The 121,896-nt window shown below is 36.4% G+C and overlaps 10 protein-coding genes and 1 pseudogene across 14 annotated transcripts; 7 read left to right on the top strand and 4 right to left on the bottom strand.

Annotated features, from left to right (window-relative positions):
• Nucleotides 1–1,274: 1,274 nt before the first annotated feature.
• On the bottom strand, nucleotides 1,275–6,586 carry LOC109012317. Its single transcript, XM_018993883.2, has 8 exons — nucleotides 6,198–6,586; nucleotides 5,472–5,756; nucleotides 4,907–4,966; nucleotides 4,596–4,805; nucleotides 3,231–3,349; nucleotides 3,042–3,139; nucleotides 1,850–1,974; nucleotides 1,275–1,771 (listed from the first exon to the last, which is right to left on the bottom strand). Exons 1-8 carry the CDS (start codon nucleotides 6,444–6,446, stop codon nucleotides 1,610–1,612), a joined length of 1,308 nt encoding a protein of 435 aa, XP_018849428.2. The 5' UTR covers nucleotides 6,447–6,586; the 3' UTR covers nucleotides 1,275–1,609.
• Nucleotides 6,587–8,001: 1,415 nt separating this feature from the next.
• On the bottom strand, nucleotides 8,002–21,962 carry LOC109012316 (beta-galactosidase). Its single transcript, XM_018993881.2, has 18 exons — nucleotides 21,812–21,962; nucleotides 21,535–21,685; nucleotides 20,756–20,995; nucleotides 19,794–19,940; nucleotides 19,550–19,628; nucleotides 18,605–18,788; nucleotides 18,144–18,209; nucleotides 15,494–15,730; nucleotides 14,448–14,654; nucleotides 14,039–14,342; nucleotides 12,859–13,018; nucleotides 12,637–12,745; nucleotides 11,281–11,416; nucleotides 11,110–11,165; nucleotides 10,731–11,030; nucleotides 10,516–10,638; nucleotides 9,330–10,022; nucleotides 8,002–8,460 (listed from the first exon to the last, which is right to left on the bottom strand). Exons 1-18 carry the CDS (start codon nucleotides 21,812–21,814, stop codon nucleotides 8,290–8,292), a joined length of 3,366 nt encoding a protein of 1,121 aa, XP_018849426.2. The 5' UTR covers nucleotides 21,815–21,962; the 3' UTR covers nucleotides 8,002–8,289.
• Nucleotides 21,963–22,983: 1,021 nt separating this feature from the next.
• On the bottom strand, nucleotides 22,984–52,785 carry LOC109012319 (DNA-directed RNA polymerase V subunit 1). Of its 2 annotated transcripts, XM_018993888.2 has the most exons (18): nucleotides 52,440–52,785; nucleotides 51,375–51,455; nucleotides 50,848–50,974; nucleotides 50,606–50,721; nucleotides 49,921–49,974; nucleotides 46,382–46,546; nucleotides 37,720–37,878; nucleotides 35,720–37,606; nucleotides 35,446–35,621; nucleotides 34,490–34,565; nucleotides 34,249–34,373; nucleotides 33,240–33,397; nucleotides 31,087–31,361; nucleotides 29,443–29,616; nucleotides 28,077–28,217; nucleotides 26,227–27,965; nucleotides 24,993–25,107; nucleotides 22,984–23,499 (listed from the first exon to the last, which is right to left on the bottom strand). In XM_018993888.2, the coding sequence occupies exons 2-18, from the start codon at nucleotides 51,453–51,455 to the stop codon at nucleotides 23,269–23,271; spliced, it is 5,799 nt and encodes a 1,932-aa protein (XP_018849433.1). In that variant the 5' UTR covers nucleotides 52,440–52,785; the 3' UTR covers nucleotides 22,984–23,268. The 2 variants fall into 2 exon arrangements, with proteins under 2 accessions (XP_018849433.1, XP_035540950.1); XM_035685057.1 differs by lacking the exon at nucleotides 52,440–52,785 and having other exon boundaries at nucleotides 50,848–50,967; nucleotides 51,375–51,435.
• On the top strand, nucleotides 42,474–42,892 carry LOC118344475 (annotated as a pseudogene).
• Nucleotides 52,786–62,338: 9,553 nt separating the features above from the next.
• LOC109012320 (protein NRT1/ PTR FAMILY 5.4-like) lies at nucleotides 62,339–66,340 on the top strand. The gene is made up of 5 exons (XM_035685062.1): nucleotides 62,339–62,631; nucleotides 62,752–62,969; nucleotides 64,122–64,373; nucleotides 64,531–64,814; nucleotides 65,375–66,340. The coding sequence occupies exons 1-5, from the start codon at nucleotides 62,535–62,537 to the stop codon at nucleotides 66,219–66,221; spliced, it is 1,698 nt and encodes a 565-aa protein (XP_035540955.1). The 5' UTR covers nucleotides 62,339–62,534; the 3' UTR covers nucleotides 66,222–66,340.
• Nucleotides 66,341–68,813: 2,473 nt separating this feature from the next.
• On the top strand, nucleotides 68,814–73,409 carry LOC109012321 (protein NRT1/ PTR FAMILY 5.4-like). Of its 3 annotated transcripts, XM_035685063.1 has the most exons (7): nucleotides 68,814–68,842; nucleotides 68,947–69,073; nucleotides 69,456–69,546; nucleotides 69,645–69,862; nucleotides 71,243–71,494; nucleotides 71,829–72,103; nucleotides 72,384–73,409. In XM_035685063.1, exons 2-7 carry the CDS (start codon nucleotides 69,020–69,022, stop codon nucleotides 73,270–73,272), a joined length of 1,779 nt encoding a protein of 592 aa, XP_035540956.1. In that variant the 5' UTR covers nucleotides 68,814–68,842; nucleotides 68,947–69,019; the 3' UTR covers nucleotides 73,273–73,409. The 3 variants fall into 3 exon arrangements, with proteins under 3 accessions (XP_035540956.1, XP_018849437.2, XP_018849438.2); XM_018993892.2 differs by lacking the exon at nucleotides 68,814–68,842 and having other exon boundaries at nucleotides 68,852–69,073; nucleotides 69,444–69,546; nucleotides 72,384–73,374; XM_018993893.2 differs by lacking the exon at nucleotides 68,814–68,842 and having other exon boundaries at nucleotides 68,853–69,073.
• Nucleotides 73,410–79,945: 6,536 nt separating this feature from the next.
• LOC109012322 (protein NRT1/ PTR FAMILY 5.4-like) lies at nucleotides 79,946–83,366 on the top strand. Its single transcript, XM_018993894.2, has 5 exons — nucleotides 79,946–80,122; nucleotides 80,239–80,456; nucleotides 80,544–80,795; nucleotides 81,231–81,505; nucleotides 82,222–83,366. Exons 1-5 carry the CDS (start codon nucleotides 79,999–80,001, stop codon nucleotides 83,114–83,116), a joined length of 1,764 nt encoding a protein of 587 aa, XP_018849439.1. The 5' UTR covers nucleotides 79,946–79,998; the 3' UTR covers nucleotides 83,117–83,366.
• Nucleotides 83,367–85,464: 2,098 nt separating this feature from the next.
• On the top strand, nucleotides 85,465–87,054 carry LOC109012323 (two-component response regulator ORR9-like). Its single transcript, XM_018993895.2, has 5 exons — nucleotides 85,465–85,827; nucleotides 85,976–86,082; nucleotides 86,179–86,256; nucleotides 86,395–86,465; nucleotides 86,589–87,054. Exons 1-5 carry the CDS (start codon nucleotides 85,725–85,727, stop codon nucleotides 86,779–86,781), a joined length of 552 nt encoding a protein of 183 aa, XP_018849440.1. The 5' UTR covers nucleotides 85,465–85,724; the 3' UTR covers nucleotides 86,782–87,054.
• A 3,505-nt stretch (nucleotides 87,055–90,559) lies between these two features.
• On the top strand, nucleotides 90,560–103,255 carry LOC109012339 (PH, RCC1 and FYVE domains-containing protein 1-like). 2 transcript variants are annotated; one of them, XM_035685549.1, is made up of 9 exons: nucleotides 90,560–91,157; nucleotides 93,334–93,420; nucleotides 94,828–94,917; nucleotides 95,795–95,875; nucleotides 96,042–96,236; nucleotides 96,386–98,524; nucleotides 99,883–100,029; nucleotides 101,414–101,796; nucleotides 102,771–103,255. In XM_035685549.1, exons 1-9 carry the CDS (start codon nucleotides 91,107–91,109, stop codon nucleotides 102,898–102,900), a joined length of 3,303 nt encoding a protein of 1,100 aa, XP_035541442.1. In that variant the 5' UTR covers nucleotides 90,560–91,106; the 3' UTR covers nucleotides 102,901–103,255. The 2 variants fall into 2 exon arrangements, with proteins under 2 accessions (XP_035541442.1, XP_035541443.1); XM_035685550.1 differs by lacking the exons at nucleotides 90,560–91,157; nucleotides 93,334–93,420 and adding an exon at nucleotides 95,485–95,614 and having other exon boundaries at nucleotides 94,832–94,917.
• Nucleotides 103,256–104,404: 1,149 nt separating this feature from the next.
• Nucleotides 104,405–110,504, bottom strand: LOC109012324 (F-box protein At3g54460). The gene is made up of 8 exons (XM_018993896.2): nucleotides 109,892–110,504; nucleotides 106,620–109,226; nucleotides 106,303–106,516; nucleotides 105,956–106,216; nucleotides 105,807–105,866; nucleotides 105,595–105,725; nucleotides 104,841–104,955; nucleotides 104,405–104,709 (listed from the first exon to the last, which is right to left on the bottom strand). The coding sequence occupies exons 1-8, from the start codon at nucleotides 110,374–110,376 to the stop codon at nucleotides 104,563–104,565; spliced, it is 4,020 nt and encodes a 1,339-aa protein (XP_018849441.2). The 5' UTR covers nucleotides 110,377–110,504; the 3' UTR covers nucleotides 104,405–104,562.
• A 5,501-nt stretch (nucleotides 110,505–116,005) lies between these two features.
• Nucleotides 116,006–121,643, top strand: LOC109012325 (putative disease resistance RPP13-like protein 1). Its single transcript, XM_035685543.1, has 2 exons — nucleotides 116,006–120,599; nucleotides 121,206–121,643. Exon 1 carries the CDS (start codon nucleotides 116,144–116,146, stop codon nucleotides 120,488–120,490), a length of 4,347 nt encoding a protein of 1,448 aa, XP_035541436.1. The 5' UTR covers nucleotides 116,006–116,143; the 3' UTR covers nucleotides 120,491–120,599; nucleotides 121,206–121,643.
• The last annotated feature ends 253 nt before the right edge of the window (nucleotides 121,644–121,896 follow it).

The raw sequence follows: 121,896 nt of genomic DNA, 5'->3' as shown, positions 1-121,896 counted from the left end.
TCTTTTAATTTAGCTAGGGGATTTGGTGCGTCCGTATGTGCGTATATATATATTTTATTTTATTTTTAAATAATATATGATCAGTCTTCTTCTGGGACAGATACAAGGGATTTTGGTTCTTTTGTACACCAACATGAAAGGGATTTTTCTTAGGTATTTTTTATTGGATATCTCTCAAAATTTCAAAAGTTCAAAAAAAAAAAGCATGGGGCCGACCTACAGATCAAGGTAAGCGTTTCATCAGCCTACATGCCTTTAGGCTATAGCCTAGCCCTAGGCATCTATATGGGTTTGGTTTTACTTTTTTTTCGTAGGGCAGGTTGTTGATGTTGATGGGATATCATGAAAGATTTAAGAGAGGATTATTTTATTTTATAATTTCATCCGTAACTTTTGAACGGGGCAACCCCGAAAGCACATTTTCTTCTGCGACAGTCTCACATTCTAGTGGACGTTGGATGCATCTTTTATGTAAAAGAGACTCAACTCGTATCTTAACTTTCATGAAATTTGATAAAGAAAAGTAAGGTTTCAAATCGTATTAATCGATAATATCAGTGTTATGTTAAAATATGTATATGTATATTATATAGATCGATCGATTAAATTTATTATGTCAAAATTTTAAATTTTAATATAATTTATCAACATAACATATTGACACAACATAATTTGTTAATGAATATTACGAAATAGGTTAATACAATATAACCTGACTTGTTTCAATCCGTTTATATAAATAGATTGAATAGACATAAAATTAACTCGTTTGACCTAATTAAGTTTAACATAATTTTATATAAATGTTGAAATCACAATAACTATACAAAACATAAAACTAACTATAAGTTCAAAATTCTAATCCAAATAATAAAAATATCAAAATTAAAATCCTAACAATTTTTCTTTTAGATATAAGGATATAATTGTAATTAACTTTCTTAACGGATCATAACAGGTATCAACCCGTTAAACAATCGTATTTTAATAGATCAATTCATTTTGACCCGAACCCATTAAAACTAAACCAAACTAACTATTATCGTATCGTGTTCGTGTTGGATTAACTGGCCGTATCATATATTGTCACTCCTAAAAAAAAGTTCATTTAAAAATATAAAAAAAGACAAGCAAATACCAATATCCTTTTCTTTTTCTTCTTTTTTTCACCTGGTTTGATAATTACTTTTATCATTTGGGTTTTCTTCACTCGTGTCTTTTTAGTTTTGAATTCAAGAAAAACATTCAATTTTAGAAGTTTTGAAAGTGAATGAATCTCTTAACAATCATCGTGAGGATTATTTTCATTAACAATATGGCGATTGACTGTCACGTGTGTGAATGGATAATTTTATCCAATCAACATGTAATAATGTCCTCCAATTACATGTCTTCTAAATGGGAATCTCCTCACTGATCTCATGGGCTTAAACTCTGCAACATGAGTTATATACATAGGGCTCCAATGTCCTAGGCTCTAGATATGTGCTATTTTGGCAAAATGCATTGCAAATCTTCCGGCTTATGCTTCGATTCGAGGATTTAAAGTTCAATAAACTTTAAATTTAAATCTGGTCTCTTAAGGCTGTGACACAATTTACAGGAGGCACTACCATGGTTCAGAGTTATTACCAAGATAGTTTCTAATATATGATGGCCTGGTCCAACCTTCCTCCATCAAAATGAGGTTGAGGCGTATCATCAATTTCTCCACAGCATCTTCCTCCAGGCTGCTAAGTGAATCAGGCGATTGTTTTATTGAGGAAGAATCCTGCAATCATTTAAGAAATCCTGTTAGCTAATTCAAAAGCAAAATCACATGTTATGCCATATAGATTGAGAATTGTACCTTCGCATCCTGGTACAACTTCAGATATTGCAGTGATTGCTCAAAGAATCCACAATGGTAGAGAAGAATGCTATAATCTCTTAATTCCTTTGTATCAGTATCTAGGAGGATAAGACGTTCACACGCTGTAACAATAGCAAGAATTCCCAGATAAATAGGGGCAGAAACAATTGAGAAGATCTCTTCATTCGAGGATAGAGTTTAATCATTCAATGATTTGCGTGCAGGGAATCCACGGTGAAAATGAAATAGAAGGGAAAGGCACTATAAGTTGATTAGGTTTAACTTGGCAACCTCGACCATTAATGCTTGAGGCAGATCCTAATTATAATCAAATGGTAAGCTGAGTTTCAATGCAATATCATGAGATGACACGATTTCAGTTATCATTTTTAAGATAACTGCAAACCGTTTTAGTGATAACTGCTTCCAAAAAAAAAAAAAAGAAAGAAGAAAGAACTTAAGAGCACATAAGTTTTTCATATGATTCCATGAAATTGAGAAAGCCTCCATGCCTGCTAATATGGGTTGTGCATTAAAATTTCAAAGGAAGCAAAATAGAAGCCTGTCATTAACAACTGAAGTTAAAGTGCTGTCTCAACCATATATAGTGTGAAACCACCCAAAAGTACTCAAAAGAAAAAAAACACTGAAAGGTAGTTTCATGGTAACAAAGCTAATGATGAATTCCTACGTGGATCAATAAACAGCATGTCATCCTCCTCTAATGCTTGTTAGGCTAAAAACCCCTTGGATGAGGTACCCTAAAAGAACTCAGCAACCAAGCAATCCCGATTTGACAAATCACAAAGAGTATAATCTATTCCCAGGCAAGGATTATTGCAGCATGATTGATTTCTTGACTCCAAATTAAACTTTATGTCAAATCAACACAAGTCCTGCATCAAATCGAAGGCATTGTAGAGCGCTGCAAGCACGTAGGATCTCTATTATTTTAGATGGAAACAGAAAAATGTTTTTGTAGTAGGCTAGTAGCCAAAACATCTCAAACCTCAAGTCCATTTTACTTTCTAGCGCCATCAACTCAGAAGTAACACCACCTCACTAGCAACATCAACTCATAAGTAGAAAGAAAAAGAATCTACTAGACCATCTTCTAGGAAAGTAAAAGCTGCATATAATACATACTAGACTATCTTCTAGGAAAGTAAAAGCTGCATATAATACATACTAGATAATGCACGCCTCATGTCCCCAAAACGTACACTAGTCCAAACACCACGTTCTAGCCGATGCTGAGCAGCCTTGGCAGATGCAATCTGAAAGCCACTGCAAATTATGATATGAACATCCAATGTAAACCTTTCTGTGGAAAATGAAGTATGCGTTGGATTGCAATGTAATTAAAAACTTGAGTTACCTTTCTTCACCAATATTTGATCTATCAATGCAATTAGCGGCATGTGCTGCCCATAAGAATAAACTCCTGGTGTGATCATGTTGAAATGGCCAGAAAGCATTCTTCAGATTTCTCAAAATCTGCGCATTTTGTAAACTGTAAGGACCAGAAGCAAAATTGATGTGCTGAACAAAAAATAAAAACTGAAATTGAAGCTCCTTCACTCAATACATGTGCGCCATAGACCTTTTTTTTTTTTTTTTTTTTGATCAGTAAAAGAAATATGTGCACCATAGTCTTACAAAAAGCTAACTATGCAGAGAGAGAGAGCATAGATAGTTTAACTTTTCGAGCATTGGCAATGGACTAGCCAAATGCCAATGCAAGTCCAAACTTTAGCTAGATGTGAGAAAAGGCCTCCACATTGGACTAGCCAATGGTCCAAAGCTTAAGACTTGATGAATAGTAAATCTTAAGTCCTCTCCAAATATGGCTAGCTACTATTCACAATGGAAAGCAATATTTAATTATTTCATCACTTCCCTCTCTCTTTGAATGGTAAAATATGCATGACATGCACATTATTTCTAGTAATTGATAGAGTAGACACATTATTTCTATAAAGCATGAAGATCTAAAAAATATATAAATTGTATTTGTAAATAAAAAAATAAAAAAAAAGTAAAAAATATAATATTATATTATTATTTTAACTTTATAATAGCTAGTCCAATGTGGACTCACCTAGGCAAAAATTGTTATTATAGCTAAAACTTAAGATTCTAGCCAAATTTTAGACTTGGCAATGGCTAGACCATTGCCAATGCTCTAATATACTTAAAACATCCTTCTCTAACTTTCCCAGTATTATCTCATGGAATTTCAAATTGGCCTTCCATTGGGGTAAACTGAGGCCTTAAGTAATCTCTATAGATCTCCTAATGTTTAGAGATTAGTGTGATAGGATAATAACACAAAATGGAAAAGTAAGCAAGGCCATTACTCCCACTTCAGTCAAAACTTTTTTTTTGATAAGTAAAGTTTTATTGACATAAGAGACATCGCCCAAGTAAACCGGTAGTATACTGAACATGCCTAATTACATCTAAACACTAGTGAGAGATACAAGCAAATCATGAAGGTTGTCTGTATTACAACTTCAGTCAAAACATTTAGGCTACCACTCATAAACCCTGCGAAATTTTGTGATACTGCCTTCATATGGAACTAGAGGAATAACCGAAAAACACAGGAAAACAGAAAGAAAAAGTAGAAAACACACTTTCAGACATTAACTTCTATTGTTTTTTGAACTTGCATAAAAACCTTAATGACACTTCATAGAAAAGAAGGCAATACTGCAAGCAATAAGAATGTAGAAGTCACCTCCACCAATAACATTTGTGATGTAATTATATGTGGTTGATCCGAGTCCTTGCTTTTCTGTTTATTATAGCCTCTAGGTAGACTATGCAAATCATGAGGAAAGAAAATTTCCACATCAAAATTCACAAGGCCCCACAAGCGAAGCATTTTCAGGACTTCTGAATATATAAGTGAAAGCATTGCAATGGATCCTGAACGATGGGTCAAGACCTGTTCAGATGTTAAGAATTAATTACCTAAAAAACCCACCATGTTTCATAGCATTCTCTCAGAAACAGCTCTGAATAACAACACAAAGGCAGAATCCATACCGAGTGAAGATAAAGAGCTCGTGGCTCTTCTTGATTTTTTGAATGTGTCCTTCGGAAACCCTGAAAAGAAGAAAAAAACATCATGCAAAAGCAAATACAATCAGAGCAAGGGGTGCAACATAGCTGATGAGATAGATCAATATGAAATCAGTGGATGTAACTATTAACTTTTTGCTGACTTCATTCATGTTTACAAGAACTGCTGTATTTATATTATAGTATTGCTCATCAAATCCGTGTAGGTCAACAAATATACATCTGTTTCAAAATTATAAGACTAGGTCCTCTACAAATTCAACAGCCCAAATTAAACATGAAATTGAATGATGATCTCACAATCACAATAAATGACATGAAATATATATATATTTTTTATTGGCACCGGGGTGTCCGAGAACAAAGTCCCGACTAATCCTGGACATGAAGAAAAAAAATCGAAACAGCACAAACTCCATTCCCCCAGACAATCTACAATGCAGGGCCTCCTCTTACAAGTTTTCATTTTATTTAAGTAAACCAAATTCAACTTTGATTTCAAAAGCCAAAAACTCTTCGGATAGCATACCTTCATGCCATACAGGTATCTCTCTAAACTCTCCAAGAACTTCTCAGGCGATGACCTGTAGGAAGAGTTATACTGTGAGCAGTATCCCACGGAAAGGTCGTCCAGTCTTTCAATGAAAGCATCCACAGGGAGAGGAACGGAAGAGTGCGAAACAAGCGAATCATCCTCTGCAGCAATATAAAGAGCTGTTTTCCCCAAATCAACGCATCTATTAATGGTGATGCTGGTTTCCCTCTCTATATCAGATAATTTTCGAATCTGTGCACAGAAACCCTCCCTTGCTTCCTGCTCAATGATTCATCATAAAAAAAGTTCACCAAATTGAACAACACCACATCCAATAAAGTATCAGAATGATTTTTTTAAATAATAACTTTAGATTCAGACACAAGAAATTGACGAGGCATAAAGTTATCTCTCGAAGAAAATGAAGCAAATCCTTCTAAAAATGGAAACTAATTTACATTAACCAAAAAAGAACAAAAAGAAAAAAAAAAAAACTTCACGGGCTAAGCTCGAAGAGTCCAAGAACAAATAAACCGAAATTAAATCACATATAGATAAATCATAATTAACCTAAATAATCGATTTACAAACAATAAGCTCATGAAATTTTATATCTGTTCATTAAAAAAACTCAATAAAATCAGGAGCTAAAACAACAAATTACGAAAAAAATGAGAAACGGATGGAAAAAAATGAAGAAGAAAAGGAAATGGTAGTTACTCTGGCATGCGAAGTGTCGATTCCAGAAGATTCCAGAGCCTCGTGGAGAACGAACTTCGGGTCGCTCCCCACGGACTGGGAATTCGATTCGGCACGACACACCAAGCGAGAACACGAGAAACAACAAGAAGGTGGTGGAGGAGGAGGAGAACAGGATTGGAAATTGGGAAATTTGGAAGGCGTTGTGAGTAAAGAGGCTCTCGAAATCCATTGAGAGGAGGAGGCAACAGAAGAAGCCAACGAACTCATCTTCTATCGTTTATGCGAGCGAGGGAAAGAGGAGGGGGAAAGGAGGGAGGGGCGTTAACAGCAGAGTATCAACTCAGAGACATGGAGAACATCTTGGACAGGTGGCGGCAAAGCAGCTATTTGCAGCAAATGTTAAGGATGCACTAATTTTAGACCAATAATTATTAAATATACACATAAATAGCTGCCCCACTTTCTGTGTTTTGTCTGCGATATTTTCTCGGTGGGCTGTTCTACGGAGACCGAAGGTATACCTATAGAACTGACCGATTACCACGCCTTTTTTTTTTTTAATATTTAAGAAAATAATAATAATAATTTAATACATTTGTTAATATTTAAAAAGAATAAAAAAGAGATTAAGGTTCTACGTAATAAATCGCAAAACAAGTCAAAATAAACAAAATTAAAATAAATCGCAAAAAATTAAGATTCTACATAAAGAATGATTGATTACTGAAGGTAGAAAGAAAAAAAGGTAAAAAGATATAATTGGGATCCTATCTGCTGTAATTTTCTAACTGAGTCGTCATCCAATTCCAAGTAACTTTCAAGTCTTGGCCACCAAATACCAAATAGAAATTATAAAACATAAAGGTCACTTTATGATGATTTACCAATTTTTCAAAATCTAAGAGTAATTTTGAACATTTCTATATTGGAAACGCTAGAATCGAACGTGTGAGAAAGTTTGATTTATACTTGACAATAAATGCATGACACATACGGATTATTGCAAGAAAAATACGGTATTGCATTTTCACAAAACAAGCAAAAAAAAAAACATGAAATAAATCGCAAGAAATTATTATACCGTTTTGAACTTTTTTCTTGGTTACGTGGAAAGGTGGGGTTGAAGATTGAAGATGATGTCTTGCTATAGTTTGCATTGAGCCTTCATTTTTTGCAATGGGTGGGTTTTGTTCAAACTACGTTAGAAAGAAAGAGAGCTATTTTAAGTTTATGGATTTTTTCTACTTGTGCTGGAGAGAGAAGCAGCGGGAATGGAATATTTTAGTCAAAAGTAATATTTGACCAGTCTCCTCTGGCTCAACAAATTTAGTCAGTCAATTCATCTAAAACTAAAATTACTTTACATTTAACCAGCCTATTACTATACTTTATTTTACACTTTAGTTATTTTTTGGCTAAATTTTGATTTTAGCTAGCCCACTACTAGTGCTCTAACATTTCTCTTTCTGTATATGTTTGGCATATGTTAAAAGAGTTTTTAAGTGAAAAATTACCTCTACAGTTCTATTATGCTTTACGAGTCATGTGAAATTCCTTTTGTAAAAAGAGATACATTTTATATTTATTTTTTTAAGACAAATTCTTTTATTTTTTTAATTTTAAATCGCACAAAATTTAGGCACCTTAAAATTATATTTAATATTATTTTTATTTAATAAAAATAAAAAATAAATTTTTAATTATTTGACCATGCATTAAAACTAAATGACCAGAAAAACGATAAAAACTTTTACGAATAATTCTATTAATGAAAATATATTGTTTAAAATGTAATCATTCAGTTTTAAGATGAATCCTTAAGTGTTTTAACTTCGTGGCCTGAGCTTTTTATTTAATAAATCCAACATTTTATTAAACAACAAGCTGGCATGTAGTTTGCACAAGAGTATCGATGCCCGAAGGCAAGCAAACACATGAAGGATCAAATCCTATGGTAGTGGAGAAACACAAGTTACATAGAGCATAAGCTATATATATCCACAGCCAGAACGAGGAAGTCCTGATTAGATTATTGTTCAGGATTGGAGTAGACATGGAATAACATACATCCTCAACCTTCGATCAGAGTCATGAAACCAAATATGTTGACTTAGCTTTGAAGCTGAGACTTGTAAATGTCGTGACCAGAGGTGGCTCTGGTTATTGGACACAACCTGATGGAGAATGAGTAAGGTAAAGCAGGAATCAGATACTTGTCATGGACACAAGGGGACCAGCTATCGTCTCCGCCCACTCCCATGTGCTTGTGGTCGAGGTGAACCTGAAACACCATGAAACATTATATAACATGGGGACACTCCATTGTCGATAACAAAAACAATGACAATGCAGGGAAGCAAGCAAGTTAAGAGCCGATCGGAGCATGAAATAGAACAACCTAGTAAAACCAGAGCCTGAAGAAACAAATCCTCTCTTGTTGTAAGGTTAGCTTACATTTATAAAATTTACAGTTTTCAACTCGTAAGACTACTAACTTTTTGAGGGGCCACATGCAGCTGTCTTCCTATAAGTATTGGTGTCAAAAGAACTTGCATTTGGCCATCCATAAATGAAATTATTAGAGAAGAGATGCTGGACAACTTCAGGAGAAAAAAAATGTGAAAATGGAACTTTAAACATGCAAGCATTCATGTGAAAGACATTTAAGAATTGTCATTTGCAACCCCACAAATTGGTTTAGGTGTTACAATCCACCACTGTTGGGGGAACAAGAAAAGCTCAAGGCAAGCAATTGTGGTTCCCCTTATTTGCCTTTTCATTTAAGTGGTCACCTCAAATCCATATAATGTACACAGATACAGCTTGAAAAATCTCTTAATGCTTTACAATTTATTTCGTCTTTGTTGTTGTTACTATTATTATCAATACTTATTGTTTACTATCATTGTTAGCTATTATTATTATTGAGAGTACATGAAAAGTAAAGATGACAAATTCAATGCATGAATTATGAGCTAACCATTTTATCCCGCAAGACATCACATAATGCAATTTGCAGAATGCTGGTGTTAATGTACGTGAGGCATAAGGCGCATGCACACAAAGGGCTACTCATAACTATAATAATAGTGTGATATCATTTTATAGTAGTGCAGGGAATTTTTTAGTAGAAAAAACAGAAGAAATTACCTCAATGTTGTCTCCTTCAATAAGCTCTTCATTGTGAGTTGCCCGCTCAAGCTCTGCTGTGGTGTAGTAACTTGCACTCATTTGCATGGGAGGAGAGCTTCCATAGATTGAAGCATAAATCCCACATCCATCTTTGCTTTGAAATGTCACCCATCTAACATCTGCCCTGCCAGAACATTCCCCAGGAACAATATAAGGAACATGCATGTCACCCACTTTCTGCTCATAGAACCCAACATGTGCAGCTGCTTTTCTATCTGGATAACATTCAAATGGCCCTTTTCCATACCACTTTATATTGTTCATTGACTCCTCCAAATGGAACTCAAGTCCCACACGTGGCAAAGGTGGAAGATTTGAAGAATTTGGTTTTACCTTGCATTCCACAATGACGTCCCCAGAACCATAAATTGTGTAAATCATATCAATTTTGAATAAAGCATTTGCCTTCCCCGACTCGGGTATAGAATGCTTTTCATCCGTTGGGACAGCAATAAATCCCACTACTATTTTCACAAGCTTGTCTGTCGTATTCTGTACAGAACAATTTTCTTTAATATAGAGGAGGCTATCCATATGGGCAGCTTTCCACTTGGATAAATAACTATCTGCACCTCCCCCTTTGTCATTATCAGTAGGTGCTCGCCAGAAGCATGGAAATATGCCTTTCTTCATCACAGTAACTCCTTCAACCTACCATCAATCACTGTATCTTCAGAATTGTGGTTGGCATTTATCACACGTGAATAAGCTTCTATGTGAACAAGGATTTGAGCATATATCAAATAACTTCGCTTGAGAAGTTTAAGACATGTGAGGTATTATATGAACAGGGTGCCAACTGATACAAATGTCACTTAAAAAAATAAATTCCCATAAATGAAGACAGGAAAGGAAACTTAAATCCCTCTTCAAGATAAAAATTTTGAAAAAGAAAAATCCAATATAGATATTCAGTCAAAACTGTTAAAATACTGCTCCTCTAAATTTGTTTTGTTGAAGACATGAAGATGTGAACCAATCATGCATTACAGGTTCCAGAACTCCAGGGCATATAGATTATCAGGAATCATCCTTAAAGTGTGTTTACTTCATTTAACTATCATGCTAGAAGAAAACCTCATGCTTTTAGATGAAGCAAAAATAGAATAGCATTCATTTTAACAAGCTCAATGGTACAAAATACCTTCCAGCTTTCAATTGTTCCTGTCTGAGTATTCAATTCTATCTCCCAAAAGTTCTGTTGCCTCACTCTTACTGTATCTCCAAGAACTTCAACAAGGAAGGTAGCATCTGTAGTTTTGATGACCTGGGACCATAGACATTTGAAAATGGTTAGCGATCACTGTAGGTATGAAGGCAGCGGGCCTACTCATAAAAAAATAAAGGAGAAGGAGCTACATGAGGAACAATCTCTCTTTTGCCAGGCAACTGTACTTGTGTAGATGAAATAACATGACCAGCCTCGACCCAGCGAGTGGGGTGCAAAAGCTTAGCATATATTGTCAGAAAAAATTCTTCTGCAAAAGATGAAGCCCACAAAGAATACCATGGACCTGATTGCCATTCAATATCAAAACTGCTCTGTGGTCCTATCAAGGGAAGAGATAGAATTCCAGTTCCAAGTTCACGACCATCCCCATTAGCAATCCAGCTAAATTCCAATCCTTTAGTTGTTTCATAAAATTGAGTGTTTGTTATCTGCGATAAAGAATTCCAAATGAACATAAAGAAATAATTCAACTAAAGATATACAGAAGGTGGGTGAATATGTAAATACCTGAAGTTTTCCTTCCTTTAAAGAAACCTTGATCGGTTGATAGACATACTTGACCTCTGAAAGTGATAATCAAAGCCATTTGCTCATCACAAAAACTGACATCCGACATATATGTTTTGCAATTTCCAAGCAAATTGTTATGTTTGAGGATAAAATGAAACAATGAGTTACCAAGCAGTGCAGGATGAGGAGTTCGATCTGGCCATGTAAGGCCATTCAAACAGAAGTTGAGATCATTAGGAACATCTCCAAAGTCACCTCCATATGCCCAATGCTTTCTACCATCTGCACCATCCTTCAATAGTGCCTGTAAGAAAAGTACAAATCTTTAGAGTTCTAATATACTTCATTCTTGTCAATATTCCCAGGAGAGGGGGAGGAGAGAAGAGAAAAGCGAAAAAAAAAACCTACAGATCACATTCAAGAAATAATTAGTAGTAAAGGCCTTGCATATATCCATTTCAAAAGACATAGGTAAGAACTATCATGGCAGCACTGCTGTGGGCTTCTTAACCCAATCAGTGACAGGTAGGCATGAAGAAACCTAAACTTCAGTAGTTCAGTTTTCCACAATAGTTTATCATGACCTACACGATACATTGGAGAGATGCCAACATTACCAGTTCTTAAGTCTGAAGTTTTGTTCATTTGGTTAAATATACTTAATGGATAAGAAGAATTCCTATGAGTGGCATACTACACACACAGTTAAAAGTGAACATCATAAACAACAGGGACTGAAAAATACATAAGAGGGAAAGAAAAAGGTAGTAGAATCACAGTAAATGAAGTAGCGATTTGTTACTATAAAATTGTCTCTCATATAATGACATAACTTGCAATTTTCTCTCACAGGAGGATTCTGGAGATGGTACCTTTCCATTGGCTATCTAGATTCAGCGCTTTTTATTTTTTGGGGGCGGGGGAGGTAAATCCCGAGTCAGTTTCCCTTTGGGCATAGGGGTTGAGATCAACCACATATATCATTACTGTTTTTTTTTCTGCATAGTTATTTTGACACTCTACTACTTCATTAGTTCCACCAGAAATCTCAGTTTTGGCAGCTGTGGTACAGCTTACTATAATTCAATGACTCCATTGATTATTAAGCATATATGTAGCATGAGCACAGGCATCTGAATTGATTGTATATTGTTGTGCTGGCCAGGTCCTAAGTTTTAGAATGAGGCTGTTAACCCTAAATTAGGATTCATCCTTTTTTTTTCCAATAACTAAAACAAAATTAAAGAAAAAAATGGTCCATCCTGAGTGGCATATTATCTGAATACATGCCTTCCGCATTTAACTCACAAGGTTCCCATCACATTTAACTCACAAGGTCCCATTGTATGTCACATAACTCTGATGCTATGTCAAACAATTAGAGACAGTTCTTCAGGAAATATGACAGAACTTGACAATCAACTTTTGGCATGATGCTGATTGGTATACTTCTGTGTAAAGTCAACAAGCAAAACAATTAACTAATCGTTCTATGTATTTATAAGGACTTAATGGTTTCTTTACCTGATCAACCCACTCCCAGATAAAGCCTCCTTGGAGACCAAATGTGCTATCAATTGCTTCCCAATATTCATGTATATTTCCATTGCTGTTTCCCATGGAGTGTGAATACCTGCCATTTGTGCAGCATAAGTATCCTCAAGCAAATAAAATCATGAAAAGCAAGAACAAATAAAGGTGTATTCTGAGATTAGTATAAAATATTAGTAAAAGGAAGTGACATACTCGCAAAGTATCAAAGGGCGTGTTTCACTTGGATCTTTTGCAATCTTCACTATGTCCCAAACACGCATATACATGGGGCATATAATATCAGTAGATGAGGTTCTAGATCCACCTCCTTCATAGTGCACTACCCGTGAGAGATCCCTCCCTCGCACCCAACCTAAATTAAACTTTCCACATAAAAGTAATGAAAAGGAAAAGGCCCTCTCTGAAAGCTAGTGAAGTAATGGCATCAAAAGCTTTGAAAAAAAAAACCCCAAACTCATGAATAACATCTTATGAAGTGCATACAGTACAGGGTCTTATTATAAATTAATTCTCATATTTTCCAAAATATGGTGATCAAACTTGTACGTAAATTTTCAAAGAGGAAAGAATAAGTGTGAAATTCTAAATAATGATTTGTTGTTCAAAAATTATACTACAGGCTTCTCTACTTTGAAGAATTGATTTCCCCTCATTAATTCTATTCTAGAACTCTTCCCAATGTTTTCACCAAATATATCCTGACTTTTTGGAAATCTCTGATCATCATTTCATGGGGAAAAAAATAATTCTGATAGCTGAAAACTGCTTTCTAATATCCATAATTGAATGTCCCTTCTATGCGAGATGCAGGACCTATATAGACCGTCTCCACCGACTAGCTTTTTTTCTTCATCCTCTTTTTAGTTAATTTCCATCAATATTAGATTTATTCATGCAATTTGTACCTGAAATGCTACAAGAAACAAGCTTTATGACTTGCTATGACAAACTAGGAACTTTTGTGTTTGAAAGGAAACTTCTCTTGAGAGATGATTTGTATCATAAAAAGCTTCTCTAAAACGCAAAACATGGTTCTGTTTTGATGAAAAACTCATAACAGAACCACGTTTTGTGTGTGTGTGTGTGTTTATTCATATATATATATATATATATTTAAAAAAAAAAAAAAACACAAAACATGTTTCTGTTATAAGTTTTTCATCAAAGCAAATAATATTATTTTAGGAATCAAATCATCGGAGAAGCTAAATACTGAAATTGATAAAAAAAGAAGCTATCATTATGTCTTGGAGATAATTAAAAACAACTTAATAATATGTTTAATTAAGAAATGCCAAGTCAGAGATTCTGCAGAAATTGCTTCCAAGCCAGAAAACACACTCCAACAAGAAATATAAAGCAGAATTCATACCAGCTAATGCCGAATGATTAGGGCCATATCCAGATTCATTTCCTAAGGACCAAGAAATAATGCATGCATGATTTTTGTCTCTCTCTACCATGCCTATTACACGATCCATCATGGCAGCAGCCCAACTTGGTTCAGAAGTAGGATGCTTCACACGTTGAGATAGATCAAAACCATGTGTCTCAATATTTGCTTCATCTATCATGTACATGCCAAACAAATTACACAACTCGTACCAACGGGGATGTTGAGGGTAATGGCTGTTTCTCACTGCATTGATGTTGTTTTGCTTCATTACAAGCAAATCCTGCAAGCAGAATGCAGACAAATGTCTTGAGAATATCTAAGCACTATTATTGAGATACGAGGCATCAACTTGGCAAGCAGAGATAAAAGCCAACAAGGGGATCACCTTAACCATGCAAGACTCTATGTTCGTCTTCCCCAGACGTGGGTGATGTTCATGCCTGTTCACACCTCTAATTATAACAGGATGCCCATTAACGAGTAGCTGTTTAGGAGCTTTAGATACTTGTCTTATGCCTACTAGGCATGATTCGCAGTCAAGTACATGTCCAGATGCATCTTTCAGGATGACAACCAGTGCATACAGATTAGGCTGTGAATAAATGCAAACCAAGGCATAAGATATCCAAGAGTGAAAATTAGAGTAAACATGGATTTATGCAAAAGTGTTGAGACAACGATGAAATGAAAAGCTTCATATAAACTTGCAGAAACAAAAAGCATCATTAGCAATTAACACAAATAAAAGCTCCCTCAAAGTACAACTCTTGGGCTTTCTAATACGTAATCAGAAGTTTCAACTATTGAACAACTTTACACTTTGGTCTTTCATCATAGGTAATGAGTCAAGACTATTTCACTTAAGTAAAAGAAATGCAACCAATTGGAAATGGGAAAGCCCATAGTCAACTAAATAATATTTGCAAACAGTGTAATGTCCTTTTTCAAGGCAATTACAAATTCTTAATTGGCAATGATCAAAAGTATGTACATACTGGCTCCATTTTTTTTATTTATTTATTTTTTAATTCTACGAGGATGCTTCTTATAACATTATACAGGTTCATATAAACATATCCTGTACAAATCACAGCAACCAACTGGCCTCCGGATGCACCATAGAATGTATAAAGCTAATGCATACTATAGATCCAATATAGAAAAAAAGAGTAACAATAAAAAAGGAAATTTAAAAAGATGCAGGAAAGAAAAAGTATTTTTAACTACATATCATGTAATCCTTGTCACAGTTAAATCTAAATGCCTGTGAATGCAGGTCAATTCAGCCATGTGGCAATGACTTTTCTATGAAACATAATCACAATAGTTGCAGTTCAGAGTTCTGATCAACAAGGCTGTAACTATCAACAAAAATGCATCCAGGTTGACTAGAAAATGAAAAACAAATCTAAAGGAGCTCAGCTTCCTCACTTGCTCCGCAGACCAAAGCCTTGGCATTTCAATTCTCCCAGCAAGCACATAACCATGGAATCCTAGACTTGCAGTGGAGGGAGTGGGCTTTATATTAGCCACATTAGATGAAAGGAGATCGGAATATCCATTAAAGTTGTACCAGCTCCCAGTTTCATATAATGCAGCTTCTATGGTGTAGTTCGTAAGGACACCGTCTTTTGATGTTTCTTGGGAGTTGTCTATTTTCACTTCAACCTGGATTACAAGTGCGAGAAAAATAAAAATTTCAAATGTCTGCGCTAATGGGATTAAGTACTCAGAACATCATAATCTCAAACATATTGATATTGCAACCATTGATCATACATAAATTGTGATAACAGCAGGTGAAGAATTCCTAGAAGTTGTTTGCTTGATCAATAAAATTTTATTCTACCTATAAAAAATAAAAAAAAAATCCTAGAAGTAGACAAAGATGGTTTATGCAACATTTATAATTGAGGTATAACTGAAACAGCTAAGAACAAAGAAATGTAGGTCAGGATACCCAGTATGAAGCCCCATGTACCATTTGTGCTGTTAGATAAGCATGCCTTGTGTGGCTGCCCAAACAAAGAAAGCTACTCCCATGAAAGCCTTACTCCAAAATAGTCTTCCTTAGAAGAGTAATACAATAGCTGGGGACTAATGCATTATAGAAAATTTTTACTTCAAACACTCCTATCTAGGATAAGGCCCAACACACCTTGTCTTCACCATCCGGCTACCAGATGAAAAAAACCAAAAAATGTTGAATAAACCTAGAAAAATCCATTTAACAATTTGATTTCCGCACCACACATCATACCAAAACTTAAACTTGGATGTGTGGTGCGAAAATCAGATTGGCATGATGTATGGTGTGGCGATAGGACACTCAAGGAAGCTTATCAAAGCAGATTTGGAATGTTGTGATTGAAAAGGTGGAGCGCAGATTGGCATCTTGGGAGAGTTTGTATTTGTCTAAAGGTGGTAGGCTTACTTTGATTAAAAATACTTTTTCTAACCTACCCACCTATTTTTTGTTCTTGCTCCCACTCCCAGCAAAGATTGCCAACTGTATTGAGAAAAGCTACAAGACGATTTCTTGTGGAGTGGTTTGGGGGACTAGTTCAAATTCCATTTGGTCAATTAGTCAATGGTTTGTACTCCTGGGGGTGGAGTGGGGATTCGCAACTTGATGAAGTTCAACCAAGCTCTATTTGGTAAATGGTTGTGTCGGTACCAACACAAAAGGGGGGCCCTATGGAAGTCTATTATAGATGCACAGATTAGGGAGGCACAAGGTGGTTGGTGTTCGAATGAGGTGCATGGCCCATATGAGGTGGGTCTGTGGAAATACATTAGGAGGGTTGGGAGATCTTCTGGAGACATACACATTGTAGTGGGTGACGGCTCTCGTGTTAGATTTTGGTATGACAATTGGTGTGGTGAACAAAGCCTCCAAGACATTTTTCTTGCCATATTTGAGCTTGCCTGAGTAAAGGATGCAGCAATAGTGGACCTCTTGGCTTTTTCTAGGGGCTCTCCTCAATGGAATGTTGATTTCATTAGGGTAGCCCAAGACTGGGAGTTGGAGGTTATCACAAAGTTCTATGTGGCACTGTATTCCATACATGTGATCGAGGGTACCATGGATAGGATGATTTGGAGCCCTTCCAAGAAAATTAAATTCACTGTCAAATCACTTCACAAAGTTATAATGAGCCCAGACATGCACACATTTCCATAGAAAAGCATTTGGCAAAAGAAAGCTCCTTCAAAAGCCATTTTTTTTGTTTGGACAGCATCATTGGGCAAACTTCTCACCACAGATAACTTAAGGAAACGTTGGATAATGGTTTTGGACTGGTGTTGCATGTGTAAGAAAGATGGTGAATCAGTAGATCATCTATTTCCACATTGCAAGGTTGCAAGGACCATGTGGGATTATTTTTTTACAGGACTGGGATTATCATGGGTCATGCCTCTTAGATTGGTGGATTTTCTAGCAAGTTGGAGAGGTCTCCGAGGTAATTCACAAGTTGCAGCAATCTGGAAAATGGTCCCTAACTGTATGTGCTAGTGTATTTGGCGGAAGCGAAATGATAGAAGCTTAAAAAACCGCAAGAAGACAAGGGAGGAGCTGAAAGTTTTTTTCTTTAAAACATTGTTCTCATGGATGGCGGCCATTGTTTGTAACGGACTAAATGTTCATGACTTTTTACTATCAGTTGTAAACTCTAGTTAGATATTTCTCATGTATACTCCCTATGTACTTGGGCTTTGCCTATTCTTATCAATAAAATTTCTTGATTACCGATAAAAAAAAATATTTCCAATCTGCTACCAACTTCCATAGGCAATATCACTAATTGGCGTAGTGCCAAAACTGCTTTCCCATAAAGCTATGTTATAAGTATAAAAATGTCAACATATATATATTTTCTGATAAGTAAAGATACCACATATTACTGAGTTACTGATAAGCACCCCTAGTGCAACCAGTAATTATATGAAACGAGACAACTAGCGGGTATCAACAAATGTAATAAAAGATCAGTAGCACCATGATCTTTATAATTACTCGGGAGCAACAGAAGAATTGGAAGCACAAAAATCTAAATTTCCACTCATCTTTAATGTTTACCTGTACATCTGCACAAGAAAAATTTTCTGCCAGCTCTGATTTGAAAAAATAGTCAGCAATGAATACCTGCATGCCATATAATTTTATAGTTAACTCTTGTGCAACTCTGGTAAGTTGACACAAAATTGGCCAAAATAGAAATAAAAAATGCATTTGTTTGATCAAAACATAACAAAAAAAGAGACCTTCAAAAATAATATTCAAACTTGCAATCTTCAAAGAACCATTAATCGTCTCTCTTTTAGATATAATCAAGGTGCATGTTAAGCTTGTGAGACGCAAAGAGATTGCAGTCAAAGAGGGTAGAATGCCCTTGGTATTTGTGAACTAACAACATACTTCGATATGCGAGTCCCCCACCCCCCACCCACATACAAAGGGCTGACAACTGCCTTTTAATTTACTTAAAAACTGTAACAGGACAACAACAAATGGAAAAAATATTTGAGGAGAATCCAAACCTGTGGCTTGGCTAGAAGAAGTACATCACGATGAATCCCAGATAACCACCAATGATCCTGATCTTCAAGGTAAGAGCCGTCGCTCCATCTAAATACTTGAACAGCTAGAACATTCTTAGAGTCCGACTCGAAGGGATGACAATATTCAGTGATTTCAAATTCTGCAGGTAGTCTACTATCCTGACTGACCTAACACAATATTAAAGAGTTTGTTACTGGACAGAGGATTCATATAAAACTCTAAATCCATACTGCTAGACATAAGAAACACACTGCAATAAAATGAAATATAGATCAGTACATGCTAACATGCCTGCCATTTTCAATAACCTTTAAGTGTCAAAGAATTATTATTTGTCTGTGTAGATTAAGTATAAAAGGCTTTTCTACTTATCAAAAAAAGTATAAAAGGCTTTTCTGGCAAACTATAAGAGATAAGATTAAGTATAACTCAAAAGTTGATACTCCTGTCCAAAAAGAGATGGGAGGTTTTCCTTTTTGGGCTCTCCCAAAATATATGGGAATTTCCAATCATAAAATATATATATATATATATATATTAATTTTAAATTTTCATAATACCCTTAAATTCGAACACTCCTTAAATTTGAATCCGCCTATTCTTAGATTTGAACTCACCTTTCTTGATCCACATAGAGGGCATTTTGAAAGCTTGTTATTTTCATTTAATTTCATTAAAAGGGGTGTCATTTGAAAACTAGTTTCTATTTTTGGATGGAGGGGTATTGTTATTTTTCCTGAAAAAAGAAAAAGTAAAAAGAGGGATTTCCTAGTTTGAGTGCATGGCCAGTTATCAAGCACACTAAAGCAGCATAAACTCACTGAGGAAACTATATAAAATGGTGGAGAAATATATTGAAAAGCAACCAAATAGGTAACAATTACAGCAGTTGATAATATTTCCTTAGAAGTACGTCCAATTACCTATATCCTATAGGAACCCCATTTACCCATGCGTAAAAGGCAGAATCAACAGCTTCAAAATGCAACAAAATCCTACGACCTGTCAAATATTAAGTAGAATATCATATGATAATAGGAATCGTCACTCCTATTAATTGTACATCAAGAAAAAAAACCAAAGAACAGAAGAAACTGATAAAAGGATCAAGAAGCATCAATAGATAGAGTGCTGAGTAAATTTCAATCATCTCCATATAGATCATACCCTTCCATTCTTTAGGAATATTAAAGTACGTTCTATAGCAACCCGTGGGATTGTCCACAAGAATAGAAGGAGGATCCAGAGGAAATGGATATATGACATTTGTATAAATAGGCCGATCAAATCCATGCATCTGCCAATTTGAAGGAACTGTTCCAATTCAAGAGAACAAAATTATGAGACATGTACAAAACAGTTGTAAATATTAACAAATTTACAATGAAGATGATTCAAGATCAAATGATTAAATAAAAAAACGTGATAATGTATTCATTGCCAATGTTTGGATAACTCAAAACCCTACAACAAACTTCATTATCAAGAAATAATCGACATCCTAAATGTTGTCAACCATCTATATCTGAGAACGAGAAAAGAAGTGGCAAAAAAAATTGATGTTGAAATATATTTAGTAACAACTAACTCTAAGCTCCAAAAGAGGACAATAAATCACATTCAGGTAATAAAACTTTCGGTGCCTGTCAGTTTTCCATCAGTCATAGCCTAAAAACTATCAAAGAGAGAAAAATAGAAGTTTCTCTTATTGGATTAAATTAGCATTTCACAATTTCCAGATATCATTGCAAAGAACCTAAAAACGACAATGCAAAAATTGGAACAGGTCATAACTATAAGTCTATAAGCATGCAGAAGAAAGGCATGCCAATGCAGAGTGCACTCTCTCCATATACATGGCTTCCCAAATTTACAGTCACCATAGATGGACACCAAGCACCACATTGAAGTTCAAAACAAAGTAAACTGGGAACACAACCAAAAGTTCATAAACAGTGTAGGAAAAAGGAATATTAAAATGATGGAAATTGAACTTCAAAATGAAAAAAGCAGAAAAAAAGAGTCAAAGAGAGAATGTTGAAAGAACGTGCGCACACTTAAGTCTGTGTTTTTAAGCATGTGTATGTCCATAACCGTGTATGTATGTACATCTATATGTATGCAAGTACCTGGCAAAGTTTGCCACTCAGAATCCTGAAACTCAGTGTCATAAAAATTCACAGGGACACTATTAGGATTGGCAGCCAAGAAAAAATTCCAGTATCCAGATAAAGACTTAACAAACGGCAAGCCCTTGACCCAAAAAGCAGCACTATCAAGAGATCCACGAACAGCATCATCATTCCAAACAGCAGAATTGGCTACCACAAAATCCACTTTGTTGCGCTCGTACCAGAATTTAAGAGATCCTATTCATACAACAAATTGTCAGATTCCACTTGATGTAAAAGGTGAAAAATAAGTTACTAAAACAAAAAGCAGACAAGACATGACTTGGATCAAGGTGATTATTATGTGGTATGTATCACGACCAATTGCTTTTTCTGACCTTTTTGTTTTTGGGTTTTAACACCGGGGTAGACATTATTTACAAACCACTAAAAGAATTCTATCAGGACCATATTGTAAACGGAAAAAAAATCGAGTTTTCAGTCTATATTTCGTTAGGAAAATCATACGTCATGATCCTAATAATGTCGTTTATATTCGCGAAAAAGTTTGTTGCAATTCGGATAGGAATTCCGGATAAATCTCAATTAGACATCAAAACCTTATTGGCTAAAACTTCAAATTACAGCTAGACATAGCACAAGAACAACACGGGAAATGGACAATAAGGGAAAAAAAAAAACAAAACAAAACAAAACAAAGAACATAAACAAACAAAGTCTGTTGCAAGTACAAACATGGGGAAATTAAACTAAAGGATCATCGGTCTCAGTCTGACCTTCAACGGAATCATGACAATGCAAAGTAACATGAGGGTCTCTCTTCCTCCACTTGATAAAAGACTGGTCCTCCCAGACCTTGTATCCATTATCCGATGGAAAATCACGCTGCCCAGCCAAAGAGGCCATCGGAGTACATGCACTCTGTGCCTACTCAATCACAGAAATAACTTAGCAATTCAAACACAAATATACTTGCATAAAAACATATATTGTGTTATATATATATGTGTGTGTGTGTGTGTGTGTAGAGAGAGAGAGAGAGAGAGAGCATGCCATTGAAAAGCGAATTGAAGTTAAACGTTACTCGGCGGAGGATGAGGGAAGAGAGCGTGTATATGTGTGTCAGTGTGTTCTTATGTAGATCAGAGTAAAACGGAGCTTCCTCTTTTGTGGGCAACTCTCTTGCGAGGAATCATTGTATCGTCGCTTCTTTCGTTTATATTTATCGCACACTAATTTTTTAAACAAATAAAAATAAAAAATAAATTTTGTACCATATACATCTCAACTTACCTAATCTTATCCGATCATGTGGTAAATGTCACTTAAGTATTCCTCGTCATTGTCGCAGACTTACCTATGACCGGTTTTTTAGAATATTCTGCCATGCTACATAGGGCAGTTTGTCATTATGACAAACATCTGTTCAATGATTTTCTTATTTTGATTTCCATTAAAAACAATGAAAGTTAGCGATTTTCATCATAAATTATAATATTTTGATTATTTTTATAACTTACGATGCAAATTGAAAGAAAAAAAAATTAACAGTTTAAGGGCACAAACTATAGCTTCCCATAAGATTATGCGAATACCGAATACATATTTTGTTTAGACAATAGCACTTTTGTTCTTTTTTTGTTCATTTTGTTTTTCATGTATGATCATGGCTACCTTTTTTATGGATACCTTCGGCAATCGATTTTGATAGTGGAAAAGACCCTCCTGATGATAGTAATGTAATTTAAAACTTCTTATTTATAAATATGCAAGCTTGATTAGAAAATAAAAAATTATATATATATATATATTGGGTCATTCATGCATGATGATTACATAGAAAAAAATACTTTAACCACAAAAAATTATATAAAAATAAACTCATAAATTAACATAACTTGATATAATATGTCAGATTGTAAAATTACTTTTATTATAAAGTAAATCTAACAGATCTTATGAAATTATATCAATTTATAAATTTACTTTTGTATATCTTTTTGTATCCATAACAGTTTTCATACACAAATTACCTCAAACATGGTACTTCAATCAGACATTCTTATCATGTATGCCTGTACCTTACCAATAATATCACAGAACTATAGGGCAGCAGATTAGCTTGTGCATCCCCATGATTAATCAGGACGTTGTTCTCAGAAACCCGGTACCGGCAGACTAATAGAAAAAAGGAACAAGGATGAGTGCATCAGAGAATTTTGATGAGAATTGAAAGTAGCCTCTATTTTGATATCAAAAGAACATGAATTTTCCCACCCACCGTTATAGGTTACATGCTACCTGATTGAGCTATGTAGTGGATAAACAACAACTGCTGCATGGGAAAACAATGCATTCTGTTGGGAGGAGCTGATGTACACGAAACATCTGCCCTTAATATACAAATCAAAATAGCAGATGATCGGAATGTTTCTATCTAATTACATCAGGGGAGCGAGCAAGCTAAAAGAATTACAATTAACAGAGCAAATGACCCCCCATAAGCAGCCTTACTGCCCTAGCTCTTTTTTACCCGTTTCCTCTGGAACGGAATTGCTTTCCCGGTTTCCTCCAGAACGGGGCTTTCTGAAATACTTTGCAAGGAATGCTTCAGCAACGTCTGGATACTTGCTCTTGATGAAGTTATCCAGGCATTTGCGATAGGAAAAATCTTCCTTACGACCATCAGTTGAGACAACGTAGAAGCACCGGCTATCCTGGTAATTGCTATGCCTGCTAACCTGTAATGTCATCTCATCATTGTAACATTATATGAAGACCACAAACTAAAGATATATAGACCATGCATAGAGATGATATCCGACCAGATCAAATGAGAATTTTTTTATAGGTATTTAATTTACAATAAAAAAGCAAAGATACTGGGATTATTGTGATGGTCTCAGACAAAAATTGGCATTTCACCAATTTTTTTTTTTTTTTTTTTTTGGGGGGGGAAGGGGGTTTTGTTCAACACTCATATTTTCCCATGTCCCACCCAAAAGCCTAAAAATTGTCCTTCATAATGTTCACGAGGACACTGCAAAGACATTAGATTCTTCTGTTATTAAGTTTAGGATTCCTCAGGTGGTATTGCCATACAGGAAAGGGAAGAGACCACAAACAGGAATAAAGTTCTCCAACCAGATGCCAAGTCAGTCAGCCCCCTTCTACGAGAAAATTATATACATTTCCCGCTATGGCTTATGAGTTTATTTACCTATTAGGAAAAAAACCACAGATAAGAGGCCATTTAATTTGTCAACTTTTTAACATTGAGCTCAGCATCATCTCCAGAACATGTAGCAAGTGAAATAAGATCGCCACATTGAATTCCATAAGACACATAATACATGTCGATAACAAAATCTAGAATCACATCAAGAAAATGAGTTTTGCTAGATATAGGATGGCAAAGTATCACCTGTTTTAGATCCATTTTGTTATGTGCTACAGGAGTTAACCGACCAATTAAAACAAAAGTATGGATCGCATGTAATCACTAGACGAAAAAAATTGCAACAAAGGAATCTTCATGATCTCCGATATTGTCATCAGTATCAACCGAACAGAAGATGGTTTACCAATGTGCAAGGTTGGTGACAAAAAAAGCACAAAAAATTTATCTTGCAAACAACTATGTGGAATACTTGATAAAAATATGAGATGTCAAGCTCTCTCTTACAGGGGACAAAAAAGGTAAATTGACATAGCAAGATAGCCCTCACAAGTTACTCATAACATGCAAAACTAATTTATTCAAGTAAACTCAATTATGTGGTCCTCACTATTAACTTTCAAGTTTGGAGAGAGTATGGTTTTACCCAATGTCTATGCATCAATTCATGCATTAACTATAGTACTTCTGCACTGATTTTAATTCTATGCACACATTTTGTTCACAAAAAAGTTTTGGCTGTGCACATAGAAGTTTGAACCCACTGGGCTAGATAGGCAAGGAAATTCTGTTTGGAAAACTTTGCCATTGAAGTTCTGTTTCAGTTAAAAATGACTGCGTGAAAAAACATGAAGAATAAACTATAATGCGTAGCATTCCTTACAAAGTCCATCTAAAAGCCCTGTATCCGAGGTGTTATCCCACAAGGACCTAGCATGATAAAAACTTACTTCCAAAGAAAAAGAAAACTGGCAATAAAATTTTAGTGAAGCATATACCTATAAAAAAAAAACATAGTAGTGACTTGTGAAAAAAAAACATTGTAGTGAAGCATACCATGAAATGATCAATTCCAGCACCCATTTTCACAGCTTTATCTGGATGATAGTTAAAAACACTATCCTGTATATAGGACTGATCTTCAGATGATAGTGGGTCCCCATCATTATACCTTGACACAGGAAATTAAAATCAGAAGATTTCACAAGATAGCATGCCACATCGCAGGGAATATTTAAAGTACTAAAAGAAAGAAGATAGAGAGCAAACAGTAAAAAATGGGACATCAAAAAAAAGGGAACCGAGGACAATTGCTCTATATGTTAGAATTTGTTTTATCAGATTATCAAACCAGAAGTGAAATCCAGAAACTATTGTGCATTAATGAACCACCAAGAAGGCTATTGTAGACAATAACTGCCAAGGCACATTTACCTGACATAGGCAGTTAATTGATACCCCAAAAAGCAGCCTCCAAGTGATACACGTAAAAGTTAACGTACATTACCAAGCCCAGAAAATATTGCACAGGTACCAGGCATAAGGGTTAAGTGATACCCCTAATGCAGCTTCCAAGTGGGTGTACCTTGCCAGGGGTCAAATCCCCAAAAAAGGTATGGTATAGTGAAAATGATAAGAAATAAACAAAAACCTAAAGCTAATGGGTAGTACTTCAGCCTTGGGAAAATGGGATAAGCATGAAAGATACAGCACAAAAGCATCCTGCATGGAATGTATTAAATTCAAAACTACATCACAGACTCATGGTCACCCAAAAATAGTTAATAAAATTACCATGTTCACATTCATTAAATTATCAAAGCTACCGATAGAGGAATCGAGGATGCATTGCATCAACCAACTTCAAAAGGTTATGCATTTAGATGATCAGAATGGCACTGTTTCTGTAGCCAACTGCTTCAAACAAACATGTAATCCAAAAGCAGTGGCATTACATTCAATTGTAATAAATCTATGCATCCTCTATCAAATTTTAAGCATTCCTCACCTTTTCCATGATCCCCGAAATGTTCAAAAAAAGCCTTTTTGACTCCAATGAAGGATTTCCCTAAATCAAACCGGCCCATTCTTGATGGATATCAAACACGCAACATGACAAAACGTACATACTCAACATAATATAACCATTGAAGAAAATATAATCATTCAAACTGATTGACATGTACACGATACCTATTATGCAATATAATATAATCATTGAGAATTAAAGAGAACATCAAGAAGAACACATTGCTTTGTGCTATATATGCATGTATAATAAAAAACATACCCAGACTGATGCATTATTCTTCTAATAGACTGCATAACCTTTTCAATGTCCAACAGAACATCTTGTTCCTCGGAAGTGAACATATCTAATCGCTGTCTGGTTGCAGTATATATTCCACTAGCACTAGAACCAGTATGTGACCTTCCAGGAGATTTTGCAGACCAGTTAGATTTCCTTTCTCCAGAATTTGAACCCCATCCCCTTGATCCTTCAAACGAATTTTTCTTGAATGGTTCTGCACTCTGCCTTCCCCACCGAGGTCTCTCACTTTCATTTCCACCGTCAGCATTTGGTGAGTCCCAACTGTTCAAACTTGCTAATTGATTAGACTCATTCCAAGAGCCCCAACCTTGTGAAGGTTCTGGTGACTTCAGCTGCCCCCATGAATGATTGATGGCAGGTGACTCACAATGTTCCACAGAAGGGGATGAATGTTCATCTCTAGTCCCTACTTCAATAGTTGAAGAAACCCAACCAGAAGTTGACTGAACTGTCTCCTGTGTTACCTTCTTATCCCAATCAGAAGGCTCTGTTTTTTTTTCAACCAGAGGCTTCCCATCAAATCTGGACGATTCTACAGCATCCCCAGCATTTTTTCCCGAAGGAGTTGCAGCATCCCAGCTACAGGATCTGGAAGAGTTCTCTTGTGCTTTTTTTGAGACAAAAGCATCTCGTGATTCATCTCCACCTGTTCCCCAACCAGAAGAAACATTTTTGTTCAATGAATTTTCCTCACCATCTCCATCCCTTCTTCCCAAAGGAGTTACAGCATCCCAGCCATGGGATCCGGAAGAGTTCTCTTGCTCTGTTTTGGAGACAGAACCATCTCGTGATTCATCACCACCCATTCCCCAACCAGAAGAAACGTTTTTGGTAGCTGTATTTTTCTGAACATCTTTGTCCCCTTTTCCCCAAGGAATCACAGCATCCCAGCTGTGGGATCCAGAAGAGTTCTCTGGCGCTTTTTTGGAGACAAAAGCAACTCGTGATTGATCTCCACCCGTTCCCCAACCAGAAGAATCATTTTTGGTTGCTGAATTTATATCCCGCCCAGCCATACCACCCCAACCACTGGACTTGGAAGATTTCTCTGCGGCTTTTGGGGAAACATCACCCGATTCAGTTTTATTGGTCCCCCAAACAGAAGAAACATTTTTGGTCACCGTACTTGTCTCCCATCCAGATTCCTCAACATCTTTGCTCACTTTTCCCAAAGGAGCCACAGCATCCCAGCCGTGGGATGTGGAAGAGTTCTCTTGTGCTTTTTTGGAGATGAAAGCAACTCGTGATTCATCTCCACCCATTCCCCAACCAGAAGAATCATTCTTGGTTGCTGTATTATTCTCCCATCCAGCACTGGCACCCCAACCACTGGACTTGGAAGAATCCATGGCAGGTTTTGTGGACACATCACCTGGTTCAGCTTTATTTGTCCCCCAACCAGATGAAGCATTTTCTCTAGTCATTTGTTTGTCCCAACTAGTAGAAGCATCCCATGTTGATTCCTCTGGCCGATTATCTAAACAATTTTCAAACTCAGCACTGTCTTCAAAGAATGGCTTATCAAAACTTGAGTTATGCTCTGGGGAGGGAGCCCACTCTGCACATTCATCTTCCAGCATAAGATCATCAGTATCTGCACCCAGACAACCGGTATTTGATTCTTCTCCATTTGCAGCACCTCTCACCATATGTAGAAAGTTATACACATCTATTCCACCCTCTTCGTTCAATCCTACCTGGAAAGGAAAATAATATTCAAATAAAGGTACAAAACAGTAGCCCCAGGGAGCCTATTGATAATATTTTGTACTGACTTGAAAAAAAAAAAACTCTTACATCATATTTACCTGCCTTGTGTCCCAAAGGACATCAAATCTAGATCCTGTACCCACTGCCACATGTTTTCCCCAGGAACAAGATGCAACTATGCTCGATAGAGAATCCACATGTCGCTTTTCAGCAGATCTCTCAAAACAATTTCTTGGTGTCTGAAACCACATAAAGTGGTAAGGTGAAATGAGAACTTGGGAAAGTTTATCTGACAGGAAAACATTACTACAATAAAATTTTCCAACTACTCTATTGGTTTCCAAATCCCAGTTTAGATTGTAAAGTAGTATGGTTTTTATGGTCCAACCTTAAAAAATCAATCCAGACTGCTTCAAAAATCAGTGGTAGGCATAGCTGATATCAGAATAGAAAACATTAAATTTTAAAATCAGGTTCTTAAATCAGTGGTAGGCATAGCTGATATCAGAATGAAAAACAACCAAGTACACAGGATGTGTACAAGAGTGACCCAAGAGTGGCCCCCAGCTAATAGGAGAAAAAGATGCACGAAAATTATGAAAGTTTAACCCATTTTTTAAGTATGAAAATTCAATCCAATAAAGTCTACCAAGGCTGTCCAAAGGAAAACAGCATTGATAAAGAAAGCTTTGAACTCTTTTTTTTAAAATAAGTTTTGAATGCCTCCAGCATACCGTTGCAGTTCTCAAAGATTAGGCAGTTTTCTTGAAATAGGAGCCCACCATTTAAATATTTTAAGGAAGTTGGGCTGTTTCTTGAAATGGGGTTGTCATTTGCATTTGGGGGTAATGTCCAAAGTAAAACCAATTTGAAAAGAAAAGGGGATGCAACCCATAACGTATATTTCAGGTAATTATCCCTTTACTGACTCCAGCTCCATCCAGCAAGGACACTTGGCCACATTTTTCAATGCTAAGTAGGGAAGGTAAAATCAGATCACCAGAGGCATTGTCTCTTTCTCAGTTGAAATTTGCAGATTTTTTTACCCACCTCATACACGAATTAGAAAATGGCTGAAATTAATGGATCTTCTCATATGATTACTGTTGTGAACATGATGTATTTATCCCCCATGTGGGCAAACATTTTTATCTTGGATACCAATTTTTGCGCCTTTTGCAAGGATTTTTTTTCTAATTATTTTTTGCAAAAAATCATACCTTGTGAAGGCTTTATCTTCTGCGAGATACTCAATAATACTAACCTCTAGCTTTTCGGTCGTGTTTCAAGTTTTTTTTTATCATATTTCTAGAATTCCTTTCTGTAGACCTATATATTTTTATTTTAGATCATTTCAATGATCTACTCCAGATATGAATTGATCATGAGTAAGATCCCACTTTTTGACAATCCTAAGCATTAGAATGACATAAGAAAATCATAAACAAGCCTCATATTACTTACAAAAAGTGTCGCTTCCGCAAATGGTGCTTGGACATTAAATGAGCGAGACAAAGCTTTATAACCACCAGAATTGAAGCCAACCAAATTTCCAGCACATGTCATGCTATTTGCCAAGAGAATGAGATGCTCTTTGAGAACACCTTTTGCCACCATTGTCACTGATGTTGCAAGGCGCTGCAAAAAGAGCCACAGCATTAAGTCCTCTCTCTTAAGCTATGCAAAAAAAAAAAAAAAAAAAGAGTACTAAGAATTGAAGATTTGAAATCAAGATGACAGATCTATTATGTCGTGTAATTCAAGCATTTGCAACAATACTTTCCCTTTTCCTTTAGAGAATTGATGTGCCAGACTATAATGGGGTGCGTCATGTAAACCGGGAAGAGAGGGTTGACAAGTCAGACAAAACAATCAACCAAATTTATGAAATATTTAGAAATGTAAAAGGTCCATGTCTAAAAAAACTGCACAGAATCTTCCATCAAGCATCAGAAAGGCATGAATAATGGGAGGGGTTCTGTTTGTAGGCACAGTACAAACCATGAGAAGCATGAATCAGACAGATTTTGAGTCATGCAAAAATGCATTACACAAGAAATGAAAAGTAGCCAACAAACTAATGAAATGGATGACCTGAAAAAACAGAAGATGATTGATACAAGTTTCTGATACAATAAAGCAAGGCCAGTTAATAAGTTTGAGTGCAAAGACAGCCAGTGCTAAGACTAACTACTAGAGAGCAAGAGCTCTCCAAAAGACTGAAGGATTTATTTCTAGATAATGTTGAAAAGCAACAATGGTGAGGGACATTATATTAATCCGCTAGAATTTGCACTTCATGCTCTTAAGAGGAAATATACAATGTAGATGCCTAGGAGACTCCTCTTCATCACTATTGAGGGAGATAGCTGCAATGAGACTCATTGTGAAAGTCAAATTAGACGACCAATCCTGTTGCATTTACATGTGAAGACAATATAAAGCTTCATGGTTTGGGTAAAGTACTGACATATCCCACTGACTCGAGACAACTGCATGTTACATCATAATAGCACGACCAAATGAAGGTGGAAACCCTTGGCATAGGTGGTTGGTAGAAGGCTAGAAATAGAAACACATTGATTCTTCAAGTTCCCGATGTTTTGTTGCAATAATAGAGGACACCAAAAAAAATCTATTCATGGCTTCAAATCAGTTTGTCTTTTTTTTTTTTTTTCTTTAGTCAGTAAAGAAGAATTTTATTGATGAGAGAAGTAGGCATAGCCCAAGTACATGGGAGCTTCAAATCAGTTTTGTAATACTTATATGCATTTTATGCCCCTTAGGGTTTGCATATCCATGCCACAAGTCTAGGGTTACTAAGGATTGTAGTAAACCGTATCCGTATTGAGTAGTACCTATACTATATCGTATTGGTTCTTCCTTAGTTGATACTGAAGATAAATAATGCTTCTTGATAATAGCATGTGTTCTATTCCAAGTGAGTAGTAATACACCCTTCTTTTTAAAGGCAAACAGAATATGCAGAGAGTGAGGAGGAGCTAGAAGAGCGTATAGTAAGAGACGATTATTCAGAATTTGCAGAAAACCAATATGTGAACACATGAAATTCATTGGTAAGGGAAAGAAGAGGGAGAGGGAAGGTACCTGAACAGCTTGATCAAAAGCACAAGAAATCCCTAGCAATTCTTGAAGCTGCTTTATTGCATATGGTATGGAACGCCTGGTGTCGATTAAATGAAGAACAGGAAGACAACAGTCTAATACAATCCTCCAAGCATCACCACTTTGCTTCACAGCTGATTTCTCCAGAACGATGTCCAGTGCTAATTCACCCTTTTCAGACTTGCAAGGGTTTCTTATCCAAGTTGTCGTACCTGGATTGATCCATATTATGTTTGCTGAGCAAACTCGAGGGTCACCTGCACAATTGAAGAGGAAGAGTGCATTTCATCTACCAGATTCTTTGACATTCATAACATATCAAAAGATATAGGTTACATGATCACTAAAATAGTGGAGTATTTTATAATCTTGAGTCACACTTTCTGAAGCCATCCTTCCCTAAGAATTGACCACACATCAATTATTCTTCCTTTCAATTGCCTAATCCATTAAATGTACACTGACTAAAAGGAAACATATCATAAGGATGCTAACAAAGGAAAAACAGAAGAATTTAAAATAAAATAAAATAACCTAACCAGAAAGTGTACAGAAACCAGCAATGTGACAAAAAAAAAGCATGAAAACTATTGAAAAGATTATGAGTGTAATAGAGCTTGGATAAACTCAAAACTTTAGTGTAACATCCGTTCTACTTACCCAAGATGCCACCTAGTTAGCGAAACTTAGGATGTAGGGTCAAACATATGAAGGCCATTTTCACATGAGGGAACATAAAAATATTCTAGAAACACAAATTTCTTATATCAGTAAATAAGAATTTTATCAATGATAGAAAATATGCATGGCCCATGTATATGGGAAACATTCTAGAAACATGAATAAAAGTGTAACATTTAAAAAACGAATAAAACTGTACATTTTGTGTTTCAGAAAATACTCCCAAACTAAAGAGCAAACTTACAGCATTCATTAAGGAAAGTGAAAAGCGGTTCAAAAGTTTATTCAACGATATGCCTACAAAAAATAAAAGGCTGCGTAATACAAGTTACTTCAAAATTCTATGCTTCTTGGTGAAATAAGCAGTGTCCCCATCGCTTAGGACCAAAATATCAGTGTGGAATATTACTTGTCACATTGTGGTGGAAAACAAATTAATACATAAACATCACCCTCAGAACATTAGCAACATTACATAAGATTATGTAAACTTACGCATCGTTTGTTTTCACAGATGAGATGAAGATGAATTGAGATAAAAATTGAAAATTGAATAAAATATTGTTAGAATATATTTTTTTAATATTATTTTTGTTTTGGGATTTGAAAAAGTTGAATTGTTTATTTTATTTTGTATGGAAATTTGAGAAAGTTGTAATAATTAGATGATATGAGATGAGTTGAGAAGTTTCCTGAAAACAAACAAGGCCGTCTGGCAAGTGAGAGTACCTCAAGTACTCTCACTACTATTCTTTACTTTATTATTACTTTTTACCTACTTTTTTTACTATTCATTACTTTTCACCTACTTTTTACTACTATTCAATATTTTATTATTACTTTTTCATTACTTTTTCACTACTATTCACAAACATTCTCAACACTTCTCACTACCCAAACGTACCCAGTCAACCACACAGCAGATCATTAAAAGCATTGAGTTTGATATAAGATGACATCAACTTTATGAAAAATGGACAATAAACAGTATCCTCTCATTTTTGTGATAAAATCACCCACAAGAAAATTCAATTATAAACGTTGCCATTCATCATACGGTTGCTGCAAATCGGCAGAATAGAAAAACCATATCATTGAATAATTTTTTTTTTATAGGTAATCAAGAAATTTTATTCATAGAAATAGACAAAGCCCAAGTACACAAGTAGCATATCAATGAATAATAGCAGCTGGCTTTAAAACGAAAACAAGAGAAGGTGCCATTAAAATAGATAGAACACACAAATAGCATGCACCTGACCCTAGCAATGACAATTTTTTTTTATTGGCACTGGGTTTCCAGAACAAAAGTCCTAACTAATCCATGGGGTCCACAGGCAATTGGAAAGGAGTTTCCCACAAGTGCGCCTCGGTTAAAGTAAAATTACTGAACGTATCTGGTTCACACACAGGTACATAGCAGAATAATAAAAAATTTAGAATAAATATCATACCTTTAATGATGGTTTCTAAAAGAACAGGGCAAATAATGTCCGCAAGGATATTTGCAGTCCTCTCCAAATAAATATCACTTGTGTCTGGCCAAGAAAACATCAAACATGGGATACCAGAGCTTCTATTTGCACCACATTGCTGGAAAGAGCAACATTCACTGGCAAGAAAAATGCATAAAGCCAAAGGTAACTTTCACTTTTACAGATTCAGTGTAGTGCTAAATAGCAATAAAAAGGTGGAGTGAGAAGGGAGGAAAATCACTACAAATAGTACAGATAAGACCAAGCTAATTCCAAAATTTGTGAAAACTTGATAAAGGAAAAGAAAAGTCCTCTAGTCCTCGTTTTCTAGAGAATTATTCAACTGAAGGGTCAACAAAAAGTATATCCCAACCAAAATAAATAAATAATTATACTGGTGCAATGGGCCCTAATGGGACAATAGTGCAAGACTCCTTAGAGTAGGAGGGATTTATGGGTTTGCCTCCCAGCTTGTCTTGAGTTTGAAAATGTGAGTTGAAATCACCAAGACAAAGCCATGTGCCACTAAAAAATGTCCAGTCACACCGATAGTATGCCAGAGTTATTGCAGACACCTCAAAAGTCTGAACATAGGGCTTTGATACAATTAGTTAAAACCATAGTGGTGAAGTTGGAAGTCCTCAAGAATTAAATAATATTAAAGGTTGCATTAAATGGATAAATTCCATTTATTGCATGGGATTCAGACTAGGATTAATGAATCCCATTGGAGAGTGGCATCAGGATTACTTGGTCCAGGTTTCCCAAAAGGTAGGGATACCATGTGTTGCGTCCTTCCTCTCACCAAATAAGTTGCCAATCGCTAGGTGGCAGAGCCACGTTACAATGAATGGGCGCAGATTTCCCCCACTGAAAATTGAAATACTTTTTTGGGGCATATGTTAATTATTTGAGGGGTTTGGAAATTATACTGATGATCGTATGATAACAACATATATCATTCAATTACAAGTCAAACTAAACTAACCTGATAGACAGAATCGTTTTTTTAAAAACATGACTAACTTTCTTCTTCTTTCGGAACGAACTAAGAGTCTCTTGGCACTTTTGAAGAACATCATGCATACTGGTGTTCATCTCTCCCAACAGCATCTGTTCAACAAAGATTCAGTTACTCAAGAATGATAATCCCTAAGCAGCAAGCAACAGCATTCCATCTGTAAAATATAACTCAAATATTGAAATTAAACATATACACATGTACCAACCTCATTTAGATGAACATGACCAACAAGGCCTGCATCAATTTCAGAACTTTCTGCTACATTTTGCTGGTCTTTATATCTGCGTGTAAGAAGCATGATATTAGAACTTTGAATATAACATCGGTGCACATTATTACCTGATATTTCCGACCAACGGAATGAAAATTACATTGAAAAGAAGATAGAAGTAAACATAAATAAACAGGAGTATGACACATTATCATGGAAAAAATTGTGATGTATCTTTGAAACATTGTTAGACATCATAGGAGAGAGCTTGTTGTACGCTGGTAATAAAAAGGGTATCATAGTAAAAAGAGCATGAAAGTATACAGAAGTGAAAAAGTACATAAAATAACATGGGATCTGTGGTAGTCTGGTAGACACAATCGTGAACTAGCAATTTCTCCCTCTGTTCTCACTGGCATTTAACCAAAAAGACAATTAGCAAGCACAGTCTTCCATCTCACATCTCTCAAAGGATGCGTGTCTCTTGCATTTTTCTTTGTATACAGAATTGAGTAACTAGTTTATACAAAGCTCCACAGTGGAATAAATGATTATATACCATACTTGTCTGGATCTCTTGTTTACAGTCAAAGCAATTATTATGTACCATGCACAGGTGAAGAATTTTATAGACCAAAACAAGCTACAAAAACTTCTTTCCACTAGAAAAGTAGTTAGAAAAGAATAGGTAAAGATGATCAATAGGGAAAAAAAATGACCATATCAAGGCTTCAATGATTTAGAGAAAATAACGTATACAATAATCGGGAAATGCCACCCAAGCCAAGGTATTAAAGCCCATTACTGTTACTCAGGATGCCCAGTACCGTTAACCACTAACATCTAAATGAATAAACCCTAGATACACAACCTTGGTGAGATTGTCAAAAAAAAAAAAATTTGGGAAGATGTACAAGTAACAGAAAGTACAGTTGAAGTGGCAAACATACTCAATCAGAAACTCAACCGCAGTATCTTTAAGGCTGACTTTCTTCAATTGATTCTTTACTAAATATGCTGCTTTCTCTCGGCAACACTTTCTCCCACAGCCACATTCATTCAAATATAATACTACACGGCGATCAATAAGTTCATTCTTAAAAATGACCTTGCAAAGCAGTATTTCCTGAAAAATACAAAATACAAAACATATATACAAATATTAGACACACCTACGCATTTAATGTGGAAGAATCTCATGTAAACTAGCCAAGAATTGAATACCTTCATCAGCTCCCATGAGGAATTACTGCTTGGAGAAGAATCAAGAACTGCCTTGTATGCAGGATTTGACATTGCTGTTGCAGCTAAGACGCCAACAGGTTCACCAGCAGGAAATAAATTGTTGGGCTTACCTCTCGCATTTACCCCATAATCAAATTGGATTATGGAATTGCTGCTAACATTTCTGACGGTGCCATCGTAACAAATAACAACATCTCGAAGGATGGCCATTAAGTTTTTAAATAAAGTACCAGGTTCAGACAATCCTCTTGACGAGCGGACCATTACTTCTCTCGTAGATATTGAATGAACAATCTCCTCATAGGGATCTAACCCATGAAAAAAACAATTTTGAACTAATCCATACTCTGCAGAAGGGTAATCAACTCCAGAAGAATATTTACAACGAAAAAGTGCAGCCACGTCTTCAACTAAGGTCTTAGAATAAAATTTTCCTTTATCAGAAAGTTGCAGGCCCAGGAAGCCAATTTGTTGAACTACCTTGTTAATGGCTGAATCATTTTTGGAGTCCATTAAATCACCCAATGCAGACTTCAAAATAAAATTTGTAACTGGCACTTTCACATCTTTGATGCGATTCTCCAATTGCAACTCCACCAGCTCATTATATGTTTCTCTTAGGTGATACAGCAAAGGAGAAATAGACTGAATATTCTTCTGAATATTTTGTATGTCCTCCCTGTTTATGGAAAAGTCATTTAAGCCAACACTAAAACCTTCCGCAAATATATTTTCCATCAACAAAGGCTGTAAGGAATTGAAGAATTTTAAAACCTCTTCAGGACCCTTCTCAAAGAAAATTGATGTCACAATTTCATTAACCACAGACGATATAACATCACCATTGAAGTCAATTTTCAAAACATCACTCTGACTAATCAGGTATGTTTCCCCACAACAGTCAAAGCATGCAGGCAAAGCAGTCTGTAATATCTGCAAAGCAGTCCAATAAGGGGCAGCGGAATGAACCTTCAACAAAGCAGGCCGTGGCAATGAAGATGAAGCAAACATAGCCAATTGCTGAGCTGCTGATCTGTCCAAGAAGTATGTCTTAAACATTGTCTTTAGGGACAGCAATGAGTCAGTGGCCAGTTGCAAGTTGATTTTACCACTGTGAGAGCTAAGCAACTGCTTATCCACAGAGAAAAGTTCCAAAACTTCTGCTTTTGCAGCAAGAGATTGAGGATAGAAGAGATGCACACAGTCACCATCAAAATCAGCACTCAATGGGCCACAAATAAGCGGGTTTATCTTCACTGTATGGTCATCATGAACATACACTGCAAGTGCTTGCAAGGAATGCTTGTGAGTGGTTGGTGGTCTATTAATGAAAACCATATCCCCATCCATAATGCGTCGGTGTACTACTTGACCAGGTCGCAGAAATGTATGCCCCTTTGAACCCTCCCTCAGCGAATATGCTGAAGAACCATCTCTATATGTTAGGCACAACTTATTATCTACTAGCTCTTGCAAATATTTCAAATTGTGAACGTTAACTTTCTCCTCAAAAGTGATCATCTGCGCAATCTCAAAGGGGATCCCAATCTCATCAACCCTTTTATATGCATCCCCAGTAATCACACTGCGGGACGAGAAGCCTGAACCTTTTCTGATGAACAATGTTCTAATTTTTTCGAGCCATGCTTTTGTTGTGGAATCATTTGGCTCTTTGCTCAGCCCAAATCTTGAGTCTATATCACGAGATGCTTTTACAGAACCCCTAATCTGCAGATACTGATTTATAGCTGATTGCAACTCGTTAGCTTCAACTTCATGAGATTCAAAATTTGGTGTACCAGATCTTGAACTCTTGATGATCTCCACTTGCCTGAGCACTTTTTTGAGCATCACCAAAGAAGGATCCTGGAATAAAACATGATACAAAGACTAATATCCTAAATCTAATCATAAAATAGGAATAAAACAAAAACAAAACAAAGAAGTTTGCTTTTAGTCTTTGCTTCTAATTGGCTTACCGAAGACATGACACTGACACCATCAGAGATTTCTGGCACAGACAAACAGTTTGGAGGGACAGGTAAGTATTTCAGGATATATCCTTCTTGAGGGAAATACCCTTTTCCAGAAAGCTTCTTCCTAGTCTCCTCAGGAATTCTTTTGAGCATTTTCTTCACCTGTTAGTTATTGTCAAATACAATACATGTACCAGAAATACTTTCAGCAAGTCAAATAGCAAGAAGATGCCACAGTCGACAAAAAGAAAAGCAAAAAAAAAAAAAAAATAGCACAATACTACGGCATTTTCTGAAATCTAATGAGTAACATGATATGATTTCTATTCGGCGATCTGAAATCTCTACAAAACAAAGCATTTGACTCAACTACTGATGATTGGAAATTCAGTCTATATTTGGTGGGATACTTTAAAATATATTCTTTTCTTTTTTTTCTGATTGGCTGTGGTGGCGGCATGCGACCCAGAGAAGGCCAACACATCTATCTATGCCTCTCTGCTGGTCAGTGGCTCTCCCGTCGTCAAGATCTCTTGTTGCGCAGCCTCCACAGTCGGCAACCCCACCGATGCACTGTATCCGCCACAAAGGTGATCATCTACGAGGTCTCTTGCCAGCGATGATATCCCTCGCCGGCTGGGACTTGCTGGCGACAAGATCAATGTTTTAAATACCGTACCGGATGGCGTACCGGTCAAGACACTGGAACGAAATATTTCGGTACCGGTACCGTTTCGTGTACCGTTTCGGGATAGTCGATATATGAATAAATTATATATATAAATATATATAACAATTATATTCTAAAATAATAGTTTATATATGAATAAATTATATATAAATACATACATACATATAAATTATAAATAGTCTAATCTAAATTGGGGGTCAAAAAATAAACTTGTAGTTTGAAAAAATGAAAAAAAAAAAAAAAACACAGGCCGAAATATCGGCCGGTACCGGCCGAAATATAGGCCGGTACAGGCCGAAATTTAGGCCGAAACGGCCGATACCAGCCGGTACGGCCGGTATTTTGGCCGGTACGGTATATATCTAGTACCTGTACCGGCCGGACGGCCGAAACGAAAAATTTCGGCCGTACCGGCCGGTACGGTACGAAATTAAAAACATTGGACAAGATCCCTTGCCAATGAAGGCCCGGCGTACCAACCAGCCCATCAGAGGACGTGGAGCCCTTCTCAAAGGAAGGCCCAATCCTTTTAAGACACCATTTTAGCTTGGGTTGGGCTTGACGAGTCCGGCCCGTATTTAACTTAGCTTTCCCTTTGTCAGGCCTTAAGTTCAGCCCATGTCCTTTTAGTTTTAGCAATTCTGAGCCAGATCTCTTACCAGCCCATTTCAAGCCCAGGTCCGAAACCAAATCCAATTTAGATGTAAGAGCTTCCACAGCCTTAGTTAAAGAGCCAAAAACTTCTCTCAAACCAAAAAGGACCCCCTGCACCTCCCTTTCTACTGAAGCAGCGTGGGACAAGCTGCCACCCCCCTTTCTAGTATAGTCCCTTGACCATTCTCTGTTGTTCTTCCTCTGTTGTCCTGTTCTTTTTACAGTTGCACCAAAGAGTGGTTTGTACCACCCAAGACAGCTGTTCGTTTCCTAGCACCGCCCATCACTGCTTCTGCATACGATACTTCCTGCCTCCCCAACCCCTTTCCCTTGTCTGTTGCTCTGTCCAATTTCTCTTGAGAGGTATTTCCAGCCCCCTCCCCCCTTTTTTCCATTCCTTCCAAGATCACAAGAGGACCACAACACCCACTGCTACCATATTCAGTTACTTCTAAGTAACACCCAAAATCATTCGAGCAACAATGTACAAATAAAGCCTTCGATTCATCCCGATATGACTTGTAGAAAGTTTTGCTTCCCGCGGGTGAGGTGCATTTTTCCACTGTGTTGGCCAGCCAGCGAGCACTGCTTTGACTGAAAACCATCTCCTTAGTGGTCTTTCGACTCCTCTCAATGATGCTTAGACAGCCCCCCCTCTAATGATAATGCAAACATCTTCGTCTCTATCAATAGGTGTTTTATAAGACCCATCTTAAGCAAATCACAGCTAAAACCAGTAGAAATCTTATGGAGAATAAATCCGGCAAAGTTCACCAGAAAATTTTTCTGTTGTAAAAGTGTACGGAGACAAGTTTTTTTAAGTTTTCGAAAAATGTACCCTTGAAACAAATCATAAATAAAAACATAAACCACATAGATATCTGATCAGAGACTTAAAAAAATATATTCATCCAGCTAACTTAAACAGCCATCGAGATAATTATGCCAAGCCACCCCTCAAACCTAAAAAGCTGACAGAAGCATTAGCCAACCCATAGCCTAATCATGCCATAAAAATAATCCGGACTACCCACCTAAGAATATAATATAGCGGTATAGCCAAATAACAGTGCCAAATAACAGTGATTTGAGCATTTAATTACAACGCAAGCAAAATACTCCTATGTGCCAAAACCACAAACAGAATTAGTGCAAGCATGCAATGAAAGTAAGCCAATCAATAAAGTAAAAGACATTAAGATGATTATGTCACTACATTAACGTGATTAAACAAATAATTAGCTGTACACGTATAGATAAGCATAAAATATAAATGTCAAGGGATGGACGCAACGTGATTAAACAAAATACTCCTATCTTCTTGCTCTTCATTCCGCATCCGATGGTGGTTGCATGTGTTTGATGGCGTGTTTCTGACTGTATTGGAAGGAAAATGCCTTCTACGAAATGCGTTGTAATCGAATCCAAGGTGTTTGGGGTGACAAGGGATGGACATAATGTGCTTTTAACTGAGAAAGGATGGAAAGTTGTGAAAGATATGAGCTTGGGGCCAGCTATAGTTCAATGGTTTACTAAAGCTTTTGAGGAGTGTTTGAAGGTTGGGAGTAAGGAGTTTTACACTGCTCATCGGGAAGAGGACAGGGCTTCATTGCATAGCGTTGTTCTAACTCCCAAGGCTTTTACATGGCACTGGTGGAGTATGGTGGGGGAGGTCGCCGGAGTTTCATCTTCATACCAGGGAATAAGGATGGAATGGGCTAGAGGAAGCTAGCGGAGGCATTGAAGGAAGTTGGAAGAGAAGGTGGTTATGCTCTTTTCTTACCGCCAGTGACAACAGTAGCCACTTCCAACACTCAGTCGTACATGGAGGTACTCCAACAACCGCGGGTCTTGGAGCTGCCTCGCGAACATGTCAAACTAGGAGCGGCAAGTTTGCAAAGGTCAGGAGGCCTTGCCAAAGGTTATGGAACCACAGATGAATGCTACGCCGCCGACAGTAGTATTCACAAAGCACAGAGGTGTGAGATCGAGCAACAATGTCGTTCCCCTAGCCCCCGACGTGTCAAAACCCGCACAGTCTAGCCCGACGATGGTCGTCGGCACACCTATGACAACAACCCCGTTGACTAGACTGTCGGGGGTTGAAGTTATAGAAGAAGGGACTACGAGATTACTCGATTGTCCCTTTTACTCGGTTGGGCAGTCATAGAGTGTAGTGTCGGAGCTCATTGATCCTTCTAACAACGTCCTAGCACTAAAATCTCACCAAAAATTGGAGGAGTGGACCCTCAAGGTAGTCACATGGAGTTGGGCAAGGACCTGAGGAAAGAGGCGTTCTTTGTGGGGGTACCAAATGGATCAGATCTACAGTTGGTTATCTGCAATGGGGAATGCTTCGATTGGGGGGGGATGCTAAACCAAACCCATTATGCACGCTCCCTCCCAATCCCAATTCAAAGAGGTTCATTTCAAAATGGGTGTTCAAGAAGGTTAAGGAAATACAAGCTTGCATTGGGGTTTCTTGTATAGGTTTAGAAGAGCAATTCAAGGCACTTCTTGTTGCCATTGAAGATGGTCAATCGAAGTCCGCCACAAATAGAGATAAGGAACTCAAAACGCTCACATGTACTGTTAATTATAAAGCGAAGGAGGGGAGTGGTGGAAGGGATAAATTGAAAGGGAGGGGGGTCACCATTGCTCATGAAACCTAAGATCCACTCTTGGAACATGTGGAGGCTTAATAATCGCAATAAGCGCCTTCACATAAAATCCTTATTGTGGACGTGAAATGTTGATGTGGTGTGTTTTCAAGAAACAAAATTGCAGGTCATCGATAGAAGAATCATTTGTAGCCTATGAGGGTATTCGTATGTAGCCTATGAGGGTATTCGTATGTGGGTTGGTCGTATTTGGCTTCATTGGGTGAGTCAGGTGGCATTCTCTTAATGTGGGATAAAAGAGTGGTGGAGGCAGTAGGAGTGTGTTGGGGTTTTCTCGGTAGCTAGTTTATTTTAAAATGTGGTAGATGGATGGGAGTGGGCTTACGTAGGCATCTATGGGCCTAACATGGATAGAGATAGGAGAAAGCTATGGGAGGAGTTGGCAGGCTTATATTGTTTATGGGATGTGTCGTGGTGTATGTGTGGAGACTTCAATATCACTCACTTTCCTGGTGAGCGATCGGGGAATTATCGCAACTCCTTAGCCATGGAGGAGTTCTCTGAGTTCATATTTAATTTTAATCTCATGGATCTTCCCCTTGTTGGGGGCGAGTTCACATGGTCCAATAGTCGGGGCTGGTCAAGACTGGATAGGTTTCTCGTCTCTCCTTCTCAGGAGGCCCACTTTCCAAAGCTGTGTCAGAAGCAGTTGCCCCGTATTTGCTCAGATCATTTTCCTATTTTATTAGATTGCTCGCCCTTTCCTATCTGCCAAACAACCACCTATTCCCATGGCCTCACCTCAGATCTTCTCCTCTTTCAAGTACTCTGACAACCTCACCGTCGTGGCCATTTCGTTCTGCAATGCCATATTCTGCAAGGCTATCTCTTGGCTCCTCATCTATCACATCAACTCCTACAAGTTGAGGTCCTCAATTGACAAGGTTGCCAAGAAGCTAAAGACAATGAAAACCGAATCCTCCACCAAGATTGCCAAGAAATCTAAGACCAAAAAGATGGACCGCGTCAAGACCAGAGTCTCAAGGAGTTGAGCTGCGACCTTTCCCTCTTAAAGTTCAAGTCCAGTGTCGTCGTCGCCCTTGTCCTCTTCGTCATCTTCGGTCTTCATAACTCACTCTTCTTAGGGTTTTCACCACCACACGGCGCCAGCTCCAACCTCTTCCCCATGCCAGATCCCAAAACCAATTGATCTAGTTCACTGCTACTCTTCCTCTCCCTTTTTTTGTTTTAAATTCAAATTATGATTGTTATGTTCTAGATCATACGGAGTAAGGTTTTGATCGGATTGTATAGGGATAGTGGGATTTGTAATTTTTGCCTGATTGTGCATTTATCCATGAATTCTCGAGAAAATTGGCTCTATTTGCATTAGTTGATGCTGGGTTTTGATCGGATTGTATAGGGATAGTGAGATTTGTAAGTTTTTTTTAATCTGTTTGTATACAATTTGGGTTCCCATTACCTGCTTCCAATCTCGGGTCAGGTCGAGTTGGCCCATATTGGATTTGATTTTTCTTGAGCCAGGCCAGGCCCATAGATGAACCAAGTTGGTCGGGTTGTAACCCTACAGAAGACTACCTTAATGGAGGAGTTAGAAGGGCAAGAATTGACAAGAGACACCTCGAAGTTGAGGAAGAGTTGGTTGTGACTGAACTTGAGAGGTTATTGTTGATGAAGGAGACCTCGTGGCGACAAAAATCCAGAGCCCTTTAACTAAAAGGTGATAAATACACGAAGTTCTTCCATAAAGTAGCTAATTCACATAGGCGTAACAATGCTATTGAGACACTCCATTCAGGTAATCAAGTGCTCTCTTCCCCCTCCAAGTTAGAGAACCATATTGTGCATTATTATGAGAACCTTCTCACGAAGCCAACCTACTCGAGGCCAAAGATTCGCAGAGTGCGAGCTGGATGGAAAGATCTTTTGAAGAAGATGAGATTTATAAGGTCATTAGTGGTATGGCTAAAGACAAAACGTCGGGTCCGAATGGCTTTTCGTTGGGATTCTTTTAAGCTTGTTGGGAGATTGTGAAATGTGATGTTATGCGGGTTTTTCTTGAATTCCACTCATTCAAAAAGTTTGAGAAACGCCTCAATGCGACGTTCAGTGCTCTCATACCGAAGAAACATGGGGCTATGAAAGTTGAGGATTTCTACCCTATAAGCTTAGTGAGTGGGGTATACAAGATTATTTCAAAAATTCTTGCTAATTGGCTAAGCTTGGTAATGGAACAAATTATTTCTAAGCCTCATAATGCATTTGTGTGGCAAAGACAAATACTTGATTCAGCTTGACATGGAAAAAGCATATGACCATGTGAATTGAAAATCTCTCTTTTATTTGCTCGGGAGGTGTGGCTTTGGTGATAGGTGGATTTCATGAATTCGACATTGTGCTACTACCGCCTGCTTCTCAGTGTTTAATTAATGGCACCCTTGCTGGATTTTTAACAGTTCTCGTGGATTGCAGCAAGAGGACCCGTTGTCTCCTTTTCTTTTCGTTATTGCTATGGAGGCACTGGGTAGGATGGCAAAGGCTACATTTGAATGAGGTTTTTTAGCCAGTTTTTCGATGGGTAATGTACTAATGGCTCTATCATAATCTCACATCTCTTATTTGCATATAACACTCTCCTCTTTTATGAAGCAAACCTTAGACAAATTCAAACTTTACGAGCACTCTTGTTATGCTTTGAAGCCATGTCGGGGCTTAAGTTGAACCTTGGTAAGTCTGAGATGGTGGCAGTGGGTGTGGTGCCTACAATCAACAGTCTAGCAAATCTATTAGGTTGTAGAGTGTCCTCTTTGCCTATAAAATATTTGGGTCTTCCTTTGGAGGCAACCTTTAAAGCTAGAACTATTTGGGATAGGGTTATTGAGAAAGTTGAGAAAATGTTGACTGGATGGAAAAGTTTGTATTTATCGAAAGGGGGTCGACTCACACTGATTAAGAGCACTTTGTCTAACCTTCGACCTATTTTTTATCTCTATTTCCGATGTCTGCAGGGGTGACGAATAGGATCGAGAAGTTATTTCGAGTTTTCTTGTGGGATGGAGTGGGAGAGGAAACAAAATTATATCTTATTAATTGGAATAAAGTCTGCTCCCCAATCTCGATCGGCGGATTGGGAGTACGCAACTTGAGGATCTTTAATAAAGCTCTATTGAGGAAATGGCTATGGATGTACCACTTGGAGGGGGATTCATTGTGGAAGGAAGTTATTGACTTTAGACACATAAGTGCTTGGGGGGGTTGGTACTCCAATGTAGTGGGGGGTATGGTGTGGGCTTGTAGAAATTTATTAGGAAGGGTTGGTAGTGTTTCAAAAATCATATCCGTTTGTGGTTGAAGAGGGTACCAGAATCAGGTTTTGGCATGATGTTTGGTGCAGAGAGCATGCTTTTGAAAGGGTCTTCCCAGCTCTCTATAGTATTGCAGTTAACAAGGATGCTTTGTGGCAAATCTGCTTGCATTTTCTCATGGTTCTCACCAGTGGAATGTCCTATTTAATAGGGATAATCATGATTGGGAATTGCAAACCGTTTCAGAATTTTTCATATTGATATACTCCATAGGAAGTATAACAGCAAAGGGGGATAGGATACAGCGGAGGTCTAGTGGCAACAAGAAGTTTACAGTCAAGGTGTATTACAAAATATTGGTATCGCAAGGTAATGTACCCTTCCCATGGAAAAGTATTTGGAGATCTCGCGTGCCTTCTAAAGTAACTTTTTTTGTATAAACCACTGCCCTTGGGAATATTCTGACCACAAACAACTTTAGAAAGTGGGGACTCATTGTGATGGTGGTGCTATTTGTGCAAAAAACATGTAGAATCAATGGATCACTTACTATTGCATTGTGAGGTGACAAGAGTGTTGTAGAATAAGATCTTTAGAAGAGTTAATGTCGCTTGGGTAATTCCATTGAGGGTGATTGATTTATTTGCTTGTTGGAAGGAAATTCAAGGCTGCCCCCAGGTGGCGGCAGTATGGAAGATGATTTCATTGTAGAGGATGATTTCGTTGTGCATTATATGGTATACTTGGTCGCAAAGGAATGCACGGTGCTTTGAAGATAAGGAGCGCACAATGACGGAGCTTCAGAATTTTTTTGTATACGTTATTGCTCTGGGTTTCAGCCATTGTGCTTAATGGAAACAATGTTCATAACTTCTTATCTTTAATTTAGGGACTCTAGAATGTATTTAGGCACTCTTTTGAATACCTCATGTGTACATAAGTTATGCTTATTCCATTCGTATCAATAAAATTTACCTCTTACTTATCAAAAAAAATATATAAATGTCAATCAAATCCAAAATGGTATCAGTACGAGACATATTATAAGAATTACACGAGTTGATCACTTAACCAAACCGTTGAGATTAGAATGGAGTTATCTATAGATGTGTGTGCACATTTGAGTGGGAAAAACCAAAAAATAACTACTCTAACACCAAAAGAAGAGGAAGGGCACTAAGCTATAAGTAGAACAGCAAAATATTCCCCATACATAAATGAGAGAGAGAGAGAGAGATAAAACAACAGCGGATAACAAGACAAATTAAACATAAATAATTTGAGCCTTCATGCCAACTAACCAAAAAACCTAATCTTCCAATAGCCTCCCTATATAGCAAAGAGCAAACACAGGTTAAGAGTAGAAAGCAAACCTCACAAGGAAGCAAAGTTCGACACAAATCGTCACCATAGCGAAAACCATATATTTCCAAAAAGTTCCAAGAACCATTCCGAAGTGACCGTTGAGGAAGCTTCAGTTCCAAGTAACAAGCACCATCTGTGGTTTTTACCTCTCTGATAGAAACTTGTGGAGAATCCTAAAATGAGAAACATAAAGGAAACAAAAAAAGAGAGAGAGAAATATTATAAATCCTTTAGAAGATGGAGAAAGAATGTTACAAGTTTAGGAGCCAGTTCTAATTTCAAGAAGACGAAGACAGAATCAAGAACAATATCCAATCCCTTGCAAGATACAGAGTTTGCTGATGAATATAAAAATAAATAATAACAAGGCAATACAATAAAGTTAAACCCCACTTGCCCACCTTGTTTATAATAACAGCTATAATGTGGTTTCTGAAAGTATATGCAACATAAGCCAATAAAGCCCTAAGGGCTAAGCCCAACTACATGGAATCCTACATGAAAAACATCCTAGCAACTCAAATTTATAACTGCAACAAGGATATAGTAGCAACAACATAAGGAAACATCTACAAGGAAAAAAGTTATGATCCTAATAATTTTTTTGGATATAGTAACAACTAAATTTTTTAAGATATTTTTTTATTGGCACCCAAGTGTCCAAAACAAATTCTCGGCTAATCCCGAGGGTGCACATGCCCTTGGAAAGAAGTTTTCTTTTTTTGATAAGTAATAATATTATGTATATATATCAATAGGAGTAACCAAGTACACTAGACGTATACAAGAAAAACACCTAGCCCATACAAGAAAGCCTATAATGACCCAAAAGCCCATGAAAACCTACCCAAAATACACCAAACCCGAATTGGAAAACTATCATTACACCTCCCCGATCCCATCCCCTAGATTCCTTAAAACTAATCCTCAACCCGAACATCACAAAGCCCTCCCTTTACCCTTTCCCTTGACTTGAGGTACCTCCCTTAGTATCGTAATTGATTACCCCTAAAAGATTCTTCAACTCCCTACTTTTTTTAAAATTAGATTTGGTTTCAAGCGCGTGGCTCGCCTCGATTGCAGTGAGTGGTGTTTTAAATTGGTCTTCATATTCTCCTTGTTCTCCATATGAAAGTCTCAGGGTTTGTAGAAACTCATTATCTTTATTCAGAATCCAATCGGATGTTGAACCTGCTATATTGTTGATTGGAGGAAGAGAAACCAGGGGAACAACATTATCCCCAGCCACAATACTAGATTGCGCTCCCGACTCTAAACCTTCCCCCACACGGGGCACCAATGCCAATTCTGAACCTTTCCCCACACGAGGCACCAATGACAAATCCTTCCCGCCCAATGGTTGCTCAACATCTATATGGTTGTTGTCCCCTCCATCTGTTACCATTGCAAATTCCTACCCTCCATCAACATTGTGTGTATTAGCTCCACCCCTCGACGATCCTTGCCGTGCTGCTTCCTCAAGAGGGGAAGCACTACCTTCTGTTGCCCCGTTTGCATCTTCTAAAAGAGGCTTGACTGTATCTTCCAAAATACTTGAGACTTTGGAGGGACCCCCGTCTTCAACTACAAATGAACCCTGGACAAAAGGACCAACTTCATCTGCAACTGGTGCTTGAGACACTACAGCTCCCTCAGAAGGCATAGTGACATTGGCATGAACAAAGATGCCAACGCCCAACGACCCAATCGTCGACACACCCTTTGCCTGCACACTTTCCAGCACACTTGGTAGTATACCCACAACTAGGTCCAACCCCTTATCCACTTTAATCATTAGATCTCTTACATAATCCATAACTCCCTTCAACTGTAATTTGACATCCCACAAGACTCCCTCCAACTCACCCAATGCCACCTGAGATCTTTTGTCTCCTACAAGTGCATTGCCCTTTCTTTCTACCACTGAGCTTATCTCGGCCTGACTACCCACCAGTGACCTCAACACCGCTGCGTATGAAGCACCTTTGATTGAGGAAGGTCTTCCCACTATTTTTCCATCAACAAACTCCTCATTTCTAGTAGTGGCTTTAGATTCAGTGACACTTAGGGTATGTTTGGCAAGTGAGAGTACTTGAGGTACTCTCACTACTATTCTTTACTTTATTATTACTTTTTACCTACTTTTTTACTATTCATTATTTTTCACCTACTTTTTACTACTATTCAATATTTTATTATTATTTTTTTACTACTATTCACAAACATTCTCAACACTTCTCAACATTTCTCACTACCCAAACGTACTATTAGAATGGATTGCAAAAAGCTTTTCCATCCAATGCCATTTGCGCCCTCCGGAATCACCAACAAACCTTTCCTCCAGAATTCAGAGAGCTGCAGAAAACTACCTCTTGCATTAACATGATGTTGAATGCTAAAAACTCCATTACCCATCCTTAACTCTATGAAAAAACCTTCATAGCAGTTAAGTTCTAAACAATCCTCAATCCCCTTAGCCACCCACGAAGCTGTCGTCCCCCCTAGATACATGAACTTAGCTATCTTTTTGCTATGTTCAGAAATACAAAAAATATTACCTCCCACTTTCGTAAAAACGAAGGTTTTTTATTCAACTTTCAATCACCTCTCTCCTTCCAATTGGGACGAAACCGCATCGTGCTGCGTTGTCATTGTCAAACCCATTGCAAATCTGTTCCCACTGCTTCCTATTGTTCCCGCTTCATCCTATTAAGGTAAAAAATAATAATAATAATAATTGTTTGCATCTACACGAGCACCTCAGGTAATTCAAGGGAAAATCTATCAATCCAATGGCCCCTATAAATTGTTTGCATCTAAGGTACGGACTTTAGACTTGGAGGGAGCATACCACCAAGACCAAGGCTCTTACCACTTGAGCCAACCCCTAAGGATTAACTCAATTTTTTTTTTTTTTATAAGTAAAGGGTTAACTCAAATTTAAGACGTTCTTACTATATCCTCAAAAGAAATCTTAAGGATATAGTTCTCAATGCTTTTTTTTTTTTTTTATACGTAATACACTTAAAAAAAAAAGTGTCAACTAAATTTTATTTGCTAAACTACATTGCCAAAAGTCAATTCATTCCAAAAACTTTAAACCACCTTCAATGCCTTAAATTTATGGGCCAAAATGAAGCTTGGGGTGCCTTGAGAATAATAAGAAAACCACCATTGTTTGACCTTCTTAACAAAACCTTCAGCCTTTAATCACATATTCTCAAGCTTGAAATATCTTCTACCACCATAAATACTTCCACAATCAGGAGTTGAAAAATGATGTGAATAGAGTTAGGGCAACCTCCTTTTACTTCAATATAAAAATGAGCTTCCAACTCGAGGGATGCAAGGAATTGATTGATTCATTCTCATCCGTCAAAACCAGAATCATTTCTATCATCTAGATCAGAAAAATGATAACTCCTCTTGTATTGAACTATGGACTTGTGAGAAACGATATAACTGCAATGACACCTAAAACAAATCTAAGAATGGCATCATGCACATCAATCACAAGGAAAATATAGTTTGATCATTTTATACTGACCTCACAACAGGAAGATAACAATCTTTCTGCCAAACCAGCACTCTTTAGTGGAACCTGAATGGTATTAAGATCCAGCATATAAAAAACAGATTATAAATCGTAAGATTAGAAAAAAAACAAAGTGGATCATAACTGGTTTACAATGTAACAAAGTTGAAAATCAAAGAAACACGGTATATATACACAGTGGTATACCAATTATTTTCATCAACAATCTCTTTAAGAGAGAATAACTAAGAAGAGAATCATGGATTCCAAGACAAGAGTGGTATCGATGATATTGAAAATAAGATCATGCAGCATCAAGGTTCAAGGTCGTCTTTGCAATGTTTTGACAAAACCAGGCACAAACCTTGTGTTGCTCAACCCAAATGCACAGAGAAGACACATAGGAGACACAGCGATGAAGATATTATACAAGACGATGAAAAAAAAAATAATGTAATTACTTAGCAAGCATATAATGTTAAATACAGAAGGAAATTCAAAAAATGGTTTTTATGAAGCAAGCTTCTTGATAGACATTTCTTAGCAGAAAAGTGCTCCTCTGTGTTTCCTCCATTAACAGAGTGGAAATACCCAGAGAACAAATTAAAATTTAGGTTAAGTCTCCAATCTGAATACAAACGCATGAGATCAAAGGGAGACTTAATAAAGTGGGAGAAAATACTCAATCAGGTCTTACCTTGTTCCTTTTCATCTTTAAGCACTTCAAGCAAAGTAAGCTCAACATCCTCTTCAGTTCACCAACATGGCTAGGATGGTAGATCGGAATTGGTAATTCAATGTATCCAAAATGCCCTGAAAGGAACAAAATGAAAAACAAGTGTTGCTCTTACTAACACATACAGAGGAACGATTATTTGCAAGTCATATATTTAATTATCATATCCTACAGTAGTAATAAAGATAACAACACTTACGCACCTTCACATTTCCCTGGTTCAGAAGTACCACAAGATTCACATTTGCCAAATTCAAGAGGCAGACCAAGAAAGGGATTCGCAAGTTGACTGGCATGGCTAATAGGGCAGTCACTGATCGATGCTGTACACTAATGTAAACATTGTAAAAACAAAAAAGTACATAAATTTATTTAGTTATTGGGTTAAAGAGTCAAAGCTACAATTCCTACCATCAAAATCATATAGTGACTTGTGAATTTGGCAGGCAATACATAGTACTCAATCAAAGATGCTTTTTGAGAATAGTTTAGCATAGTCAACTATAAATTACCAATCATCAAGCAATGCTTAGCTAGGTAGATAATTGGTCATCATTCCTAAATAACTACTCAAAATAGATTCTAGATCAAGCCCCTCAAAACAAAACAGAAAATCTTCCTGCAAATTTTATCAAGTGTTTCTTATCAATTGAATGTCATGAAGAGCCCTCGTATAAAGTAATGCCGAAAGTACAGAACAAGTAAATGAGAAAAGCCTACTTCTACTTACGATTTCATGATGAGTTGCCAAACCAAATCTGATCCCAATAATCTCGCCATCTAAAATAGTTGAAGAGGGATTTTCCTCCATCTGTTACAAAAAAAAAAAAAAAAGCCTTCAAAGGTACTGCAAAAGGAAGAAACTAATTAATTGCCAACAAGATATGATTAATCAATGGTGTGAAAGGCCTTAATAAAAGGGGAGCCCTCTTACATATAAAATTTTAGCTTTCAATAGGCAAAACAAATTACATATAAAATTTACTAAAAAAAATAGCACAGCCTCGTGGGCTTTGCATGAACTAGAAGCAAGGAAATTTTGATAACTAGCACAAAACGAAAACCTAACCTCATTCCTCAATTTGCCTGGCAACCACATATGAAAATAATAAAGGAGAATGTGTACCACTCTATGTATTTTGTGATTTTGCATGGAAAAATAAACCCAGCATGCATGGATGCAAAACCCAAGATTTATATAACCTCCCGGGAAATTTGTGGGGGGCACCATAAGCCCAAGCTCTGGTACAAAAGTAAGCAAAATGCCAACCAACATTCTAACAAACACAAATGAAGAAAAGATCAAACCCAGCAACCACAGAGAAAAAAGGAAATAAAGGTGTCAATTTTTTTTTCCTTCACTTTCTCGGAAGCCAAACACCAGAACACGTAACATGCATGGAAGGAAGAGCAAAATCACTTGGCTTTTGCCGTTCATTTCAACGTCAAGTGGTGATTTTGCACACAAACCCTAGGTCCAAACCAAAAGGAGGAACAAAATAGATGGCTTTAGCGTGATGGTCAAACAGACAGACAGGACCTGAATTCTCCTTTCTGCTGCCGATAAAACCAAAAATGGAACATAAATCTTCCAATCGCCAAAAGAAAACAAGCCAAAACAAACAAAGGAGAGGGAAAAAAACTACATTTTTATGCTTTTATTTCTTTGTTTACTAATTACAACCAACCCAAAACACAATGCCCCGGTTTTCCCTCGTTTTCATCTAAGTCTCCTCACTTTCTCAGCAACCAAACACTAAACAGATAAAATGTAAGGCAGAACACAAATACTCACCACTGATTTCCACTCCCACAGTCCTTCGAATTAGGGGGTTTAAACTAAAACCCTAGATTAAGCCTCAATGCCGGAATAAGTAGAATGAAACTGAGCAAGAGAGCACTAGAGAGAGAGTGAGTGTGACGAAACGCCTCTGGTGTGTGGGACACAAAATGGTAGTATGGTAAACTAAACGAAAGGCATGTAAAAGTGAAACAATGGGTCGCACAAAAATGGCGGAGTGTAGCTTTTGATTTTTGCTCTCTCTCTCTCTCCTCTCTCTTTCTTCCTCGCTGTGAGAGAGGGAGTGGAATCAGCTTTGCATGTAACGGAAAAATACAGGGTCTGAGTTTAAAAACAGATCAAGCTTCTGATTTTAATTGAGTTTTATTAGGGTATCACTTTTTGGCGCAGTGCTGAAATTTGGATTTGGGATTTGTTTGGGGGAGGGGGTTAATAACTAGATTATGTCTTTGTTTTTAACCAGATTAGTTTTTTTTTTTTTTTTTTTAAGTTCATTGACCTTTAGATTTAGATGAAATTTGGTTGGACAAATGAAGGGCATTATTGTATGGATTCAATTAATTTTCATACATATATCCATTAAATGAATATAAGAAAAAATCTAATTGTATGCAGATTTGCACGCGAATACGTGTATCAATGCTAAGGAGGAAAGATAAATTTTAATGAAATTGTGCGAATTTAAAATAATCCACATCAATATTGATGTATAAATTGGTTTGCAAATCTGCTTGCACGTAGAATACCTCATAATATAAACATTATAATTTAAGATTAACAACTTTCATCCTTGTATCATATTTAAATAGTGTTAATTTATATTATGTCATGCGTCAATTAATTCTAACTCGGTCTATTTAATTAAATAGGTCAAATATTTTAACCCAATCCCGCTAATTTTAATATGTATTTATGTTAAGCTCAAAAATTACATCAAAAATTATCGCTAACTCCATGTATCACGTGTTTCATTACCCATTTAATTAAACTTACACTCCTTAATATTTTGCTATATGCATGGTTTGCATCAAGAGTTTTCATTCTTAACAATAACATAAAACAAAATATTCTCAAAAGAAGATGATTCTTATCATATGTTGTTTCCAAAAATTATTTGCAAGAAAGATGGATAAAACAAATAAATTTCGTAATATTTAATAATGAGATCCATAATGAGTCACATAACAACTTTACACTAATCATGGATGAATTATTAGCTTTTGTAAAGAAAAAAAATGTGAGCATGTAAAAAATAACACTCATGCTTACCGTTTACAAACATTGCATATCCCATAGGCTTAAGTGAATTGAAAAATATAAATTAGCAATGATAATTAACCTTCTCTCACTCAAATTTGAGAATAAAGTATAAAACGTGTATTATATTTTTCATATGTGTTTTATAAATTAACTCTGTAAATTATCAAAAGTTTAAATACATTTGGAAAATGATGTTAGGGAAAATGTCACATTTTAGTATTTTACATTAATCTTTAATATTTAGTTTATTATTTTTAAAAAATATAAATTAATATAATAAATGCCCGGGATCACTAATTGATTTTGTGGATAACATTCGGGTCGAGTTAATTGATCATTATTTTGACCCGACCAAAACCCCACCTTCCCGGAAGCACTTGGCAAATTCATTTTTTGGGAAATGGGCCATAGTGGGCCGATGTTTGTACCTTCGCTCGGTTATATGGTTGCGAGAGTGGTGAGCTGGACCTATGGGCCGTTGACTGCTTGGGCTTATTTGGAGTGAAGAGTCAGACGAAAAGAAAATACTGAACAATTGTTTTTTTTTTAATAAAACTGAATTTCATACATTAATCAACCCACATAGGTACAATACTAGTCCATCCCAAAACATAGTAAACATCAAAAGCATTTACAACAAATCAGAATTTAGCAACACCCTAGAAAATATAAAATCTCAATAAGAGTGCCACCATTGATTAGTATCCATAATCCATTTTGAATGTTGAGTAAGAATGTGTGCCTCTTCATTTTCTTATATTCCTACATGAATTATTTGAAAGCATTACAACAAACGTTGAATCTCCATGATCAAAGACTCCTAAGAAGTAAAATTTTCATCATTTGATTTTATAACATCAGCAACAGTCATAGAATCTTCTTCTAATTGTAACCTCAAGTACCCCAAGTGAATGATCGTTTGTAAACTTCTTATTGCTGCTAATACTTCAATACCATCAACGGAAAAATCTCCAACCTCCTTCCTACTCAAGGCAAACAACACGACCCTTTTATCATCCAGAAGAATTACACCCACACCAGCCACTCTACTCTCTTTACAAAGAGCCCAATCAAAATTTAACTTAACATAACATACGGAAGGAGACATTCATACAAAGATTTTTTTTTTTTTTGTTGTGACATCCCTTCTTTAGAGTACTTAATACTATTATAGCTTTATACATAATCAATACAATTATCAACATACACTTCAAGTGAATTAGATTTTTGCTCAAACAAATTTTGATTTCTAAATTTCCACACACCCCAAGCAATACTAATGACTAATGAAACCAAACGATACTAGCTCCCATAAAAACCCAAACTAGCTCACTAAAGCAATTTGCATTATCAAAAAAGGGTAACATTTTCTGCCTCGAGTTTCTCATATCTGGTTTACCATTGAACATAGGCATGAGGCATGAAATTGGTATTCGACAATTACCACACCACCCATATGACAAAACACCCATCTACAACAAGTTCACCTTCATTGGGAGGCTAGTAATCCATGCAAAGTTTTGTACTTTTGGAGGTAACGCTAAATTTCACAGCTTTTTCAGTAGAGTGGATTCCTGTTTGAGCATGTATTTTCCTTCAATTCAACACTGTATTTTAATCCGAAACCAAATGGTACCTAGATTTTACAGTATATTGCCCACCCTTACAGATTTGATATTAGAGAGTTTTTAAAGATCTTTCAAAATTATTGTATCACTACAAGAAATCTGGCCTTTTCCAGCGATTTTAAAATCGTCGCAACAAAAATCGCCGCAAATATAGGCTATTTCTGGCGATTTTTAAGTCGCCACTTAATTTCGATACGATGATGGGAAATCATGGAGGGAAAATGTGCAAATTATTTTTTGCGGCGAAATTTGTACCTGTTGCGGCGATTTGTGTCGTCACAATAATGTTGTATTAACTGTAGCTCATTAAATTTCCGTCGATTAAATAAAATTGCCATAATAACTATTTTTTGCGGCGAACATTGTCGCTGTAAAAAAGATTGCGCCCGTTTAAACTTATTGCGGCGAGTCGAAAGCGCCAGAAAAGATCATTAAATTTAAAACCCCCGCCTTAGGTTTTCCGCTCATTTCGTTCCCTCCTGCAGCCGTCTCTCCCCCTTCACCCTCTCTCTACCCAGTCCCTCTTCTCCCTCAAGCCTCCGCCGCGCACAGCCCGTCGCCAACGGCCCCAGCACGCCTCCGCGACCTCACCTCGACGGCCACCCCCTCCTTCTCCCCCAGCCCCCACGCCAATTTCTTTCTGGCCTCACCTCTCTCTCTCTCTCTCTCTCTCTCGGATTTCTCTATATCGCCGTCGCTGGGGGCGCCGTTCGCAACCACCCACACCGCGACGCCGTTGCCAGTCTTCCGTCGGAGCCCCTTCTCCTCTACGCCTAGCCCAGCAGCCCGAGGCCCTCCCTTGCTCTGTTTGCAACCCACTGCGACCAAATGAGGAGGAGGCGCGGGGAGTAGGGCAGATGAGGCAACTGAGGCTTGCCAATTTTATTGGGTATTTTCTGTCTTTATATATTGCATTGGAAAATATTTATTAATTTTCTGTCTTTATATATTGCTTTGGACAATATTTTAGGGTTTTCATCCATGATATCAAAGTATATTGATTTTTTTACTTTTAACTTTTGGATCATTTGGTATGAAAGAGATGTATATAGCTGACCTCTAGCCAGCTAGGGGAATTGCATTTTACTTGAGCACCATGGGTTATGTATGTCATGGGAATTCATTCGGGCGGCTTGAACTCTAGAGTGTGGGAGTTAAGTATGTCATGTGTGTGTATCCATTAATGCGTATAATCACTAAGCCAGGACTCATGACTTTATTAATGTTGCCAAAATATATATATCTATATTTGGTTAATAATTCTCTTATAAATCCTAGTAGTAGTAGTGCAGTATACATGTGGTACTTAGATTAATGGCTGGTTTGAATATATATATATATATATATATATATGAAACTTCAAACATTAGTAGTTTAATACATGATTAGCTGAATGATTAGTGAGTACATATATAGGTTAATTCATCCGGCTTTCTCGAAAAGGGTGTTTAATTCATCCCATCTATGCATGGGTAAGCAACCTTGAGTGAAACCAAACATCTCTGAAGTATTTTTAACAAAAGGAATACAAGGTTGCTGATTATCTTCAGTACCATATATGACCTTATCTTGCAAACTGCCACCTAGTCTAAGTTTCAAGGGGGAAAAGGCTGCAGCAAGATTGGAAGGAAAGTTTTAGATTCCAATAGAACCATTAGAGAAAACAAATGAGTATGCCATGAAGAAAAATCATGTGATAAATAAAAATCTCCAGATGTTTAGGTGTTCTCACCTTTTATGGCATTCAACAGAATATTGTTGCCAAGATCCTGCACACGACAATGATGCAAACAACATCACCAATTTGACAGATTTTCCTTTTTCATATTGAATAGGAACAGGTTTTCAGCTCAAACGAAAACTGTAAATTTCTGCATTACATATTTATAGTGGTCAACTAAAAGTGCATCATTTTTCAAAAATTTCTGGATATAAATTCCTCCAGAAAAGAAATGGTTGTGTTGTATTAAAAAAACTTCCTGAACTACATCGAGCCCACCAACCGAAGATAATTTAAAATACAGAAAAACATGATGAGAATTTAATAGAAACCGATGAAAAAGCAAAAACAATATGACTGCACATTAAAACTGATGCAAGAAGAGAAAGGAAGATAAATAAATCCGAAAAAGTGAAAAACGAATCAACCGCATCAAATGGCCAAGAAATGTGGTTGGAACATGTATGCGGGTATGCCTCATATCAAACAATTACACAAAGAAACACTACCAATGCAGCAGCAGCAGCAGCAACAACAGCAACAGCAACAGCAACAACAAATTAGAGAAGAAACAGAGAGATATTACCATGAAGGTCTGATACTCATTGCAACTATCAATCATCATACTTTCCTCATAAATACTCGTTATGTTATTAACAAGTGTATACATTGCAGAAACATACCAAATTGAGGAGAGAAACACGACCCCAGCTGCATGTTCCATAGTCGCATTTCTCAGGAGGCCACCAATCCAAGGTTGCACAAACAAAATCATCATCAATCCTCCCAATGGCTGCTTTCCCATCAATGAAAGCAGTCCCCTCTCCACCCTTGGCACCCTGCGAGTATACGGAAATGAAGCCGTAGCTAAACAGATACATCCAGAGGCACATCCCCATAACCCAAATCTGATAACCCATTTTCCTTTCAGATTATATAAAAAAGTTTCAACCTCTGTGTCGCTGAAAAAGTATAAATGGCCGAGGCTGCCATGAATATATATATGCAGGTATTTCTTTCCTGATATAGTTTACAATTTCACAAAGTTGTCTTCTGCAGTAATGTTAGGCATCTTTTTGTTTTTATTTTTTATAAACAAGGATATCATATTAATGTTAGTACTTTAACCAGCTCAATCTATCTAGAGATATAGGAAGTAATATCTAAACCTCATAGGCTATCACCTTGAATACCATCAAGATAAAAGTCGTATGGTGACTGTGCGCAACAGAATAGTGAGGTAGAATCACTAATTCTGGAGAAACTACTTAGATTGTGATCCATAAAGAGAAAGCAATATTTATCTTTATGTTTGACACTATTTAATGAGTGGTTGGTTTTGCATAAATTTCCAAGTGAGATCTTTTAATAGCTTTTAATGGGGATTTTGGAATAATATTATGATTTCTTGGCTTCTATGTAGGGGCGAAATGGTTTTGCCTCTTTGTTTAACGTAAAGTGATGCTTCTACTTTCAGCTTTCACTTGGATCAAAGGGAAAAAAGATATTTAGTAGAACTTCCCCAAAGTTAAAAATCGTAGTTTAAGCTATCTCTTTCTTTCTTACACTTAAAAGTCTCTTTCTTGATTCTACTTTTATTATGCTTCCAAAAACTATTACTATCTAGAGCTACTCATTTAGTAGAACAAGGTATCATATTTAGTAGAACATCCTTACCATATTTTCTGGAAAAGGTATCCCGTTTACTTTGTGAATTAACATAAGTTTTTTTTGAGGTGAAAAACAAAAAAACTGTCATCTATCATTACTATGTTTGGTTATTAGATTTTCATGAAACAACTTAAACTAGTTCAAGTTTGGTTATTAGATTTTCATGAAATAAAGAGAGCTGCAATCCTGTAGACCACATCATGATCCTGTGGGAAAAAAATTATTATTTGTGGAGACGGACATAGAGATGAAATTCCTGCCATGATAACTGGAAATTACAACTAGTAGAGAAATTGGGGAAAACCTTTATTCTTCTCTTGTGGAAATGTAGAAGTTTTTTCAATAACTTATTACTGTGATTTTGGTTTTCAAATTGTTACAGGCTAGCTTCTTCATGACTTATGTTACAGGCTAGATGTTGGAATTGAAATCAGTGTGTATTTGGAATTATTTTGAAGGGATATGTATGAAAAGAATTCCCCTTCATTCTCTGTATAAAACCTGCCAAGGATAAGGTCAGTTTTTTTCCCCCTAGTTTTCAGTGACTTCTCAAAATTAAGAAACTGGATCATGGAGTATTAAGATCAAATTACATGATATCATGTACTCCATTAAGCCTTATTTCATGGTTTTGATATGTGCAGGAAGGATTCTTGTACCACCATGCAGAACCGAATTACTTAATGCTCATATTAAAGTCTAATAGCTGGTTTTTTGACTTCCCAAGAGGTAATCCAAGTTGTTCCATAACACGTTTATCAAAGTAGGAGAGGGTCATTGCAACTATATACTTCTATAGGTAGTGGTTAAACATAAATGGCAGTTTTATTATTTGAAGAGTTCAATGTTTTGATCATTAGGATCAATCCAAACCCCACATATGTTTTATTATTAAGATCATTAGGATCATATGTTGGATGTGTTGATCTTTTTGTTTTAAGTTTTTCCTCAATTATAAATAGTGCTTTGTTAGAATTCCTCTCTTTTGCAGTGATGCTTGTCAATTCCTATATTTCTATTAACTTGATATTGTCTTTCGCATATGATAGTTTGTCAAGCTTTCTAATATTTGAGAAGATGTCTTTCTAATTTAAGTCAACATCTTCATTCAAACTACCATTATATCTTCACTATTCCAAGGAGTAATCTTTTCCTATTCTATTGAGTTGAGAAGGTATTCAGTTTCAGAAGTAAAACATGCACATCTCAGTTTCAGTTTTTTTAATTTCTCAGTTTTAATTGTCCCTCATCTGCAGGATAGATTATTATTATTTTTATTATATCCTTTTGTTCTCCTTTTCCATTATAGATGCATAAAATTTAAGTAGATGGGTCGTTGACAAGCCATTTCACATTACAATAATGCCAAATATCTGTTTGGAATCAGTCTTAGGTAATTACATGTGTAGACTGCATATCTATACTGTTTTGTGCAATTTTTTTTTTTTATTTTGTGAAACATTTTTTCCGGCGATTAAATAATTTTTTCATAACAGGAATTTATTTCCGGCGACACTAAGTCGCCACAATAAATTTTTTCCGGCGAAACCTACCTGCTGGAAATACTTCCTAAGGGCGATAATTTCAAATCGTTGAGAAAAATAATAAGTTATTTGCAGCGATTTTATTAAGTTTTTGTGGCGATATATATCGCCGGAAATAGTTGTTTTCAGCGATTTTAAAGGTGAATCGGAAGGCCATTTCTGTCGAATTTTTTGAACATTTTCGATAGACTAAAATCGCCGAAAATAGCAGATTTTCTGACGATTTTTTCCAATCGCCGTAATTGATCAAAAATGGCTTTAGAATAGTGGCGAACCTGCAGCGATTTATAAATCGCCACAATTGATCAAATGTAGCGATTCTGAAGGGTATTTGCGACGATTTTGAGCGCTGGAAAAGGCCATTTTTCTTGTAGTATATTTCTCTTAATCCAAATATTATATATGCCAGAATATTAATCCCAATCGTCAAGACATATTGCCTCATTTTCATAACAAATACAAATTAAAATAACTTTCCCAAAATATATTTTTAAAAAATGAGGCAAGTCATTCTCACAAAATTTTATAAAATCTATTTTTAAAATAATTTTCAAAGGACAATGTTAAGGTGCACACTAAATGTGCACACCAATGCAAATTATTTTTTCTTTTAAGTATTTTTTAAACATCCGTAATTATTAAAAAAACAATATAATTTTACTAATAATCAATTTCTTAATCATTAAAAAAAATAAAAATAAAATATATGAATAGGCACATTTAAGAGACATATTTAAGAGTTATAATTTTATTTTTTCAAAAATTTCAGAATTTTTTTTTTTCTAAAATTCGGTTATTCCCCATTTCTCGACACTTGCGCTTTTACGAGTTCATGGTGCATATATCGAAGAGTTGAATAATGAATATCACAAGCACCAACAAATTAGAAAATTGTGGTCGGCCACTTAATTTCGATCTTCATCACAGAGATCTCAAATAAAAGGTTGAGGATTTTTATTTTTATTTTATTTTTTTTGTTTGTTTGTTTAAATCAACAATCATCACTTTCATTTCATTAAACTCAATTAATATCCAATACAGACTTCTCATACTCAATACATGTACATTTCAACAGCTCGCTAGGACCCCTTCTAACCAAATCACTTCCTCAACATAATTTAATGCTAATTTACTTAAAATATGAGCAGCTTGGTTCCCTTTTCTTGAGATGAATTGATTCCTTTCAATTCACTCACATTTTATTTTCATCTTCATATATTTTATTACGAAATATTTCGACCATTTCGGGTTAAATTAATTAATAAAATTATCAAAATATCACATATTAATTAATGTGGATACCATCAAAATGAAGTCAACAGAACAGGGAGATTTGCTGGAAAAAAGTATGTAAGCATGATGAATTATGACAAAAATACAGCTGTAGAACAATAAATTATATAAGGAGTAAGGAGTCCATGGTCCACCGAATTAGCTACCCAATAGCTCTCCTCACTACACATCACGCCGGCCATATCGGAACAGGAAATAACGTACTCTTATAGGAATCAATTTTGAATAGTTTCTGTCGTTGTGTATATAAACAGAAGTAGAGATTAATTCATTTCAACTACTATCCTTTATATGTGATGTCTTAATCAATTCACAAAGAAAAAAGATGCTTCCATCGGAGCATTAATTAGTTGATTGGGTGAGGAAGTACTTAACGAGTAATGTTAGATACAGTCTTATAATGTATAAATATTTTATATTTATTTTGAAAAATAAAAGGATCCACAATTAAAAAGGGAATTCTTTAATATAAATCACAAATTTATTCAAATATTTTTAAAGTGAGTGTACGGAACCTGTACTCACTAATACTTTATACAAATCATTTTCCTAATTTAATACTGCACGGTGTCATGATGCATTCAAGACAAATTGAACTAATTTATTAGTGATAATTAATCATATAAGTGAGTAGTTTATGTGAATATGTTCAGTTTAGTATACTAATTAAATAATTAATAATAAGCTAAAAATCCCCACAATATTAATTATATTATAATTCTATGAAACGAGCTACATAGAGCACGCATGCTCCGAACTACGTGTAAGATGTACAGAAGAAATCATGTATTCATTCGTAGGCCAGATGATAAAGTAGCCATATTAATTTTATAACATATTTGAGGGTGGCTATGTTAAAGTACCTAAATACCCATGGAGAGAAATTCGAAGTTCAAACTCACCTATATAAACTATAAAGGACTCCAAAAATGCGCAGGATTGCCCAACCTCATGCATGATCTCGGTCTGAGAAATGATTGAAAATGGCCGCCTTGAAGATACCAAGGAGTACTTCACCCCACGGAAACCAACCAAGGCTGGCGGATGGGACGCTGCCATTTTCATCATCTGTAAGCTGCTAACCAAGCTCTTCCTCCTCCTTTAATTTGCCACTCATAATATATATATACATACATAGATACCGATAATTTTTTTTTTTTTGGGGGGGGGGGGGCATTTTTTTTTTGCAGTTGTTGAAGTGGCAGAGAGATTTGCGTTCTATGGCTTGGCTAGTAACCTCATCACGTACCTTACTGAAGAACTCCAGGAGCCCAACTCCACTGCTGTTAAGGATGTAAACACCTGGCTAGGTGTGTCCTATCTTTTCCCCATACTTGGAGCTTACATAGCCGACTCTTTCCTCGGTCGCTTCAACATCATCCTTGTGGCCTCCATCATCTATTGCACGGTACTAAATACCTTTTTCTTCAATCCTTCAAGTTCTTTTCGAGGAGGATATAAGAGATCGCTCGGATGCACATGATCTCGATCGTGACTGGTATGTGTGTGTGTGTATATATATATATATATATGGATGCATGCACATCAAGCTCGTGGTTAGCTTTGGATGGAGTTTCGGTTGCTTGGGTAGTTTCTTCCCAGTTTGTTTCATGAAATTATACTCTTCAGCCGCCGGAGTTTCTTGCCCTTCTTCGTTAATTTCTTCCCCATCTTAATATTCTTGAGAAAAAGGCAGGACGTGAAATAGCTCAAAAGTTTCTTCATTCTTCGTACAATTTGTAAAATCAAACAAGTAAAGCCAGAAATATGATCTCAACACAGATCTAACCTTTACTCACAAAACCCTTCGCCGCCACTCTTACTCGATCGCACATACAGGCTCACAAGCTTGCAAACAAGCAAAAGCCTCTAGCACTAGTGATCAGCTTGCACCCGAGCTAGCTACGTACACGTACGGTGATAGTACTACTACTGAAACATGGCTACTACCATCGCATGCTCTACGAATATTACAGTATCTTTGACCTTTAAAACCAAGAACCCAAAAGTACTCCCCCTTTTATAGGCAAGTAGGTGACTGGAGGTTGGTTCTCAGAAGGTCTGGAATGTACAGAGAGACACGTATAGAGGAGAGCTACGAAGATGGTAGAGACCGGCCGCAATCTAGCTAGGCGGTACGTAAGTCGGTCGCTTTATGCGCATCTCTATATAGAAAGCCCGAGTATTTCTAAAGCGGCCGCATGTTTTAGGCCCCTCCCATACGCACACCCCGGCCCGCGTTTTACATGCAAAAACCCTACTCATATTTACGAAATTGCTATATATTGCATATATATCCACAAAAAATGAGAAGTGATTGCTCTGTCTTCAGTAATTTGTTTTTTTTTTACGCGTGTCTTCACTCGGCATGGGATGCTATATGATTCATCATTTATACTGAAACAACAACAAAATAATACTAAATCTTTACAATAAATTATACCGAACATACAAATCATGCGGCCTTCATTCGATTAACAATTACTATGGTACGGTACAGTATATAGTAAACTTGATGATCATCATGGTAATTAATTTCCATGGTTTTTATGTCACACAGGGAATGGCTTTGTTAGCCTCATCGGTCTCAATAATACCATTGAATCATCGAAAAGCATTATTTTTCACAGCGCTCTACATAATAGCAGTCGGGGAAGGGGGACACAAGCCATGCGTGCAAACCTTCGCGGCGGATCAGTTTGACGAGAACTTGCCGGAGGAGAAGAAGGCCAAGAGCTCATTCTTCAACTGGTGGTATTTGGGGATAAATATTGGAGCCACTTCATCCACACTTGTAGTGGTATACATAGAGGCACGTATAAAAAATAATCATTCCATGTTGTTGTTGTTTTTTTTTTTTTTTAACGTAAAAACTGTAATATGCATGTGCATTATTAATTAATTTCTTTCCTAAAGTTACCCCAAAAGTACTCCACCTTTCCAGAATTTGTAATTAATATTGTGTACAGGATAATGTAAGCTGGGCGGTAGGTTTTGGAGCCTTGGCAGCGGCAATGGCAGTGTCACTGCTAGTATTTCTGCTAGGACTGAAGAGGTATAGGAAGCAGGGTCCCCTGGGGAGCCCATTGATCACCACGGTGGCCCAGGTGCTCATGGCGGCGGCACGCAAGTGGCGCCTGGAACAGACGACCAGCGTTTTGGGCGTTTGTTGCAATCCCGAGAGACCTGGGGTCTACATGAAGGATGGTCAAACGTTGAAGGAAAGGACTTTGGTTCTTACAAATCAGTTGAGGTACGTACGTGTCAATTATAATCAGCATTCAGTGCGTACCATGCTCTATTATTAGCCTCTTAAATTAGTATGTAAATAGATCGAACGGTTGATGTGGGTCCTAGGCTGGGACCACCATATCAAATCGTAGAAATAATTCAAGATCAAATCAATTAGTTTGTCGTGTTATTTATTTTCTTGATCTTTCTTTCTTTCAATTTGGGATGGTCTGCAGCAATCGGTTAACCAAAAAGGGAAATAAATAAGACATTGCTTGCCAATGTTGTTGTCCAATTGTCACGCATTATTGTAAAAAATAATGCGTGCTATAGAGTTAGACGCTATTCCTTTCACTTCAACAGATTAATTATATATATATATCACACACCCCTCACCATGAGAGGAGTCGCGTCAATATTGCCAACTCAATATGAAGGAATTTTATTTGTTTTGGACGCAATATTTTTGGTATCAACAAATCATGTCCGAGGAATATGTGATTCTGTTGGAGAAATGTGTTCTTCATTTTTTTATTAAATATTTTTTATTTTTAAGTGATTAATACAAGAAAATTAATGCAGACTTCTAGATAAGGCAACGATCATTGACGACACTGATGCATCAAGTGAAAGTAGAAACCCTTGGAGGCTATGCTCACTGAATCAAGTGGAAGAAGTTAAGCTCGTCCTCCTCCTCATCCCCATATGGTTGTGCTCCTTAATGTTTGCCGTAGACGCAGCCAACTTCCAGACCTACTTCACCAAGCAAGGTAGCACGATGAACCGAGCAATCGGACCTCATTTCCAACTTCCCGCAGCATCACTTCAAGCCCTTCTCGGAATCACTGTCATGGTCGTTGTTCCGGTGTATGACCGAGTTTTGGTTCCGATAGCGAGAAGATTTACCGGACACCTTTCTGGTATAACTTTGCTGCAGAGGATAGGTATAGGTTTATTCTTGTCCTCGCTTAACATGGCTGTGTCAGCTGTAGTAGAGGCAAAAAGGGTTAGCGTGGCAAAAGAACATAACCTTTTGGACAGCCCTAAAGCAATGGTTCCAATGCTGGTTTGGTGGTTACTTCCACAATACATACTTTCTGGTTTGGCCGATGTTTTCACGTTCGTTGGGCTCCAAGAACTGTTCTACGCTCAGATGCCGGAGTCGATGAGAAGTTTGGGAGCCGCAGCATACGTTAGTGTTGCAGGCTTTGGAAGCTTTGCTAGTAGTGCTGTTATATCTATTGTGCAAGCAATCAGCTCGAGCTGTGGTGAAAAATGGCTTGGCAACAATCTTAATCGCGCACACCTTGATTACTTTTATTGGGTGCTGGCCGGAATGAGCGCTTTGAATTTGTGTGTTTATATAGCAATTGCTAGGCGTTTTATGTACAAAAAAGTCGAAGGGGATGATATAAATATACTTGACTGAAAGGGGCATGCTAGCATGATTTTAGTGCATTATACGATCTATATATATACAATATTATACTTAACATTGAGACTATTTTGTTGGAGGTTCATATATTGTTAAAGGAAACAACTCATTACAAATCGGCAACAATAGACATTAATCCATTTTAAAACAAATTGTACAAACAATATAAAATAATTAAATAACAAATGTATAAGTACTTCTATTAACTTGCATGCTGATAATTTAAATTTATGCATGTTTTTATAATAGTCCCCAACTTTCCAATTTATGCATCAAGTAGAAACCTTTGGAGGCTATGCCAACGTGATCCCGTGATAAAATGCTTGTTTTTTTTCCACGAACAATTTTTGTGTCATCAATTAATTATTTGCCACGAATCTTAGTAAAACAATTCATAGCAAAAGACCATATTTCTTGTAGTGACAGAGGTAAATACATATATATATATATATGCATGGGCTAGCTCATAACTAATTGCAAGGTAGAAAATATACTACTAGAATCCTAATTTCATAAATTTTTTAGTAAAGATGATTATAGAATACTTTTTTGAAGGCATGATATTAAAGTCGACATGATTTTCCACAATGAAATCCAACGAATACTGAGATATAAATTATGTCTAGCTGCTTTCAAAAAATGTTAAGTTTAAACAAAAGTTGAAATAAAGTAATTCACAACATCCGGCTAAACTCAGTTTTTTCATCCATCCATTGCTACTCTTATTCAACTTATAATTTATATGTTCAACCATTATATTGAAATAAAGAACGAACGACCTAAAATTCATGTTTATTTCATCAATCCATCATTATCATTTTTCAACTAATTACATTCTCCCAAGTAAATTTCTTACTTGAAATCATATATATATATAATCCCTATTTTATAAAACCTTCCAAAAAAAACCATTTCTATAACTCATATACTGACCCTTAAAACGAAATAATAATAATAGAGAGAGAGAGAGAGAGAACAGAAGTCGCTATATCTTCCTTGATCTAGATCTGTCTCCCAAGTAACAAAATGAGATTTTTTTAAATATGTATTTTCCACAACTAAGCAATGAATGCTAAAAAAATAAAAAAGAGAGAGACATGATAGCTAGAACAAACGAGGTAAAAACCTAGGAAGTTGAAAACAACCATTTTTTTAAAAGAAACAATTGCATATCATATTTTTATATATATTAATAGCTAGATACGTCATGTTAGGGTCGGATATATGCATGCTTATTGTTTCATGTTTCCTTTGTCTCTTTCTCTCTTCTAACTATAAGCTGCATGCGCGCAGTGTGTGTAAGTAAACATGTCCAACGGGTGGAACTATTAGACCCATTTAGATTAAAAAAATATTTTATCTCATCTCATTTTATTATTATAATTTTTTTAAATTCTCATATAAAATATAATAAATAATTTAATTTTTTCAAATCTCAAAACATTATTAGTATTAAAAATAATATTATGATAATATTTTTTTTTAATTTTTATCTTTTATATAAACCATCTATCTCATATTTAAATTCAAACTCGTCCTAACCGGTCAAATCCACTTGGCCATCGACTTTGAAATACTGTTTGGTGGGTTTCCCCCTTCTTTTTTTTCTCTCTCAGTACACATGCCAATTAACGAAGGAACACGTCCAAGGGTGGAATAATTACTTAGATTTTCCTCTTTTTTTTTTCCCTTAAAAACAGAGTTGATTTATTATTATTATTTTTTTTTTATAAAAAAAAGCGTAATATTATAACTTTAAAAAATTGATTTGTTTCCGCGCATGGCAAAAGTTGGTGCTCGATTAGGTAAGACATCTTTTTGTGCCTTAGGCACCCACATTCGTGTGCTTGACTGTTTTGATCCGAACCAGCTTTGCTGAGTACCCACATTCAACATTCAATACCACTCTGCAAAATTTATACGTTCACACAACTGCATTGACAAAATAAATAACACGAATATAATCTATCGACAAGGCAATATTGCCCCCAAACAGACCACCGTTCAATACACACGTGTGTGTATATATATATTTATAGGCGCATTAGAAGATGATGTGCCAAGGCAATGCCCGCATTTATAGAGTTTTCTATTCTCTCTCGTCTGCTCGTCTATTAATAGCAGTGCGACTAATCTTTAGAAAATGCAAGCAAGCATGCATGCATGCTGCAATATCTACTCAAAGTCAATGCGACTGTAAATACCTTTTGTCATCTTGCATATAAAAGCAAACCACAGTCTCTTTGATGATCAACCGCATCCATCAATTGCAGACTCTGTAAGTAGGACGTATGCTTTAAATGAGTGAGAGATCTTGCCATATTTTTACTGCACATATTTAACAGCCATGGCTATGGGGCTTCTGGAGTGAAAGGAAGTTTAACACAACAGATAATGTAATCAAAGTGCCGGCTCTAATATATATTCTCATAATCGTGCCGAGTATCCAAGGCTTCTAACGTACGGGACTCTTCATCTCTTTATAAAAAGGTATACACAACCACCAAAACTAGGGACTAGTTATAAGAGTACAGAAACTACTACTTTTAGTTTTAAATAAACCTTTATTTGCATGTCTCTCTCTCTTTCTGCATATTTTCTCCGGGACATGCCTGGTTTTTCCCTCTCATAATATTTTCACACAATTTTCGTGGATGCATGCATGCTTTCTATAAGTCTAACTGGTTTTTGCTCTATTTTGTTGGCCACCCGCCCCCAGTACACGCGCTCCTACACATATACATCCTATATATCCTGATCAAGAAGCGGCTAAGGACTAGACACAAATCAAGATGGCACCGTTAGTCGCCTCGAATCATGCTCTGCTTTGCCTTCAACCTTTCGAGGTGAATATACGTCTAATTATACCTGTAAATGTTCAGGGTTTCTTTTGCTTTCACCCCTTATTTATTTGTCATCGACTCATAATGAATCATTCATGATAAGCCAAGATGCATGCATTAATTAATCCCAACTTATATATCCGTTTCATTGAATTATGTGTCTATTTATGACTAATTAAGACGACTAAAAAAGTTACTGCACTAGCATTTTCCGTTTTGACGACCCTAATAAATGTCGAGAAGAAAGTGATGATATATATATTAGTAAAAATGCACCATCGAAACTATTTAATTTTTCCCTTGCAATCTAAAGTCCGCTCTTTACACCGATCGATCTCTCAAGCCTTTTTGTACCGTCTCTGCTAACATATAGTTAGTCATGCAGGTTGGAAATGGCTATGAAGATACCAGGAGAGAGGTCTCTAGACAACATAAACCCGCTAGGGGTGGTTGGAAAGCCGCCATATTCATAATCTGTAAGACAACAGCTTGTTCCTCGATCCTCCTGGCGTTGATGATCTTCAGGCGCTTCACCTTCTTAATGATTATTGATCTCTTGATGTTTTGGTTGCAGTTGTTGAGATGGCGGAGCGATTTACATTCTATGGCTTGTCCGGGAACCTCATCACCTACCTCACGAATGAACTCCACGAATCGATTCCAACGGCAGCAAAGAATGTCAACACCTGGGTTGCTGTATCATGTCTCCTGCCCATATTTGGAGCCTTCATTGCTGATTCCTTACTGGGTCGATTCAAGACCATCCTCTTGTCCTTCGTCATATACCTTATGGTAAAGCTAGCTAGTTAGCTATCACCTTGTCAATTATTTCTTCCTACACAAATTTAAGAAGAGTTGTGCCACACAGAAGGTTTATATTCTGTATATCCACTTGATTTTATTTTTTTATTCTTATAAAATAAAATTATATATTTTTAAGTAGGTGTGCAGGGTATGAGATTTATGCTTAAAATTTTTCATTCAAAAATGTTGATTAATTATCACTATTTTTTAGGCCCTGTTTATAATATAATTGTTCTCAGATATTTTCAAATTATTTTACTATTATTCATAATTTATTCTTGATTACTATTAATAAACTATTCACTACTTCTCACAAACTATTTTATTATCATTCACATATATTCTGAAATATACTTAACATTCAAACCCAACCTTAATCACAAAATTCAAGAAAAATGCTCATATATTTTAATTCATTTTCAGTTAAGAAATTGACTGCTAATATATTTATAATTATATATATATTTTTTAAAAAAATTAAAGGTATTTAAAAAATATTTAAAAGAAAAAAATTACAATTATATATATATATACTGAAGGCACGCCCAGCGATGCATGCTGGGCGGCCGAGTAGCACCATCTATTCCAACAATTTTTATTTCCAAACAATTTCTACTCTATAATCTATATATATTTCTACTACAATTTCTTTTTTTTTAAAGAAACTAAAAAAAATTGACTTATTTTCTTATGAATAAAACTCCTTGATTACATGAAAATATTTATGAGAAGATGTTGAGTGATACGATGACGATTTATATTTTATACACATGAATACATATACTAGGAATTGAATTTCGAAATGATAGTCTAAACGAAAATGACGTAGATGTTCTCATGCATAACATATATATATATATATATATATGTGTGTGTGTGTGTGTGTTGGGCATTTTTGTGTGGAGCCAGTTTCTATGTTGTGAGGCCTGATTTGATGATCCGATTCCACAAAAATTCATTAGGATTTTTTAGTGAATTTTCAATGGGCCTGACTCCAAAAAAATTTATTTGACTTACCGTTTTAGCTCTTGAGCTAGTCCGATCTTACCCCTAATTAGGATTAACTTGTTAATACCATAATTAGGATTTCGCCGCACATAAACACATATATATCGTATTTTGTATGGCCACTAAAAGTATTATTGCATTGTGTATTTGACTTTTAAGAGAATAAAATATCTTGCACGTAGACACGTCATCAAATCATGTAAATCTTATGTCAATATGTGATTGATTTTATTTTTTCGCTTTACGTATAACCTTTTCTCTTTCCGTTACTAACAATATCTACGTGTTGTATACATGTTATGTGTGCAAGCATATCTTTTAGTTCTAAATATTATACATGTTATGGGTTTTATGTCACAGGGACTGGTTTTGTTAACGTCAACAGTCTCAGCACTCCCCTTGCATCAACGTAAGCCCATGTTCTTTGTAGCGCTCTACATATTAACAGTGGGGGAAGGCGGGCACAAGCCGTGCGTGCAAACCTTCGCGGCTGACCAATTTGACGAGGATTCAGACGAGGATAAGAAGGCCAAGAGCTCCTTCTACAACTGGTGGTATTTAGGAATAGTGGTTGGCTCCACTTCTGCCATTCTCGCAGTAATCTACGTGCAGGTAAAAATCTGCCCATTTATTAATTAATAATATTTTTAATTGGAGGAGATAATATTCGGACAGATGATTATTATAGTCTAATGCAAAATCGACACGTATATTCCAACATAAAAAAAGGTTTATCTAAATATAAATATGAAAAATTTTACTTATCATCCCACACCACACACAATACATTACTTGATTTTTTTTTACTAAATATATATCGTATGGATGATGAGTAAAATAATTTAATTAATTTAAGAGAAATAAAATTAAAAAAAATAATTTTTTTAAAAGAATAAGAATAAGTGTGATGTATAATGATAGCAAAACCTTTATGTTATGCGCACAGGAAAATGTTGGTTGGGCCGTGGGCTTTGGAATGCTGGCAATAGCATTGGCAGTATCACTAGCCATATTTTTGTTAGGAATGAGGAGGTACAGGAAGCAGGGTCCACTAGGGAGTCCATTAACTACAGTAGCACGGGTACTTGTGGCCGCCGTGCGGAAGTGGCGCGTGAATGAGACACGCGACGGTTGCGGTGTGTATCATGGAGATGAGAGTGATAGATCCCATGTTGTGGGTCAAGTTAAGGCTCGGACTTTGGCACGTACCGATCAAGTGAGGTACTTCCCAATTTTAATGGGTGCACTTGCATATATGTACTACTTTTTTTACAATCTTTTATAAAATTATATTTTAAAATAAAAATATTTATGTAAAGTGATGTTAATTTTATAAATTATTTTATAAAAATACCCATAATTAAAAATATAATTGTATAAAAAAATTAAAAAAAGATTGTATATCTATCATTTTCTATATCTATCATTTTCTTTTCCTAGACTTTATGATGTTACTAATTTATAATTGTCTTACAAATAAATAAATAAATAAAAAGTGCAGATTTTTAGACAAGGCAATGATAATTGACAACATCGATGCCTCGAGAAGTATTCGAGATCCTTGGAGGCTATGCTCTTTAAACCAAGTTGAAGAAGTGAAGCTTGTCTTGCGTCTTATCCCAATATGGTTGTGTTGCTTAATGTATGCCGTAGTCGAATCCCAAATCGGAACCTACTTCACCAAGCAAGCTAGCACAATGACCCGATCCATTGGACCGCATTTTGCTCTCCCCGCAGCATCATTTCAAGCTCTTATTGGCCTAACAACCATAAGCATTATACCTATCTATGACCGGATTTTCATCCCCTTGGCTAGAAAATTCACAGGACTGCCGTCCGGCATAACTATGCTACAAAGGATAGGCACTGGTTTTTTTCTCTCCATACTAATTATGGTTGTTTCGGCTCTAGTCGAGGGCAAAAGAATCACCATTATAAAAGAGCATAAGCTCGTGGACAACCCCAAAGCAATAGTACCAATGAAGGTGTGGTGGTTGTTACCACAATATATGCTTTTTGGTTTGTCCCATTTGTTCACGATTGTTGGGCTCCAAGAACTTTTCTATGACCAAATGCCGGAGGCAATGAGAAGCTTGGGAGCAGCACTATACCTTGGTGTTGTAGGAGTTGGATTTTTCGTTACCAATGCTGTTATTTCTGTCGTTCAGGCTATTAGTTCAAGTGCTGGGGAAGAATGGCTCGGTGGCAATAACCTTAACTGCGCACACCTTGATTGCTTTTATTGGGTGCTGGCTGGATCAAGTGCTTTGAATTTCTGTGTTTATGTATGGATTGCCAAGGGTTTTGTGTACAAAAAGGTTGAGGGGGATGATGTTCCAGGAGATAAAGAACTCTGTTTTGTCAATGGATGCCCAGATGGGGAGGCATGAGACCCACAAGGCCATAATATATGTATATATGTACCAATCTCCAAACAATCTGGATCTTTCTTTAAATTAGTTTTTATTTAATTTACATTTTCAGACAACCACTTGATGAAAGAGAGAATTAGGTCTCGTTTGGATTCAGAAAGTTTTTTTTTTAAGAAGAAGACGGCATCCCAATTTTATTAATTGCCCTAATTTGTGACGGAGGAAAATCGTAGTTTCAACAATACACCTGGGTAATACAAATAATCGAGAAAACCAAAACCTAGACATCAAAAAATCAAAACCATCCAGAAACAACACACAATAACAAAACAGTACAGGGCAAAATCAAAAGTAGGCAAAAAGAGCCAACCCTAGACAAGAATAAAGAAACCTGTAAAAAAAAAACACATGCAAACGAAGATAAATAAGACAATTAAACCACAAACAACTTATTAGAAAAAACTACGAGATCCGCAAATAAGGTAAACTAATTTTGTCTATGCAGAGAATACCTCTGGGGTTACTAGGAAGCTTACTAGACCAGTCCGAATTTAAACCACCAGCTCTTCTCTTAGTAAGAAAATCAACCACAACATTACCTTCACGAAAAACATGATGCACTCTATTCTCCAAGCAGTTAAGATAACCATGCAACTCATCCCAAAAATCCTCTAAATACCAGATATTAAAACCACCCTTAGTGAGCCAATTAACCAATAGTTGAGAATATGTCTCAATTTCAACCTAAACAAAACCTAGATGATAGCACCTATGAACACCTTCTAGCAAACTGCGCATCTCAACAGAATTATTAGAGCCCTAGTCCAAGAACACAGAATAAGTTGCAAGAAACCTCCCACAGTCATCACGAATAACGCTGCCAGCACCAGAAGGCCCAGGATTATCAAAACTACTCCCAGCAGTATTAAGCTTGACCCAACCCTGAGGAGGCCGAATTGATCTCACCACACTAACCTTCTTAGGTCTAGGGGTAAAATCGAAATATCCAATATTTATAAAATAGCAACATCCTTATTAGAAATTGTAGACACTTCCATGATCAGGTTCATAATATGGCGAATCCATAATTTAATAGTATGCTAAACCGAAATAACGCTATCGACCCTTTCTTCAAATTTGGCTTTACAGTGCCGATCCCAAAACTTCCAAGAAACAATAGACGGGAAAAGACCAAATATATTCAGAAAATGTTTCATTTCATCTCATCCCATTGTTACAACTTTCTTAAATTCTCATACAAAATTGAATAAACAATTCAATTTTTTCGAATCTCAAAATAATAATAATATTAAAAAATAATATTCTAAAAATATTTTTTTTAATTTTCATATTTCATCTAAAATCATCTCGTCTAATCTTATCTCTGAATTCAAACCAGCCCTTAAACTTAAATTTACCTTCGAAATTTTATAGTGAAATCTAATAGATCAGGCCCGAATAGTGTTTATGACTCGCACATGAGGCCTGCGGTGAGATTATCATTTTAACATCCAGGACTCTCGGGTTGTTGGAAATAAAATGGAAAATTATCATTACAGCCGATTCAGCCCTCACTTAATTCTCCACTAGATGGGACATTTAGGATATATAATATATTGTTAAACCAAGGATTTGGATGTTTAGAAAGTTCATAATTGTTATGATTTGAATGGCGAAAATAGGTAGAAATTGGAGCGTTGATTACCTGAGACTGTCCAGATTCATTCTAATGATAGGAGCAACAAACGCAACCAAGCTGGACATGACATCACTCACTGTAAATATGCATCTCCAACCTTGCAATTGCATGCATTCCCCTAAAGATTATCTAACAGAAATAATTACAAACTGCTAAAATGATCATGAAAATCAATCCCAACAATGCACGTATCATTCATTGAAACCTACTTTCTGGAGTAGGCCGAGCGCATATCCACGGAGAGTTTTTGTGGTAGGCACGCAGCCACTATAAGTCTTGAAGGTCAAAGCTTTCTAAATATTAGGTAGACACTGTAGATTAGCTTCGCATTTAGATGGGGCGAGCCTGGTCAAATTCGGCAGTCCTTCATATACAAGCTCGATTGCCAATCAAGTTTATGTTTAATGAAGTATAGTACCTATCATAATCTACTTTTGATATTGCTGCACGGCTTGTGGACGATGATTAGCTGATTATAATACCATTCTTACACTCAATGGATATGAAAACAGACTCACTGAGTTATCCACCTCCTTACTCAAAATTTTAAGCCACTAGATTTGTACTCAACAATGTTATATATTAACCACAGCAGATTTTGACGGCTGATTTCAACACTGCAGATTGTCCTTGGTTTGAAGTTTCGTAGAACATAATCTTGGTCTAGAACTTTATAGATGTGCAATTGGGAAGGTGGTATATATGTGCTGATTGCAAGCAAAACTCGAGATTGTAAGAGAAATCCTCTCGAATAATCTCGATGTCCATAGTGTAGTCGGTTCAGAACACACTATCTTGAGCATACTCCTATCTGGTGGGGCAGCAGCTTTCTGTGCATGCAGCCCTCCTAGACTTGCTGAGTAAACGGACTGTGGAACATGTTCAAGGCATATCAAGTGTAGAAACCCAACATTCAAATTCAAGAAAAAGCGTATGGTACTGCCTGTCTCTTTCCCTCAACTTCTTTCACATTTGTGTCCAGCAGATCTTCTATATACACATGATCTTCTTTAGGTACATGAACTTGCCCCTGGACCTTTGAATTTGGATGCCATTTTTATCAAGGATGTTCTGGCAGACAGGAAGGTAATGCATAGATCATCAATGGAAAGTTGTTTGTAACCCCACAATGTGATGATGGACCCTATAGATGTTGCTTTGATTGATTTAAGTCATTAAGTGCTCTGAGGACTAATGGAGCAGAAATGCAGCAAATACCTTGTACATGTGCAGTGTATAACTGCTGAGAAGCAGAAACTAAGAAACAGTAAATTTTCCTTTCCTTTTTTATGTGGGGGCAAGTTTGATAGTTTATAGCTACAACTAAGAAACAGTATTTAAACTTCAGTATAGTATCTGTGCTGCCAGTTTGTGTATGGGTTTGTCATGTCAGGCATTATGTGGGAGGATGCTGCCCAAGTATCTGGGAACACAGTATGCATTGTCCCCTTCTGCAACTCAATGTAATCAAAAGTTTGCCGAAGAGTGTCATGGAGCTCCTTTAGGGTGCCAATTCAGACACGAAAATATTATGTAATTTCTACATTGGATTATGTTAATTTGTAATGCCAGTGATGAACACCCTTCTTAGAGACTGAGCAGCTAAAGCCTAACTTACATGCTAAGTTGCTAACGATTTTTGGACAGTCATGTATGGTTGGGAAAATTGTGTCACCATGATGTGTGCGCGTATCATTTAATTAGCTACTGATGCCAGGCTATAAAACAACTTTCCTCTTATAGGGTCCGGCACTACTTTTTAGCTTAGTTCATGAGTTTTTCCGACCATGGAGAGTGATTATTTAATAGACACGGGCCTTTTGGTGTGGGCCCTCATCTCTCTACAACACAGTTTGACTTTGAGATACCTTTTACAGAGTATACAAAAGCTTCAAGTATAGAATATAAAATAAGATCTTAACCTGCATTTCAAGCATATCAACATTAGCATTGCCCAAAGAAAAAGGAAACCATCACCTGAAAGAGACTCCCTTTACTATAAACTAAATCAATTTGACCATTTTATTATCTACATGCTAATTTTGAAGTTCTTAAACAGCTTAACATTTTTTTTTTTAATAAAGTAACAGATTATAGGTTAGACAAACGCTATAGTTATAAAGATCCCACAAATTGACATGACTTCATATGATACGTTAGATCTATTTTATAATAAAAATATATTTATAATCTAACGTATCTCATTAAGTCACGTTAGTTTATAAATTTACTTTTGTAAAAAAAATTTATAGTTAAAACATCTTTCTACCTGGTAGCTAGTGGTGAGATCTTCTAATGTAAGAAGAAAGGAATTATGTCATATGTTGAAATTTATTTACGAGGGAAAACTTAAACTTTTTAAAGGGTCGATCAAACTATTCGATGTAATTGATTTGATTTACAAAAGAAGAGTGGACTAGCCTACCAATATATATTGTGCAATAATATTATTGGGAATGTTTTGAGGTCAGTGGAATTGATTTTTCTTTTGATTTTAAGGGGTTTAGTGGATCTGTTGTTTTCAGAAAAGAAAGAAAATATATGGCCTTGGGAAAATAAGATCTCAAGTGCCTGTATTAAATTATAGGGTACCACTGTTAACACTGTCAAAAGAAAAAGGAAACAAACACCAGATCACAAGAATCTTTTCAATGTAAACTAAGAGAAGTGCTACATGAGATAGGAAAAAATTATATAAAAATAAAATTATAAATTGATGTGATTTTATTTAATCTGTTATATCTAAAATAATTTGTGATATGATAAATCATATAAAGTCACGTCAATTTATGAAATTATTTTATATATTCTCTTTATACCTAAAGTATTTCTCCAAACTAAATCAATTCAACCATTTTAACCATTTTTTTTATAAATTCCATCTTCTGCAGAACTTCAATTACACACACATATATATAATATATGTATGAGAAACGATAGTTACAATTATGAGTGTGCAAGTATCGCACAATCATTTTTAAAAATATTAATAAATATAAAATTTATATAAAAAAATTAATTTTTTAATAATTAATTTTATTATTTTTTAAAATGAATGTACGGCTGACATAGTGGCGAGATCTTCGGATGTAAAAGAAAAAGAAAAATATATGTCGTGTGCTGAAATTTGCACAAAGGGAGGAGAACTTTTTAAAGGGTCGATAGACAAAACTATTTGATGTAATTGATTTGATTAATAAAAGAAGCAAAGTGGGATAGCCTAGGCTACCCATATCATCATGTATATATGTTGTGCAATACGCTAGGCTTGGTAATGTCTTGAGGCCAGTGGAATTGATTTTTCTGTTTGGTTTTGGGGAGTTTATAAGTGGATGTGTTGTTTTCAAAAAAGAAAGTAAAAAAATACTGCTACTTTTTTTTTTTATGTTCATTGTAATGTGTCTAAAATCTAAATCATCGCGCAAGGCTCAAAAGTCAAACACAAAGATATAAAGGAACGTCGGCAAAACTTATAAAGCACCCTCCATCTTTTAGTGGATAGCTTTGGAATGCATGAAGCATATGGTAATCTTATAAATTGACCATTATTACCGTCGGCAAACCCAGTTAGCATTAATATATAGTTCTGATCAATAATTAGTATTAAAACGTTGATATTTTAATTTAAAAATAGAATAATGCTCATTACTTCATCATCTTAAACTAATTATTAAGATGTCTCTCTTGATGTGACATCACTATATAGTATCACTTAATTTATTAAAAAAATAGAAAATATAAACACAAAGAAAAATACTATTCTGCTGTCCCAAACGTACTACTCGACTTGACCGTTCGGTGAATATATATTTTTTTTTATCAAATGATGGAAGAAGTAATTTTAAGTATATTAATATATTTTTTTAAAATATTTTAAAATATTATAAAAATAAAAAAAAATCTAAAATTACTGTACAGCACACTTGAGTGGGCTACTCTAAGCCCTAGGCGCAGAGTAGCCTGACTCAAACACAAAAGTGGTAAAAATAACATAAGAGAAAAAATCTATTCATCATCCTAACTTCTATCATCCTCCTATCATCTCATGATGTAGTATTAAATGATAGCTTTATAAGTGAAATATAATAAATAATTTCTAATCATCTAATGACACATCATAAGATGATGGAAGGATAATGAAAGTTGGGATGATGAATAACATTGCTCAACATAAGATTTTAAATTCTATCTTTTTATATTTTTGGATGTTCTTTTATTTTGTATATATATATATATATATATATATATATATTAATGAATTGTGTAGCATTGGTGCGACGCCAAGAGGATCATATGAACAAGAGCACTCGTAAAAATAAAATATGGTTTTTTTCTTTTTCTTGCTTTACATGAGATATGAAACTATAACATAACATGACACGATCATGTGATCTTTATTATTGGACATATACTAATTACAATTAAACTTACACATGATTCTAATTTGGCTTTGGCATTAATTGAAAACTAAGGATTGTAGATAAGACAATAAGCGATCAGTACTATATATATTATAGACATGGGCGGAATCAGAAAATTTAATTTGGAGGACTAAGTTAAGAAAAAATAATTTTGGGGGGTTAAATAGTAATTTTAATATGGTCTATTTAAACTCTTCAAAATAATTTAAACATTAAAAAATAATATTTGCAATATGTAGATTTCATAAATCTAAAATTTATAAAAAAAAGTTATTTTTTAATAATTAACTCTATTTTTTTTAAAAATAAAATATGTGAGATTTTAACACGCTAAGCTGTCCCTAGCAGGCTAGCATTAATACTCCTCAATATTTTTTATTTGTTCAAGATGCGAATTGCGGAGCTTAAAACTATTAAATCTAGCATACATCATACAAATAAAATATAAACCATTGATTCATTGCACGTGCGTCCACGTGTTCACGGCAACGCACAGAGAGAGAGAGAGTGACAGTGCTTCGGACTTTCGTCCGTGACTCCGTATATATATAGGGGGGGGGGGATCCATGATTCCATATGCCAAAAGCTCTTAGATGTGAAATTTCGTTCACCAGCTAGCACACCATGGATAGCGCTGTAGTACCAGAGTTGATCATTGAAAATGGTGATCACAGAGATACAAAGAAGGTTTCCACCCAGCAAAGATCCTCCAGTAGGGGTGGCTGGAATGCTGCCATTTTCATCATATGTAATTCTTGCTAGCTCTCTTTCACCACCATCGCCATCTTCTTCTTCTTCTGCTTCTTGTTCTTTTTAAAAAAAAATTGATTTCCTCCTCAAACTTGTTAATTTATCTGTTTGCAGTCGTTGAGGTGGCAGAACGATTTGCGTTCTATGGCGTGGCCGGAAACCTAATCACTTACCTCATAACAGAACTCCATCAGCCTACGGCCACCGCAGTTAAGAATGTCAACACCTGGGTTGGCGTCTCAACACTCTTTCCGGTGCTCGGAGCTTTCGTCGCGGACTCCTTATTGGGGCGCTTCAAGACCATTCTCATCTCTTCCGTCACCTTTATCTTGGTAATTACTTCATCTAAAACCACAACTAAATGCCCATACATGAACAGAACATCCTGTGTTTGATCATGGGTTTTCCTTTGGCCGCAGGGAACGTTTCTGTTGACCTTGTCGGTGTCGGTAATACCTATGCATAGTCGCGAAGCTTTGTTTTTCATTGCGCTTTACATATTGTCCGTCGGTGAAGGCGGGCACAAGCCATGCGTGCAAACCTTTGCGGCAGACCAGTTCGACGAGGACTCGCCGGAGCAGAGAAAGGAGAAGAGCTCCTTCTTCAACTGGTGGTATCTGGGCATAGTGGCTGCCGCCACTGCGGCCACGCTGGTGATAATCTATCTGCAGGTAACAAAATTCTCCCTCCGACCAACACAATCTTCTTCCCTTTCCTTTTCCTTTCTGTAAACAATCTTAATTTCCACCTTTTTTGGTTTTGACATCTCCAATCGTGCATTTGATATATATCCAGAATTAGATTAGATTGATTTTGATTGAATTTGAACAAATTGGATTGTAAAAGGTACTGGTGCATAGAAATTGATTATGCGGCAGACACGATAATTCTTTTGAATATAACAGATGTGACTATATATTAAAAAAAAAAAGTAAAAACTATTTCTGGGAATTTCATAAAAAATCATCAAAATCATGTGAACATAATGATTGAATATAATTGATAATTTTTTAGAACAGTTTCCGTGTACTTGTTTTCAAAAAAGCAAGAACAAGTAAATCATTCCAAACCCGAATTAATCTCACAATGTTGTGTATACTGTGCAGGACAATATTGGGTGGACCTTAGGTTTTGGAGTGTTGTTAGGAGTTTTGGGAGTAGCATTGGCAATCTTCTTACTGGGAATCAACAGGTACAGGAAGGAACGTCCCGTCGGGAGCCCATTCACGACGGTGGTACAGGTGTTCGTGGCAGCAGCTCGAAAGTGGCGGGTGAAAGGTACGCGCGAAGGTTGGGATGTGTACTGTGGAGACCAGACGCGTGGGGCCGGGTCTTATGGACAACAGAGCGCTCGGATTCTGGCCAGAACTAATCAATTCAGGTAATAATGAGTCAACGTCATTATTTTTTTCTTTTTCTTGTGGGCGAGTTCGTCTAAAACCACAAGTGACGTGGTACTCATGCGTGGGTGGTAAAAAGTCACAGGCTCTTATCCTAGTGGGTCACTTCTTGAGTAAATCCTGTGGTCAAATGTGGGGGCATTTTTTTGCCTTTTCTAGACAAAATTTTAACTGGGTTGGCAATTGTTCACCGAATCTTTAATTGTTGACTCGGAATTACGCACATTTAAGTCTTTAACTTGTCACAGCTCAGTACTGCAATTGGAAGCTATTCATTTGAAAGTCTAGAATCATAGAGATGAAGGAGTGGGGTCCAATTATCAGATCCGTCAATTATTCTGTAAAGATTTTTTTAGGAGGTTCAGGACATATGGTTTTGATCATTGAATCCCACTGCCATGCATATCTTTTTCCATCCAAGAACATCAATTTGTCTAACTTTTGATAATCATAAATTACGGACTTTGTATTCCAAATTCGTGAAAGTCGAGGATTTTGATGAGTAGTGTGAGAAGAACTTGTTCTTGTTTTCTTTAATTATATAGTGTAATTTATACCTAACTTTGAATTTCTGCCAGAAAACTTTGAATTTTTGCCTGATATATTATGTACTTCCTCGAGTTTAATTATGATCTTACAATAGTTTTGTCCTCTAAATTACCCAAAAGTTTATATCAGTACTGGTTGAAAATGACAGGTTTTTGGACAAGGCAATGATCATCGACGACATTGATGCATCGAACAAAACCAGAAATCCATGGAGGCTATGCTCACTCAACCAAGTTGAGGAAGTAAAGCTGGTTCTCCGCCTTATCCCCATATGGTTCAGCTGCATAATCTTCAACGTAGTCCAAACCCAACTCCACACCTACTTCATCAAGCAAGGCAGCACGATGGTCCGGTCCATCGGATCCCATTTTCTGCTTCCGCCGGCATCACTTCAAGGCCTCACCGGCATCACAATCCTAATCGTCGTTCCAATCTACGAGCGAGTTTTCGTCCCCGTAGCCAGAAAATTTACAGGACACCCATCAGGCATTACTGTGCTACAAAGGATAGGAGTTGGCCTATTTTTCTCCATTCTCAACATGGTTGTTTCAGCTCTTGTAGAAGCCGAAAGGGTCAGCATTGCCAAAGAAAACCACCTCTTGGATAACCCAAAAGCAATAGTCCCAATGGCCATTTGGTGGTTACTCCCACAGTATATAATTTTAGGTGTGTCCGATGCATTTACTGTGGTCGGACTCCAAGAACTATTCTACGAACAGATGCCGGAGGAAATGAGGAGCATTGGAGCAGCAGCATATCTTAGTTTGATTGGAGTTGGAAGCTTCATAACCAATGCTATTATATCTGTTGTGCAGGCAATCACAGCAAGGTGTGGTGAGAAATGGCTTGACAACAATCTGAATCGTGCACATCTCGATTATTTCTACTGGGTGCTGGCAGGGTTGAGTGCTTTTAGTCTGTGTGTTTATGTATGGAATGCCATGCGCTTTGTCTACAAGAAGGTCGAAGGGGATCTTAAAAAAACCAATGGGCAAGCACAAGTGCTGGTTTATCATGGGTGTTCGGTTGGAGATCGATTTTGAGACTGGATGGGCCCATGCATATGTGTTTCGGCTTGTTTACAACTAGGTTATAATTTTATATATATATATAAAAAGAATGCAAACAAGAAACAACTACGATAGTATAATGGAGATAAGCATTTGATATAGCAATAAATGGTGTTAGATAATCTTTTTTATTTTTTGGTTTATATAATAAATATGCCCCTCACTTAGCTTAATCTACTAAATATGATATATTATGGGGCTTGCCGCTTGGTGCCTGATCCTAGTCATGTTTCTATCAATAATTACTATATATATATATTATCAGTAATAATTACCGTATAAATATATATAACATGTGATCTAGTAGAGCCTCCTATATAATAATATAATCGTTACTATAGTTAAAAATAGATGCTACAGAATTAAATTTATAAGATTTTATATGATATATTAAATGTATTTTATAATAAATGTAATTTTACAATCTAATATATCAAATCAAATCATGTCAATTTACAGATTTACTTATATATATATATTTGTGACTAAACCATTTATCTAATTCGAATAGCAGCAGGGAAAAATAGCAATAGCTGGAGCCTGCTCATCGTATCATACATTATTAAATTGGGTATCCAGACGATTTAAGCATGGCCTATCTTTAGGATAAAGTCATTCCTTCTTACTGTTTTAATTTTCTGTCATATGAAGATTAATAGACGTTAAACCATCAAAAGACAGATTTGACAAGCGTTCACGCTTACATACGAAAAGGGCGAGTCCATTCATTTTCATGAAAAAATAGTGACACTACTCAAGAAAAAAAAAAAAAAAAAAAACTTGGAAGGAATTCTCAAGGATGATATAACCAAATGTCCTGCAAAATTAAGTAAAAAATAATAAATAATAATGAAATATACATGAGGGGCATTTCTGAATTATTGTTATGTATATAAGTAATTATACTCTTTACTTTAAATCTTTTTTTCTTTAATTATTTGTAATGATGCAATAAATTTAAAGTGATATTGAAGATTATAAAATTTAAGTTAATTTTAAAATTTTAACCGATTTTTTATTTTTTATTTTTTATTTTTTTACGAATGAAAAGTAAAAAATGAAAAACAAAAATTTTGAAATCTGGAATGGAAATATGTATGGTCACTGGTCAGGAAAGAGACCGAAGATAAATGAGAAAAGGCAATAGAATAGACTTGGCTGGCCTGGGAGGTGAGCAGGAGCACGTGGTTTGGCACAAAGGGAAGGTGGCTATTGAGTCACCGTATCTCTTTGGGAGATTTGATGGGGCCGCCTTGTCATTACCTCCCCAGTCCTCCCCTCCAAACCAAATTCCCTTCGGCTTTGGGCTTCCCTTCCAAGACACTTCTCTTCAGCTACTGCTACTTAAAGCCAATGGAGATCATGTGGAAGAAACAAAGTACTACGAATTGAGGGGCCGGCTGGGGTACCCTTTGATTATTATTACTCTGTCTTTACCAACATCTCTTCTTTATTGCCCATCGAAAGGAACAAAAACAAGGGGAGGGAAAAAACACAAATTCTTCCACTTTTCCTTTGTTTTCTGTATTGAACTCAACCCCAAAAAGAGTGAAACTTGGGACAAATTCTTAGGCACATGACCAAGAAGTATACAAATCTCGAGCAAGATCTCTTTTTTTATACTTCTTTTGATCCTTTGGAGTGACTAATGTCATTGCAGCACATCTTATTTTGGTGGATTAAAGTAACAAAAAATCTACAATCGAGAATAATGCTGAAATCACAACAGAAAATCAGAATCCGTTTAAGAAATGAGATCTTGATCTCCTTGATTTAATTTTGGCCGAATATTCGGCCTCGTTTGGTTATACAATTCATATGAAATGAGATGTTTTGTTAAAAATTAAATTATTTATTATATTTTATGTTAAAATTTAAAAAAATTATAATAATAAAATAAAATAAAATAAAGTGGGATGAGATGATTTTATATATCCAAACTGAGATAACTTCTAATATTAATATTAGATGATTGAATATTGAAGCAGAGGTCAAAAGTTTAATTACTGGACCCATGTGTTAACAATGTGAAGTCTCTTTTGCAATATGAGTATTTTCTTCGGCCATAGATTGAGATGATCGCCGGGAAGTGGAAAAAGGACCGATACTGTATTTACAGAAGAAATTTCCACGCGGAAATGGGTAAGAATTTAGAACGTTAATTGGGCATGCAGCACGTGCATGGAGGCCCTTTCAACTTGTGCCCTCTAACAGTAACTGCAACGAAAAGACACCAATAAGCTGACAACCTTATCAAAAGGGTCAAATGAAATATTATGAAAATAGGAAAAATACAGCACCTTCTTTGCTTCTTCACCCATTCAAATGGAATTATTCTTCAAAAAATCAACCTTGAAGATCCGGGAGATTCTTGACGAAATCTGTCGGATCTTACTTTCCAAACTGTCAGATTTTCCTGGAGGATTCCCTTCTCTTTCTGACCACCTCATGGGTTCCCATTTAAAAGTCACACGCCCTTTGTTCTTTTCTTATATCTCCTTGTTGAGGTTTTCTTCATCTTCATCTCCTTTCTCTTTTCTTTTGTTGGGGTTCTTGCTTTTGATATATCCGAGCCACAATCATGGGTATGGCTACAGATGCGCAATTCCATGTTCTGGCTGTTGATGATAGTAACATTGACCGAAAGTTGATTGAGATGCTCCTCAAAACCTCTTCTTTTCAAGGTAATTTATCTTTCATTTCTTCGTTCTTTTGGTATTGAGAAAGAAGTTTCTGTATTGAACCAAGATCAGTAAGCAAATAAGGAAGTTGGTGGTTAGAAGGATGATATTTTTATTGCTTATTCTTTCTGGGTATGTTTTATTTCCACAGTTACTGCAGTGGATTCTGTTAGCAAGGCTTTAGATTTCCTGGGTTTTCATGAAGATGAACATAACGAAACCATTACTCCCTCTGTTTCTCCAAATGATCATCACCAGGTATATGATCTTCTCCCCAAATTGTTGTTAAGTATTAATGTTTTCTCTGTGATTGTAACTCTTATCATCCAGTAACTTATATATTTGCTCAAATAGGATGTAGATGTCAATTTGATAATCACAGATTATTGTATGCCGGGAATGACGGGCTATGATCTTCTTAGAAAAATCAAGGTAAGCTTCATTGGCATGTAATCAACTGCTGATTTTCCCTTGGGCTATATCATTTAGGGTTGATATTTGCAGTTCTCTGAACAGTTTCTTGGAATAAAAATCAATCTGATTTTGGATTTGATTTGATTTGATTTTCAGGAATCTGAATCTCTTAAAGATATTCCAGTTGTGATCATGTCCTCGGATAATATTCCATCAAGGATTAACAGGTAAGGAAACCACAGAAATTTTCTTCAGTTGTTTAATTCCTAAAACTTCACATGATTTTAAATTGATAAATCAATATTGTTTTGATTCAATTTTTAATCTAACATGGTTAATCATTTTGTCAGATGCTTGGAAGAAGGAGCAGAGGAGTTCTTCCTGAAACCAGTTCAATTATCTGATGTGAATAAGCTTAAACCCCATTTGTTGAAGTGTAGAGCCAAGGAATCACAACCAAACATTAACAATAGAAATGGCGTGGAAGAAAGGCATTCTCCTGACAGAACAATAACAAGTTATGGCGGATTGGAAGTGGTCTAAACATCACTTGATAAGAATAATATACAGGGTATCAGTAGCAGGCCAAGTTACAGACTCATAGAACATAGGCCTCTTTTAATTATTTTATATCCTTATTATTTGTACGTTTTCTAAGGCTGATTAAAGAGGCTCAAAAGAAGTATTGATTCATAAAGAGTGGAGAAAGATATATTTAGGAATTTGGGTTGGTTAGTTCTTTTGTAAATTAAAACAAAAGGATTGGTTCAATTTTGCTGGCTGATTTACAGAATATGTTTTTATTTTTATTTTTTATTGGTGACTTTATTGCATGATGTTGCCAGTCAAACACGTACAAACTGTAAGGAAACTTCATGTGGTTGAAGATGGGTAAGAACTTGAAATCAATTCTGAAAGTTTCCAGGTCCAATTTCTCGACCCTGCTGGTATGTCCTCACAAATGGCCGTGAGAGTGGAGGAAATGACATTTCTTGAGCCTGAGATGTGTTGTGGCTCGATGCCATTAAAAGAAAAACGCTACTCTGCTGTTCCGTACCACTTGGTTTGATCGCTAGCTGAAATTATTATTATTATTATTATTATTTTTACCGTATGATGATAGAAGTGATTTGAAATATCTTGATGTATTTTTTTAAAAAAATATATTTAAATATATTAAAAAAATATGAATAAAAAAAAAATATTTTTACAACTAGCGGTAACATCGGAGAGCAAAGTAGCACCGCCTTTTAAAAAAAATATATATATAGATCGACATCAGTAGCAACAATGGCCCAAGTCCAGGTTCAATGACTAAAGGGAAAGCTATACGTACCTGAAGCGAGTTCAAGTAAAGGCCTGTGATATCTTGGTTTTTGGAATATTTTCCAACAAAAGGGAAAAAGGATGAGATATTGGTAACGGTGAAATCTTGGTTTGTTGGTAATATTTACTAACGAAACGAAGGCTTTAGAACATTTTTATTGGCTTGCTTAAAATTTAATTTTTATTAAATTTGACTAACAAGATATTTAAAATAACCTCGTATTGAATTGGACATGTTTATATAAATTTAGACATTAAATACAATAACTCACCAAATAAAGCGGGTGTACAGTAATTTAGCAAAATATTATAATATTAATTTCTCACTCCTCCCACCAAATATGTAAGTATTTTTTATAATTAAGAAATTTGATTCGATTTATTATTATTAAATATAAAATATGATAAAAATAAATTAATTAGTTATTATTAATTTAATATTTAATAAATGTGATAAATGTTAATATTAATTTAATTAGAATATAATTATTATTAACACTTAATTAGTAGAACTACAAAATATGATAAAAATAAACTAAATAAACAAATTATTAAATTAATGATATTTTTTTTATTATATAGAGAATAAATAGATAATCTAATGTGTGGATTGAATTTGAATAGAATAGTCAAATACAAACTCGTGTGATATTTACTAAAATTTGAATTTACATTACGCCAATTCAATTAGAATGCTCTTCCCTTATTTTTACAATCAATCTATAAAAAATAAAATAAAAAATTCAATTTTTTTAAATCTTAAAATAAAAAATATATTATAATAATATTTTATTTAATTTTTAATTTTTATTTTAACTCATCTCATCTCATTTACGAAAACAAATAGGGAGGTTTCAACATTATGTTGCAATTTCTCAACAAGTAGGGGTGAAAACTGATGTCGTCGGCACGGTTTTTGGGCAAAATAGACATTGACGTCTGAAAAAATGGGGGAGGCATTCGGTTGATGCGGAGGAGAACACCGATCGAGGCAGTTCTCAGTCGGCGTTAGTTCTTTGGCAGTTTTACTAAGAGAATAATGAGAGAGAGAGAGAGAGAGAGAGAGAGTTGTAGAGATGAGATTCGGGAAAAAGAAGCTGGGGAAGAAGAAGACTCGTCTCGAAACGACGCCGTTTCACTTAAGTTTAAGTGGAATGACGTCGTTTTAGACTTATTTATTTTTTCTTATGTCTTTAATAAAATGACGCTATTTGGTTTAATGTAAAATTACGTTGTTTCCATTATTTGTTGTAATGCTTATTAACTAAAACGATACCGTTTCACTTAAACTTAAGTGGAACGGTGTCGTTTCGATAAGTGTATATTAAAAAAAATAAAGGTTTTATTATATTGGTCAGTTCAAAGGTCCAATCCAGCTTCAAATCGGGATCAAACCGCTAAATGTCAGTTTCTTTAAATTTTCACCGCATGTCGACCGATTCTCCATCGGTTCTAACCAATTCCTAACACGGCCAATTGATTCGCATCGGTGGCGGCCAGTGGCTTCGATTTCTATTCAGCCCTATCTGCAAGTATTGGGAACAAGGAAAGTACATAAAAGAAAAGAAAAGGAGCAGTAGGGCAGGCAGTATTTCTTTTTCCTTTTTGCTTTTCTACTATTGAGCAGTGGTTTTAACTTTTGGGCTACAGAGAGAAAATCCTCTCTTGTTTTTACATTTGTATTTGCAGAATTTGATCCCAAGTTCCTATACCAGTTAATCTAGTTATTAACATTGTTTGTAACCAAATATTAAAGGAAGATGTTAATTAGCACTAGATGTCTGTTGACTTCCAAACAAGGTGTCATGGGGAGCACCGTTCGGATTAACCAATGTATTCCAACCCACAGTGGCAGAGTCTCTTAATTCCTTCATTATTTTAGTCTATTATTTCCAGTCAACCCTGTTTTTCTTTTTCTTCGTTTTTGAGCCTTCGTGTAAACCATGTCAAGAGTGAAAGACCTGCAAAATGATTATTTAAAAAAATAAAGAGATAACAAATGAAAGGTTGGCTGATTCCCCCCAAGTGTTATGCTCCCATTTTGTGCAGTTGAATTTCATGTAAGGCTCACTTTTTGGCATATAGCCAATGAAGATGAGTGGTTCTCCATGGTTTAGATTCTAGAATTTTGACAAGAGCTTGTGAAATTACATTTTATATTATCATATCTGGTCAGTATTATTAATAGTGGTTTGAATGGTTGAGAAATCTCAATGAGGTGGGAAGAAAGGATCATATATCAACATTAACAAGAGTAATGCTAGATTTTAGGATGTACTGGTTCTTGTATTCTCTTTAAAAAAAATTATTTTATTTTTTACATGAGTCTCAGACTTTTTTTATATTTTTTAAATGAAAAATTATTCTCATCAATACTATTCACCATCACACACTCCACACCTTATAAAAAATACCTCAATAACTTATGAAAAACAACCCATATTTTATAAAAAAAATTATAAATATAAAGTACGAGAATAAATAATAATTAATACATAACATTTATCTTTTCAAATAAAATACGAGAAATTTATATACTCTAAAACTCAATATAAATAATTTCCCATAGTAAGAAATGGCTTGATCCCATCATTTTTAACCATCCATACATGTGTATTTTAACTTGTAATATTTGAGGAGTTGAGAGGTGAATTTAAAAGTCTAACTTACCCCCAAATAATTTTTCAAAAGACAATATAGTCACATTAAATAAAAAAGAAAAATAAAAAACTATAACCTTGTTTTAAATATTAATGAAGTGGTTTTCTTATTTATTTATTTATTTTTTAAATCGTTGAAATAGATAAAATTAAATAGTAGTTTAGAGGTTATGTTTGTAAAAGAAATATGGGTATCGTAGGCCCCACCTCAATTCATACCGACGTGGCAACCTGTCAATGGCACGTTGACCAGAGAACAGAGTGGTCAATGGCTTTACTGCTGTGCGAACCAAAGGTCCTAAAATCCAATCCAAAATGCCCTATTATTTCGCTCTAAAGCTGCTGGTAATTTCTCTACGGCTTTCTTTCCACCTATCCATCAATCGCTTTCGTCAACACTCCCTCACTCACTGATTTTTCCCTCTCTCCCTCGCACTTTCTCGCATTTTTCCCGTTTTAATTTTCTTTTTCTCTGCCATAGACACAAGAAAGGAAAAATAAAAAGTAATTCCTCGAACCAAACGGCCTGAAGAATCTTTGAAATTCTCAAAACCTCCTTTTGTTTTTGTCACATTCTCTCGTCGCTTCCAAAAACTTAGCCTTCTTCACCGCCATTGCTCATAGTTTTCTTCGAAGTGGAGTCTTTTTGCGGAGTTCCTCTTCCATTTTCCACTGAGAGTTAGCTCAAATCCGAGCTCAAACTTTAACCGAATTGAATTTCGAGGAGATGTGAATACAGGTGTCGAATTGCGGTGATTTTTTGTGTTCTTGGTTGGAGGCAACGTGTGGAGGAGTTAGTGTACGGACAATCTGGTGCATTGGGAGTGATGTAGGGTAGGGTTTCGTTAGCGAAACTCGAAGCTTGATGTCGCCCTAGAGAAGATGAGCGCTGACCAGTCTAAGCCGGGCCCGGTGGAGAGGGACATTGAGTTGGTAATCGTTTGTCAATTCAAGAAATTTATTCCTTCTTTTTTTTTTTTTTTTTGAAGAATTTTTTTCGGTGCGTTAGGGTTGAGGCTTTCGTTTATGAATGGTTGAGAACGTTTCTGGTTTATCGAAACCGGAAATGTTGGTAATTTTTGTGCACCATTGTCTGTTCTGCTTGTATGAGGTGGCAAAATTTCACCATGTTATTTTTTTCTTTCTTAATTTAAATGAGGATTTGTAGCAATTGTTAGCAAGATTGGATTAGTATAGGGAAGATTGTATGCTTTTTTTCCCATGTTCTCTACTCTTAACTTGCCATAAGGAATTGCGAAATTTTGGTGTACTTGTGATCTTGTGTTGCTTGATGAATTTTGCATGGCTAGTGACTTTTTGCTTTGACATACGTCTAGAAAATAGTACGTCTGAATTACACTAAATTCCATTCACAGTGGGTTTGAATTTTTTTTTATTTTTTATTTTTATAAGTAATTAAAAACTCATTAAGAGCGCAACACAGGGTGTATGCACAGTGGGCTTGAGCTATGAATTATGAGGAGTCAAGAAATTGGACTACATCATATATAATACAACTAAGATATTCAAAATCAGAATTAAGAGGACATCGATTAGTATACACTAACATGTGACATTATACGATATGTAATCACCAACACTCCTTACCCAGTCCGTCAGCTACACATAAAAAAAAAAGTTAATCAACATTATCAAAGAACAACTCGCTGCTTTTGTCCATTTTCGAATAGGTCCCTTGGTTTTCAATTTTATTCATTAACTTGTACTCTCTTTCGTTTCTAATCAGATCCATTTAAAAAAGACAGTGCCTACGGTGCCACTGGTGCCTTTCCTCCCGATGTTACTGGTGCTGGTGGCTTCACTACAGCACTGATCCAGACTGTCAGAACTTGTTTTTTTCTTTTTTACTTATAAGTTTTTCCTTAATTGGGGCATAATTGAAATTTCTAAGGTTTTTGTTAGAAAAACTGATGATTGGGTAGAAAGGATTTGATTGAAAACAGGGGAAAACGTAAGCAGCTGGGTGATGGCTATGTTTGGCTAGTAAATAAATTCTCAGTTTGCCATAAAGTATTTCTACTTTCAATTCAAACACGTTTAAAACCCCAAAATGATATATCATCTCTCTCTCTCTCTCTCTAAAATGAACTACCCATATAATCATTAGTATATTTTTAGTGGACCCCCCCTCCTAACTAGGTGTAAACTCTTGTATACCTCCTGTTTATTTGGGCTATGCGTATTCTTATTAATATAGTATGTTATTTATCTAAAAAATATTTTTAGTGGACCCCTTCACTTTCACGAAATCCGATAAAACAAATCTCAATTATTTTCCACACATATATTTCAGTGGACTCCACTTTGTAAAACATGAACAAAAACACATTTAAATTTTTTTTCTTAAAAACTGAAATTTTTTTCTTATCCAAACATGCCAATAAAATCAGAAACCAAGGGAAGTGTTTGAGAGACGGCCAAAGCACTAGGAAGTTTCCAGCTAATGAGTTTCATAGATCTTTGGCTTATGTCAATGAGGCCTTAATTTCCACTTATGAGTAGATTTAAATGGTCTCAGCTTCCATGATTTTCTTGTAACAGTTTCTAGTTCTTAAATCGGTGTACTCACATGTATACTTCCGGTGTACCTGGGCTATGCCTATCTTTATATCAATGAAATTTCTTCTTACTTATCAAAAGAAAATTCCACTTATGAGTGTGTGTGAGGGACGTCTCACAGAAACTTGAGGAGAAACATTTGTTTGACAATGCACAAAAAAGTGGATGGCATCATGTGCCTCCTCACAACGATTTCAGCTACCTCTGGCTTGGTAAGAACTTCTTTGGCCACAACATCTAGTTTGCAAAGCATTTAAGAAAAAAATTTCTGTGAAGAGCTGGGAAGGTAAAATCCTCCTATGCAAATCATATATTCATCAATTAACTTTAGTTCTCTGTTGAGTCAATCTGTGATGATTGTATGGCTTCATTTTTTTTAATATTTTGTACTTTGTAACTATGTCGCAAACAAATCTATTTTATGATACAGTTATATGGTATTAAATATTTGCTCTTCTCCCTTTTAAGATTAGTTGGTAACTCTATTAGTTTGTTTTGATTTGGGTTTATGGCTTGTTCTTTATCACAGGCCATTACTGCTCTTAAGAAAGGTGCGCAGTTGCTCAAGTATGGAAGGAGAGGGAAGCCCAAGTTTTGTCCCTTCAAACTGGCTAATGTAAGGCTTAATGTATCTATAAATTTATATTTATCAAGAAAAAAGAAAAAGAAATTGAATCTTGGATATTTTAAGACAACATAAAGATAATGGCTACTCCTGTTATTTTGGTCACAAAAACCATGAACAATCGACGGTAATGCTTAACATTTACCAAGAGTGAAATTACTGGAATGGGAAAAAATCATCCCAACAGCCACTAACTCTATTGCTTCTCATAAGAAAAACTTGCATGCATGCATTCATGTGCATGGGTATATGCATACGATAAGAGCATTTGCAAGCGATTTACAATGGCTGTGAGGCTGATGGGGAAAGTTTGCCATTTTTAATATCCAAGAGAGAAAACCTTTCAACAGATGAATATATTGCGCTCCAGACAAAAAGCCATGTATGCAATTAGTCATCTGGGAAGCATCCAAGCAATGTTGGCCAAACATCCATCCCCACAAAATGTCATCGTAATCTGGGTGCTAACATAGGTGCCAAGTTGCAAGAGCTGTGCCCCTTTGTTTTGAAAAATCCTAGAAGATCTGTTTATCTCGAAGGAGCAAGGTTTGCAAATTAAGTCACAAAGATTAACCTTGTGTCATGGGCACGCTCTAAGCCCTGGGTTCAGGACTATCTGACATAGCTTACCTAAAGCACTTTCCATTCAGTTGCCTGCTTCCACCATGACCTTAATGCTATGTTTTGCAGTTTTATTATATTTATACAAAAATGGAAAATGATTTGTACAATCCTAGATTGTGCAAGTCCCACGTAGTCCATTTGAAAAAAAAAGGGGCACACCTGGGACCTACATGAAAAACCTTACTTTCTCATGGTGGACTCCACTTTTTTTAAAGGGATTGCACAAGGCTTACACACAGTTGAATTGTATATAGCATTACATTTTTTTTTTTTTTTTTACAGTTTAGTCTCTCTAGAGTGTAGAATTTGCCTGCCTTATGGGTCCCTGAGTTTGCCCCTTCTGCTTGTTATATAAAATAAGTTGACACTATTAGGCTTATTCTTGTGTGTGAGAGAGAGACTCTTGTCCTAAATTTTATTGTCATCATCTTTGTTTTGCCTCATGCATATATACCTGTAAAATAAATCCTTTATTTATTTATTTATTTTATAATATACTGGTTAAATAAATCAAGGATAAAATGCGTGTTATAATGTTATTATTTGCGGTTGCATACTTGTCATTATGTCTAGCAGTCATGATGTTGGATTGATTCTGTTTCTGAAGTGTCCTCTCCTAGACTATTTTTTAATTGCTTCACAATGTCTGGTATTTTTCATGTTATAATCTGTTCCAAAGACAGTTGCTTCTGACGTTGTAGACTAGTGAATCATTTGGTAGGATTTTATACTTAAGTGATATATACGGTCTGTATTTGGTTCTGTTTTTTTCAGGATGAATCTACCCTGATCTGGTTTTCTGGAAAAGAGGAGAAACACCTTAAACTAAATCATGTGTCCAGAATTATTCCCGGTCAGCGTACTGTAAGTTTGTCCATGATCTGTTATACTTCACCTCTTTCATCCTGCATACTGCTATAGATTTGAAGAAAAATTCAATACCATATGGAAACTTTGCGGGTGTTAGATTTGTATTACAGATTCAATTATTAGATTTAGGATTGGGCAGATTGGTAGCGCGAGGGTAAATAAAATTTTCAAATGATTTGTCTTTGATGTTGTCAATACCTTTTCATTTAACTCTTGCACTGTGGAACACCCAGATATCTGAAGTTGCAATGACTGATCTTAACTGACTCATGGAAACAAGGCAACGTTTTACCATTCTGTACATACCACTTTTTGTTTTCATATTTACCCAGTCTACTTCATGATATGTTAGTTTTTATACTTTATAAGTTTATACCCATTTTATTTCTTGTGCGTGTGTGTATATGTGTGCTTGGATCAACCACTGGAAGCTTTTAGTTTAGGAAGGCTGTGTCTCCAGTTTGTAGAAGCACGGTGGTTTCTGTATATGTTAATACTTGATGGATACTTTTGTCCTGGCATAATTCTTTACATGATTACCTATGCTGCTATGCATATCAGAACTACCAATTAAAAGTAAGTGTTAGGAGGCATTATGTATGTCTTGAACAAGGGAAGGATAGCATAGCATTAGCTTCAATTGAACAAGCTCTGTGACATGCATCCTCAACTTGCATGGATCTTATATAAGGTATGACATGGATGATTTCACTTTTGAAAAAAACTTGAATGATTTAATGCTATCAAAAGAGAAACTAATCATTAGTCCTTGTGAAATGCATGCTTTTTGGTTGTTTACTTATATAATGCAATTTTCATCTATTTTGGGACTGTGAGACTTCCTGATTGTTCTTGGTCTCATTCACTGCAGCCTATATTTCAGAGGTACCCTCGGCCTGAGAAGGAATACCAATCATTTTCTCTTATATATGATGATAGGTCTTTAGATTTGGTGAGCATTTCCTCGTGTCCACTCCTTTTCCTTTCAACTGAACTTTTTCTGTATGAGTTTCAGAGAGCTCTCCGTCATGCCTGTCCAATGTACTAAACATCAAATTAGAAAAAATCAGTTTGTTTGGTGGAAATATTTTTTGCTCTATTGATTCTCTTTGTTTCAGATATGCAAGGATAAAGATGAAGCTGAAATCTGGTTTACTGGTCTAAAAGCACTAATATCCCGTGGTCGCCACCGAACAGGGCGATCTGAGTCAAAAGGAGATGGAGTTCCATCTGAAGCAACTAGTCCTAGAGCACACACCCGAAGAAGTTCTCCTTTGAGCTCTCCATTTGGCAGTGGTGGCAGCTCACAAAAGGTGTTCTATTTTGTTTGCACAATTTTCCTTTTTTTTTTTTTTTTTTCTTACATTTATTAAAATATTTTTTTCCCTACATATATTTATTCATTAGCTGTAATTTGCTATTGTATTTAGTATATTGAGTAGTTGTCTTCTTGCTGATTCAGGATGGCGCCGATCCCCTTCATCTGCATACTCTGCATGAAAGCCCTCCAAAAATTGGTCTAGAGAAGGCATTATCAGATGTGATATTATGTGCTGTGCCTCCTGAGGCTTTCTTTCCCTCAGATTCTGCTTGTGGCTCAGTCCATTCTTTGTCATCAGGAACCTCCGATGGAATAACTGGGCGCAGAAATGCTACAAATATGGATGCTTTCAGAGTTAGTTTGTCCAGTGCTGTTAGCTCATCAAGTCAAGTCTCTGGTAACAATGATGGTGATGCTTTAGGGGATGTCTTTATTTGGGGGGAAGGCACTGGTGATGGCATTCTGGGTGGAGGAATAAATAGAGATGGATGTTCTTCTGGTGCGAAGATTGATTCTTTAGTTCCTAGACCCATGGAATCTGCAGTGTTACTTGATGTTCAGAACTTAGCTTGTGGTCGTCGACATGCTGCTCTTGTAACCAAGCAAGGAGAGGTTTTCACTTGGGGGGAGGAATTGAGAGGCAGACTTGGACATGGTGTTGACTCTGATGTTTCTCATCCAAAGCTTGTAGATGGTCTTAGAAATATCAATATTGAACTTGTGGCATGTGGGGAGTACCATTCTTGTGCTGTTACTCTTTCTGGTGAAATGTACACTTGGGGTAATAGTTCTTACAATTCTGGGCTCCTTGGACATGGAAATGAATCCTATCAGTGGGTTCCTAAAAAATTAAATGGACCTTTGGAGGGAATACATGTTTCATCAGTTTCCTGTGGACTGTGGCACACAGCTGTTGTAACTTCTGCAGGGCAATTGTTTACTTTTGGTGATGGGACTTTTGGTGTTTTAGGACATGGTGACCGTAGATGTGTGGCAATACCAAGGGAAGTTGAGTCCCTTAAAGGCCTCCGGACTGTGCGGGTAGCTTGTGGTGTTTGGCACACTGCAGCAGTTGTTGAAGTCATGGTTGGCTCTTTGACTTCCAGCAATTGCTCATCAGGAAAGCTTTTTACATGGGGAGACGGAGATAAATTCCGTCTTGGGCATGGTGATAAGGAAGCAAAACTGGTGCCAACTTGCGTTGCCGCTCTTGTTGAACCTAACTTTTGCCAAGTTGCCTGCGGAGACAGCCTGACTGTGGCACTAACAACTACAGGCCATGTCTTCACCATGGGAAGCCCTGTTTATGGTCAACTAGGAGATCCCCAAGCGGATGGGAAGCTCCCCAGAAAGGTTGAGGGAAAGCTTATGAAGAATTTTGTTGAAGAAATAGCTTGTGGTGCTTATCATGTTGCAGTTTTAACTTCAAGAACTGAAGTTTACACTTGGGGAAAGGGTGCCAATGGTCGTTTGGGTCATGGGGATACCGATGATCGAATGTCCCCATTTTTAGTTGAAGCTTTAAAAGATAAACAAGTCAAAACAATTGCTTGTGGCACAAATTTCACCACAGCCATCTGTCTGCATAAATGGGTCTCAGGTATTGATCAATCATTGTGTTCTGGCTGCCGCCTTCCATTTAATTTCAAAAGAAAACGACACAATTGTTATAATTGTGGACTTGTTTTCTGCCACTCATGCACTAGTAAAAAGTCTCTCAAGGCTTCCATGGCACCAAACCCAAACAAACCTTACCGTGTCTGTGATAATTGCTTTGGAAAACTTTGGAAAGCCACTGAAGCTGACTCTTCGTCTCATCCTGCTCTTAGTAGAAGGGGAAGTGTGAATCAGGGGCAAAATGAACTTATTGACAAGAATGAAAAGTTGGATTCAAGATCGTATGTCCACCCTGGAAGAGTTTCTTCCTTAGAATCATCTAGAGAAGAAAGTGGTGGATCTTCTAAAAGAAACAAGAAACTAGATGTTAACATTAGTCGTGTTTCACCCCTTCCCAATGGGGTTTCTCAGTGGGATGCGCTCAGTGACTCTAAATCTCTCAATCCAGTGTTTGGGTCATCCAAAAAGTTCTTCTCAGCTTCTCTTCCTGGATCAAGAATTGTTTCTCGAGCAACATCTCCAAAGTCAAGGCGATCCAGTCCCCCTCGTGCCACTACACCAATTCCAACTTTATCAGGGCTTAGTTCACCAAAGTTTGTTGTGGGTGATGCTAAAAGGATGAATGATAATCTGAATGAAGAGGTTCTAAAATTAAGAGTCCAGGTATATTATTTGTGTTTTTCAATTTAATTGTTTTATGTGTATACATTTTCTTGTTCATTTCATGCATATCCTTGCTCCCTTATTTTTACTGTACTTCTTTTCACAGAATATGACATTGTCCCTTGGAGGAATAGGGACATGTACATTGTATGTCCTACCTGCATTAATGCATGCATAGACATGCAATCTCTTTTCTTCTTTGCCTGGAATCTTGGAAAGTTGTAATTTTAGTAATATCATCATGACAATTCTATGTTAAGCTGGAATAAAAATGATTTCGAGTTCCACAGTTGTCATTTTAAATCTCTTTCCAATTTTGGTATTATTCTTTCCCCTTTCATGTGTTTTTACCTATAAATTAGGGCTGTACAGAAACCGACAGCACCGGCCGCCACCGACGCGAACCGACTGGCCGCGTCAGGAACCGGCCGGAACCGGCGGAGAACCGGTCGGCGTGCGGTGGAAATTTCAAGAAACCGATGTTCAGCGGTTCGGTCTCGGTTTGAAGCTGGACCGGACCGCTGAACTGACCGATATAATAAAATCCTTTTTTTTTTTTAATATACCCTTATCAAAACGGCGTCGTTCCACTTAAGTTTAAGTTGAACGGCGCCGTTTTAGTTAATAAGTACTGCAACTGATACTGGAAACGACGCCGTTTGGCATTAAACCAAACGTCGTCGTTTTATTAAGGACGTAAGAAAAAAATAATAAGTCTGAAACGACGCCGTTCCACTTAAACTTAAGTGAAACGGCGTCGTTTCGTTAAGAGTATTCTTCTTCTTCCCCGATCTTCTTCTTCCCGAACTCTCCTCTGTAGCCCTCTCTCTCTCTCTCTTCTGTAACTCTCTCTCTCTCTCCTATGCATCTCTCCCTCTCTCATTCTCTCTCATAATTATCTCACTAGAACCGTCAAAGAACCGACGCCGACCGAGAACCGGCAGAGAATTGCCTCGATCGGTGTCCTCCTTGCCATCGACCGGTTACGGTCGGCACCTCATCCATTTTTCCAGACGTCGGTCGGCGTCGGTTTTGCCCAAAAACCGCGCCGACGACGTCGGTTTTCCCCCCTACTATAAATCATGGTAGTTGGTAAAAAGCTACTCGTGCATTTGTATGTGTCAAAACTGACATGGCAAATAGTGTTACAGGAAAATTGATTGGATCTTTTGCCATTATGTATTCAAGTAGCATACAAGATTGCATCGATAGAAGGGCTTTATGGGCTTCTTGTTTCTTATGTATAGAAAGGTGTAAATCTTTTGTGATTTTGAGCTTGTGCATTGTCATATTTGAGAAAGGTTTCTGCATGGGAGCGAAACTTTTGTGCATTATGACTGATTGACGTCATGATTTAGGTTGATGATCTTACCCGCAAGGCAAAAATTCAAGAAATTGAGCTGGAGAGAACAACCAAACAGCTGAAGGAGGCCATTTCTATAGCAGGGGAAGAGGCTGCAAAATCAAAAGCTGCAAAGGAAGTAATTAAGGCACTTACTGCACAGGTGAGTTAAATGGTCATCTCTAAATTCTTTAGCCAGAAATAAAGATTTTTTAACTATTGTAGATAATGTTTTTTGAACAATTAGAAGGAAATCTAGGCTTTTATTTAATGGGAGAAGCTGACATGAGTAAAGTGTGGTTAGTTTAGTAAATTGAGAAAGTAGGATCAGCGGACTGTTTATTATTTTATGGATTACAATAGTGAGGGCTTAAAGTCTTTAATACTGATATCCTTTCTGATCCGTTCCCTATGTACATAATCCATTCTCCATGTGTGGGTAGTAACTTATGGCATGTAAATAGAAGGGAAACTTATAGGTGTGCTATTTTTCAATATAGGTATTGAAGGTTGCTGAGGGATTGATAGACTTCTTATTAGGTATTGAAGTAGATCTTGTAACAGAAGGCCCCGATTTAAAAGCTTGTTAGATTTCCTGTTAAGTATAATATCATATACATCTTGGGTGAATGCATCAATGATACTTGAGGATAGCAAATTCCATTAGGTGTTAAACTCCTGTCCATGATCCAATTGATATTTTGCTACATGTCATGGTTAACAATTTGTTATGAATGGTCCCGTGTACTTGGGCTATGCCTGGTTCTCATCAATGGAGTTCTTATATACTGGTAAAAAAAAAAAACAACTTGTTATGAAGGAATTAGGGTTGTAGGTGACCTAAGCTGAGCCAAGCTTCAGGCTGTATTTACACAATAAGATGGAGGATATATGGAGCTTGAGGTCCACTTGACTGAAGTCGAACATTGAAATATTAGCTTGGGCTCGAGTCAAGCTTCTGAAGATGAATATGAGCTTGAGTTTGAGTTGATGTAAGCTTGCCAAGAAATGAGTGGCCTGGCAAGCCTCAGAAGCATGATCTAGGCTCTTAAGACGGCACCTTTAGGCCTGCTTTCTTTTCAATCCCACTGCCCATCTCAAGCTTGTAATGTCTTTATCAATAAGGGCACTGGAAGAAAAACAGAACCACTTATTAAGTGCATTAAATGAGGGACAAGAAGGCTTTGTTTATAGCCAATGGATGCTGTAACCTGCCTTTTCTTCTCTGTGGGAAAAATCATGCCTCAAATGTTAAAATGGAGGGGGGAAGATACTAATTGCCTTTTTAATATGAGCACAAAGTTATCAGTAAGAAAAGTAGATGATAAATCCCACACACAGGATGATAGTTGGGCAGATTTGAAGCTGTACAATAATCACTTACTGCATGATTTACAACAACACTGCTTTGATGTTGACTTTTTAAGCTTGAAATTTCTGTTGTTTGTACTGTTTTCTTATGGACAGAATAGTTGTCACTTCTAATATGTAAATTGCATACATCATAACACATCTGAATTCATGCCTTGTTCTTTCATGTATGATAGTTGAAGGAAATGGCTGAGAGGTTACCTGTTGGAGCTGCAAGAAACAGCACTTCACCTTCCTTTGGTCCTTATAACCCCTCTCTTACTCAGGATGTTTCTACTGCACCCATTGATGTGCTAGATAGTAACATGACCTGCCATGAACTAGATTCAAAGGGATCAAACAGGTTGGTGATTTCTAATGGGTCATCCACAATTGGTAACAACACTTTGAGTCACACTGAAATGGTGCATCAAGAAACAACTGCAAGGAGTAAGACTAGAGCAGCAAAATCTGAACCCCCCCATGGGGATGAATGGGTTGAGCAAGATGAGCCAGGCGTTTATATCACTCTTATTTCCTTACCTGGAGGTGCTAAAGATCTTAAACGTGTCCGCTTCAGGTATGTCATAGTTGAATTTGACCTAGTATCTCTTCGCCTTAGATGTTCCATGTAGTCAAAGCTGGACAAACACTTTTTCCAGTCTGGATTTTGGTTCAATCCCTTAGCATTCACATCATTGTTTTCCATTTCTGATAGTGAGTAAAATTTATAGTAAGGCCCCAGAAGGGCCACAATTCTAGTACATAAGAATAAAAGAGGAACACAAAAAGAAAAGATAAGATGAGTAACTCCACTTGATGCCACATCCACTTGCAAAGCGGTCTCAAAGCCAGAAGCTGTGACTTGACAATGACTCGACACCTCTTAATTAAGGCCTGAACTTTTCTCTCACTTGATGGGCCATATTGATAAATAGGGAGCATCAGTGTATATCAAAGAACCCCATGACTATCTAGGGCATTCTTCACACAATTTAATAGCAAGTAATAAGCAACGAAACCTCCCTGTGTATAAAGCAATAAAGAAGGTGGTCTGAGGTTACTAAGTGGAAGACACCTTTGAATGCCAGATGACCTGGTTACTCAACTCAGGTATATGGAGGCCACATTCATCCCCAAAATTTGAAAATTAGATAAAGAGAAGCTTCAAATTTGGTTGGAGGCATCGATTTGAGACTAAACATGTAGCTTGGGAATGTTGTAATGACACAACTGGAGGGGCCTGAAACATTCTATGCTCTATAAGCACAATTTGAAGAGCCTGAAAGAAATCATTGAATGAGTTTGGACCATCAAGTTTTATGAAATTTCTGCGGCATTTTGTCAAGTTTTTCTGATTCAAAGAATAAGAGTTAAATAGAATTGCTAATGGACAATTTTAGATTTTTCGTAAGAATATTAATTCGAGTGGTCCACTGTATGTTGGGGCCTGCTCTTATAAGCCAAGTTTCTCATTATCATGGGCAGAAGATTTCTCAGTTATAAGTAATGAATGCTGATTGACTTTTGGTGCCTTGGTTCCTCTAATTGCAGTCGTAAGCGGTTTAGTGAGAAAGAAGCAGAACAATGGTGGGCATTAAACAGGGCTAGAGTATATCAGCAGTACAACATTCCCATGGTTGACAAGTCTGGCATTGGCATGGGAAGGGAAGGGAAGGTTTAGCTCATTGACCAGCCAGATTCAAAAGATGTAAATGAGTTGGAAATTTCCATATTCCAAACTTCCAAATTTGAAGTTTGTTGTTTCAGATTCAGCTTTTAAGCTCTTCGAAAGAAAGGGCTGGATACACCCAATTTTGTTTTCACAGCGGGGAGGGTTGTATTATCTTTTCTTCCCTCAAATTCAACCCCTTTTCTTTTCTCCGGAAATGCATCCCCCGCCTTTTCTCTCTGTTTTTTCGAGGAAAGTTGTGAAGTTGTTAGGCATGTGTAAATTCTTTGTAAGTAGGTTACTCGTGTTATATTCAAAACTATCATGTAAATTGGCGATGTTAATGCATCTTTCATATTTCTTTCTATCTCCAATTCTTCAGTAGAATTTCCAAGTCGGGGAAATATTTAGAATCGAATAGGTTACAGGTATGCTACCTGACCTGAGATGGAAGACTCATAACCCAGTAAATGGAGAATGGTCCATGTAACAATTGTTACCTATTGGATCTGCATGCCCCGTTGTTATGGTTACTGTACTTGCACTCTCGATCAAGAGGCTTCGGTCCAATGCCAGCCATGGAGGTGGGTATGTAAAGCGTGGCGTTACTTGTTTCCCTTTTTAGTCTTTTCCCACATATGCTTTTTTCCGACTTTAGTCGACAAGGGACGGACAACGTGATAAGGCTGAACAAATGGAGTAAAAATCACACATTATTCATTGCACATTTTGTCAAACAAAATCCAATGCAAAACATTCCAAAAGGTAAAGACGAAACAGTATTATTCACTTTTTCAATTTTTTGACGAAGGACATGTGTAATTTTAATTAATTAAAAGACTTGGACATGTTGAATGGCCATCTGCTGTAGGTGTCAGTCGGTCGTTTGGAGTATCTTTCTTTGTTAGTGTCTTTGTTCTCTTTGTCCAGTTTACGTGCACAACTAGTTTCTGCGGACAGTTCGGTCAAATGATGATCTGAATTTAAAGCTGCAAGCAATATAAAATGGGAACAGTTTTCGTTGAGGGTGCCATGTGATAACAAATCGCAACATTTTTATTTTTTTTTTATCTTTGCAATACTTTGTGGCCATTCTGAAGGCATTACACGTTGTATCAAGGTTATTATGGCGACATTAACAACTCCAAGCTACTGAAGTTTGTCTACCACTTTTTTTTTTTTTTTCCTTTGAGAAGAGGACGAGACCACAGTTTTATTATCTATCATTCATTGTGATCACTGATGATTTACTGTTTGGCACTGTATGATGTCGTAGGTGGTATCTGTACCTCATGTGATGTTAATGGATGCACTCAGTTTCCAGGGACTCCTTGTCGGCAAGGAGCAACCAAGCATTAGAAGTCGGCCTTTGCTGTGTAGCAAGTAGCAACCACCATCCCATGTCATAAACGTTATAAACCAGTGAACCTCTTTTCTTTAGTTCACTTAAGGAAGACATCTTTTGAACAAACAGAGGTTTTAGAAACTAGAAAACACCTAAGATGAGAGAGACGAGTAACAAAATTATCATACTAGTTTAATCCACGAAATAACTGTATCTAGAAAGAATGACAGTGGCAGTATGTCCCTGGAATATTTCAAGCTATCACTGTACAAAATAAACAATAAATCACCATAATAACAATATATGGTGAAAGAATGATATGCAAACCTTTAGATCTTCAGGTTAGTGCGGACAAAACTAAGCTGAGAGAGATAATTGCTCTCAGCAAAATCATGCAATGTTCGACGAGCTCGTGGCCCTTCACAATCAGGTTTTCCATACTCTCCCTTCAAGAATTTTCTACAGCCATCAGCATCCTGAAGAAACATGAAGCAAACCATTTTATATAAACATGACTTATAAAACTACTGAAAAATAACATGACTTATAGAACCACCAAGGCACATTACTGATGATAAAACCAAGGCAGAGTCAAAGATAGGCATACCTGTAAGAACTCCACCATTTGCTCTTCAATTGTACCATGCATAGCTAAAGTTTCAACATGGATAGGACGAGTAGCACCCATCCTATGAGCACGGCTAATAACTTGTTCCTCCATACTAAAAAGGTTAAAGGTTAATATCAGTAAGATAAGTCAATGCCTTTGGAAAAGACAAATATTCATTGTACATGCATGAAGTAACAGTAGAATGTCATGATTGGCTGTCACAAAAGCAGAGAGGTGATGATTCAATCATAGGATGAGATGGTGGGGCCAGCAGCGGTGGTCTTTTGATTGCTGGAGCTAATAATGTTTCCATTGCATGTTTAAAGTTTAAATTTCTCATGGGTAGATTAAGTAGAAAATTCACCCTTATATTTGAAGTAATGAGAATCTTTTAAAATAATGCAAATCCAATACAAATTTAAGGGTCTGTTCTTTCGAAAAAATACATTGTTTATTCAACTAGCCAACAGAAATTTTAATAATTTATTCCTAATAATGAATTATTGACTACAATTCTTTCGTAAAAGAAAATTAACAGCCTTTAAAAAAGAAAACTAAAAAGTCCTTTCGAAAATATCAAAATATCTAGAAATGGATGACCATTTTGAAGTCTCAAAATTCTCTTTTTCATTTCTTTTTTCTTAAAAAAAAGGTCTAGAAACTCACTTTTTTTAAGCAATCATTTACAAAGGTGAGAAACTCAAAGTTAATAGGGAAAAAAAAAAAATTCCAAAAATGATACAAGCATTACCTTTTGTCCCAAATAGGTTCCATTAGGAACACATGCGTTACAAAGCTCAAATCAAGCCCCAGAGCAGCACTCCCATCCATTAAAAGTGCCATACAACTTGCATCATTCTGGAACGTGGCAAGTGCCTTCATCTGAATTAATCAAAGTAAACATTAAAACAAGAACATGGAACAACATCCGGACAAGATGGGGGGGAAAGAGAGAACACGTACCTTGTTGCTAGAATGCATTGGACTATACATACTGGCAAATTTAATACCTGCAAAAGTTAACTGTCCATAGAAATGGAATTCATCAAACTATCAATTGGATGAGGACAATCATATAAAGCTGTGCCAAGTCTATGGCATACAAAAACTACCTGCTGTTCGATGACATGAATATGCTCAAGAAATTGAGAAAAAATTAGAACTTTCTCCAGACTAATTTTCTGGGTATCTGTGCTCATTTTCCCATCAGTCATCTGAGAGGAAGAAAGTAGCTGGTCCATACACTTGGTGTTTTTTCCCTCAGCCGTGTAGTGAGAAACCTCTCTATTACCTTCCAGCAAAGCTTTCAAGCTCTGAACAAGATAAGCGACTTTACTGCTTGATGTTGATTGCCAATCAGGATCCCAGTTATCCTGTAAACATATATTGGTAAAACCTGTTATAAAAGAGATGTAGAATTTGGATATAATTCCAACTTCTCCCTATATCTAAGGCCTGCCTGTTTGTATGATGGTTGTAACTCGATAAGATCTTTGGGGACAGGCCATTTTGGGTTAGGATTTTCTGGTCGGGTAAGAACATCAGGAGTCTCCATCTCGTATGAATTACCACATCCTGGATAGGTACATTTTTCACTGTCCAAAGCAACACAATCAAGGCACAAAAGATGCCTACACGGTGTAATGACAGGCAAACGGCACCATTCCTTACATCTAACAAACAAAAAGTAATCCACACTTAGTGATAAAATGTAATCCAAAATTTCCAAAAACAAAAATTGAAAAGCCGTTTGAAGCCTCAAAACCCAAATATTACCTTACGCAGTTTCCACCATAGAGGAGATTGTATTTTATGTAAGCATAATCTTCTGAAGTAGAATCCAGACCCTTCTCAACTAAAACATCCATTGTTTCCTGAATATCTTGGCCAGCATCTGTCATTTTAATATGTCCAGCCACACAGCAAGATAGCCTGACATTCCTGACAGTTGCACTTCGAAACTTCCACTGCTTGGGATTCAGTAGACTCTCAACATGAGAAGGATCATTCCAATCAGCCATTAGTATATTGCGCCGCACTGTAACTACTAATTCATTGTAACTTCTTGCGTGCCCCTCAGTAAAATTGAGAAAAGTTACTTTCTTGATGCAGGGGGGAATATTTTGCAAATCCAACTTTCTTGCACTAATCATGCACTTACGAAGTAAATGCAACAAACGTGACCGCCCCTCCTCCATTCCTGCTTCAAATGGCCTAAGAATTCCAGCTTCCCATGACTTTTGATTCTGCCCAAATGTTTCCTCACGAAGGAACTTAAGCAATGGCTGAAGATGTGACAGTTGACTGTTGGGAGTGTTAGGAGTTGGAGTTCCCGTTAATATCCACCGATTTGAGGCCACCAACGAAACAGCCATTTGTAATTTGTTTGTCAAGTTCAGACTTGAGCCAAGGGTGTGTCCCTCATCTAGTATGACTCTAAACCAATGCACTTGCAGCAGTACGCTTTTCTTATGGGGGCCCCACTCTGCACTTAAACGATTAAAGGTAGTTATGACAATATCAAAATCCCATGCTAGCCAGTGTGCAGAAGGCTTCCTATTATCAGTCCAAACAAATACACGTAACTGACCAGGACTGACATGCTTTTCGATTTGGGTTTTCCAATGATCAACTAGATTTGATGGCACAACAATTAGGGTTGCTCTAGACAAATATAACCTGATGGAATCCAGTGGTTCACAGAGAGCAATCCTGAGAGCAGCCACATCAAAGGCCAAGTTGTCAAGATCTCGTGGATAATACCACCTACAAATACCCTTTTCTTCTCTCTTTATGAGACCAAATGCTCGAAATATTCTATGGAAGCCATGGATGTTTCCAACAGGCAGAAGACAAGTTCCCAAGTAAGGACTTCGTAAGCCAATTGATTCCATTTGTGAGAGTTTTTCCAAAGAAAGTTTAGCCAACCAATTTATGGCTTTCTTTGTTTCCGAATCAATCAATTGATAGTGCTCTCTAAGCACGCCGGTAAAGAACGAAACATTTTGTTCCTCGCCCCCAGAGGCTCCTTTGCTGTAGAATCCCGGTAAGTATCTTATCAAGCTGCAATTATCCCAAGACTCTTCAGGAACACTACAACACTGAAATAAAGGATCGGCATTCATACTACAAAACCATGCTGCACTAGCATCAGCTACCCTAGTTTCTCCAAGCTTCCGCCACTTGTAACATGCATCACATTGGACCCAGGTGTCATTATACTCGAGATGATTGGCAGCAGCCTTCGCAGGCCTCTTGCAACCCTTTGCTACACCATATAACCTACCATCTTGCTTTTTGTGAGAGCAATCTCCTGGAACAATAGAAGCATGCCTCCTTTTACTAGAATCATCTCCAAGCTTTCTTTCCCTTGAAAAACCAGTTGCTCCTTCATATGTAGAAAGAAGGTTTTTCTTGATGCAGCTCAAGTCCCTAGAGCATTGAACCACGGGCAATGTCCGTTCAGAGCATGCAGATATAGGTGTTTTTATTCCTTGACTAGGACTTGGATCGTCAAATCCTGCAAATTGGTCATCAAAAACCATTAACCTGGCTCTTTTAGGTGAAAAGTAGTTCCCGTCCTCCATGTTTTTTCGAACATTCTGATTTACATCCCTTCTGTCCAAAAATGTGTTGCCAAGAGTGACATTATCACCACAAAGTTCGTAATAACCACATTTCCTGTCGCCATTATGTGTACTCCAGATCACCTGTACCCCATCTGGTGGATCTGCCAACATTCCGTGTGTCTTCAGAATAAGTGAAAGAGCAGTTATAGTCTTACCTAAGCCAGGTTCATCGCAGAACATACCCCCACGGAAATCTTTGACAGTGGGAGCTATCCCAGTGACTATTTCACCAGAAACAATATTTACGTAAAAACTAAATCCATCTTCAGTTGAGAAAGTTGAGTACAAAGGATGTGGAAAAATTTCTGCATCGCGCTCACGCTGCAACATCCATTCAATTGCAGCCTGCTGATGAGAAAACAGTTTTAATTTCATACATGGCATGACTGATGCGGTCAGGGATCTTAGATGGCGACAGGTTGCTGCAACCCTATAAAGGTCCACTGGGCCAAGCATAGCTAGTATGTTAATCAAAATGTCATCCGATACCTCCCACATGCCAGATCTATGAGAGTCATCTACTGGCATCATTCTTGAAGGACCCGGCAGTAGCTTCTTCGTGACACTAGGTAAGCTCTTAAAAGTTTCATGAAGTTCAAACAGTCTTCTTTTTGAAGAATCAGTGACATTGTAATGAAGCTTGCATCCAAGAACATGACAATCAGAAAGACTCCAAATGCTCTTCTCAGCTTCATAAGCTTCTGTGCAATACTCTCCCCTAGCAAGCATCGACATTCTCTCCCCCCAGTCGCAGCTACAGAAAAATGTCATTGTACTGTGTCAGCCTCATGGATAAACAAAGAATTTGGAAGAGAGAACAGTCTATAATGCATCTACATGAGCCTATTTGTCTTATGAAGCCAAATGGACCTGGTAAGACTACGTTTGATGCAACAAAATAGACCAGTTTAATCATGGTTTGTAGAGTAATATTCGTTTCACTATATTAATTTACTTTGGTATTTTTATCTGCTTCACTGCTATAAATTTTCTCCTCCACTTAAAAAAAAAAAACTAGTTTACACGATTAAACGTAATAGAATGCAGAACCTCCAACCTCCCAAATAATCCAAATAACTTACCTTGAAAAAATAAGGACTTGATGACTAATGGTTCAAGCAATATGGTAAAAAAAGATAAGAAAATAACAGATAAATGCTCAATATTATATTTGACCACGAATGTTCTGTTACGTCCTAAGCAAATGCCTCTGAGGTTTCAAAACCTAATCTGCAATCTACCATATGAACAAACCTTACAACTTAGAGCAGTCACAGGTGGGAGACAAAAGCTTGGCATAAACACAACTTTCCAATAACTCTGCACTTAAAGTTCAATTTGACTTTCAAATCATAGCTAGCAAATTCGAAAATGCTACACACAAATTACAAAGTTTCAAGAATGGAAATAGCACCACACCTCAAGTGCCTAAACAGCGCACCGGCGGTAGCTCCGGACCTCGGAAACTGCCCCCCACTCCAAACCGCCATTGGCAGGGACACGTCGACCAGAACCACGGCCCTCGCCTCACCATTATCACCACCACGAGTCCCAACCCAAACCACGCGAGCATTGATCTTCACGCACTTGTGCGTAACCAGGGCGTGCAGCTGGTGCACCACGCTTATGCTCCCATGCACCTGCCCGATATTTCGCACCCTCCTCTTCCGCTTGCATTGCTCGGAATACGGAACGTCAGCGTTCGGGACCGGATTGGATATGGAATCGACCGGGTAGAGTACGATGCCATTATCGGAGCTGAAACCAACCTCAGAACCGTCTCGGAAAATTTCACAACGAGCGTTAAAATTCAGGGTCTCGGGTTGTGGAGGCGGAGGATTGACAGTAAGAACCGCGCACAAGTAACCGCAGAGCTTGTGACCAGGAAACGACTCGTCGTCCATAGGGAGCGGCGTCTGATCAAATTAGGGATTCCATTCCTCCAATACTAAAAAAAATGGGATTCGAAGCAACTTCAATCGGAAGTATTCGGGAGCGAGAAGACGAGTGAGTCAATGACGATGAGGTTTGTTTTGGATATGAAATATGAAATATGAAGATAAAAAGTAAAATCATATATATTTTTAAGCGGTGTGTAGAGTGTGAGGCTTACGTGTAACATAACTCATCTTTAAAATAATGTCTTTTAATGAAAAATTAATAAGAACTCAGTTCCGATTTCGATGTTATTGCATATGCGACGGTATTTAGTCCATATTGATGAGATAATTTTTTAATTTTTTATTTCCCACAGCAAAGTCTAAAGTTGGTATTGTAGCGTTCTTCGTATTGCCCAGAACCAGTGTGCGTGCTACTAGTTTTGGTATTATTTCTTCTTCAATCTGGAAATTTTTGTTAGAAATATTTTTAAAATAATTATTTATATATTATATTTATTAGTAATAATACTTTTTAAATAATTAATTATATATTAGATTTATTAGTAATAATACTTTGAGGTTAATTTTAGAAGTTGATAATTATTTTAAAAAGAGAGAAGTTATAAAAAGTTTATAAAGCTTATAATATTTAGGGTTTAAATGCATACTATAAGCCATAACCTGGCTTAGTGGTATTAAGTCTCTAGATTTACCTACGGGGCACAAGCACAAGCACAAGCGCTGCAATATATGAAAAAAATAAAATTCCCAAAACGCACCAGTTAGAACTCGAACTTGGGCAAGTTGGTTGGAGAGGGAGCAACGACGACTTAGGGCTGAGCACTAATAATATCGGAGTTAGAGTGCCCTACTTCCGACTCCGACTCCGATTTGTCGGAACGGAGTTGGATTTGAGTTTTTTCATTGGACTTTTTTTTTAGCCTATTTGAAATTATAACTAGACAATTTTAGGTTCTCGCTTATTAGATTGGGCTTACAGATTTCAGTTTTTTTTTAATATTTTTTAAAATTTCAATTTTATTAAAACATAACCAAAATTAAAAAATAAATAAATCATTGCACAAATTAATGTTATTATACATTCGTATTATATGTTATTATATATTAATGTTTATACATTAATATTACATGTTATTACACATTGATTATTATACATTACTAGCACATGTTATTATAATTTAGTTATTATACATTAGTTATTATATAATTAGTATTACATGTTATTATATATTAGTGTTTATACGTTAGTTGTTATTATACATTAGTTTTACATGATAGTAATAGTTAATAGTATGGTGTTTACATATACTAAACTATCATTAGTCAATTTATATTATAGTATAAGTATATTATTTTATTTGCTCATACTAGTTTATTATTGAATTTAACTAATTATATAAGTTATAATTATATAATATATACATATATGATTAATATATAAAAACACATATATTTTTATAAAATATGTACAATATTGAAGTCGGACAATCGGAGTCGGAGTCGGAGTGAAGTCGGTGCAAAGTCGAAGCTGGAGTCTGATTCTTGGATTTTTACTTAGCTGTAAGCAACGTGACCGTTGGATTGGATCCAACAATTATGTTACTTGGTAACATGCACAATAAATATGTATGTTCATATCAAATTTCAGAAAAAATGAAAAGTTACAACTTTTCACATAATTTGGTTATCTATAAATAGACTCATTGACTTACGAATTTAACAATCCCAAAAGCCAATTTCAAAATTCTCTCTTTCAAAAAGTTTTCATTTTTTCAAAACTTATTACTAGGATCTATTCATTTTGTAGAAAATATATTTCTAATTTATTGGTTGAATAGCAAAATCTGAAGGTATTTGAGGTATAATTTAGTGTGTGCATAATGTAATTAGATAAATAGATTTGTTTTGAACTTCATTGTACCTTGGAGACAAATTCACTTATAATTTGTGTGCATACCGTTATTAATGGAGGCGAATATTATCTTAAAAAAAATGACATTATAATGTGTCTTAAAATAAAATTTTTTTCACTATCTTCTCTTTTGTAGCCCCTTTGCACCAACAATTCTAGTTGTCATTCGCTCAAGTCCTTGTGGACTGTCTAGTACGGGAGCTTCGTTCCAGCACTGCCGTGAACCTGGCTTCACTTGCCATCACTACCAAATCAGATGCACAGCCTCACCTCTCTTCAAGAACTACACATATGTGGTTGCCCCCAACTCTTACCTGCCAATCTGTTGCACTTTCGATTTTAGACTAATAATCTCACTATGAGTGGGGCCTGCACAGAATCTCAAGGAGTGCCCAAAAAAAAAAAAAACAGATATTAATATATGAGTTATTATATTACGGGTAAAACACACTATACATATCTTTAAGATTTAATTTATAAAATTTAAATTTTAAAATATATATTCAAAATCAAATTACCTCGTAAAATGCACGGCTCTAAAGTGCATTTGGATGCGATGCATTTGATTTGGTGGCAAGATATAATTTCCCAATAACAAATCCATATCAGTGGAGATTTTTCTCCCACATATATAGTAGGGGATAAGAACAAGCAGCCGGGTAGACTTTTCAAAATCTTAATTACCCATCATTCCGAAATTAAATGGGCTAGATTTGACAACTAGAATTTATATGCGCCTTAGTTCACTTTTTTTTCCCCTTGATTACACCAAATGGGCTATGCCATATATAGGATATAACACTCTTAAATCCTTTTAACCTGCGTCTTGTGTTCTTCATTTACGCTGTTCTCTTAAAGGACTACAGATTTCTTCGCCCAAATGCTAATGGATTATCTCGATTTGAGTTTTGCCTATTTGGTGTTTCATTCTTGATCTATTTTTTCAGGTTTTTGGAAGAAGAAGAAGAATTATGGCAATGAGATCAGCCATGGTATTCTGGGTGGCAAGTAAGGTTTGGATCGGAATGAGTGAGTGGCTGTCTACCTGTTTTTTGCTTGCCGATGATATTGCTCGTTCTATCCAGCGTGAAGATCTCAATTACTGATCATCGATCATTCATCCTCATACGATTAGTTTAGCAAAGGTGTTTTTTCCTTTTTATTCAATATAGATAAGGCTGCTTCTTTATATTCATTGATCAATACAACACCAACACAAGCACAAACTCGTGGTTCCATCCCGGTGAATCTGTGTATCTCATCATCAGAATTTTGAATAAGAACCCATATTTTTTTCCTGCTTTGGTTCTGTCTCTCTCTGCATTAATACTAGGCGATTGATGTTTGCTCAAGTTCTCTCACATGTATACCAGCCCAGTTTCCCAGCACACTCCAGAAACTTGAAATCCATACATAATTACATGAATTTGGAGTCACTTCCAAACAAGATGCACTGCAATGCCTGTCTGGACTTCTTGAAAATTCCATGTCCTTCTTGGAAGTTACATCTAAATAAAGAATAATATTATATATAATGATGGATTGTATAAACGATACATACTTTTTTTGAAAAAAATTAAAATTCAGTGATCCACCGCTGAAAAATTGATTTTCATATTTATTTAATTTTTTTAAAAGTAATTTTATATATAATTATAAAGTATATAAATACCGTATAATTATTTTAAAAAAAATAGAATTTATTATTTAAAAATTAATTTTTTTAATATAAATATTATATTTTATTAATTTTTTAAAAATAATTACATGATGATTATATAATTCATAATTATAAATATATATTTTTTTAAACAGGATGTGTGAGGTTTGCAAAATTCACAACTTTAAATATCACTTCTCCTAAAATATTGGTAAAGAAGGAAAGAATGGATCTGGAATTTGTAAGGTAAAAAGCTGGTTTGGTGCTTTACCCGAAAAAGAAAAGGAAGGAAATGACAATTTGGTTCTCTATCTAATACGAAAAAGGATTTTCAGTTATCTCTATATAATCCAAAAAATATGACCTTTTATTTCTCCTAAATGACAAAAGATTTTATTTATTATAATTACTAACATAAAAACGATTGAGAGAAGATGGAGACGCTCAACCAAATTTTGGAATGAAGATGCTAATATTGGCATCTTTTAAAATATTTTATTTATTGTATTAGGATTCCAAAATATTTTTTTGGCACTATTGCTACGTTCCTACGACTAGTTTCTTTATCATTTATACTTTCACATCTATGATGTAATTGATGAGTTGGTAAAACGGTTTAAAAATAAATTTTTTACTGTAATTAAAAAAACAAACTGGAGAAATGCTGCTGCGCCCGTTGGGCTCTCAATGGGTGTTTTTTTTTTTAAAAAATATTAATAATTAAGAAAATATTTTTTAATAATATTATAATATTTTTTAAAAATATTAAAAAGTGATAAAATATTAAAATATATATTTATACTATTGGAGCTCCAACAATGACTGTAGAGCCACCCAACAAACTGAGGGCGGTTTTTCTGGGGGTAAGGTTTGCATAAAAACTATCTTTACGTATTTTGATGTTTAATTGATTTTATCTGTGAATAATTATTAAAAAAATAGTAAACAATTAATAAATAGTTTAAGAATAATAATAAACTAAATTATAAAATTAATTTTATGTATTTTTTTTAATAAATTTTAGATAACAATCACACTCAGATAGAATTGAATATCATTTTGATGTGAAGTTAATCTGTCCAGTATAGAAAAATAACAAATCTATTCATCATTTATTTTTTTATCATCTTTTTATTAATTTATGATATGATATTAAATGATTTAATACTATTTATTAAATTTTATTTATAAATTAATTATTTAATAATATCACATTATAAAATAATAAAAAGATGATGAGAAATATGATAGTGATCAACATTACTCATATAAAAATATGCAAAGAAAGATTTTTTTTTTTTCTTTTTTTGTCTGGTAACAGTGTCAGAGACCTTTCTTTAAGGGAAATGGTTCTCCCACGTAAGACTACTGATTGTATTTTTTTTTTATTTTTTTTACTTAATTGTTAAGTAATTACTTTAAAATGAATTAATATTTTTTATTTTTTTAAAATGAAATTTAAAAAATTTAAAAAAAAGTTTAAAAATAAAGACAAATTTTTTTTACCTATTCCGTTGTTGTTTTGATGGACTCTTTCAGTGGGAGTAGCACCATCTATCTTGAGACGGTCCTTAGCCTTTTGCGTAGGGGAAATGCTTCTATCACAGAAGGTGGCCATCCCATCTTGAGACGGTCACGTTGGTTGCCACCGATTGCATTTTTATATTTTATATTTAATTACTAAGTAATTATTTTAAAATGAATTTATATTTATTAGTTTTTTTTTTAAAATATTTAATAAATTTAAAAAAATGTTTGAAGAAAAAAAAGGTAAAATTACCCATTTATCCGGTGGTGGTTTCGGTGGACTCCTCTGTGGAGTAGCACCGTCCTTTTTTTTTTTATATATATTTTGTTTTATTTTGTTTTGTTTTTTTTAATATATTTAAAAAATAAAAAAATATATTAATATATTTAAAATTATTTCTTTAATCATTAAATAAAAAAATAAAAAAAAATTTTGACCAGCGGTGATCTGGAGCGGTCAAACTAAGCGATCAAAAAGCTTTTTCCGTCAAGTAATTAGTAATCTGTCCAGGCAGTGGCTGCTAGCCTGCTAGATAGCTTTCTTTAATGAAAAATGCTACTTTAATTACTACTTTTCAAACCACAATAAGGAGACTTTCGTTGTATGCTCTACATCTTCTCTTTGCTTGAACTTTCGTTGTACTCCTTTTTTTCTTTCTGCTTAGATACCCATGGCCGTGGGAGAAGCTGTTCTCTCTGCGTTCCTTCAAGTGCTGTTTGACAGATTGGCTTCACGCGAGTTCGTAGGCCTGCTACAAAGCCGGAAGTATGATGACTTGTTGGAGAAACTGAAGATCACACTGCTGACAGTTACAGCACTGCTTAACGATGCTGAGGAGAAGCAGTTTCGTAGCCCTGCGGTGGAGAAGTGGCTGCATATGGCTAAAGAGGCTCTTTATGATGCAGAGGACATATTGGATGAGCTTACTTCCGAAGCTCTGAGATGTACGGTGGAAGCTGAATCTCGGGACAGCCCAAATCAGGTATGGAAGTGGACTCCCGTCTCCACCCCATCTAGTGCGGGGATGGAATCCAAATTGAAAAAGGTTAATGAGAAACTAGAATTGATTGCCAAATATAAAGATGTCCTTGGCTTGAATAACGAAGGAAGGTCGTCTGGACTCAAACAAAGATTACCAACAACTTCATTGGTAGATGAAACTTGTGTCTATGGCAGGGTTCATGATAAAGATATGATAATCGAGCTGCTACTGAGGGATACACCAACAATTATAGATAAAATTGGTGTAATTCCTATAGTTGGCATGGGTGGTGTTGGTAAGACAACTCTTGCACAAGTTGTTTACAACGACCAGAGAGTGGATAAGCATTTTAATTTAAGGATTTGGGTGTGCGTGTCTGATCAATTTGATGTATTGAGGGTGACAAAAACAATTCTTAGGTCAGTCACTTTGGAAGATACCGATCTCGATGACTTAAATCTACTTCAAGTTAGTTTGAAAAAAAAATTGCTTGGAAGGAGATTTTTTCTTGTTTTCGACGATGTTTGGAACAAGAGAAATCATGATTGGGATCTCTTATGGAGTCCATTGAAAGCTGGGGTAAGAGGAAGTAAAATATTAGTGACAACCCGGAATAGGGATGCTGCATCAAGCCTGGGGACAGTTCCAGCTCATCATTTGAGAGGTTTATCATTTGAAGATGGCTGGTTATTGTTCACAAGCCATGCATTTGAGGATAGAAACATTGCTGTCTATCCAAATTTGGAGGCAGTTGGGAGGAAGGTTGTGGAAAAGTGCGAAGGTTTGCCCTTAGCAGTAAAGAGACTGGGAATTCTGTTGCGCTCTAGACAAGAAGACAACGAATGGAAAGATATCTTAAATAGGAAAATATGGGATCTACCGGATGATGAAAGTGATATTCTTCAGAGTCTAAGGCTCAGCTATCATCACCTTCCTGCACATTTGAAACAATGTTTTGCATATTGCTCGATCTTCCCTGTGGGATATGAATTTGATAAGGACTCTCTAGTTCTGCTATGGATGGCAGAAGGATTTGTGCAGCTACCTAAAGCGAAGAAAACGCTTGAAGAAGTGGGTGGCGAATATTTTCTTGAGCTAGTATCACGGTCATTCTTTCAGGAATCTATTGACAATAAATCACGATTTGTAATGCATGGCCTCATTAGAGATTTAGCCGATGTTGTTTCTGGTGAGTTTTGCTTCAGATTGGGGGATAAGTTAAAGAATGGCAATCAAAGCAGAAATTTTGAGAGGGCTCGTCATTCCTCATACCTTCGGGGCAGGCGTGATTTGCTCTCAAAATTTGAGGCCTTCAATGGAGTTGAACGCTTACGCACCTTCCTGCCAGTAGATCCAACTGGCATGATCGGAGTAAGCTATATGGCTAATAATGTACCTGGTGATCTCTTGCCAAAGTTAAGATATCTACGGGTGTTGTCATTCAATGCTTGCCGTATCACTGAATTGCCAGATTCCATAGGTGGCTTGAAACTTCTACGCTACCTGGACCTATCTCACACAGCCATTCAAAGGTTACCCAACTCAACAGGAACTCTTTACAATTTACAGACTTTGATCCTGTGGCAATGTAACTCACTCAATAAGCTGCCTTCCAAGATGGGGAACCTCACAAACTTACGACATCTCCTTATTAGTGGAAGCAGGTTAAAAGAGATGCCTCAGAAAATTTGTAGATTGAAGAATCTTCAGACATTGTCTACTTATATGGTGGGTAAAGACGGTGGGTTAAAAATTGGAGGCTTGAAGGGCATGTTGCAACTTCAAGGATCACTTCACATTTCTGGACTGCAAAACGTTGTCAGTTTTGATGATACAGTCGAGGCTAATTTGAAGGACAAGCAGGAACTCGATCAATTAATATTCCAATGGAGTGACAGTTTCGAAGATTCAATTATTGCTGTGGATGAAAAGGAAGTATCTGACATGCCACAAGTTCTCAAAATCCACAAAGATCTCAGCACCATAGGCTTTAGTGGTACAAGATTTCCAAGCTTTAGGGAAGCCATGAGAAGTTATACGCAAGAATCTGCTAAGCAAACAGTGGGATGGAGCAACAGTTTGGATGGTTCAAGAAATGAAACAGTTGCAACAGATGTTCTTGAGATGTTGCAACCACATGAAAACATCAAGCAAATCATAATCAGGGACTATGGAGGTACAAGATTCCCAAGTTGGATGGGATCCCCTTTGTTCTCCAATCTGAATCTTCTAAAGATTAGCAATTGCAGAAAGTGTAGTTGTCTACCACCACTTGGGCAACTAACTTCTCTCAAAGACCTCGTGATTGAAGGAATGGAAGAAATAAAGAGCATAGGAACTGAGTTCTATGGAGATGGGCGTTCTTCTACCATGCCTTTCCCTGCATTGGAAACTCTTAAGTTTGACAGCATGTTACAATGGGAGGAATGGTCTTATTCTGGACTTGAAGGCAGGGCAGACTTCAATAACCTTCAAAAGATTGAAATTTGCAACTGTCCTAAGCTTAGAAAATTCTCACACCATTTTCCTGCCTTGAAAAAAATGAGTATTAAGGAGTGTGAAGAACTGGAAACTCTTCCGAGGCTTCTCGCAGTTGATGATAGCTTAGAACAAGGCAGAGAATTCCCATGCCTCCTTGAGCTTTCTATATGGACATGTCCCAACCTGAGGGAACTACCACGTCTCTTTCCTTCGTTGACAATGCTTGAAATAAATGGATGCCAAGTATTGGAAAAACTTCCAAGGCTTCCTTCAATCCGTGAATTAGAAGTAAACAAGATTGATGAGGAGCTGTTGCAGAGTATGGTTGAGCTCCCTTCACTCAGCTACTTGCGTATGTGTGAAATTTCCAGGCTCACCTGTTTGCTTGAAGGGTTTCTTCAGAAGTTAACATCGCTGGAAGAATTGCAGATTGCCCATCTTGGTGAGATCACTTCTTTGTCGAGTGAAATTGGATTTCAAAATCTGCAACGCCTCCAACGACTGGAGATTTCAGGATGTCCATTCTTGAAGCAGTTGCCACCAAGTTTACATGAACTCTCCTCTCTTAAGGAGTTGAGGGTCTTAAAATGCCCCTTGCTTGTCTCCTTTCCTGCGACGGGCTTGCCTTCCATGCTTATTGGCCTTGATATCAAGGACTGTGAGGCTCTGCAGTTCCTGCCTGAGTGGAATAACAATGAGGAGCCTCTTTTACTCGAATATTTGGTAATTGAAGATTGCTCCTCTCTCACATCTTTACCAAGAGGCCAGTTTCCCAGCACACTTAAGAAACTTGAAATCCATAACTGCATGAAATTGGAGTCGTTTCCAGAGCAGATGCACAACAATACTTGCCTCGAATTCTTCAAAATTTCATGCTGTCATTCTATTAGGTCCTTCTCGGAAGGTACTTTTGGACTGTCCAGAGTCACATCTAGCACCGCCATAAGCCTTAAGGAGCTTATCATCAACAATTGTAAAGACCTCAAGTCATTACCTGGAGGCCTACAAAACCTCGTGCATCTCGATTACTTGGAAATAGTTGATTGCCCACTTCTTCTGTGTTTTCCAGAACCTGGCTTGCCAGCCAAGTTGCGATCAATTAGAATCTCCAATTGCCAGAGTCTCAAGTCCCTACCAAATTGGATGTGCAACCTCACATCTCTTCAAGAACTACATATAAATGGTTGCTCAAGTCTTGCATCATTTCCAGAAGGGGGGTTACCTGCCAATCTGCAGTCACTTTCAATTTTAGACTCTGAGAATCTCAGGCCCTCCTATGAGTGGGGGCTGCACAGACTCACTTGTCTCATGGATTTGTCCTTTGGTGGATGTCAGGGGTTAGTATCTTTTCCAGAGAAGTGGTTGCTGCCAAGTAGTTTATCCTCTCTTCATCTTGAGCGTCTGCCAAGTCTTAAATCCCTACCCAAGGGACTGAAAAGCCTCAGCTCTCTCGATAACATGGAAATATGGGATTGTGACAGGCTTCAGGCTTTGCCAGACAGCTCAAATACCTCAGAGTTTGGAATTTTGGGATATCCTTTCATGTACAGTTAGAAGAGAAACGCAAATTTTATCTGCATGCGTTTGAGCAGGTGTTGCTCAGCAGAGTATGACTATGATCTCTCCTCAAGTATCTGATGACGATTTTAGAGGAAGAAGCAAGGTAAATACTAAGATCTCTAAAATAATTATTTGCACAAATCTTATTTACGTAGTTTGCGCACATATTATATGAGCAAAATAGGAAACATGCATTGCTACGTTTGTCAGTGCCCTATGTATGGGTTGCTCAACTTGCACTTGCCTCTCTGTAGGTTTGAAAATTCATTTGCGCACACAATAATGCTTTTGCGTTAACTAATCATTCTACAAGGTTTCAAAAATGTCGCTTTTGGATTTTTTAATAAATCTTTTAATATTTTTCTTTCTTGGGACTAATTCTTACAGCCGTTTACAAGCATGCGCGCCTTGAAAAGCTAGTTTCATTTGGTTCAAGTTCTTTCCAAAAGTCACCCATTGCAAGGTGGCTCTTCGTCCAAATAAAACATTTGTGATCAAAGATAAAAATTCTTTGTAAGAAGAATCCATTTTCAAACTAGCATATCCTTAGTTTGATACATAGAAAAAAAAATCTTCAAAGCTTTTCGTTTGACATTCATTCATAAGAAGTACGTACCTTATATATATATATATATATATATATATATATATATATAAATAACTACGTTTAATTTGCTTTTGTATTCTGACTTGCAAGTAATCCATGCAGGAAGATCAATGTCATGGGAAAGCTAGGGAGCAAAAATCGCCCTCAACGTGATGATCATGTTGGGGGTGATTATGCTGATCATTATATCAGTAGTTGCAGTAGCACAAACTGCAGTTGAAGATCAGCCTCTCCCTCAAGAACCCTGATTCTCACCCTCTCATTTTCAGTCCAGAACTTAGCCTCCGCCCACCTTCTTCAGTCTTGGCCTCCGCCCATGAATCTTGCAGAACGTCTTTTTTTAGGAATGGTTTGTTACAGCTCACTTCGAGGGATCTGGATAAAGTTGGGAAAAATGGAAGATCAATATGTGGCCCTGCTTTCTGCTTGGAGTTGCTATTTGGCCCTTTTTTATTTATTTATTTATTGCTATTTGGCCCTGCTAATGCAAAGCAGAGTCATTAAGGATTCCGTCTGGAGATGATGCTGAATGTGATAACTTGGTCTGAAATCTTAGCACATGTTTTGCATCAAGAGATTACATTGGGTCATTTATCATTTAAACACATCTTTTTTTTTGTAAGATCTTCTCACAAGATGGGTCATTTTAAGGAAAATGATAGGGTTACTACCTTCTTACTAGTCATTTATTACTTATAGTGTATTTGAAGTTTTTTATTTTTTTCATCATTTTCTTTTAAGTATTTTTTAACATCTTTAATCATTAATAAAAAATATATAATTTTACTAATAG

The sequence above is a fragment of the Juglans regia genome, chromosome 14 (assembly GCF_001411555.2).
Source record: "Juglans regia cultivar Chandler chromosome 14, Walnut 2.0, whole genome shotgun sequence".
Taxonomy (NCBI): domain Eukaryota; kingdom Viridiplantae; phylum Streptophyta; class Magnoliopsida; order Fagales; family Juglandaceae; genus Juglans; species Juglans regia.
Note: the sequence above shows the minus strand (reverse complement) of the source record. Positions and strands in the feature narration are given on the sequence as shown.

Bases quoted from the DNA above. Each gene is read 5' to 3' on its own strand.
- LOC109012317 (XM_018993883.2), bottom strand. From the start codon at position 6,446: ATGAGTTCGTTGGCTTCTTCTGTTGCCTCCTCCTCTCAATGGATTTCG. The intron at 3,350-4,595 runs GTGACTTCTACA...CAAAATGCGCAG, and splicing joins CACAAATGTTATTGGTGGAG to ATTTTGAGAAATCTGAAGAA. The intron at 3,140-3,230 runs GTAACTCAAGTT...CATAATTTGCAG, and splicing joins TCAAATATTGGTGAAGAAAG to TGGCTTTCAGATTGCATCTG.
- LOC109012316 (XM_018993881.2), bottom strand. The intron at 19,629-19,793 runs GTATGATCTATA...AATATTTGACAG, and splicing joins TATTCCTAAAGAATGGAAGG to GTCGTAGGATTTTGTTGCAT. The intron at 14,655-15,493 runs GTGAGGAAGCTG...ATTTATTCACAG, and splicing joins GGCTTTGGTCTGCGGAGCAA to CCTAATCTGTATGCACTGGT.
- LOC109012319 (XM_018993888.2), bottom strand. From the start codon at position 51,455: ATGGAGGAAAATCCCTCTTCAACTATTTTAGATGGCGAGATTATTGGG. The intron at 37,607-37,719 runs GTAAGCCAATTA...GTTTTATTCCAG, and splicing joins GTGTCAGTGTCATGTCTTCG to GATCCTTCTTTGGTGATGCT. The intron at 29,617-31,086 runs GTACCTTCCCTC...CTCTTTTTGCAG, and splicing joins CTTTTGATCAAGCTGTTCAG to CGCCTTGCAACATCAGTGAC.
- LOC109012320 (XM_035685062.1), top strand. From the start codon at position 62,535: ATGATTGAAAATGGCCGCCTTGAAGATACCAAGGAGTACTTCACCCCA. The intron at 62,970-64,121 runs GTACTAAATACC...TATGTCACACAG, and splicing joins CCTCCATCATCTATTGCACG to GGAATGGCTTTGTTAGCCTC. The intron at 64,815-65,374 runs GTACGTACGTGT...AAATTAATGCAG, and splicing joins GTTCTTACAAATCAGTTGAG to ACTTCTAGATAAGGCAACGA.
- LOC109012321 (XM_018993892.2), top strand. From the start codon at position 69,020: ATGGCACCGTTAGTCGCCTCGAATCATGCTCTGCTTTGCCTTCAACCT. The intron at 71,495-71,828 runs GTAAAAATCTGC...TTATGCGCACAG, and splicing joins TCGCAGTAATCTACGTGCAG to GAAAATGTTGGTTGGGCCGT. The intron at 72,104-72,383 runs GTACTTCCCAAT...TAAAAAGTGCAG, and splicing joins GCACGTACCGATCAAGTGAG to ATTTTTAGACAAGGCAATGA.
- LOC109012322 (XM_018993894.2), top strand. From the start codon at position 79,999: ATGGATAGCGCTGTAGTACCAGAGTTGATCATTGAAAATGGTGATCAC. The intron at 80,457-80,543 runs GTAATTACTTCA...CTTTGGCCGCAG, and splicing joins CTTCCGTCACCTTTATCTTG to GGAACGTTTCTGTTGACCTT. The intron at 81,506-82,221 runs GTAATAATGAGT...TGAAAATGACAG, and splicing joins GCCAGAACTAATCAATTCAG to GTTTTTGGACAAGGCAATGA.
- LOC109012323 (XM_018993895.2), top strand. From the start codon at position 85,725: ATGGGTATGGCTACAGATGCGCAATTCCATGTTCTGGCTGTTGATGAT. The intron at 85,828-85,975 runs GTAATTTATCTT...TTATTTCCACAG, and splicing joins CAAAACCTCTTCTTTTCAAG to TTACTGCAGTGGATTCTGTT. The intron at 86,083-86,178 runs GTATATGATCTT...TTGCTCAAATAG, and splicing joins CTCCAAATGATCATCACCAG to GATGTAGATGTCAATTTGAT.
- LOC109012339 (XM_035685549.1), top strand. From the start codon at position 91,107: ATGAGCGCTGACCAGTCTAAGCCGGGCCCGGTGGAGAGGGACATTGAG. The intron at 94,918-95,794 runs GTAAGTTTGTCC...CATTCACTGCAG, and splicing joins TTATTCCCGGTCAGCGTACT to CCTATATTTCAGAGGTACCC. The intron at 101,797-102,770 runs GTATGTCATAGT...CTCTAATTGCAG, and splicing joins CTTAAACGTGTCCGCTTCAG to TCGTAAGCGGTTTAGTGAGA.
- LOC109012324 (XM_018993896.2), bottom strand. From the start codon at position 110,376: ATGGACGACGAGTCGTTTCCTGGTCACAAGCTCTGCGGTTACTTGTGC. The intron at 109,227-109,891 runs GTGTGGTGCTAT...ATTTTTCTGTAG, and splicing joins GCGCTGTTTAGGCACTTGAG to CTGCGACTGGGGGGAGAGAA. The intron at 105,867-105,955 runs GTAGTTTTTGTA...TTCTATGGACAG, and splicing joins TTCATGTCATCGAACAGCAG to TTAACTTTTGCAGGTATTAA.
- LOC109012325 (XM_035685543.1), top strand. From the start codon at position 116,144: ATGGCCGTGGGAGAAGCTGTTCTCTCTGCGTTCCTTCAAGTGCTGTTT.